Raw genomic sequence first — 144,179 nt, 5'->3', positions numbered from 1 at the left:
AGGTTATACCCCCGATAAAGGTGTAATAACCAGAATCCACAGAGAACTCAAACGTGTAACAAGAAAAGAACACATGACCCCATCTCAGGGTGGGCAAGGGACTTGAAGAGAAACTTCTCTAAAGAAGACCAATGCAAAATCTACAAACACATGAAAAAAAGCTCATCATCCTTAATCATCAGAGAAATGCAAATCAAAACTACTCTGAGATATCACCTAACCCCAGTAAGAGTAGCCCACATAACAAAATCCCAAAACCAGAAATGTTGGCGTGGATGTGGAGGAAAGGGCACACTTCTATACTGCTGGTGGGAATGCCCACTAATACTTTCCTTCTGGAAGGATGTTTGGAGAATACTTAGAGACCCAAAAATAGACCTGCCATTCTATCCTATAATTCCTTTACTAGGTTTATACCCAGAAGACCAAAAGTCACAATATAACAAAGACATCTGTACCAGAATGTTTATTGCAGCCCAATTCATAATTGCTAAGTCATGGAAGAAGCCCAAGTGCCCATTGACCCACGAATGGACTAGCAAATTGTGGTACATGTATACCATGGAATACTATGCAGCCTTAAAGAAAGATGGAGACTTTACCTCTTTCATGTTTACATGGATGGAGCTGGAACATATTCTTCTTAGCAAAGTATCTCAGGAATGGAAGAAAAAGTATCCAATGTACTCAGCCCTACTATGAAGCTAAATTATAGCTTTCACATGAAGACTATAACCCAACTATAGCACAAGACTATGGGGAAAGGGCCAAGTGAGGGGAAGGGAGGGGGGAGGTTTTGGTGGAGGGAGGGTAATGGGTGGAGCCACATCTTAGATGCATCTATGGTGCATCTTAGAATGGGTACAGGCGATTGCACTAATGTACACAGCTATGATTTAACAATAAAAAAAAGATTAAAAATATAAAGAAGAATCAAATGATAAGTTTATAATTAAAAATACAATAACCCAAATTAAAAGCTCAGTGGATGGGCTGAACAGCAGAATAAGGAGGACAGGAAAGAACCAATTAACTGTAAGACAGAATGATAGGAATTACCCTATCTGAACAACATAAAAAAGAAGACTGTAAAAACACAAACAAAGCCTCAGGGACCAGTGGAACTACAGCACAGGATCTAACATTTATATGATTAGGGTCTGAACAAAAAGGAAGGAAGAGAATTGGGCAGAAAAATTGTCAAAGAAATAATTGTTGAAAACTTCCAAATTTGGCAAGACATACAAACCCACAAATTCGAAATGCTAAGCAAATCTGAAACAGGATAAATACAAGTAAACTAATGCCAAGACACAACATAAAAACTGAAAACGTGGGAAAAAATCTTAAAAGTGGTCAGAAGACAATAATATCTCACCTACAAGGGAAAAACAATGAGAATGATGGTGGATTTCTCATTAGAAATTATAGAGGCTAGAAGGAAGTGGCACAATATTTTTAAGTGCTGAGAGTAAAGAATTACCAGTAAAAATATCCTCAGGAATAAAGAGAAAATGAAGATATTTTCAAATGAAGAAAAACTAAGAAAATTTGTCATCAGCAGACATGTCCTAAATAATGGCTAAAGAAATTTCTCTAAACAATAAAAGTTGGAATCTTGGGAGATCTGAAAGGAAAAAAGAATATGGTACCTAACAGTATGAGTAAATACAGTAGGCTTTCTTTCTCTTCTTTGGTTTTCTAAATTGGATTTGCTGTTCGAAAATAAAATCACAGCACCATGTGATGTGGTTCTAAGTTTATGTAGAAGAAATATTTAAGAGAATTAAATTAGGCCAGGTGCAGTGGCTCACACCTAATAATCTTAGCACTTTGGGTGGCTCAGGCAAGTGGATTGCTTGCGCTCAGGAGTTGGAGACAAGCCTGAGCAAGAGTGAAAAACTACTAAAAATAGACAAACTAGCCCAGCATTGTGGCTGGTACCCTGTAGTCCTAGTTACTCAGGAGGCTGAGGCAAAAGGATCACTTGATTCCAGGAGTTTGAGGTTTCTTTGAACTACAATGATGCCATGGCACTCTATCCAGGGCAGAAGAGAAAGAGAGAGAGAGAGAGAATTATCTTAAAAATAAGGGAGAGTAAAAGAACATAAAGGAAAGTATGGTATCTATACTTCACTCAAACTCTTAAAATGATAATACCAGTAGATTGTATTATGCAGATATTTCTAGAGAAATCACTTTTAAAAGCTATACAAAGAGATACACTAAGACATTATAAATAAATCAAAAATCTCAATTTTTTGAAATTCAAAAAACAACAAAATAATTCACAAGAAGTAAGGAAAAAGAAGACAAAGTGATCAAACAGAAAACAAAAATGGCAGGCTAAAGCCCTAACATATAAATAACTACACTAAATATAAATGGCCTGAATACCTCAACTGAAAGATGGAGATTAATAAACATGACCAAACTATATGCTGTCTATAAGAAACTCACTTCAAATACAAGGACTTAGGCAGGTTGAAAGTAAAAGGATGGAAAGTAAAAGGTTTAAAGATATATTTATATACCTTAAACATATACAAGACTTTAAGTACAACATAGTGATTAAAGAAATCAAAGAAGATCTAAATAAATGGAGAGGCATACTATGTTCATGAATTGAAAGACTCAATGTTATCAAGATGTCAATTCTCTCTAAAATGAAATGCAGGTTTAATGAAATTTCTATCAAATCCCAGAAATATTTTTTGTAACTATGACAATATTATTCTAAAATTTATGTGGAAAGATAAAGGAACTTAACTAGCTAAAACAATTTTGAAAAAGAATTTATCCAATTTGAAGACTTGTCACATAAGTATAGTAATTAAGATTTTGTGGTGTTGGCAGAGGGATAGACACTTGAATAGAATAAAGAGCCTAGAAATTGTCTACACAAATATTCCCAACTGATTCTTGACAAGGTGCAAACGCATTCAATGGAGGAAAGAGAGCATTTAAAACAGTGCTGGAGCATTGGACATTTTTGACCCATCTTGCACCTTATTTAAAATTTAACTTAAGATGGGTAATGGAATTAAATATAAAATGTAAAGTTATAAAGTTAAAGAAAACAGGAGAACAAATCAAAATCTAGGCCCCAGGAAAGTGTTCTTAGAATTGATACGAAATCCATAAGTCATAAAAGGAAAAACTAAAAAATTAAATTTTATCAAAATGATAAACATTTGCTCTAAAATGCCTCTGCAAAGATCATATACTAAATTCCTATATGTATTTTGACCTATTTTAACATTGACTTGATTTTCTATTCATATGCCAGTACTCTTAATGATAATGCAACTTTAAACTGACACTATGAATATAGACAATGAATAAATATACTTTTAATACCTCGCACACTTATTTTATGAATAAGTGTATACCAGTGTATTTTTCACATTTAAAGTGGCTTAGGAAATGTGTACATTTAAGAAACAGCATAAGTTTAAAATTTTTACATTTTCCAACAAATCTCCAAAAATATGTAGAAGTTTTCCAGTCTCTGTTGGCCTTTGAGATGCCCTCTTGGAAAATGGCATGATGAGAGAGAGAGCAAAAAAAAGTGGGCTGATGTGTGAGCAATAACCCCCTAGATAAGCCCTGGATGGCCTCCAAAATGCCAGGCCCCAAGCCACACTTTTGATAGAAGAAACCGTCTCTGCTATTTGGAACTTTGGGTTCTTCATTGGTCTATTATCATCACTGAGAACTGAACCTGGCACATAGAAGGTACACAATGAATTTGTGTTGAGGAATATAATCCCCCAGGAAAGAAATAAATTAGAAGTAAGAGATGGGCAGAATCCACCTCTGTGCTTCCACTGGGGAAGGAGCTATTAGTAGAACTGCCTTCTTTTCTATGGAAAGAAGAGAAATAATACTGCTCCCTCTCTTAATTCCCAGGTGGTCTTTCCTACTTGATCTGAGGATAAAAGACAAAGGCCTCATAACTGGGCCTAGACAGAGTATTAAGAGGAACTTCCTAGGGTGAATGTGGAGAAGGTTAAAACTAGGATTGGAATTGGTCTAGTGATATGGCTTCCTGATGCTCTTGGTAGGGATAAAGCTTGGCGGCCATAGTTTGCAGTTTTGGAAACAGGTGGGCTCTGGACTCAGAGAGACCTAGGTTTGAAGACTCTGCCACTTAATAGTGGTGTTGCCTTTACCTTTGTCACTTAACCTCTGAGTCTTTTTTCCTCTGGGGGAAAAATTGTATTAATTCAATCTTCCTTCTGAGACTATGTCGAGAATAAAATGAAATCCTGTGTGTAAAATATTTATATACTTAGGAGTCATTGAATAAATGCTTTTTAAATTATTACTAAGAAATCTTTATTGCTTAAATACTGATTAGAAAGAGCGTGGGTTTAGAGCTGGACTGACCAAGGTTTATCTCATATGCCATTTACTGACTGTATTGACATCAGTTCAGGATGATTTGAATGGCCTCAAACTGAACTAAAAAATAAGGATATTGATTGTCTGACTACTCAGGAAATCTAAAGAAAGGGCAGGTTTCAGGAGGTTGGTTCAATGGTTGAATAAAGTCATGAGAGACTCTGCCTCTTCCTTTTCTCTGCTCAACACTGCCTGTATCCTAAGGGTGGCTTCCCTCATGCTCACTAGCCAGCTGCTAGCAAAAACCAAGGTCATGTGCTCAGTTCAGGAGAACCTCACCCCACACAAGCCACATGCCTACCCATGGACCAATGGCATTGCCCTTGAATGCCATGTGTTTCTTGTTGGAGGTGATCCAAGGATATGACCACCTTCCCCTGTGGGAACAGAGGGTTACATAGAAAATATTGTGATTCTTTTAGGAAACAGGAAGGTGGAAATGAATGCTGAGTGTATGCCTGAAAGTCTAACCAACGGCAACTCTAAGCGACTTTTATAAAATCTTACTGAGATTCAGTTTCCTCGCTTTTAAAACAAAGAGTGAATTGATCCTATAATCTCTCATGGGGTTTTTATAATAATTGGATGAGATCATATGTATAAAGCATATTTTCCTGGACCTAGGATGCAGAACATATTGAATAAATGAATAGATATTTTTATTCTTTAGGGTAATGAACTGTGGCTTCCAGAGCAGTTAGAGTTCTTAATTTCCACATGGGGAAACTGAGACCCAGAGACATTGAGTAACTGTCCATGGTCTGCACAGCTGCACACCTGACACCAGACTCCTGGACCCATGGCTCTTGGTGCTGTGATCCATGCCCTCTGCTCCCCCTCCCATCAAGGGCCCCAGGGAAGAGCATGAAGCACACAGTGCAAGGGAGAAAGCTGCTGCAGGAGGCAGGGAAGCCACAAAACTACCACACCACAGAGGGTTTGTGAGGAAGATGAACTGTGGTCTCTCTTGGCAGCATATGGGTCCTGGGAGTCCCAGGCCACCCAGACCTGCTTACTCGGATGGGCTTCCCATCCCTTCCAGCATCTGCCCAAGAAAGAAAACCTCCACATAAGCATCTCACTATGGCCTTCCTGTTCTGTTCAGGAAGTGGCCTTCAGGGAGAAAACTCATATAAACTACCTTCAAAAAGTGCGAGCAGGCGACTGGGGGAAGGCCAACCTGCGCCCCCGGAGAACATGCTGATGCTGGGCTTTCTCCTGCAGTATGAGCATCGTCAGCCAGACACTCCTGTGAGAGGGAGCTGAATTCGCCTAATTAAAGATTCCCTTCTAAGGGCCTACTTCTTGTTGCAGGCCGAGCCTACAATTTCAGAACTTGACCTCTTCCTTACTGCCTACAACCTTTCCTATTATCCTCCATAATCTCTGATTTGCCATCTATAAATAGTGAGGCATGCTGATGTGGAGGAAAGAACATGGGAACTCATGTTTCAGACTTGTAGTCAGGTCTCAGTTTTGCTACTTCCCAGCTGTGTGACTGGAGGCAAGTGACTCAACCTCCTTGAGCCTTAGTTTCCTTGTCTCCACAATAAAGAAAATAATTCTACCTACTTCAAATGTATATAAGTTGTTTCACCCAATGCCTAGTATTTAGTAAGTGCTTATTAAATGGCAGATTATAAAAAAGAAAGTGTCATATTTGATCTTGTATTTCACATATATGCTAAGGATAGGAAAATCCACTATCAGTTCAACAGGTGTTTATTGAATGGGCTTCTTATGGGCTAAGCATTGTACTGGTCACTGGGCACATTATGAGTAAACAGGTGTTCACCCTGGCCTCATGAAGTCATGTGGGGGAGAAAAGCTTTATTCATGCATAAAGATGCTTATTTTAATTAAACAAATACATAGCACTTGCTTTGCACTTGGCACCTTTTTAAGCACGTTACAAATGTTAACTCATCTGATTCTCATAAAAATTACATGCGATGGATGCTATTAATTCCCCATTTTACAAATAAGGAAATGAGGCACAGACAGATTAAATAATCTGCCCTAAGTCATCTGTATCAGTTAGCTATAGCCACATAATAAACCATCCCCAGAAGTCAATGGCTTAAAACAACCATTTGTGGTTCTCATGAGTGGTTGGCTGGGTGTTAGCTTTGATTCAGGCTGGGCTCAGCTGGGTGGTTCTGCTGTTCTCATCCATGTGCCTATGGCCAGTGGGGGCTAACTCTATTCCATGTGCCTGTCCTTCTTTTCTGTGACCAGCAGGCCAGTCCAAGCATCTCCTGGATATGGCATACGGGCAAGAGAGCAAGCACTAGTTTCTGAAGTAGTACCCTGCCACTTTCCACATAATTCCACTGGTTAAAACAAATCAGGTGGCCAAACCCAGGAACAGATAGGAAGCATTCCCTACAAAAGGCATGGTCAAGGTTGTCAGGGATGGGTGAGGAACTGGGACAATAATGCAGCCCAGCACATCACCCAACTGGTAAGTTGTGGGTTAGGTGTGCACCAGCAGTCTTGCTCCAGAGTGCTGCTCCTTTGCATTCAGTTAGGCTGCCTCCCCTGTGTGCATTATAAATGGGATAAATGCTGAGAAAGACTAGTATGGCATGCCATGACCATGGATGTACCGTGGTACTGGAGTCTGGGTAGTCAGGAAAAGGTCTTTCTGAGGAAGTCATGTTTGAGAGCAGAAGGATGCATCAGGAGGAGAGCAGAAGGATGAATGCAGATGGATGCCCGCTTCCTAGCACAGCCAGCCTGGGTCTCACCATCAGAGGCCCTCCTGTCCCTGCCCTGTGCCCAAGCAGATGTGGCCTCTCCCTTGCTTAATGTATCAGAAGGCACACTTGTGCCACAGGTCCAACCCAGGGGGCTTTACTTCTTAACAGGGGAGGGAGGGTCTATGAATGCCCTTTGTTCCCCACCCCCTCCCCCGTGGCTCCCTCCCTCTCAATGTGTCCTTTCACCCAGCCAGCCTGGCCTCCAGCTGTGTAGGACCTCTGACCTTTCATGGGTCAATATCCTCCTCCTGGACTCCCCTTCTTCCTCCAAGGTTCAGCTCAAAGGCCCTTTAGCTGACAGCCTGCCCTGATCCTCCAGACAGAATTCACCCCTTACTACCACATGCCACCCCACCAGCCACATGCATTCTGACTACAGAAGGTACTTCGCACAGCTTTGTGGTGGTTGGCTTCATGGAATAACTTCAACAATGGTCATGGATCATGCACTGACGGGACGTCCACACTGTATTCAGCCTCTTAAAAGTTACGTGTATGTGCACACATGTACACATGCACAAATGCCTGAGAGGGTGATGTGAAGAGGGAGGCAGAGATTTGAGCAACACAAGCTCAAGCCAAGGATTTCCAATAGCCACCAGAAATTGGGAGAAGCAAAGAACAGATTCTCCCCTAGAGCCTCTGGAGGGAGTATGGCCCTGCCAGCACTTTGGCTTTGGACTCAGGGGTTCTGAAATGTGAAAAGATAAATCTGTTGTTTTAAGCCACCCAGCTTATGGTGATTGGTTGCAACAGCCAGAGAAAACTAATATCCCCTTTTTGGTCCATTAAAGGAAAACAATTCCACCAAAGCTTCAGCTTTCTCGGAAGAGTCAGGGGAAAGTGTCCAGCCCTGGCTTGGCCCCATCAGGCAGAATGGCTGATTAGATGGGCCCATATTACCAGTGGACACTTCAGAAGAGAAAGTGAAACAGGCTCTGCCCTCTCTCCCCAGCCCGGGAGCCCCTCCCCATGCTCAGTGGAGATGTGGCTGGTTCCTTCCCTCCCACTTGAGGGAGTCCCATGGCCAGGCCTGAGAGACAAGCTTCTGTTTATCCACTCCCACTGACTTGACCTGGGAGACCCAGCTCTGTGATCAGGAACAGCCTGGGCCTATGGCTATCTGGTCTTTGTGATCCAGCCCCACCTTCATGGAAGCAAATGGCCAGGCCAGACCACCTTGTCACTAGTGAAGGAAAGTGTCAGCAAAAGCAAAGCCATGTTTCAGCAGAGATCCCGGGCAGCCATCCATCAGCCCAGAAAGCCACATGAGCCATCTGACATTATTACTGAGTACCTGGCTGTGAGGCCAGCTGTGGACGCACATGTGCAAAGGACTCTGCTCCCTGCCCCAGCAGCTCATGGATCAATAAGGCGTCATCTCAGCATTGTTCAGTCATTCGTCAAACATACCTGGCAAGTCTCCTCTGTGCGGAGGACCGTGCCAGCTGAAGCCCTCGGCAGTGGTTACAGTGGCTCTGGTATCATACCAGCTGGAAACACAGCTCAGTTATGCCATGACAAGCCTGAGGTTCATTTGGTGAGATGAGGGCCATAAGAGCCCATGGCACTGGAGGTCCAGGAGATGTTGGCTCCTTGAATCCCTTCGTTTAGCCCCTTCTGCTCCAGGGTTCCTGCTGTTGGATCCTGCGCACAGGGCACCATTACCTCTGTAAAGCACAGGGCTTCTTGACAAACTGAATGTGGCTCAGTCCCCAGGTCAAAATGCAGAACTTCCCCCTCCCTGCTTAAGAGAGCAGGGCCCACTGATGAGCCTTCCTCACTTCCCTACCTGCTTGCTGGTACCAGATCAAGAGGCCAGAGACCTGACTTTCAGCCCCTGGGAACAAGAGAGCAAGTGTTCTTATTCCAGGCAGACTGTGTGGCCTTGGATAGGTTACTTGACCTCTGGTGAGCCTCAGATTTCTCATCTCCAAAAAGACCATTATGTGGGCCTCACTGTGTGGTTGCGATGCTAAAAACCAGAGATAGTACACGATGGCCCTTGCTCCATGTGCCCTGAAAACAGGTGCTCTGAAGTTCCACCCTGTCTGTCTCCTGAGGACTCTGTCCCAGGCTGGTAAGGACAGGTGCCCCTCAAGTTTTCCCCTACAGCCCCACCCAAGCCCCTCCTTGCCACTGTGACCCAGTTCTGACTTACTCTTTTTGTTTCAGGCTTTCCCTCCCGCTCCTCCACAGCTCCTGGCTGGGCCCCTTCATCATATAACTGCTGCAATGAGAGCCTTAATGGCCCCACTGCTCCCTGGGGAAGGAACAGTCACAGAATAAGAAAATGTCTATTAAGGCTGGGCTGGCGCCATCACTCACAGGCAGCAGCTGCATTTGGCACAAGGGCTCAGGCTTTGCTCACAGCCTTAATGGGAGACTAGGGTAGAAATAAAGCAAGCAAGGACTTTAGGTGGACAGACTGTGGTGGGGGTGGTGTGGGCTCAAATAGCTCTACTACTTGCTATGTGTGGTCCTGGGCACCTTGCTTTTGTCTCTGCACCTCAGTGCTCCCATCTCAGAAATGGGGGCATCATTTTCTCTCTGCTCAGGGATGTGAGGCTTTGACCACATGCTTGAAAAATCCTTGATTTTGTTTCATCAAAGACACTCAGCATTCAGCAAGCTCCTTTACCCTGAGCATGACTGAGAGGCTGCCCAGGCTCCTGGAGTTGTGGGAAGTGTGGGAAGCCAGGAGGCCTGAGCTCTGGGTCCCACTCCTGGGCCCACGCCAAAAGGAACCACAGCTAATCTCTGCCCTTTCCTGCAGGGCAGAGGCCTTTCCTGGGGACAGAATGCTTCCCAGCATAGCTAGCCTCGGTCTTACCACAGCCCCCGCCCTGTGCCCAAGCAGACTTGGCCTCTCCCCTGCTGAGGGCACGGCAAGTCCCTCCTCCTCCAGTGCCCTAAAGGCAGCTGTTGGTTTCTTCTCACCTCCCTCAGCCTCCTCCCTGTAGGCCAGTCAGTGAATGGCTCCCATGTCCCAGGTCACTCAAAGGTCTCTAAATCCCAGTCTTGAGAGAAATTGTTTCTCCCCTTAACGCAGCACTTTCTTAGACTGAAACCCTCCTGGGTAAGACTGTGGGAAGCGGGCCCCGGCCAGGGACCAGGGATGCCAGCTGTCCTGACTGACAGCTCTGGCTGCCACTCTGATCTCCTCTTGCCACTTCTGACCAGTTTTGAATGACTTATCTGGGAGCTGCACCTTCAATTTCTAGTCCAGAGATGGACCAGAAACACTGCAAGCACAGTTAGCTTAAGGCTGTTGGATTAAGTGCTTTTTCTCAGGTTCCATGGCAACATTGGGGAATTATTAAAAAGAAATATGTAAATGCCAGTATCTGATTCTGCTGTTTCTTAGAGGGAGGAACATTTCTTTCTTTTAGCCCCAATTGTACCAGATTGTAGCATCCTGCCCTTTGCCCTTTATCCCTCACCCCTGCCACACCCCTAATTCTCTAATCTTCCCACTAGGGGAATCATCAGTTCATGGCAGCAGTTGGGTTCCCTGGGAAGCTGTCTCAGAAAAGTTTAGTGGGCAGGGTGTGTATTAGGGGGTGTCCCTGGGCTCAGCTCCACTGGGAAGAAGGACAGGAAGCAGGAATGGGTACAGGGAGGTGAGCTGTGGGCCCAGAGTGCTCATGGCCCCTGGGCCAGGTGGTCCTGCAGATGAGGCATCCGTGACAGGTCCTTCCTTAAAGAGGGTGCTGTGTGGTACATCTCCCAGCTCAACACTGCTCACACCTTAATCATGTGCACAGGTTCCCCCTATCCACAGTGAAGACAGTCTTCAATATTTTATAGTTATTTATTTTGAGATAGAGTCTCACTATGTTGCCCTCGGTAGAGTGCTGTCACGTCACAGCTCACAGCAACCTCAAACTATTTGGCTTAAGAGATTCTCTTGGCATTTCAGACACAAAAAAGCAGAAGACAGAATAGGAAATCTAACATAGACTCCTGACTTAGAGAAGCAAATGTTAACCCCAAGAACAAGGCAGTCCCTTTTCCAAGCTAAAGTTCCTGAATATAGCAGACAGCTCAACCAGTTCTCCCACACCCAGCTTCCCCCTCTGACTTAACCATTCTGCACACTTGCTCTGCAAAGAGCAATTGTATGACCCCAACCCTACAGCTGATGGGACCAAGCATGAACACATGACTCACGACAGGCTTGTTTGTAGGCTGGGCTGGGACAATTACACTAGCATTAAGAGGAACAGAGTCACAAAGATCATGTCAGAGGTGGCGCCTGTGGCTCAGTGAGTAGGGTACCAGCCCCATATACCAAGGTGGCAGGTTTGAACCCTGGCCCAGCCAAACTGCAACAAAAATAGCCAGACATTGTGGCATTGTGGCAGGCACCTGTAGTCCCAGCTACTCAGGAGGCTGAGGCAAGAAAATCGCCTAAGCACAAGAGCTGGAGGTTGCTGTGAGCTGTGACGCTACAGCACTCTACCAAGGGCAACAAAGTGAAACTCTGTCTCTAAAAACAAACTAACTAAAAAACAAAGATCAGCTCAGGAGGGCTGCAGTTGGAGCTTGTGTCTTGCTAAGCTGGACACATGGGGAGCTGGAATCATGAGAGGTAGAAGAGCGTGGCGGGCAGAGAGGAGAGGACATACAGGCTACAAGGCGGTGAGGCCCCAGAGAGAAAGGGCTGGATAAGCCAGAGCCCCTGCTGTGCTGCCCTCAGCTCTGGACAATAAATAAGGAGGGTGCTAAGTGTGTTCTACGACCCTTCTATTGACTGGGTTGGGTGACTGGGTTTCATTGTAATCAAGAGAGCTCTGCCAAGCCCAGCGATGACACAGACTCTGTCCTTGACCAAACTCCTCAGAACCCACTTCTTGACTAGTCCGTGACCTTGGGCTTCTCTGTCTATCCTTGTCAAGTCCAGTTTCAGCAAGCATCCTACTTAGTTTACAAAGAATCTTCCACCCTTTGATAACTAATCAGATCCCTCATTCTGCACCCTTGATATCTGACCAGCCTTCAGCAAGAATCCTATTAAGCGGATTTGGAAAGAATTTCCCTACCCTCTTAGTAATTGTCCATCCACTGACCTCCTCATTCTGCTTGCCTGCTAGAAATCCACCCTTGTCCTTGCCATATTGAGAGTAAAGCCAGCTGTCTTCCCCGTTGCAATACCCCTCTTGCAATAGTGTTAGGTAATATCTCCTTCACAGTTTAAAAGTAGCAGAATAAGTTTTTCTTTCACATCAGTAGAGGAGGGACGTTTGCTGAATCAGATGTAGACCATACCTTCACACCACTCTCAGCCTAGCAGGGAAGCAAACACCATGCAAGGTAGATGAGCGTGAGCATGGTCAAGAGATAAGCAGTGATGAGGAAAGGAGAGCACTAACTTCCATCAGAGATGGCCCCAAGAGGGAGGATTCAGATCAGGAGGGTTTGGAGGGTGGGGAAGAAACAGGGAACTGCATAAGCAAAAGCTCCACCCCTCTGAATGTTGTCACTTAACACCACTCAGAAAACTCCTCTGATTTTCAAACACTGGCCCAGATCTCACTTTTTCCAGACTATCTTCCCCTATCCCTCCTTTGGTGTGGTTACCCACATGGTTCCTGTCTCTTGGCTCCCCAAATCTTGCATTATTTTCATTATAACAGCCCTTTACCAAATCAGTTTAAATGATCCCTACATGTGTCTGTTCCCACAATGCTCACCAGCATTAGCTTCAAGCGATTGTAATCTAGAGAGGTCTTTTACCCCTAAGGTAAAATGACATATTTATTATAGTATTTATATCCTTCTTGACCACTCAATGTGTAAAACTGTGCCATTGTTTTGTATAGTCCTTTTTGACATATCCTCCTTATTTTAGAATAGTTACAGATTTACAGAGAAATTGTAAAGATAGCACAGAGGGCTGCTATATACCCCTGGCCCAGTTTCCCTTATTATTAGCATCTTTTATAAGTGTGATGCATTTGTCACAATTAATGGACCAATGTTGACTCAAGTTCATACTTTATTTTCTTAGTTTTTACCTAATATCCTTTTCCTGTTCCAGGATCCTATCCAGGGCACCACATTACATTCACTTATCATGTCTCCTTAGTCTCCTTTTGGCTATGACAGTTCTTCGGACTGTTCTTATTTTTTTATGACCTCAACAGTTTGAGGGATAGCAGTAAAGTATTTTGGAGGATGTTCCTCAATTGGAATTTGTCTGATATTTTTCTTAAGATTAAGGAGATTATGAGTCTTGGGGGAAAAGAACACAGAGGTAAAGTGCCATCCTATTACGTCTTATCAAGGGTACATGCTATCAACATGACTTATCACTGTTGGTGTTCACCTTGATCACCTGGCCGAGGTGGTGTTTACCAGGTTTCTCCACTGCAAAGTGACTCTTTATTTGACCTTTCCACATTGTTGACCACAGTCAGCCCAGACTTAGGAGTGGGAAGTTATGTTCTACCTCCTTGAAGAAAGAGCATCTAAAGAAATTTATTTGGAATTTTTCTTCACAGAAAATTTATCCATTCTTTCCCATTTATTTACTTATTCAATCACGTCTTTATTTCAACATGGACCCATGGATATTTATTTTATACTTTGAGTTATGATGTAATTCTACATTATTTATTTTGTTGCTTGAAATAGCTTTGAGCATTGGGAGTTTTTGCAGTTGGAGCCTATCAATTTTGGATTTGCCCCCCCAACATTGTGTTTTGTTTGTTTGCTGGAGTACTTGCCCAGCTGTCTTACTTTTTGGCAGTATGAGATGCTCCAGGTTCATCTTATATATTTCCTTCCCTTCAAAGAGCCTGCTTACTTTTATTGGAGATGGTATTAGAAACCAAGATCTGGGTGCCAGGTATGCTCATTGTAACTGGAATATCTGTTGCTTCGAGAACCTTCCAGCTGACAGAGAAAGAAAAAAATGTATATGGATACTAACCAGTGCTCATACTTATACATAAAACTATTTCTATAGGCAATGATACATTAGGCTACAGATGCATTCGTACCGATGTCTTCAACTCTCGTCTACGTGACATCCTCACTCTCTCATTTTGTTTGTCTGTAACTTCCCTCTCCAACATTGAGAAACCTGCCTCTCATTTACTTAATTGTTTAATTCTGGAATATCTGCATAGTGTTTTCAGAATTGTTAGCCCATGCACCCTGGGGAAAAACTTTATCAACTAGAGTACTGTGCTACAGACTTGGTTTCTTACTCACTTGTCTTACAAATACCAGTTGAGCACGTGCTCTTTTCCAGAGATGTTCTAGAAAATGAATAATCCATGGCAACCAAGACATCAAAGTCCTTGTCCAGTGGAACTCCCATTATAATTGAATACCTTATTTTCCAAATGCATCCCTTGCCAGGAACATGATGGTGGATGATATAGAGCTAGTGAAGAATTTTTATGGTGGGAGTCACGTGAGAGTGGCGAGAAAAGCTAGAAGTGAAGGACAGCTGGGAGGCTGCTGCACCACACACCGGATAGACACATAACCAGAGTAGAACTGATGGGCAGCATAACTGATGGCATGTGGGGGTGTTAGGGAAGGGAGAAAGTCAAGGTGATGCTGCCATTGGTGTAGGACTGAGATTAGGATGAGGCAAGGTTGTGCAATGCAGAGTCAGGTCACCTCCTTTAACTTAAATTAAACTGATATTTTGGTCATCAAGGTTCTTTGCATTATTTCGGCGTTTCTCAAAGATTGTACTAAAATTATGTTTATCTTAATTACTGAGTCTTCTGGTATCTCTTTCTATTTTGCTCCTGAGGTTAATGGCTCACTCACCTCATCCTAGTCTAAACCCTGAGTTGGTAAGAAAATAATAAAAATGGCCAAAGATTAAATAGCATTTTGGTATTTTTAAGACACTTCCTCCACATATATTCTCATTTAATCTTTAAAACTGCATTATGAAGTAGGCATTTTAGCTCTGTTTTAGAAAACTGAGGCTTTGAGAAATTACATGAATGTATTGGAGTCATGTGCTTTATTTGTGTAAGAACCATTACTTGAGCACATGTTCTCTAATTTCAAGTTCAAAGTTTTTTGCATAGGAAGAGACAGAGTTTAGGGAGGAAAGATAGTAAGTTTTGTCAGGGAGTCTTTCCATTCAGGTAGATGCTGGAAAAAATGGGCAAAGAATTTTAATGAAAGTTGAAAATAAAAATAGTAATCTGGGGAGAGAGGTCAAACCAGAGAGAGCTTTGGACTCATTCTCCTGGAGACAACATGGCAAGGGATGACAGGTCTCTAAGAAGCAGAGATGGAGAAGAGAGGATGTCCCTGACTGACCCTTGGGGGGCACAGACTTCTAGGGCAGAAGGAAGTGGTCAGAGGGAAGCAAGGACCCACGGGGGAGTAGAGACTTCAGTAAATCAGGAAAGGACAGAATGTCAGGGAGGTAAAATGGACAACCAGGTCACCTGCTCTGAAGCAGCAAAGAGGAAGAGGATGTAGAAGAGGCTTTGCATTATACTCTTTCCATTAAGTAAGGCCAAGTCTCCAGTACTTATGTATCATAGGATGAGGCATAGCCTACTGTGCTTTAATATGCTGTTTAGTTAAGTACCTTTCCCCTCCCTTTCCAGTTTGGTTTGACAATCAGATGCCATCTAAGACTCTTGGTTTTACAAGATGCCGTGTGCTATTGTAATGCAGCCTTTGCAGGGCCCTTCCCCACTTCCTTCACCCTAGAGTAATCACAGCTTCACAGACATATCTCAGGGCTTGATGTAAGACTGTGCACTACCCCCAAATTAAGATACATTGCACTCCTCCCCGAGTTCCTCCTCTACTGTGTCTGCTGTGCTGAAAACAAAAGAACCATTTCAAAATGCAATAAACACTACATGCAAATGAGTGCCCCAAATGACCGTGGGTAATCATTCCAGGGAACTGGAGCTGCTTAGAATACCAACGCCAATGCTGTGCAGGCAGGTTTGCATTAGGAAAGCCATCCCAGGTGGCCCTGTACTCTTCTGGGTATAGGAATATGTGTAGATCAAAGAAAACCACTGACGCAGAGCCCTGGGCATTTCCCTGAGATTCTTTAAGAAAATACCCCTAAAGGTTTTCCAAGAAGCTGGCTTGTTGGAAAAGCTTGGCTCAGGGTTGTAATCTTAGTACTTTTGAAGGCCGAGGCAGGTGGATTGCTTAAATTCAGGAGTTTGAGACCAGCCTGAGCAAGAGCAAGACCCCCGTCTTTATTAAAAATAGAAAAACTAACCAGGCATTGTAGCGGGCACCTGTATTCCCAGCTACTTGGGAGGCTGAGGCAGGAGGATGGCTTGAGCCCAAGAGTTTGAGGTTGCTTTGAGCTATCATGTCACAGCACTCAACCCAGGGCAGCAGAGGGAGACTCTGTCTCAAAGAAAGAAAAAAGGATCCTCCAAGAAAACATCCCTGGTCTCACTTTTATTTTAAGAGCTGAGGTGGAGTTCCCATGTACCAAGAGGCTCCAGTGAGGTCTCATCCCCTCACTGGTTGTGGTTGCCGTTTGCTGGCTGATCCCCTCCTACTTTGCATGCACAATGCCAAGTATCTTCACAGCCTCTGTCTCACTGAGTCCTTTGTGAGAAAATAAAACCTTTTCCACTTTACAAATGAGTGAACTGGGTTTCTTAGCTGCTAAGGAGAACAGGAATTTAATTTCAAATAGCTTTAGCCAGAATTCTTTTTTTTTTTCCTAATTGTTGGGGATTCGTTGAGGGTACAATAAGTCAGGTTACACTGATTGCATTTGTTAGGTAAAGTCCCTCTTGCAATCATGTCTTGCCCCCAAAAGGTGTGGCGCACACCAAGGCCCCACCAGCCTCTCCTTCCCTCTCTCTGCTCTTCCTTTCCCCACCCCTCCCTCCTTTCTCTCTCTGCTCTCCCCTTCCCTTAATTGTCATTAATTGTCCTCATATCAAAATTGAGTACATAGGATTCATGCTTCTCCATTCTTGTGATGCTTTACTAAGAACAATGTCTTCCACTTCCATCCAGGTTAATATGAAGGATGTAAAGCCTCCATTTTTTAAATGGCTGAATAGTATTCCATGGTGTACATATACCACAGCTTATTAATCCATTCCTGGGTTGGGGGGCATTTAGGCTGTTTCCACATTTTGGTGATTGTAAATTGAGCTGCAATAAACAGTCTAGTACAAGTGTCCTTGGATAAAAGGATTTTTTTCCTTCTGGGTAGATGCCCAGTAATGGGATTGCAGAATCGAATGGGAGGTCTAGCTTGAGTGCTTTGAGGTTTCTTCATACTTCCTTCCAAAAAGGTTGTACTAGTTAGCAGTGTAAAAGTATTCCCTTCTCTCCATATCCATGCCAGCATCTGCAGTTTTGAGATTTTGTGATGTGGGCCATTCTCACTGGGGTTAGATGGTATCTCAGGGTGGTTTTGATTTGCATTTCTCTAATAGATAGGGGTGATGAACATTTTTTCATATGTTTGTTAGCCATTCGTCTGTCTTCTTTAGAGAAGGTTCTATTCATGTCTCTTGCCCATTGATATATGGGATTGTTGGCTTTTTTCATGTGGGTTAATTTGAGTTCTCTATAGATACTAGTTATCAAGTTTTTGTCTGATTCAAAATATGCAAATATCCTTTCCCATTGTGTAGGTTGTCTCTTTGCTTTGGTTATTGTCTCCTTAGCTGTACAGAAGCTTTTCAGTTTAATGAAGTCCCATTTGTTTATTTTTGTTGTTGTTGCAATTGCCATGGCGGTCTTCTTCATGAAGTCTTTCCCCAGGCCAATATCTTCCAGTGTTTTTCCTATGCTTTCTTGGAGGATTTTTATTGTTTCATGCCTTAAATTTAAGTCCTTTATCCATCTTGAATCAATTTTTGTGAGTGGAGAAAGGTGTGGGTCCAGTTTAAGTCTTTTACATGTGGATATCCAGTTCTCCCAACACCATTTATTGAATAGGGAGTCTTTCCCCCAAGGGGTGTTCTTGTTTGGTTTATCAAAGATTAGGTGGTTGTAAGATGTTAGTTTCATTTCCTGGTTTTCTATTTGATTCCAAGTGTCTATGTCTCTGTTTTTGTGCCAGTACCATGCTGTCTTGACCACTATGGCTTTGTAGTACAGACTAAAATCTGGTATGCTGATGCCCCCAGCTTTATTTTTATTACTAAGAACTGCCTTAGCTACATGGGGTTTTTTCTGGTTCCATACAAAATGCAGAATCATTTTTTCCAAATCTTTAAAGTACGATGTTGGTATTTTAATAGAAAGGCATTGAATAGGCAGATTGCTTTGGGAAGTATAGAAATTTTAACAATGTTGATTCTTCCCATCCATGAGCATGGTATGTTCTTCCATTTGTTAATATCCTCTGCTATTTCCTTTATGAGGATTTCATAATTTTCTTTATAGAGGTAGGTATATTCCTAGGTATTTCATTTTCTTTGAAACTATGGTGAAGGGAGTTGTGTCCTTAATTAGCTTCTCATCTTGACTGTTATTGGTGTATACAAAGGCTACTGACTTGTGGACATTGATTTTATATCCTGAAACATTACTGTATTTTTTGATGACTTCTAGGAGTCTTGTGGTTGAGTCTTTGGGGTTCTCTAAGTATAAGATCACGTCGTCAGCAAAGAGGGAGAGTTTGACCTCCTCTGCTCCCATTTGGATTCCCTTTATTTCCTTGTCTTGCATAATTGTATTGGCTAGAACTTCCAGCAATATGTTGAATAATAAAGGTGACAGAGGACAACCTTGTCTGGTTCCAGTTCTAAGAGGAAAAGCTTTCAGTTTTACTCCATTCAGTAAAATATTAGCTATGGGTTTGTCATAGGTAGCTTCAATCAGTTTTAGAAATGTGCCACCTATGCCTATACTCTTCAGTGTTCTAATTAGAAAAGGATGCTGGATTTTATCAAATGCTTTTTCTGCATCTATTGAGCAGATCATATGATCTTTATTTTTGCCTCTGTTAATACAGTGGATAACGTTTATGGACTTGCGTATGTTAAACCAGCCTTGCATCCCTGGGATGAAACCTACTTGATCATGATGTATGACTTTTTTGATGATAAGCTGTAATCTATTGGCTAGGATTTTGTTGAGAATTTTTGCATCTATATTCATGAGTGAGATTGGTCTGAAATTCTCCTTTTTGGTCGGGCCTTTTCCTGGTTTTGGTATCAGGGTGATGTTTGCTTCATAGAACATGTTAGGGAAGATTCCTTCCTCCTCATATTTTTGGAATAATTTCTGCAGTACAGGAATAAGCTCTTCCTTGAAGGTTTGATAGAATTCTGGTGTGAAGCCATCCAGACCAGGGCATTTTTTGGTTGGAAGCTTTTTTATTGTTTCTTTAATCTCAGTGCTTGAAATTGGTCTGTTCAGGAGCTCTATTTCTTCCTGGCTCAGTCTAGGGAGAGGGTGTGATTCCAAATATTGGTCCATTTCCTTCACATTGTCAAATTTCTGGTAGTATTCAAAGATGATCTCTTGTATCTCTGTGGGATCAGTTGTTATTTCCCTTTTATCATTTCTGATTGAGGTTACTAGAGATTTTACTTTTCTATTTCTAGTAAATCTGGTCAATGGTTTATCTATTTTATTTATTTTTTCAAAAAACCAAGTCCTTGTTTCATTAATTTTCTGAGTGATTCTTTTGTTTTCAATTTCATTGAACTCTGATTTGATTTTGGATATTTCTTTTCTTCTAGTGGATTTAGGCCTACATTGTTCTTCTTTTTCCAATTCCATCAGATGGCTTGTGAGTTTGTTGATGTGCTCCCTTTCTGTTTTTCGAATGTAGGCATCCAAAGCGATAAATTTTCCTCTCAAAACTGCTTTTGCAGTATCCCACAGGTTTTGGTAGCTTGTGTCTTCATTGTTGTTATGCTTAAGGAAGTTAATGATTTCCTGGTTTATTTCTTCCTGCACTCATCTGTTATTCAACAGAAGGTTGTTTAATTTCCATGTCTTTGTGTGGGGTCGAACATTTTTGTTAGAGTTGAGTTCCACCTTTAGTGCCTTATGGTCTGAGAAGATACAAGGTAAAATTTCAATTCTTTTGATTCTGTTGATATTTTTGTTTTGTGTCCCAGGATATGATCAATTTTGGAGAATGTTCCATGGTGTGATGAGAAGAATGTCTATTCTTTATCTTTGAGATGGAGTGTTCTATATGCGTCTATCAAGCACAGTTGTTCTAGGGTCTCATTTAAATCTCTTATATCTTTGTTTAATTTCTGTTTAGAGGATCTGTCCAGCTCTGTAAGAGGAATAGCCAGAATTCTTTATCCTTATGTGGCCTGTCTCTGAATAGAACTTTGTTTTGTGTTACTCTTTCTAATGTCCTAGGTTTAGAGGGGACACTGGAGTTGAAGACAGAAAGGACCCGAATGTGAGTTTGGAGAATTGGGTTATGGCACCAGTGCGGACTTGCTTAGTGGCTCTGTGAGAGCCATCTCATCCCCAGGGGCCTCATTGTCTTCCTCTGTGAACATAAGGCGATGGGCTGATCCCATTGTGACCTCCCCTACTGACAACCCTGCAATGGTAGCAGGGTAGAGTTTCAGTTCCTTCATGAACTTCACATCTCCCACCCCTACCTGACATGCATTTGCTACTGCCACAGCCATGACAATGCTTGGAAGTTCCTGGGACAGCACCGTGCCTTTGCACGCACTGTTGCCTCTGTCGAGGGGGCCCTCCAATCTTTCTGATCCACATGCTCCTCTTCATTCTCTGAAACTCCAGCTCAAGTGTCCACTCCTCCTTGCAGCCTTTTTAATTTAAGAAAGCATACCCTTTTTATTTCCACTCTACCTGGCAAGGTTTTCTGTTCACCAAGCCCCTCCACCTAGATAGAGGAGGATGTGGAATGATCTACTGAACCCAGGATAATGGTATAAGAGATATTCCCTCGCCCAGGGGTGACCAGTGGGCAGGAGGGGTCAATTTGGCTTCTGTTAATGACACCCAAGTAAAGCCGTGGTTGGAATCAGAGTCCCAGCCTTTTGTATCTTTGGCCAAGATTTTTCCTGCTTATTGATGGAAATAGGTTGTATGGCTTTTCTTTCTTGCTTTTTTTGTATTTAAAAAATTAATTGACGGGCGGTGCCTGTGGCTCAAGGAGTAGGGCGCCGGTCCCATATGCCAGAGGTGGCGGGTTCAAACCTAGCCCCAGCCAAAGTAAAAAAAATTTAAAAAAAATTAATTGACAAATAATAATCGAATGTATTTATGAGGTACAACATGACATTTTAATATATGTCTGACAATTAAGTTTATGAACTCATCCTATAAAAATGCAACATATCTCACTGGTGAATATTACTATAATAATCTTCAAAGTACTCCCCTTGGGAAGCTATGCACCAGTGCCAGCAACTAGTCCATCCTTCACAGCAAATTTGGAACTCTTTTTCTGGAATCACCATCAGAGCTGTCATCATGCAGTGTTTGACAATGAAGTTCTTGAACTTGTCCTAGAAAAAGTGCTACACACCTCATTGCTGAATATCACTACAGTGGTCAGATGGCCAAGGGGAATACTTTAAAGGTGACTGTAGTGATATTCAGCAATGAGATATGTAGCAGCTTTTCTAGGATGAGTTTGCAAACTTACTGTCTGACCTAATATGTTCATAAGTAGAATAATTAAGTCAATCTAATAACATGCGCATCACTTCATACTTATCATTTTTGTGGTAAGAACACTTGGATTTTACTTTCTTAGCAATTTTGAAATACATAATATGTTATTATTAACTATAGTGACTATGCTACGCACTGTATCTCAAAAATGTATTTCTCCCATCTAACTGAAACTTTAGACTCTATGATTAATATTTCCTATGCCCCCCTGCTCCCCTGTCCCCCAGCCTTTGATAACCATCACCAGAGCAGTACATCACTGGATTGTCTTAATGATTGTTTAAAAGACTTTGCAGCTATTATTTCTACATACCTGGTGTACAGGATCTAAAGTTTACATGAATAACAATGGCAAGCAATTCTTATGTCTGATTTGATGCACCTGTAGAATGCACAAAGTTGACGTTTATTGAGTGTCTATTATAAGTAAGATACTTTTTATATATTGACTACCTTTTCCCCTTCTTGTACCTCTTTTGGGCTGGCTCAGCCTTTCTTGGTTGCAAAAAGGGGTAGGAGAGTTCATTGAGCTAGCAAACCACTACATTCACTCAAAACCATGGCAGCCACACAGGCTCACTTGGGCCACCAAGACCATGAACTCTGTCTGCTGGGCCAGGCCCCACTCTGTTAACAGTAAACAGGGTGGGGGGTGGTGCAGGAACCTGGATCCTTTTTTTCAGTCCACAGCCATCCTGTGGTTGAATTAACAGGGAGTCCTGAGATGCTCTCCAACATGCGGCCTCTCTCTTTCTCTTTCTCTCTCTCTTCTGTGACATATCCAGACCCTTCCTAATATAAAAGCCCTTCCCCAGACAATTCCTCTTTTCATCTTCTATCAAATGCCCAAAGTCTACCTAATTCCTTTACCAAGGAGAAACTCCTTCTCTGTCCCTGTCACTTTTACTTCATTTACATGGGAAGGAACCCTATGCAGAGCAACTAGAGTGGACACCCACACTCCTTTGTCTTAACCTTAACATCTTATTACATCTTTGATTGACATCCACTTGAAGTCCTGGCTCATGAAGTTGCAAGAATGCAAGCACTCTGCAGCCTCCTCCTCTTTCTAATCTGCACTCTCCTCCTCTCTCTCATCTTGCCTGTGCTTTCTTATATCTTCCTGACCATGATACCACCTAATCCCAAAATTAATACTTTCTCTTCCTACTGCTATAACACACACACACTGTTTCCAAGAATGTACACCCCATAATTTCACAACCTTTTCACTGGAAACATTTCACTGATTTCTAACTTAACCTACTGCATTTCTCTCTTCCAATGCACTAGTTTTTTTTCCTGCCAGTACCACCAAAATGTGGGCATTGTTTCATTGCATGGTTATAACTATGAGTCACTTTGAAAGATACAGAGGGCAAAAATGAGACTCAGAGGTGTTAATTCAGATACCAGGATCACACTTTGAGAAATAGCAGAGCCAGGATTTAATTATACAGATACCTGAATCTGGAAGGCAGCTGTTTGCGCCTGAAGACTCTGTCCCTGCCTCTTACCACATCTATCACCGGTGGTCCAATTCCAGGGTCATGGATGGTATAGGCACTCAGGCTCACAGATTGGGATTTCTGGGCTTGAGAATTTCAGAAATGAAGTTTGGGTCTTATTCTTTATATTGTTGTTATCTGGATCAGATGTTTTGAGTCTTCTGAAAAAGTCTGGGGAAGTTTGACTAAGGGAGCTTATCCTAAACATTCAGAGAAGTCCTTGAAATGTGAAATAGAATCCTCTAATTGAATAAAAAAATTCACTCACCAGAAAAGATTCTGAATTATGAATAAAGGGTCAGATAATGGATCTTATAAGAAGTTGTAAGTATGACAGGATTTTCTCTTATTAATTCATTTCTTTTAAACAGAACGAAAATGCCCATTTCTTTCCTCATTATCATTCGTATAGCAACTCCAGCTAAATGGAACCAGGCAGATGAGTGGTAAATGGAATGCACCAACCTGTCTCTGGGCTCATGAGACATAGTCAGGTACATAGCTTTAAGAAATTAATTAGGCAACCAAGCAGAGGACGGTGATGCGAGAGAGAAGAAAGTTGTCCCGCTCTGGAGGACTGGTGTTGACATTTTCTCCCACTCCTTCCCTTTGCACAAAACTTAGTAAAATGCAGCATAGGGGAACACATGTTTGCATTCAAGCTGGGTGTGTCCAAGACATCACTGTAGGGGCCTATGACTGGCTTTGTGAAGTATTATCTCTAGGACATTCAGCAAGTCACCCCCTCTCCAAGTGTCCCCATCTGTGTCAGTATCCTAGGGCTGCAGTAATAGATTATTAGTGGTTTGAACAACAGAAACTTCTCTCACTGTTCTGGAGGCTAAAAGTCCAAGATCCAGGTGTTGGTGGGTGGGGGGGGTCCTTTGGAGGGCTGTGAGGGAGACTCTGCCCCACACGTCTGTCCTGACTTTGGGTGGTTGCTGACCACCCCTGGTGCTCCTTAGTTTATAGGTATCTCTCTCCAATTCTTGCTTCTGTTTTCACTTTGCTTCTTCCCTGTGCCTGGGTCTCTGGGTCCACACTTCTTTCTTATAATAACACCAGTCTTTGAATTAGGGTCTACCCTAATCCAATGTGACTTTGTATTAAATTGATTACATCCACAAAGACTCCACTTGCAAATAGGTCACATTCACGGATTCTGGGAATTAGGACCTCAACTTATCTTTTCGAGGGGGATGGCATCAGCCCATACCACCATTCTCAAGGGAGAGAGCTAGAAGAAGTTTTACCACAACAGATGAGTTCTATTCTGCCAACTAGCCCAGCCATTTAATCCTCATATTGCAGCTCCAAGTATAACAAAACCTGCTTAGGCACTGTAGAATCAGAAGAGAGGTTTTCAAAAATCTAGAAGTGGGACTCATTAGGTGTATCATATCACAGTGAGGTATGAATGGCGGAAAGGGCAGCCTTGAAATAATTAGAGTTATGACTTGGAGTTTGTTTAGCAAGAAATGTCACATTTGTACTTACGGTTAGGAGTTATATCCTAGATGGCTAGTTTGAAATATAAAAAAAAGTTTCATCATTCTGGCTCGAGTTCTGGTTGCTGACCTGATTGTTTAAAAGCATTTTTAAATGGCATAAGATAAAGGTCAAATACCTCGTAACTCTTGATCTTCTGCCAAATGAGGCTGGAAAGATTCATAATTCCACAGGCTGACAGAGAAGGCCCTGAACACTCAACTCACCACCTCCCTTACCCAAACTTCCTGAGTCATGGCCCCTCATTTATCACATTCTCTGTCACCAGCAAGACCCCATTGAGGGAGCCTTGCTGAGCATCCCCTCCTCTCTCTACTATGTCCTTGATGTTTTTCCTTTAGGTAGAACTCTATTCTGTCCCATTCTTTCCTCCTCTGGCCACCCTCCACTTGCTACCTCATTCACCTTTCAAAGTGGGGCCAAGCTCAAATGCAGTTGTTTCAGGATAAAATTGTTCCAGCCATTGCTGACAGCAGAATCCTTACATCACTAGACAGAGGAGGTCATTCAACCACCAATCCTATGTCACTAATCCCAAGTTACACAGCAGAAATGGTGCTGGTTCTAGCAGTGACCACAGAACCTCCTTCCCCATTTTTGCCTAATAGAGCTTGAAGTCTAGTTAGACAGAATGAACTCTAACAATACTTGAAAAAGTTTTTTCACCTCTGAATACAATAAAGAGGCCATAAGGAAATTATTGATTTGAGCTGCACCCATGGTACGAAATTTATTTAATATAGAGTTTACTAAAGAATTAACTTTAGCCCAATTTCATTTGATGGTTATTACATTGCATTTCCTCAATTATAAGATTGTGTCTTTGCAAATGTCAATGGTCTTGAAATCAGGCTGCAGCTTAAAATTGATTTTAGAAAGAACCTGTCCTCTGTGCAAATGTTGCCTCTGCCTGTCAGGTGTTGTCATCTAATTTGAGTTATTTGACTTGGCAGCACCACCTAGAGTTGGATTTTATCTTAAATTGAATCCCTAATTGTCACTTGCAATGTCTTCAAAAAGATTACATTCTGTGGCTTTGTTGAAACAAAAGTTATTATAGGCAGAAGGGCCTGAGCACAAAGCTGCAGGAGGTAAATTTACTAAGAGTGAAGCAAATATTTGTGGCCAGAGAGGTCCTTCCTCATTGTCTTGAAAAGCAGCAGCCATCTGGTCAGTAAGAATGCTGATCCACAACCAATATGGCAAAGTCTTTGTCTTGTCTTGACACATGTAAAAGAATGGCACAGATCAGGTAATACAGTGAGCTTGTGGCAAAAGAAAAGAGCTTTCCCTTTAGAATGGGTTCGAGAACACTAAAGTGGGGAGGGTTCATGTTAAAGAAGAACAATGACTTAAGGATCATAAGTCAAAATCTAGATTTCCAAGAGAAGCTTTCCGTCTTCCAGCAAGCAATAGGAACTCAATTAAGAAAAAAAAAATGTTGAGTTTGATCAGATAGAAAACTCAGACATAGTGACAATGTCCTTCAATACACCTTGAATTACATTGTCCTTCTCAACACACTGAAGAGTGAAGGTCATGAACATAAGTTATGGGAAACAGCATTTTTCTCCATAGTGCTCTGCATCAATGCCAATGGCCCAAGGTGAGTGGGTGAGTGAAACTTCATAATCTGGCTTATGTAAGATCTGGACTTATACCTGAATTATGACATAGAGAAGGTGTTATAAATAGGTATTATTGTCATCTGCGTTTTCTTTAGTGTACATTTGACGTAATGCTACATTTAAAAAAACACTTACTCGGCCAGGCACAGTGGCTCACGCCTGTGCTCCCAGAACTCAAGGCGGGCAGATCACCTTACTCATGAGTTTGAGACCAGCCTGAGCAAAAGTGAGACCCTGTCTTTAAAAATAGCCGGGTGTTGTGGCAGGCACCTGTAGTCTCAGCTACTCTGGAGGCTGAGGCAAGAGAATCACTTGAGCCCAAGAGTCTGAGGTTGCTGTGAGCTATGATGTCATAGCACTCAACTGGGGGTGACAAGGTGAGACTCTATCTCAAAAAAATAATAAAATAAAATAAATAAATAAAACAGTTACTGAATCCCTGGATATTTTATAATTGTTGAAACTACAGCAATCCCACTTTTGAGTGTATAGATCCAAAAGAATGGAAATCAGATCTTGAAGAGATATCTGTGCTCCCATATTCATTGTAGCATATTCACAATAGCCAAGGTAGAGAAACAACCTAAATGTTTATTGATGGATGAGCAGATAAGAAAATGTGGTTATGTCCATACAATAGAATCAGCCCTTAAAAGCCTTACAAAGGAAGGAAATTCTGCCAAAATGGATGAACCTGGGGGACATTATGCTAAGTCAAAAAAGGATACATAATCTATGATTCCACTTACATGAAGTATGTAAAGTGGTTAAACTTATAGAAGCAGAGAGTAAAATGGTGATTTCCAGGGCATGAGGGGAGAGGCAAATGGGAAGCTGTTGATCAATGGCCATAAAGTAGTAACTATGCAAGATGAATAAGTTCTAGAGGTAGGCTACAGTGCCAGCTGCCCAGTTCATGGCTCAGTCCATAGTGGTCATTATTATATTGATATTGCCATCTTAACCATCATGATGGGCAGAAACAATACTATCTTGTGCAGTTAAAAAGTTCAAGAAGTTAGGTCTCATGGTAAGAGGGTAGATCTCATGTTAACAAATAAAAGGACATGAGAAAACTTTTGGAAAAGATGGGTATATTCATTACCTTGATCATGATGATGGATTCATGGGTGTATTTATATGTCCAAACTCATCAAATTGTGTACGTTAAATAAGCACAATATTTTTGTATAAAAGTTATACTTCAGTAAAGCTGTTAAAAATAAACAATAAATTAAGGGGTAATGCTTATTGGATTATACCCATAAATAGTTAGGAGCAGGTACAGTTCTTGTCCTAACCAGACACTCTTCTTTTTACTTTAGTCTTCACTGTATAGTCATTCTGTCAATGTTGTGTGTTGCTACGTGGTACTAATCATTATGCAATGAAATTGATATTTTTGTTACCTGTGTCTATTACTTAGGGATTTTCATTTGAGTAATGCAGCAGAAAACCCAAGTAACACTGATATAAACAATATAGGTTTATTGTTCCTTTTTATAAAGGTAAGTTTGGAAGTAGAGGGTGGCTAGTACTGGTTCAGGGCCAGTGACATTGTGGTATTCTTAACCTTTTTTACATGGCTGCAATCTAGGTGCAGCAGCTCCAGCAATCACATCTGTGTTTCAGGCAGGAGCATGGAAGAAGAGAAAAGGCACATGGGAGAAGAATTTTCTCTCTTTGAAGAGCTTTCCTGGAACCCTCCCTTCAAAGTTCTCCTTACATCATATTGGCAAGAACTGTATGAAAGAGAAACTAAGAAATTCAGGGATATTTTTAAGCTGGGTTCCTTGCTATCTTCCAAAAAAAAATTTTTTTTTAAGTAAAGAAGTCAAACTCAGTGGCTATCAGTGAGCAGCCAGCAGCATTATAGAGACTTCCTGTGACACTACAGAGAGTGTCTCCCTCTGTCTATAATTGCTCAGAGGTCACTGTTTAGAAACAGAGACTTTCCTGTCTATAGCTAATAGCTCCAGCTGACCCCATTCTAGTTTAATACTATGCAGATTTACTCAGTGATACAAGCACATGTTGGTTTGTCTTCCCCACCATTAGACTTTCCTGCACTGCACACTGTTGTGGTTGAGAGAAAGTTCACATATCCGTGTATTTGGCAGGAAGTGTAAAATTTTGAAAGTGTTCTAGCTTAAAAATAAATCCTTCCCACTGCATAGAAATCAATGATTGAAAAATCTCTCCTGAAATGCAGTATCAAAGATCTCCCTTGGCTGTGACACTTGGAGAATTTATCCTTCAACCCTCCGTTTTAGCTACGTGTGTTTCCAAACCCACATCTCCATCCAAATTAGATATTAGACTATTTGATCATTAAAGTTCCTACTGGAGTCACCATTGTATGATCTCCAGTTGGAATTCATTGTTTCCTCTTATGGGCTCCTTTGTCTACTTATCTCTCAGCATTTCTTTCTTTCTGCCTTGAGTGATCATTTTTTGCTGTACTGTGGACCATTTGAGAGCAAGGATCTTGGTTCTCTTGCCCAGCATCCTTCTAGAGCAGCAGTTCTCAACCTGTGGATCGCAACCCACAGGAACTGTATTAAAGGGCCGTGGCATTAGGAAGGTTGAGAACCACTGTTCTAGAGGCATCGTTAGTAATACTGGCTCAATACAATGGACTCCTCTGGTGGAGTTAGGTCCTTGCCAGAGATGTTAAGGACTATTGATGGCCTGTCCCCTCTCCATTTTCCAGTGTCTGTCATTTCTGCCCATCATGATGGTTAGGATGGCATCACCAATAGAATAACGACTACTGTGGACTGAACTATAAACCGGGCAGTCTGCACACATTTCATCTAATCCTCCCACAAGCTAGAGAAGCAGTGACAATTAGAGAGAAAGCAGATTCTCAGAGTAGTTTAGTCCTTGGCCATGGTCACACAGGGAGCAACTGGGGAAGCTATCGTTTGAACCCAAACTTGACTCTAAAGCTGTGTTATCAAATTTAGGTTGGTTCATCTTGCATTTTAATAAGCTGTCTGTTGACAGGTAGAGTGTTTTGGTCATTGCAGAGGACATGTACACATTTAATATGAACCTAACATTGGGAATAATGGTAACTTCAAAACAGAGAGTTCATACTTGTTGAAACACATCCATTAACTACAATCTCATACCATTTTCCTAGGAAGAAACTTTTTGGATATTATAAAATCTCCCACACAGATTTTCATATGTCTCCAAAGATTAACAAATAAATACTGTCTTATTTGAAGTGCTAATACCTTGTGTTTTCTGACCTGTGATACTATCCAGTTAAGGAATGCTGGTCATTCCAGTTCTGAGACCTATTTATGGGCACCAATGTGGTGCCATGTGAAAAGTCCACAACTTGTAGTTAGGAAAGCTGGGTTGTAGATCTGACAATGGCACAAATTTGTTGTGTGTAACTTTGGGCAAGTTGCTTTCCTTTTGGTGGCTCATAAAGTCTGAATATTTGTCCTCTACCCCCCAAATTTATATGTTGACATTCTAACCCCCAAGGTGAAGTGTTAGGAGATGGAGCCTTTGGGAAGTGCTTAGGTCATAGGGGGGCATCCTCATTAATGGGATTAGTGCCCTTATATAAGAGGCCCTAGTGCTGTCTTACCCCTTCCATTGTCGAGGACACAGTGAAAAGGAGCTGCCCATGAACCAGAAGAGTGAAGCCTCATCAGGCACTGAATCTGCTGGATCCTGGATCTTGGACTTGCCAGTCTTCAGATCATGAGAGATGCATTTCTGTTATTTATACACCATCCAGTCTATGATATTTTGTTTTAGCAGCCTGAACAGACTAAGACAAAGTCCTCAGTGTCTTCATCTGTAAAATAGGTGTGGAAGACCTGATGATTTATAAAGTCCCTCCCATGTCTATGCCAATCTACATTTTATGGCGTTTGTTTTAATGCCAGTTGCTGATCTTCTACTTTCATTGCATAAAAGATGCACATTCTTACATTGAGCTAGTGGGAGGAAAATTTCTCTTCTTTTTATGTACTTCCTTATTTCTGGTTTAGTGCAGATTCTCAAATAGCTTTTTCTAGATCAAAGGCATTGAACGGCACCCAGCTCTGGGGTGCAGCCCCAGCCTCTGCAGTGCAGTAGGGGACGCTGTCAAGGCCCCAGGTCTATGTAGAGGCTTCAGAGGAGAGGGGGTGATCTCACCCATGCCTATCCACGTAGCCTCAGCATCAAAAAACACCTTGCCTCCAATATCTCTCTTCCCTTGGAAGATATAAAGATCACATGAGGGAATTGTGGGTCTGTCTGTTGTGTTAAGTGACATTTCTGTGGATATAGACACTCTGAGACTCTTATTCTCATGTTTTGTGCCTACACCACGTTGTTGGAGTTACAGAAAAACAATTATGGTCCTGAGTGGCTGTCTTTGTTTTCTCGGTGAGCCACATAGAGACAACAAGCAGAAAAACAATTTCTCCTTTGAGCCTGGATCACCTGAAACCCATGGGTGTACACTGCCCAGGGGTAGTTCTGGGTACCTGTGTGTATATGGCTGACCAATTATCATATGACAGAGCAGAGCCTGGGTGGACCAGGCCAGGAGGTTAGAGAGGAGGCTAAGTCACACGTGCCTTTGAACAAGCCTATCCCCATCTGTATGCCTCAGTTTCCTAGTCTGTATAGCAAAGTGTTTTTAAACAATCCTGGTCATGCTTGTTTCAGCTCTGACACTCCAATGTGATCTCCCCAGCTCTCAGTGACTGTAGGAGGGATTTCAACCTTCCTAGCTCTGGGCTTCATTTTTCATCTTGACCAAACACAAATTCCAATTATAACAACTGCCTCTGAATTCATTTTTTATCTTTTTTCCCCTTATGCTCATAGCAGAACCTCTCTATTCTGTATTTTGTTTGTTTATTTTCAGAGACAGGGTCTTGCTGTGTGGTCCAGGCTGGAGTGCAGTGGTGCGATCACAGCCCCTGCAGCCATGAACTAGTGGGCTCACGCAATCCGCCCACTCAACCTCTGAGTAGCTGGGATTATGGGAGTCAAACCACCACACGCACCTATTCTTTATTTTGATGCTTTGGGGCCAGTAACAGAAAACCTGACTCAAACCATTTTTCATATTAAAAGTAATTTGTGCATCTGAAAGCCCAGCAGCTCAGGGGCTAGAACCAGGACCCTATTACTCTCAGTAGCTCCAGGTTCCATCTGTTTGGTGTTCACATTCTTTTCAGGATGATTCTTCCTTCAAGATTTCAAGAAGGCGCTGCCTCTTGAGGTGACTTATTTCCTTGTTCATCCCCAGAGTGGGGTGTACAATGTCAGTTGCATGCTCAGCCCTGAACCTGGGAAAGAATTGTGCTAATTAGCTTAGGTCTAAACCCTGTGCCTACCCCTACAGCCAGAGAGGAGCCTGCCTCACTGAAGTGCCAAGGAGGGGCTAAACTAAACAAAACCTTGGGTGCAGGTGCCAACAGAAGATAAAGGAAATTAGGTGGCCCCATACATTAAACGTACATTAACTATAACAGTCTAGTTGAATTGTTACCTTGGGTGGTATTAGTTTCTAATAGTTTCTATTGAATTGAATTATCCTAATTTGGGGGGCTTAACACAACATAGATTTATTCTTTTGCAGTTTTGCAAAATCACCTATCCAGGAATTGGCAGGGTCATACTCCCTGTGGGGATTTCCGGAGAGAATTTCACATCTCCCGCCTTTTCCAGTTTCCAGGGCAACATTCCTTGACTTGTGCCTTCTTCCTCCACCTTCCAAGTCAGCAGCACAGCACCTCTCTACTTTACTGGCTTCTGGGGTCACGTCATCTTCTTCCCCCATTCTCTCCCATCTGACCTTCCTCTCTCCCTTCCACAAAGACCCTGGTGGTTACAGTGAGCCCACCCAGATAATACAGGAGAGTTTCTCCATCTCAAGATCCTTCTCAGGATTAGAACCTGGACACCTTCAGGGGCCATTGTTCCACCTCCCAGAGGTGGCTTTCCTGCTGCCCTGGATGAAATTAAGTGCACCTTCTCAGTGCTTCCCAGGCCTTTACAGCACATGTGTTACAGCACTTACATTTTCATCCTGGGATCCTGTATGTATTATATTTACAGATCTGCCTGCTAGGCTTTGAGTGCCTTAGTGCTACAAACACTCTATTTATTTCCCAAAAGCATAGCACCAGGGCTGGCTCAGAGCAAGTTCTCAATGAGTGAATGAATAAATCTTTTCACCAGAGCAAATGTAATGCAAATGGAAGGCCCCAGCCGTGAGGAAACCCGGAACTGAGGATGTCTCAGAGACAGCAAGGGGTTAATGCAAAGACCCAAAATCCCGGTCTCAAATCTCCAGGCCCCTTCTGCTGCCCTCCACACTGAGAGAGTTGGCCAAACACATCTTATTTCCTGAAGCCTATTTTTACAATCCCTCAGTACTAGGGAGCAACAGTGTGGCTATAAATAGAAGCCATGGATTTTATGATCAGAGAAAATGAGTCCATCATATTGAAGAAAAAAAAAAAAAACCTACACAAGCACTATTTATAGCCTGAGGATTTCCACAGCCAAGCACACTCACTGAGAATCCCTGGCTGATTTTTATTCCTGCTGTACAGGGCTCATGGAAATGTAACAGGCGAGGGGAAAGTATGTCATTCTAAATTGCGTTTATTTTTGAAAACCCACTTTCTAAAGGAGGGAATCATGCAAAATGTATGAAACTGACAGGACTCTTTTAGAAGAAAAGAATCACGTGGCTGATGGGGGAGCAGAGCAGGACTCTGAAGGCTCTGAGAGTAGGTGAGGATGACTCGTGAATTAGAAAACCAAAGCCCCGGTGAGCCCCTCTGAAATATGGCAACAGCTAACCTATACTGAGCACTCCCTGTATGTCCAGTACTGTGCCAGGGACCCACATGCATCATCTCTTTTTATCATTTTTAGCAGATACAATGTGTTAGTCCTGTCACCACTGATCACACATTACACATATGGGTAAACCAAGGCACAACAAGGTTGAGTAACTTGCCCAAGACCAGTCTTAAGCACTGAGCTGGACTGCCGGCATCATGGTGTCTGAGAGCGGGGAGAAGATGGGATGGCCACCTGTTTGCTCATGGCTTCTGTTTGGTGCCCAAGCCTTCCATCGTCAAGCAACACCTCTTCCTACTCTTTCTGACTTTTCTTTCTTCTTCTCTCCCATTCAGCAAATACATCCTAATGAGCGAGGTCATCACCTTAAAAGCTCAGGGAAGATGTGGACCATATTCACCATCCATCCTGGGAGGATAGCTATTGACCATAGACAGCCAGAGCCATCCTGGCAGAGTTACCATGTAGTCTTATTCTGCCCCCACCAGGTAGGTTTTTCTTCTCCTAGCTAGATGTGCAACCCCCCACCATTTCTGTGTCTCACCCAGCCCACCTCCTCCTCAGATGGCTTCCCTGATTATCCTTCAGCTGGCTCCTGTCTTCCTAGAGAGCCACAGCTATCCAAATGTACCAAGTTGTAGGACCCTAAATGTTCTTGGGAAAACTGCAAGTATCAGTTGTCAGCATAGACAATCACAGAGCTGAGGCCAGAGGAATGCCAGCTCTAGCACCAGGTGTGGCTTTAGCCTAGTTCAGGGAGCATACCTCCCTGGCCAGTGGTGGGGCTAGGTCAGAGCCCAGCTTCCCCAAGACTGGGCATACAATGTCTTGTGGAAGAATTCTGAGAAGGATCATAACCAGGCCCTGGTGGGCCTCCTTTTCTCTGCTCTCTCCTTCCCCATTAAAATTCATTTTTCAGGCTTCACTCAGAAAGAACTTCTAAAAGCTCAGGTTGGATGATATCTCCCCCTTCCCCCCAGGAACCTTCATCCTGGTCCTCCAGGTAAATCACAAACTTTCTGTGGCTGTTCTTAAGGCCTTTCGTTGGATATAAGGCCCACTTCTCCAGGCTCTCGGCTCTCCTCCTGCTGCCCCTACACAGGGGGGCCTTTGCTCCAGCCAGGGATAGTCACTCACCGTTCCCTGAACCCTCCTGCTCTTTTGTGGTCCTGGAGTCTTTGGTTAAGCTTGTGGGAGCTCCTTGGGAACTGAGGTTATGTCTTTTCATCCTCTTATTCCTTGGTCTATAGGGGATGCTTGACACTGCTTAATGGAATAAATGGATGGACGAATTGAAAAGCAAATGTACCTATGGAAACTACTCTCTACCTCTGGAATCCACCTGTTTCCTAAGAATCCTTTAGTTCTTCCTTGCCATCAACCTCACATCTTTTATAAAATCTTTTTTGGACATCATCCCCGAGACCAGTGATTTTCAGCCAGTATGCCACGGCACACTGACATGCTGTAAAAGGATCTTAGGTACACCTTGAAAAATTTTAAGGATCATAATTAAATTATTTTCAAAAGAAGTTTCAAGTACAGTATGTTTTTCTTTTTACTCTTTTTTTTTTAAATCAACATAATTTAAGTGTGCTGCAGAAGTTTTATCTATAGGTTCAAGTGTGCTGTGAGATAAAAAAAGATTGAAAAACACTGTCCTAGACTAAGTCTGGTACAATTCCGTCAAGCCTAGGAGTCTAGGTATGTTAGCACCGTAGATGTTGTCTCTGTGTCTGCCTTCCCACTAGATTGTCCTACCCTGAGTCAGAGACCACATTCTATACATGGGCTATTCCTAGCACCTAGCATGAGTCCCCATCTTTAATGACTGAATGAACTGAAAAGCTATCTGACCAAACATATAAAGGAAAGTCCCCTGTGACGCATGCCCATGGCCATGTCGAGAGTTAGGAGAAGAGCTGAGGCCAGTTCCTGGTGTCAGGCTCCAGGTCTCTGTTCTTTCCAACACTTCTGGTGTAGATAAGTAGCTGGGAGAGTTCATTGGTTTTAGAATGCTTTTTTAAGTCCATAGAGTGCCACAAATGCACCAAGCGAGTAGAAGTTATTGCAAAGTGATCAAACCAGAATGCGTTTGCCCATGATGCCAAACCCAGTCACCATGAGCAGCTTCCTCTCTGAAAGATTGGTATGTAGGGTATTGTTAGTTTAGCCTTGTAACCTGAATGAACACCCTGGGATGAAGGGTGTTGACAGCAAGGATAATGGGAACAGGTTTCAGAGCTGATAGCAGTTTGGAGTCTCAAAAATAACTCAAGACAGGAGTTTGGATCATATTTCCAATTCTGTTACTAATTTACTGGTCTCTCTGGGTCTTGGCCCACATTTTGACAAAATGAGGGAAGTAGAATATATTTTCTCTAAGGCCCTTCCTGGTTCTTAAGTTTTGTGTGTTTACATCTCTGAAGCTTATTTGGAAAGATATGAGTGACTCATAGGTTAATGCTGAAGATAGAACTTTTCCAGTAACTCGATACATAGTAGGTTTATTTTCCAAGTGTTCAATAAGCAATAGCAAATGTAACAAAAATATTAAGAAAGAATTTGGCAAGTTTATTGGAAACAAGCTTACTATACTCAATGTAGAATTAATTCACTTATAAGTAACATTCTCACCATGACCCACTGCATAACCTACAAATCCCCTGGAAGACCTTTGCTTCTGCTGATCACCCTTCCATGTCTTGTTTGCAGTGGGAGGATGGGTCACTGCCTTACTCTATCTTTGGGGCCAAGACTCAAATCTAGGCAATAGTAGATGTAAAATAAATATAGATTGAAGAAATAAAAGTGGAACTCACATTCCTAATCATCAGTTTCATTAATAATAAAATTCAATTACAGTCCTTCCCAATTACCTGAACATAAAATATATCTTTCAGTCATAGCACTGGTATTGTATGGTTCCACATCTTTAAAATGCAAGCGTTAATGTGATAAAAATTCCCTATCGAATGGAGGATTTTAAATTTCTAAGTGCTTTCAAATTCATTATTAATGGGCAATGAAATGATTACTGGAACTTCTGTGGAGTTTTTTGTTCACACAAGACTTTCACATCCACCATGTCATGGGCTGTGAGGCAGCAGTGGCCTATTTTGCAATTGAGAAAACCAAGGCGTGAGAGAATGGAAGTGATTTTCTCAGCATCTCACAGGTGGTCAAGGGCTGAGCTGGGGCTGGAATCTGGGTGACCTCCCCTCCACACTGCAGGTTGAGGGTCCACCCTTATGCCCTTCTCTGTTGTTCCCCCCCGTTTACTTTATTGTTACCAACAAAAGAAAATTGAAGATCTGAAAATTCATGGATTTATTTCAGTCTTCTCCCCTTTTATTCCTTCTTTCACTCTCAAAGGGGAGACATTTTCCTGAAAGATTGAAATGATTTTAAGTAAGGGAGAAGGTAAGGAAACAAGATAGAAGGAAGGAAAAGAGAGTGAGAAAGAGGGAGGAAAAGCGTGCAGACGACAAGATTACAAAGTACTTTTATGTAGATTTACATAATTCTCATAAGAAGCCTCTGAGTAGGAAGGGGGGGGAGGTTTGATAGAGGGAGGGTAAACGGTGGGACCACACCTATGGAGCATATTGCAAGGGTACAAGTCAAATTTAAGAAGTATAGAATAGGGCGGCGCCTGTGGCTCAGTCGGTAAGGCGCCGGCCCCATATACCGAGGGTGGTGGGTTCAAACCCAGCCCCGGCCAAACTGCAACCAAAAAAATAGCCGGGCGTTGTGGCGGGCGCTTGTAGTCCCAGCTACTCGGGAGGCTGAGGCAAGAGAATCGCTTAAGTTGGAGGTTGCTGTGAGCTGTGTGAGGCCACGGCACTCTACCAAGGGCCATAAAGTGAGACTCTGTCTCTACAAAAAAAAAAAAAAAAGAAGTATAGAATATAAATGTCTTAACACAATAATCAAGTAAATGAGGCAAAAGCTATATTAATTAGTTTGATGTAAGCACTCCAAATTGTATAAAAAAATCAATACATTGTACCCCACATATGCATAAATGTATTCATGATCTGTGTGTATATGACTTAACAAAAATAAATAAATTAATTTAAATAACAAAGAAGAAGCCTCTGAGGTAAGCCTGTGGTCCCCATTTTACAGATGAAAGAAATGAGACTTAGGGAAATCTCTTGCCAAGGTCACACACTGTTAATTAAAGGTAGCGCCAAGAAATATCAAGGACTTTTTGAGTTTCCAGTCTACAGAGCTGACAAAAGGATGGGAAAGAGAAAGAAAAACCAACACACGCCACAGGTGGATGGCTTCTGCCTGCCCCTGCACTAAAACAAAGTGAGGTTGAACCTACCTCATCGGATAATGGCAAGATGGGACAGTAATTTCACATTATTGAGTTACAATGGAAAAAAGATTCCACTGGCCCTCAGCTTCTGAAAGCTGTGGCTCCATTTAGAAGCATTTGAAAGAGATTGGCTGTCCTGAAATTCCAACATTACAATTTTAATTAACCACTACATGGCATAATAAAACGACTGACCATTTTGTCTATTCCTTTATGTTTCATTGTCACTACTACCATTTTAAAGATTTGCTCTGTGAGTTACACTAATTTCTAATTAGCATCCTTTGGGGGTTTTATGACTTCTGATATTTCACAGAGAAATATCAAAAGAGAAGAAGAAGACAGCCACAAGATATAATTGGTGGAGAAAGCACAGCATAAATAACTGCTCAGTTTGACCTGGCTTTTGAAAGGCATTCATTTTAAAGCAAGGAACATTTGTTGAGAATCAGGAAGGGGCTGACAGAAAGATAAATGGTGCAGTTCTTGACTTCAAGGGGTTCGACATCTGCTGGGAAGGATGGACCCAGCTCCACTGAGCGAGTTCTCTAACAGTCTTCTTCCAGCATCTTGGATTGAAGTCCAAATGTTTAACGTCTGTGCGGCCATGTTGCATATATGTGTGTGTGTGTATAATATAATGTCTATTAATAATAAATTCTACAACAATAATACTATCATTGCTGACAAGGGCAAATCGCATTTGTATCATGCTTTAATATTTACAAACCACTGTCCTACTCAATATGCCTAAAAACCACAGAATCAGAGATGTTCAAGTCAGGTTACGTTTTCCAGCTGAAAGTATTAATGTTCAATTTCCTGCAACTGGCAAATGTGAGAGATTATTACATTTTTTCAAATATTGTAAAGAGAACCCCTTGTGGGCCATTTCCCACTATGCCAAAATGCATGCTCACATCCTTCAAGTATTAAAAAGAGCAAGCAAAACATTGCAATTATTTTGACTCTGTGAACCAAACCAGTGGGGAATGCACATGACACTGCAGAAGCAAAGAACATTGTTCAGCAAAAAAAAAAAAAAAAAAGAGAGAGAGAGAGAGAGAGACATGCATTCTGCATAAGGCTGGAAAATAATTTTTTTTCTGGAGCATATTTTTAGATCATTGAACTGCAAGAATGCTGATTTCTTTCTGAAATAAATTAATTATAAAGAATCACTGAACTTCTGTTAAAAAATAGCAACTAATCTAAATTATATGTTTGACAAGCATTAAGGAAAGTTATGTAGTACTCACAAACACAAGAGGGATGCACTATATAATTCTAAAATATATTGAGACTGTAAATCATATCAAAACTAATCATTTCTCCCTGCTCAGTTTTTACTTGGTACATCAGATATTTTTATTTCAATCCTTATTTCTTGGACTCAAGACACCATTGGCCAGTCAAGGCTAAAATGCACATGGGGCCAGCATATGTGTCCATCGTCCTGGGTCAGCCGTCCTCTCACGTTAGAGTCTTGTCGTGTTCCTTCCTCACTGGGAGGACCAGACTCAGAGTCGGGGTTTAGATCTATGTCACAGCTTTAACACAAGTTGTGTGACCAGGGACAAATTACTCCCCTGTTTTCTCTCACCTTTGATTTCTTCATAATGTAAAATGAGCATACCGAAAAGAAATCTCTAAGCTCTGATGTCTTATGATTTGATGACTTAAAATTGCCAAAATATTTAAACAAATGGCAGAGTTCTCAATTTGATTAAACAAAATATTATTAAGGGGCATTTTTCATATTCCATGTACTGTGCTAAGCACTAAAATACAACGATATATTAATTAGAACCTTTTTGTTTGAAATAAAAATGTGTTACAAAATGCACTGGCTTATGTGAAAATGGTAATAATGCTGGGGCAACTTATTGAGGATTCCAGCGGGGAGTTGGGTACAATTAGAATGAGAACATGGAACACTTTCAGGTCTTTTTTCTTTATTTTTTCTGCTTTATTTCTTTATTCCAAAATGACTTCTTCTGGCCAGAATGTATATGGTAGACAGAGTTCAAGATGACCTCTAAGTATATCAACCTCTTAGCACTCACAGCCTGGTGTAGTCTCCTACCCTTGAGCGTGGACAGGATGTGTGATTTGCTTCTGACCAACAGCGAATGGTGAAGGAACATCACTTTTGTGATTGCATTATATAAGATTATAACATGTTTCTTTCCAACTAACATATTTTCCTTTGCTAGTTTGAATAAAGTAGGCAGACATGTTGGAGGGACGCGTGGGGCAGCCTCTAGGCAACAGCCAGGATGGAACTGAAGGCAGCCTTTGGCTACCAACCACCACATCAAACTAAGACACTCAGGACCATGGGCCCAGGGATCTGAATTCTTCCAATAACCATGTGAACTTGGGAAGGGATCCTTCCCCATTGGAGTCCTAAGATGATATGCGGGCATTGGGCTACAGGTGATTATAGCTTTCAGATGAGTCCCTGAGGCAGAGAACCTAACAAGGCTGCATTCAGAGACAAGGCTGCACTCAGATTCCTGATCCACAGAAACTGTGAGGTAACATATGTGTGTTTTCAGCCACTAAGTTTGTGGTAATTTGTTCTGCAATAGATAAACAATGTGAACGGCATGCACACTATCTTCCCCCTGATCCACATCTCAAGTTTTAGGACCTGGATAGATCTAAAAACCACTTCTCCTTTCATGTTGAGAACTCCTAATGAAAAGCTTGTGCTACACAGCAACTCTATTAACTCCTGAGGCAAGGGAGGAGGGACTCAACTGAAGATAGCAGCCCCTATCCTACCCAACTAGATTAGATAGAACATTGCCCAGAATATGAGAAAGTTCAATTATGGGCAAACAGTAGCTGCCAATTGCAAACGGCAACAATGTAAACATGTTCTTTGGCCCTAATCTACAGGTATTTGTGGATGAGTTAATTTCCTATTAAAATAGATTGTTTATGTGCCGAAGTAAGGAAAGGACAGGTCTCAAAAGAGGGACCTTTACCCAGAATTGAATGTCATGAAAATAATTTCAAGAAAAATGACACCTCAAATAAAAACTGAAAATTGAGTAGGAGTAATCCAGATAAATAAGGGACAGTTAAGAAGTTTCAGAGCCAAGGGACATCATGTGAAAAAGCTCAGGAGCTAGAGAAAAAGAGGGATATATTTGGTGGACTCCAAATATCTTTAATTCAATCAGATCACAGCATGGAGAGTACACTGCAGAAGTGCCAAGAGGGAGGCTTAAGAAATTTGTCAGGGCTGAGACATAAAAGACCTGATTAATATTAGGTCTTTTAAGACAAGTCGCAGACTCCACTCAGTTTTCCCACACGGTTAAGATATCATGTAGTCAGAAACTAAGCAGTCATTACTGATACCCAACACACCAGAACAACATGGTTCCCAATGCCCACCACTCAACACCAGTCATCCCATACTAGATACTAGAAGCCATCTCAGAGGAATAAGATTTCTCTGCTGTTATGCCTGATAATCTCCTAGGTTAAGAAAGAGCCAGTGACCTTGTGTAATACCCTGGCATCCAGATCTCACAGGAGAGATCTGATTGGAAGAACCCTGGTCACATGCCTAACATCCTAGCTGCAAGAGAGGCTGGGAAATGTTGACATTGACACTGTATTTTATTCCACCACAGGAATGAGGGAATCACATGTGGGAACTGTCAAAGTGTAGAGAGATAGTTCAGAGACTATTAGACATGAATGACTGCTGTCCAGAGCCATCCTGTGATTTTACCTTTGTGTTGAAGAGAGTCATTGAAGGAGTTTGGGTAAGGGAATGACACAGTTACTTTTATAGTTTAGGAAATTCACCTGGCCTAGAGTGCGAAGGAGGGATTGGAGGCAAGGAATCCAGGGAGGAGTCTGCTGAGGAATTCAGGTAAGGAAGGCTGAGTGCCTGCAATAGACTAGGAGCCACAGAATGAGTAAAGGATACCTCTGGGTGGAGCTTAGAAGGCATGTAAAAAAGTGCTTTCTGTTTAAGTAGCTACAAGTATTCAGTAAATACTGCCCTTCCTGACCTCCCATTTTAGCAACTGTTTGAGATCCTTGATGCACATAGGATCAAATTCATATTTTTAAATGTATTTTCCCAAAGAAGTATCACAGAATTGGGCCATGGGTGGAACATCTTATTCATAGCATTGCTTCTCTGCCAAGTGGCTTCCAAATATGTAATGAGAATGAAATCTATCTATAAATTAAATATAATATAAAGTCAATGAGGGGAGATGTTTGGGTGAGCATAGGGGCTTAGGGTTCAGAACTCTGCCTTTCCTTTCTCCCTAATATACCAGCCTTGAGGAAGCCCTGGGGGCTGTGTGGCATCAGGTTTGAGAACATGTGACCCTGGACAGTGTGTCTTGGGGGTCCACCAAATGGCATACAGAGAAAATGGTTAGCAACAGAACTGGTTCACAGTTGCTGTGTCTCCTGTGAGAAAAATCAGGGGACTCACTGGGGAGAGAGAGAAAAAGGAAGGCTGGAATTGCCAGAGGAGGTTTCTTGGAATAAGGTCACATGCCTGGAACTGGGCCTTCAAGGATAAGAAAGATCTGCCAAAGAGAAAGAAGCAATAGGAGAAATCTATGGAGACTGGGTGCTAGTGAGGGCCCTCATATAATCCCTCTTCTTGAGTGCACTATGACTTGTGACTTTCTTTTAACCTGTAGAACACAGCAAAGGTAGAGGGATGTCACTTCTGGATTATGTTACATGAAATTGTGGTTTCTGACTTTCTGGCAGGCTCTTCCTATTGTTTTATTACCTACTCAGATGAAATAAGCTGGAATGCCAGAGAGGCCCATGTGACAAGGAATGGGAGTGACCTCTGGCCAACGGTCAGCTAGAAAGTGAGGTCTGCAGTCCAGCTTCCCTCAAAGAACTGAATTGTGTCAATAATGCTGTGAGCAAAAGCCTGGAACAGATATATCCTCTGTTAAGCCTCAGATGAACTCCCCGCAGTGATCAATATGTTGATTCTGGCTTGAGAGACACCTGGAGCACAGGACTCCACTAAGTTGTGCCCATTATTTCTGACCCCCCCAAAACTGAGATAATATCAATAAATGTGTGTTAAGTCACTGAGTATCGTGGTGATTTGTTACACAGCAAAAACTAACTGATGCAGTGGCTCTGGGAGTATTCTTAACATTTCTGACCTTCGGTTTTCTTCTCACCACCACCATCAACCACACATAAAGGAGAAATTACCCCCAGTAGATTTTCACAAGCTATGCATGTACTGATTCTTAATGTAAGAATCAATATGGCCTCATGAATCTTTCCCAGAAATTTAGCTCCAGAATAAGGACAAAAACAAGCAAAATATCTCTAGATTCTTTAACATCTCAGTTCCTGAGACTGGCCTTGACTACAGAGGCCTCTCTTTGATACTTCTCCAAAGAAATCCCTGGGTCTAGTTCTGCAGCTGAATTTGTAAAACATGTTAATTAGTTCATCTTATGCCAGGGACAACATAGGGCTAGCTTTTTAAAGGCGGAATTCCCACATTAATATAAACAAAAGTTTGCATTTTTTATCACTCCTCCACATCATACTCAACCTCTGACACAGATTACTGCCTTCAGATATTAATCACTCTCCAATTGTAAGAAGTTAAAATTAACAGGGTAAACACATACTCAGAATTGCTTTGCCAGAAAAGCTTGGCTGATCCAACAGATTTTTTCTTTCCAGCTGCAACATTTTTTTTTTTATTGAAACAAATGACAAATTGTATTACATGAGTTAATTTTTATGTCCAAGCACAAGGATAATGAAATATATTTTCCATGCAAAATATTATATACATTAACATACAGTGATAACAATGCAGTGTAGGTTTTCTGGGAAACAGACTCTGTGATAGAAATACACAAGCAGGAAATGTATTTATTGGGCAGTGCTGTCTAGATGAGGACCAGTGAGAGTGAAAGAATGAAGCAGGATAGACAGAGCAAGAAGCTGAACTCTATCAAAGTCCCGACAAATATCTCAGTTGATCCCTTGAGGAACCTCTGAAGTTGGGAAAGCCCCTCAAAGATGTCTGAATTGAGGCAATGGCCAGTCTTTGGATATCTGCCGCCCCATAAACATGAACCTTGAATGAGATGACTCTCTTTAGCCAGGGGCAATTTCCAGAGAAGAACTCAGCAGAGAGCAGCCAACTACCAATAGTCCCAGTAGCTGAGGGAAGGGTTGCTTCAGCCTCAAAAGGGTTGGAGGATTTGTGAGAATCTAAGAAGCAGATCATAACATCGACTACAGATGATCAAAAAGAACAATACGTAATTCATAATTTACAGCAAAGTTCTGCCTCAATCCCAGACACAATTAAATTTAAAATTATGAAAAAGTAAAACTCTAGCAAGAAAACAAAGAAACCACCTGAAATGCCAGCTACTGGAATTATGGCAACTTTGATAGTAAGAGAGAAGAACCCCCCCCCCCAAAAAAAAGGCTTCTAAATAGTGAGGAGAATTATTTCTGGGAATACTCATTTTTTTCCCCAAAGTCTCAAAAAATAGACAACTAATATTTATAAATAAAAATAGAAGATAATTTCAAAAAAACAGATCATGCCAAATCTTATAGACAATAGAAAAAGACGAAATACTTCAAATTCATTCTACTTCATCTGGATATACCTGACATTAAAATTGGAAAAAATATATTATTATAAAGGGAAATTACAAACATATTTCATTTAGAAATGAGGATGCAATATCTTAAACAACATGTTAACAAGTGGAATTAAAAATTATTGTTCAAATAATGTACTTGGGTCAAAATTTAATCCAACTTCTATGAGAATTAATCACTATTTTCTTCTCTTTTTACTTTTTGATCCAACAGATTTTAACTCTGTAGTACCGATTTTGCTGTATTCCTGCTTTCTTTTTTGTTGCTGTTCTCTCTTCCCCAGAGGAGTATTACCTCAAAGTCATCACGAGAGACCAGCCACTGCCTGCTGCTTTCTGTGCTATTCACTTGCATCTTTCCTCTCTTACAATGTCTCCAGCTATTTGATTAAGCACATACACACTCGCACCAAAGATGCCATCCATTTCTAAAATGGCAACAATCTGATTGGAAAATGGAGAAAGCATGAATGCATTTTCATTTTCACTCCTTTCACTTTCATCTCCCCTTCCCATTCTACTCAAGCCAGCAGCAGGACTTTGCTCTTTAATGTAAAAGCTGCTATGAAATGCAGTTAGTGACCAGGCTTTCAAAGGACTTAGGAAAATTGAAGTGGATTGGAAGCCAACAGAGAGGTACCTCTGGACTTGTATTTTTAATGACCTCTAAAAACGTCATGTATTCCAATGATGTTTTAACAAGGTTGCTCATCCTTAAATCTTAATGGTTTAGAAAAAACAGATAAGATGGAAGAACATTTTTTCTTTGTCCCTAAGTGAGTGAAGTGACTGTTTTGAGTGAGTGAAACTCACTAAATAACTCTAAAAATAACTATAGTTTAACACGATAGCCATTTGGAAGGCAAAGAGATAACCATCAACCATTGCTGGTTTTGTTACTCTAAAAATGGAGTAATTATTTCTAGAAAGTTCTGCATTTTTGTTCATTGATGAGATAGAAATAATGCATTTTATTAGTAATAGCCTTTGGCTAGTTGTATACAAATTTTATTTTACTGTTCCCGGTAAAGGAGTGGCATCTAACAATTTTAAACACTCATATTTAGAGTTTTAAAAATTAAAAATATCTTGGGCTTTTGGGATCACTGCTTCTTCATCTGTAAAATGGGAAGCATTATAAATATATATATGTTTGTAGTGGTTTTGCCAATTTTAGGCTGTAATAATATATGTGAAAATGCCTGGCACAGAATAGAAGCTCAATTAATGCTGACCATGATAATGATGACAGTAACTATGATTTAAAAAGTACATCAGAGATTTGTGTATTTTGATTATTCCTATTGAAAGCATCAGCTTTCTTTACTCCAGGGGTCCTCAAACTGTGGCCCGTGGGCCACATGAGGTGGTATGAATTGTATTTGTTCCCGTTTTGTTTTTTACTTCAAAATAAAGTATGAGCAGTGTGCATAGGAATTTGTTCATAGTTTTTTTTTTTTTTTAAACTATAGTCTGGCCCTCCAACGGTCTGAGGGACAGTGAATTGGCCCCATGTTTAAAAAGTTTGAGGACGCCTGCTTTACTCAATGAAATGTCCTTAGAAATATTCTTAGACGGATTATTAATATAGTCATCCCAGCAACTCAACATTCCTCTGTTTTGTGAGACATTCCTAAGCAATCCAAAGTGCTTTTCTCAGGCTGGGTGCAGTTGGTCACCACAGTAATCCTGGCATTCTGGGAGGTCAAGATGGGGGATCACCTCAACTCAGGAGTTCAAGACCACCTTCAGCAAGAGGGAGACCTTGCTGAAAATAAAAATAACTATCTGGGCATTGTGGTAGGCTCCTGTAGTCCCAGATACAGGGGAGGCTGAGCTAGGGGATCACTTGAGCCCAAGTTTGAGGTTGCTGTGAGCTATGATGCCACAGAACTCTAGCCAGGGTAACAGTGTGAGACTCTGTCTCAAAAAAAAATTATTCGTTTATAAGAGTCTAGAGCAAGGACCTGGAGCTGGACTTGGCTTTCTATAAACTTTCATATAGGCCAAGATGGCCTCCATCTGATTTGCTGCAATAAATATAACTCTGACCAAGGATCTTGATTAGAAAGACCAAGTGAGGAACTCTATTTTCCTTGCATCTAAGAGTTTCTGTCCTTCAACATAACTGAGGTGACAGTATGATGTTTGGCTTCAACATTAGCAGATGATATGGTTAACTGTGTGCATGTAGCTGGGAGGGCACTTTGAAAAATGATCTCTGATCACAGACCAACTCTGAGGCATGTTTTCTCTTAATTACTATGGCTTCCCTGTCATTGGAGAGTATTCGTCACTTTTACAACATTTAACATTATGGATAGTTGAGACTAAGTGGAAGAATGAATGACTCTGACAATGTTTACTTTTAGTAATTTTATGGAAATGTCTATTTTATGGGACAATCTCCCTAGCAGAACCAAATTACTACATTAATATTAATCCTCAGAATAAGGTAATGTGTACGCTAGTATACACAGAGCAATTAATTTAACAATGCTTCCCAATTTTACCTTGAGAGCCCAAACTAAGCACATCTACACCAAGTAATTATGAACGAAAAATCAAGAAATCATTTTATTTGTAATTAGCTGGGTACATGCTATTATTACCTCACCCTATGCACTGTAAGTTGCCATAAAAAGACACCCACCCACACATAATGGAAGATAGTGAACAGGAAATGAGTTTAAGGGTTGTGTGTCCTGTGGCTTTAGTGCAGTGGCCAAAGGGAAGGGGAAGGCTGCAGATGGGACCTCAGCATTGAGATGAGAAAATTCGTGTCACAGGCAAAAATGGGCACAGAAAACAAAGGACTAGCAAGGTCAGGGTATCCCTGGGAAAGCATGGGACGCTTGAAGCATTTTTCATGACATCTCTTTTGTGTCCCTCGAGGTGGACATTGCTGGCATTCTTTGTGGTCTTTTAAAATTCTAAAATAAGCACAGCCAAACACTAAGATTTCTCTCAGCTGGAGAGCAAGTATATGCTTGGTCCAGATAGATTTTGGGCATGATTAAATGCCTGAGAATAGATTCATTAGGGTCTCAATGATATCCAAATGTTTTTCAGGAGAGAAGCTCTTAGGGGTGTCTGTCTTTCAGCTGGGAATCCTGCCAGTGGTTACCTGCACCCAAACACCTTGATTATCTGTCCCTGGAAACAAAAACAGAAGCAAGAAAAAATGCAAAGTGTAAAAATGTAAAATGAGTTTGTCTGTCTTACTTTGATGGGAAAAGGAATAGAAACTCAGAGCAACAAGGGCTTTCAAAAAACTCAGTACCTGGAATTCACTGTGGTGTGGACTAGACCAGCAAAGCAATCCTTTGCACACAGACACCAGAAATAGGATTTGATCAATGTGGCCTTGGCTGATGCTGTTTTTAAGGGAACATTATCTGTTTCTGATTGGGAAATCTTTGCTTTTTCATGCAGGCTGTGGATTACTGCATAAGAAAATTTTCTTTTGTTTCCATCACATCATGATGTTTGCAGGACAGTCTGAGATGGGAAAATTGAACCCATTTGTATCCAATCTTATTGAGAAAAAGATAATGAAACGGCCACAGCCTTTTTAAATTTTCTTCAAAGAAATCATTTGGAATTTTGCATGTGTGCGTGATTCCACTTGGAAAGAAGTCAAATTTCTGTTAATAGCATTCATTGCCCAATATTGTTGCTTTGCTGGACAGATGTATGGCTATATGTATATCTCTCTCCCTGCCTTAAGCATCTACCAGATACTCATCACAGTTTGGTTAAGCTACCTGAGGCCTAGATGATCAGTTCCTTAAGGGCAAGTGCTTTGTCTAGCTCAAGGGCTGGCAGGAAGTTTGTGAATGATGTCCCCAGATACCCTAACAGAAGCCCAACAAAACTAAATTTGCTGATACTATACATAATCCCTTTCCAATACACAGTAATGTGAGAGGCACATCAGTATAACGGTGGCCCAGGAGTTATCCACACAGCTATTTGATATCGATGAACTTGCACATGAGCACCTCTTTCTCAGTGGGAGAGGCTTGGGTGTGAAAAGATTTCCAACAGATGTTCACCTTTGAGATTACCTGAATTTATACCTCATCTGTCTTTGTCATATTAAACAGAGAGAGAAAGCCTTGGTGTCTTTCACAGGCATCAGGTGCTAGTGATGAAAAACCATAGACCTGAGACTCTCCTGAGACTGGGCTATGGGGGGATTATTTTTCTATACCTGTGACTTTTGTGACCGGCAGGCAGCAAAGGAATTTGAATAATTGTCAATAACTGCTAAACTCTTACAATCTCAAAGGGACCTTTTCAACCTCACTACTTAAGTCTTCAGCTTTTGCTTGAATTCCACAGGCCATGGGGAAGTCATTACCTGAAAGGCAGCCCATTTGGTATTTGGATTGTTCTAAGTTAGAGATTAGCAAATGATTCCTGTAAAGGGTTTGATACTAAATGCTTTAGGTTTAGTGGGCCATATAGTCTCTGTAGCAACCACCAACTCTGCTCTTGTAGCATGAATATACCGTAGACAATACATAAATGAATGGGTGGACTGTTTACAAAAGTAGCTGCTGAGCTGGATTGGCCCATGAGCTACAGTTTGTAAACCACTGCTTATAAGTGTTCTTTCTTGTCCTGAAAAAAGCAACTGTGTCCCTGGTGGCCTAACTCAACCTTTTAGGGTCACACTTAAGAGCAAGCCAAGCCCTTTTGCTATTTGAAGTTGATGGCAACCTCTTCCCAGTTGTCTCTGGCCCCTATTTCTCTCAGCTATTCTCAGTTGTCCTAATTCCATGTTTTGCATCACTTTCCTAGTATGGTTAGTAGCATTATCTCATTTTTTTATAACCTCTTTGATACGGGTGTTTCAAAGGAAAATTTCCAACCCGAATGCCTCTTTTCCAACACAAATGTTTGAGTCCTCTTCACTCCATTTTACCTGTCCTTTATATCATCCCACACTCAGACCCGGTCACTGACCCAGGCAGTCCAATGAACATGAATGCATGTGGGTCCAACTTCTACTCTGCCCAGAGTCTGCAGCCTGTCTGAAGAAGCCAAATCATCTCCCGTACCCTGTTGATCAGGAGGCTCTACTGGGTAGATGTTGCCCCTCCCTGGCTGGCATTTTCTTACTCTGAAGCTGGAGATGCCAATACAGCCTTCTGAGCTCAAGGAGGTAGATGTGCTTTGTGAACCACAATGAGTCATATGAAATTATTAAGAATTGGCTCGGTGCCTGTAGCGCAGTGGTTACAGTGCCAGCCACATACACTGAGGTTGGTGGGTTCGAACCCGGCCTGGGCCAGCTAAAACGACGACCACTACAACAAAAAAATAGCTGGGCGTTGTGGTGGGTGCCTGTAGTTCCAGCTACTTGGGAGGCTGAGGCAAGAGAATCGCTTAAGCCCAGGAGTTGGAGGTAGCTGTGAGCTGGGTGAGTAGTGAGACTGTCTCAAAAATAGAAAGAAAGAAAAAGAAATTATTGAGAATTATCAGGACCACACCACCCAGAAAGAAGCTCTAGGTTCTAGTCATAGAAATCCGCCAGGTCTCTGCTTTGAGATTGCGGGCTCATTCCACCCAAACTCCCATGTATGTGATGAGAACCAGTGAAATGTGGAAAGTAAGAGGCTTTAAAAACTGTAAAGCACTATTAAAAAAAAGAAGTTGTTAACAAGTAGACATGCTGATTTTTTAAAAAGAGCAGTGCTTCCAACCTTTCCTGAGCCATTTCTAAGGAATTCCTTTCCCCTTCTTGGATCCCACTATCCTGTACTACCACATCTTACACTTACCTGGATTAACTGTACATAGCTTTTCTCTCTAAAAGGAAGAACTAGGTTTCATTTTTCCCATTGGGCTCTAGTTTTCAGTATTTGAAGTTCCTTATAATCCCCCTCTGGATCTTCACAAGTGCTGCTCCTGAACTTGGTACATTGTCCCCTTCCACCCCCATCCCATTTCCCTTTCACTGGACTGACTCCCACACACCTCTCATGACTCATCTCGGAAATCTCCCACACCAGGAAGCCCTTCTCAGTCTCCTTGATCTAAGGATGGGCCTCTGGTTTGTGCAAACCACCCAACTTACAGACCACATGGAACTGATCCCAGGTCCTGCCTCACCATCCTGCCAACTGGCTTCCCTCTTCTAACTAGACTGTGAATGACTTAAAGGCATGTTTATTCCTGAGTGCCTGGAACCAATAGAGGCTGGCATATAGTAAGCACTCAATAAATATGTATTGAATGAATGAATACACAAATGAACAACTTATGGCAACAATAGGCTAATGTCTGCAAAAAGCTGAGAAAGGGTATACTATTTATGCAAACAACATACTCATTACAAGTCACCAAACTCTCTTTCGCATGCAGTAACTGGTGAAGTGCACCACATCTCTCATAATGTCTCTGCAAAATGCTGAGGCTGGCAAGGATCACAACCCTATTGCCTTTATGAGTGATAGGAGGTACCTTAGTCAAAGCAGTCAAGCACTAAACCTTTGAATGTGTGGCTGCCTGGAGGCTGGATCATCTTCTGTAGGTCTCTGTTCCACTGTCTCTTCCCTAACTAACCACCTCCCCGCAGGCTAAGCAGGTGAGCGGGCCTCCTTTCTGGGAGAGAAACAGCTCTAACAGGGGCCAAGAACTCGTTCCTCTGCTTGCCTCCCTAAAGATCTCAAAGGGAGGGCGGTGCCTGTGGCTCAAAGGGGTAGGACACCGGCCCCATATGCCGGAGATGGCAGGTTCAAACTCAGCCCGGGCCAAAAAGAAAAAAAAAAAAAAATATATATATATATATCAAAGGGAAAGCAGTCTCCCCACAGTTCTAAATTTTTTCTTCCCCGTGTCCTTCAGTGTCCCTGGGATTGTTCCATCTCTTCATCCTCTTATTTTCCTGCCTTGGGTCCTTCTCAGATCACATGAGCTGCTTGTTCACAGCTCTGTGAACCTCCCCTGAACATTCCTTCTGCTAGCTTCTTCTTGCTTCTGCTTTCTCCACCTATTCAATACCTACTTATGTTGGAGACCCAACTCAGATGCCACCTCCTCTGGGCGTAGCCAGCAGCAGTCCCTGCAGACAGGTGTAGCCATGTTCTTCTGTGCCTCTAAGAGTACCACTTGGTAACCCCTACAAGGTCGGATGCTGCAGTCCAAAACATGAGGAGCTAATGATGACAATGATAGCTATCTTTTATTGAGAATTTACTCTGTTCAGGAGCCATGCTGAAGGTTCTATACACACACATCAGTGATCCTAAACACCAAGCAGGCACTAGCTATAATATTATTGTTCTTATTTTCTTTCAGTCTGGTAGCCAGTATAGAGTAATTGTTGGGAACTTGGGCTTTGGGGTCAGGAAGATTGAGTTACAACTCCCCAAGTCTATTATTTGCCAGCGGTACAACTTTAGGGAACTTAGCCTTTTTAAATTTTCCCTCTTAAGAAAAGATAATGCACCTTTTCTATAGGCATTAAATGAGCTCTTCTATACAAAGCTCTTAATACCTAGAATATCTGGCTTGGGATAGCCCTCTATGAAAAACCCTGTTAGGACCCAGAAGACAGAGCCCTTATCTAAGTCATCTTTGCATCTCTAACTGTACCGAACTTCAGTAGATACTCTTTACAAGTCTGGGGAGATGGTCCTCCACTGCATCGCAGACGAGTAATCTCTAGGCTTCCTTAATCCTGGTTTGCTGTGCACTCCCCATGTCTATTATTTGAGAAAAAAGAAGAGTCACAAGTGTAGGGGAGTCATCCCTGCCACCTTCTTCCCCAACCCCACACACACACTGTAAAGGATGGACATACCACTTTTGCTATGTACCAGGCAACATTTTTGTTAACAACATTTTTGTTAACATTTTGTTAACAAATCTCTGCAAACTGTGAAGGAGATGCTTGGACATCAAATCACACTTCCCTAAAGGCTACTTTGTTTCCTGGAATAGTGGGTCCTAGATACTGTTTGTGTATGGAATACAAGCTCTGAGGTTTTGTTTTTATAAGTACTTGGATCCCTGAGCAAATTAGATGTTGAATTGTACCTACATATTGGGAAATTTGGGCTGAAGAAAGAGCTGGCTGCCAGTCCGATACCAGGGAATAGACCTGGAGTTTCTGCAGACCAGCTGCCTGGCTGCCACCACCCATAACAAATAGTCGTTGCTCAGAGGTGTCATTCATAGGCTGGAGTGACACTGGAAAATGTTGGGATGCAGCTGTCACACACAGGCTGGGATGCAAATTTTTCCCAGAAAAGTGCTACCTTTGGACCTTATTTCTATTTGGTTGGGTTTAAAAAGGCTTTCAACAGGTATTACTGACATCTCTAAATACAAAAATACATAGAAATGTCTTGTTACTGGGCCAACAAAAACCACTCCGGGCCTGCCATTTCCCAAAACTTTTTAGGAAGGGGCTCTGCCCCTCTGAGATCTGGGGCTAGGGGTGAGTGCTCTCAGCAGGCTGCCTTTTCTCTTTCTCTTCAGGGCCTATAGTCTGCCTCTTTCTCCCCATATCCATTCCAGAGAGGCAGAGAGGACAGCAGACTGGGGAAGGGCTGGGGTTGGTCCTGTAAGTGAAGCAGCAGGTAATTCCCATTCTGTGGCAGGGATGGCAGGGAGGCAGCATTTCCCGTAGCAGGTGGATCTCCTGAGAAGTAGAGAAGGAAGCTTCCTTCATTCAGCTGTTGAAGGAGGACTGCAGTGGGCCCTGGGAGCCTGCTAGCCAGGAGGCCTGGGTTCTTTGCTCAGCTCTGTTTCTGAGGCACCCAGTGCAGGTGGGCAAGTTAGCTCCCTCATCAGCAGAGGCAGTGGTCCCTGCCTGCTCGGATGATGTCTATGGCTCTTGTCCCACTTTCCTGGCACTGGGCTGTATTTTGGTGAGGTCCAAAAGGACCAGGAGGCAGGCTGCACACCTTATAGAAAATGCCCGTTCATGTTCATGGAGTGCACTAGCTACTGGAACTAAGCTATGACCTTTGGGGACAAAGACTCCATTTTACTGAAAACGTCCTATGTATATAGTAAGCAAGTGGAGAGGCCTGGATTTGAACCCAATCCGTGTGAAGGCCCCAAGTCCAGAAAGAGGAAGAAGCCCTGAGGGCAACTGGACTCAGGCGAAGTGGGGTGGAAAGGCGCCAACCGGCAGGCTGGGAGATAGTGGTTTGACCAGGACACATCTACGTCCAACGACCAGGACACATCTACGTCCAACGACCAGGCCATCCTTGTTGTCTGGAAGACCAGAGGAGCTCACAGCAGGGAGCTGAGCAACCTGCTCTTCCATGAGGAGGGTACAGCACAGGAGCAAAATGTCCAGGGAGGAGGGAGAGAGACCAAAGGAAGGAGGAGGCCCCTCTTTCACCAGCATCCCCAGGTCCCCATGTACCACACGTGGGGTGGGAGCGTGTCACACACACACACCCGTCCCTGGCCACTTTCGTCGCGCTCCCGCTGGGGCCGCGCGCCTGTGGTCGCCTGGACTCCACCGGCCACGTCGCCGCCACCTGCTGCTGCATCCCCAGCGCAAGGGAAGAGCATCTCCGTGCCTCCCGCTAGCCACTCCCGCCCCGCGCAGACCACCCATCCTCCACCGCCGGGCTGAGGCCACGTCTTCTTCGGGCTCCCTCCCCAAAGTAGAGGGGGAAGCGGAGGGAGGAAGGAGCTCCGCCCGCGGCCGCCAGCCCTCCCCGCGCCGGAGCTCCCCATCCCTCCCCTCTCCTCCCCACCCCTCGGCTGCGGCAGCCCGGCTAGTCGCGCGCGTCAGCGTGGGCTCCCCGGAGCGAGTCGCTAGGTAACGGGGCGGGCTCCGCAGACCTGGGGCCGGGGAAGCCCGCGCAAGTCGTCAGCCGCTGTGCCGCAGGGCGGGGGCTGGAGGAACGGGGACCCTCCCCGCTCCGGGCCTGCGGACGCCAGCCGGCGCGACCCCCCCTCCAAAGATGCCTTAACCAGCGCCTGTCGCGGTCGCCGAGGTGCCCCTCCCCTGCATGGACCCTCCGCCCCTTCCTCCAACCAAGCCGGTGCGCACCGCTCTGCGCGCGGCCGGGTGGGCGCCACGCCGCTGCGGACGCGGTCGCCGCTAGTAAGCTGAGCTCTGGGGCCGGGGCTGGGGCGAGAGCCGGGAGGGAGTGAGGGGCGCTCTGCGAGCGGCGCGGCTTCGGCCACCGCGACCGCGGGACTAGCCATGTGCTAAAGTTTCTGTGGCTCGGCGTCCTGCCGGGCGCGCAGCGCGGGGCTCAGAGGCGCGGTGGGTGGGGCGGCTCAGTCCTGCCGGCGCCCGCCCGCCAGCCCCCGGTCCCGCGGGGCGCAGCTCTACGCGGTCTCACGCTCTGTCTCTCTTTTCTCTCCCTACGCTCCGCTTCCCGAGGTCCTTCCGCCGAGCCCCAGCGCGGGGCATGAGGAGCCCCCAGCTGCCGCCGAGAGAAGACCTAGCTGCGCGCACACCTCGCCAGCGGCGGACGGGGACATGAGCACCGTGCGTGGGGTTCGGCGCCAGGCGGCCAGTCTCAGCCGGCAGCGGCCAGCGGGTCAACGCTGCCCGGGAGAATGAGGCAGGAGCCGGTGGCAGCCTCCTTTTTCTCTTCCAGCTCCTCACCTTCCTCCGGCTCCGGTGCCCCCGGCCCGGGCCGGGCTGTGGCTCTGCTGCGTGCCCCGCGCGCCTCTCAACCGCCTCCGGATGCGCTTCTCGGTAAGCTAGGCAGGCCCTCCGCCTTGGGAACAAAGCCCCTTCGCGGGGCTCGGTGGCGGCCTGTGAGCCCCCTACCCGCCCCCACCCAGAGCCTGAAGACCTGTGAGGCTTCTGATTTAATCCATCAATTTCCCCGACCCCAATTCCCACCTAAAGGCTGAACTTCAAGATTTGGTGCTTTCCTCGGCCTTCAAGGAGGGAGATGCAGGCTTGACGTGCAGGCAGGAGACCTGTTTGGTTTAGATCATGATAGTAGATGCAGGGGGTTCAGGCTTGGCATTTGAGGGATGCAAGTCAACTCATATTTAGTGCGCGTCTGGGCTGTGCTGGGCAGTGCAAAACCACTCTGGGAAGTAGGTTCCCCTTTCTCCATGGCACAGATCAGGAAACTGAGCCCCGAAGCGATTGAATGATTTAATTGAAGTCACAAGGCTAAGGAGTGGGTAGACCAGAATTGGAAACCAGGATACTCTGCTGCTTAGCCAAGCTGATCGCTTTGTAACATACACAACTGTGCCATTTCTTCTGCTAACTGCTTGCCTCTCGAGTCATTGCATGTGTGTGAAGTATTTGTTCCAATGAGTATCTTCTCTGAGGAAATAAATTGCTGGTAGCATGCATTTTTATCCATCCTTCTAATCCCTAATGTGTACTGTAAGTGTGAAGCTAGTTCTCTTAGTTAAGGTGAGAGGATATGTTTTCCTGGGTGATTTCTTTCCCAAGATTCTGTTTTCCTAGGCCTCTTGAAGAATGGAATGGACTGTATCCAGTTCCTCCTGTGTGCCAAGGCCTCAGAAGTGCACCCTAAACTTTCTGTGGGGTGAGGGTTGACCAAGGCTACCTGCCTCTGGCTGTGTAAGTCTTGGAGATGGTTACTTAGTAGAAGCTGGGGCTGATCTCAGATGGTCACCAAGCAGGGGCTGACCCGATCTTGGTTCATATTTGTCAACCCACCTTGTTGGCAGAACTTCATAGCTCGAAAGAGGTTTAAATGCAGTCATGAGGCCGCCTGTTTTCCCCCAGTTATCTGGTTTGCAGCTTTTGATTGTTTGCTTAAGTGCATTTAATTCAGTCTTGAAGAAGGAAGCCAAATGGAATCACTGGGTCCTGGGCTGAGCGTCTTGTGTCAATGGTGGAGTCACAAGGTATTGAGCTTACTTGTCTACATGACATGTACAATGTTGTTTTGATGTAGGAAAGTCCCTTAGCAGAAAGAGGCCTCTCTATCCCTGTTAGTAGAAGGAGCAGGTTTGGGCTGGATGATCTCTCCGGTCCCCTCTAATCTAATGATTCTATGAGTGGAACATTCTGTGAGTCTGGGGCATCTTAGTCTAGATGCTTGGACTAAGAGTTCTGCACTAAATGGGCAGTTGTTTTCTAAGAAGAGGGTTTCGTACCCAGGGAGCCGTGAGATGTTCGTTCAGTTCAGGAGGTAAAGCTGGAGCTGTGTTTTAGTGCTTTATTTGTTGGGCCAAAGCATGGTGGCTACAAAATGTCCTAAGGTGCCAGATTGGGGTTATGGGATAGGTTCGCCATTTCAGATGGAGGGATGTCATTATCCCCTAAGAAGTGATGGTATACAGTGCATTGACTGGACACCGGCCGGCTGGAAGGCAGCAAGCTGGTGAACATTACCTGTCCCTCCCCAAAAGAATCAATCATATTTGTATAGGTAAAACCCCAGCCTAAGCAATTACTGCAAGGAAACAACATAATTATTTTAGGCTTTCAACCCCACTGTTTGATTAGTCAGTGATAGGTGGAGCCTGTGCAAATAGGGACTCCAGGGAACTGTGATAAGAAGGGAGGGCCCCCAGGATATTCAGATTCTGACTTAGTTTTCTTGGCTGCTGATTACAGCTCAATTCATCAATTTGACCTATGGGCTGTTAATGGGGTTGTCATTGGTCTTTTTAAGATGTGGATTAATGAACCTCTTAAAGTGTTACTGAATCCCAAATGAAATAGGCATGTCCTATCTTTTTCCCAGAAGCTAAGCTCTCAGCAGGTTTTGTGACCAAAGAGCAAAGCTTTCATTTTTGACAGGCTTCTATGGTCTGTGAAGGGAAAAATAACGCATCTTGTGTGAGAATATTAATTTCCCAGCATTGTGTATTTTAGCTCTTTATGATTAACTGGTAAGGTTTTGAATACAAATGAATGTGTGGAGAAATAATCTTCATTAAGTTACAGTTGAAAATGATAATATAATTATGAAATAACAATTTCTATGTCATATAACATACCACTAATAGCCACAAGCTGGATTACACAATAAAACATTACTCCCATTACTGATATTTAGTTTTTAATTCATCAGTTTTCTCACTGTTTTTTTTTTTCTCTCTTATTCCCCCGTGTGAAAATGAGCAATTAAGAATAACTTCTTCCTTTTCAATTTTTTCTTTGTCTTAAACCCATGTCTTTCCTGGGAGATCTCTGAAACTGAACTCCATGCCGTACATACCAAGGCCTCATATTAAAATATGTTTTAAGTTTCTCAGGTTTTGGGGGGAGATCAGGAGGGGTATGTATCATAAACCAATAACAACAATGAGGCATTTCCCTTGTTTGCTTACCATTTCTAACTCAGGACTTTAGACCATGAACTCCTAAGATCATAGCTGTCAGGTTTGGCATTGGAGGGCTGCAGCATTTGTGCGTCACTGAGGATGCACTTGTGGATATGTTGGGGATAGAACAGCTTCCAGAGGCTGAAATTTATCCCTGACTCTCTTGTTAATTGGCTTTGTGGCCGTGACAATCCCATTCTCTGGGTCTGTGTTGACATATGCACAGTGGGTGTGTATACCTGTATCTGTGTGTGTGCAAGTTAGTATCAGATGATGCCCTCCAACTCTAAGCTTGAAGAAGCCTCACAATTTGGATGCAGCTGGTTATTAATAGCTCTGGAATGCTCCGTACTTTAAGGTTACATAACATTTTCAATTAGACATCCATATAAACAATAAGGAACTGGTCTTTACAGAAGATGCTGTTTATAAGATGCTAAGTGGAGATACCATACCCTGACCGAGTAAGGATGGAACTTTCATCTTTAAGGTGATTATGCCAGCTTCCCTCCCAAGGTTCCCTTCGGCACACATCCAGGAGCACTAAAATGAGCTGTAATCCCTTTCTAAGATCCATGTGTCAGGTGATGCATGGGCCATTATGTAATTTGGGTCGATGGGGTAGGAAGAATATGACATTTTATCTGTATGGCTTTGAGGTACAGGGGACTTGGAATTTTGCCTCAATTTCAGGCTGTTCCTGGAAGGTAAGAAGGGAAGTATGTAATTATTGTTTTCAGTTGTTTTGAAAATAGAGCGTACTTTAATTAGAGCTTTGAACTCAGCTGAAGCTGAGAAATGCTAAGAAAGAAGTTTGTTAATTAAGCAGTGGTATTTTTGCCAGGTTCCGTGTGTGGAGTCTTCTTCGTGACATCTAAGGTACTATGCCGCCTAAGGTCAGGCTTCCTGGTGAAGCTGCAACCATTTTCAGATAGAGGGCAGGAGAATGGAACCACCAGTCCTTAAACATTTTGTCCTCCCAACTCTGCAGAGCGGATATTATTAACCCCATGTTCTAGGTAAAGAACCTGGTCTCAGAGTGCTGAAGTGTCTTACCCAGTCTCTAATAGTGATTAAGTGGCAGAACTAAAGCAAGATGTTAAACGCGCTCTGCTAGGGTTTAAATCAACCCGTGCTGGATCTTATTTTCAGTGTTGCTGCGATGTGTCTGTCTGGCAACCAAACTGTGTCCCTTTCTTCCGAATTTCTAGGTAACACCACGGTGCTAAAAAAGCACGCAGAAGATTTGATATAAGTAACATGCAGAGGCGATTTGGCTACCAAGAGACTTCTGAATGCACTGGGATTTTTGTTAGTACATTGGGTTTCTTTTAACTACATGAAGTTATATGTATTCATTCCCAGAGAGATTCAGAAATAAGCTAAGTGTAACCCTAAAAGGGAAAGCTGATATAATTTCTTTAGGTCCCAGGTCACCCTGGGGCTCTGTGGGAAGTGATCACAAACTGACATGTGGGTTGTTTCCAAAGGTGTTGCTGGTGTGTTCCTCTCGAAAAAGGAAGACAGAATAAAAATTATATGACAGAAGCTTTCAAAAGGACTGTTTCCCCTCCTCCGGGGTGCCAAGCAAGCTAATTCCTGCCCCAAACAGCAAACTAGAGAAGGAATTGAGAGAAACTCATAAAAGACCTTAAAGCAGTATTTTTCAACTTTTTTTTTTTTATCTCATAGCACACTTGAACCTATAGTTAAACTTCCATGGCACACTTAAATTATATTGTTGAAAAAAAAAAAGAGGAAAAGAATATACTGTGCTTTGAACTTCTTTTGAAAATAATTTAATTAATGATCTTTAAAAATTTTCCTGACACATATCAAGAAGGCACAGTTGAAAATCACTGCCTTACAGGTTCACCTACAGTTCTTAAGAATTTCTAGACCTCAGGAAGAAATGTAGGTCTTAAAGAAGTTTTAAAGCAACCAAATAGAGATGCTTCTATATCAAGATACTGAGGTGGCCTTCAGTTGTTCTTTGTTATAGGTCTCTGCAGAGCTGGCTACCAACCATACACAGGACAGGAGATTGCAGAGTCCCATCTATTACAGGCAGTTCTCAAGGAATAAGGAAAATCGTTAAAATACACTTTCCCCCATCACTCTGCTTTTCATTGTAATAATGATACTCAGTCTGGTTTTCTTCACCAACAGTTGAAAATATTCCCAGCTCTGATGCTGGCCTTGCCCATGTTGTGTGAGTGATGTCTTAACAAACAGCACCCACTCACATTCCTTGGATTTCTGAGCTGCTTATATGCCAAAATCTTCAAGTTTCATGATAGGTGATTAATGAGAAAAAGCAGATAGAAAGAGTTAGAAAACTGGACTGTGATTCACCTGTGAACTGTGAAGTATCAACAACATCTTTGCAGTCAACACAGTTTTTCGATTTGGTAAACGAAGAATAAACACGCGTGTCCCCGTTGAGGCCCACAAAGTCTGCATTTTCTGCAAACTTTGAGAGGACAGGTGTCTGATGGCTTTAGCTTTGAATCACATGGCTAATCTGTGTGGTTATTAAAAAGTGGGAAATGCAAAAGTAGCTATGCTGAGGCGTCAAAGGGAATGAGCTAAGAAGGCAGTGAAGTCCAGGGCCCCTGATTTGTGATTACTATGAATAGTTATTTGGCATATGATTACTAGAAAGGATTTAACATTCATTTCCAGCATCAAAAATCACAGAATAAATTCACAAAAGAATGTTAGGTGTTTTCATGTTATCTTTGTGTGGTTAAAGACCTATATGCCTTATGAGAAGCACAGGTGACAGTTGTGTGGTTAAAGACCTATCTGTATGCCTTCAGAAGACCTTCCTGCTAGACTCAGAGAGGCTTGTCTTTGTGTTTGCTTGCCCAAATGCCCCAGTGGACTAGCATTATTGAATCCTGAGTCACGATGTCAGATTGTGTTGTGTTCGCATTTGGTTCTGTTTCTTAATAATCCGTGATGAGCTGCTACACGGCCTCATTAGCATCAGGAGGCAGAAGAGCCAGTTTTTCGTCAGCTTTTATGTGCTAATATGGTCTGAGTATCCCCATCCACACAGGATTTTGACTCCTTTTAATTAAAAAACAGATAATTAACAATCATCTGTTAATGATCAGTATTGACAAGTCTTATATTTTTAAATAAAGTGAATGTGCCCAGAGAGCATAGTGTGGAAGCCAAGCATGATTTAGGAAAGTGTACGGTTCCCTCTCACTCACTGGGAGGGTTTTGCGGAGTACTTCTAGAACAGCAAGCCCAGCTTTGCCATATTAAAATCTAACGGCAGAAATGAAAGCCTGCATTCTGTGTTCTTCGTCTGAAACCAGGAGTGGAAAAACACACCTGGTTTCTAAAAGGGAATGTTGAGACTGTTTCTCTATCAGTTTTAACTACAAGATCAGCATTGCCTTCTCAGTCCAAAAATTCCCTGTAGATGCAGCTTCTACAAGGCTGCTTGTCCTCAAGCCTTGAGGACGTCCCCGTGGTGTCTCAGCTCTGTCCATCTGTGCAGGCCTAGTGCATGGGGCGTGCCTCTCTCTGGTCACATCTGATTACTGAGATCAGCCTCCATCATGCTTTCGTCAGGCATATTTCAATTGTTGACAGTTTAACGGAAATGTATGGAGCACCAGCCTGGGTCTAGGCCTTGCCAGGCATTGAGGCTGCGGTGGCAGAAATGCGAGAGGTAGATTTGGCCAGGGGCATTTGATTCCAAAGGCCTAGACCTGCCAGCTGAGTGTGACACCACCAGCTGAGTGTGTCATACACTGCTGCTATTCCAGTCGGTATGGAGGTGAGGTTACCTTCTGTCCCTTTGAAGGGGCTCTGTTCAAAATCTGGAGGGCTTAGCGTTGCAGTGGGATGTGTAGGCAGGCTGGCAGTCAGGGTACCTTCTCTCATTTCCTCTGGCTGCCTGACACCAGGCTCCACCCCTCTCTGACCCTCTGCTGAGAGGACTGAGCCACTGCAGGATTCTTCCCAAGTGTGATCCAGGGACCACTTTCATGAGAGGATCAGGTGAGCTTATTGAAATGCACATTCATAGGCCTTGTTGCAGACCTGTTGAGTAAGAACCTCTGGGGAAGAGGGGTCCAGAATCTGTATTTCTTATGTACTACTAGGTCATTCTCATCTCAGGTATAATGCAGGTGAGAACCACCAGTTGGCTGATCACTCACGGTCCTTTTTGCTCCATAGTCTTCAGAATGTGGCTGCCCCGCCCCATGCCAGCCACTCTCCCTCCACTCCACCCACCACTAAGCTTTCCAAGCCATGGGGCTCTCTTAAATGCTCTTCCTGCTCTTCCCCACCTACCCACTGCACCCAGAGTGGGCACTGAGAGTGAGTGTTGGCTCATAGATCCTCGGCCCTCCCTGTGTCCCTGAGAGCAACAGCCAGGGGCCTTAAGGTGGCCCAGATCCCTGCACAAAGTCTGGTCCTTCATCTCACCTACTTTCCTACTGGTGCTCCTTGCTTCCCTCTTCAGGCCACACTGGCCTTCATGCCAGCCCTAGAACCCACCCAGTTTCCAGGAGTGCACTCCCAGGGAGCCACAGGACCCGGGAATTGGCAAATCAGGGTGCTGGGAGGATGGGGAACACCCCTGTGGAGCTGCGGCTTTCTGTACCACCACTGCTTTGAAAATCCATACAGATATCCTTAAGCCCACTTGGACAAATATGCTTCTGGGCCCCCCATCACCACAGTAAATGTTGGTTTAGAAGCAGCTCTTTAATTCTGGGCATCATGTTGTATAAGCTGGCAGGCAGTCGGGGTACCTTCTGGATTGTCACAGTGGCTCCGAAATCTCTTTCAGAGGAAGTTCCTGGAAATAGATTGGACCTCTCTGGGGCTGGACTATTTACTTAGCCACCTTTGATCCCTGCAACCCTGCTGTCCCTCCTCCTCTTCCTTACACAGATATCCTCAGGCACCTGCTACTTCCATGCACCATTCTGAGGCCGTGATACGCATCTGCATGGTTGGATCTCTGCCTGTCACTCTTGCTTTCACACAGATGAAACTGTATGAAAACTGACCTTTTTCCCCTTTTATTAAGGAAGAAGCACTCTGGCCTGTTTATCAGCCATGGCCCTCTTGGGGCCTAGGGTAAGGAAACTGCATTCAGAAATACCAATCTCTTAACAAGTGAAAGAGAGATTTGCTTCCAAAGTGAGCAGAGTGCAGAGAGTGAAAGAGAGAGAGACCATTTGGTGTGATTTGCTTCTAGCAGTGAGCAGAGATCTGTGGAGTTGTGGCGTCTCTGACATGGGACACCTGGTCAGGACATGGCTCAAATACTTGGTTCCCTGGAAGCCAGCCTACCCAGCAAATTGTCAGCGTGAAGAAGGCCGTGACAACTGCAGACCCATGTAGGTCCTGCTCATTGCAGTGCCTCTTCCTTGAATCTCATGGAGGGAAACATTTTCACTTTTAGCATTGATCTTCTTTGGGATCCTTGCTGTTTATACATTGGCCAAGCCTTTACCAAGAGGCCACAAGGCATGGTGGTTTGGGGGTAAACAAGATGTTCCCATCTTCCAAGGTCTCACAGACCATCGGGGAATCTCTTATGTAACTACCTGTGGCTAATTAGAGTGATTGACGTGTCCTGAGATGGCAGAAATGGGAGAGGTAGATTTGGCCAGGGGCATTTGGCGCCTTGAGAGATGAGTAGGAATTTGTCAAGCAGAGATGAGGCTTTCCAGGTAAGAGGGAAAGTGTAAGCAGAAGCACAGAGGCTTGACCATCAGAGCTAGGTGACAAGTGACACTGTAGGGCTGAGGCTGCATTGGCTCTTGAATGCCAGGGGCTGCTGTGGGTCTTGAATGCCAGGGTAAGGAGTGTTCCCCGTCTTATAGGTGATGGGAGCCATGGGGGGGGGATTTGAGTGAGGATGTGGGTTTTTTAAAAGATAGCTGGTGGCTATGTTTATGACCCTCCTATGCCCTCTGTATCATGAGATAGCAAAGATGTATACAGTGTTCAAGAAGATGCATTGGTTTCTCTGACCACAGTGTCTCCACTTGTCTCTATGTATTGACTGATCTCCAGGCCCTGCTGCCCGGACCCCAGCTCTGCCAACCCTGCAAGGGCTCGGAGGGAAATTGAGGTAGCTGCTGGCTCCAGCACTTGCTGCCCAGCCATGATGGACTCCAGCCAACAGGAAATGGAGCGGGCAGTGTCCCAGCCAGATTCACCGAGCCATGGGTCTCCCTGTGCCTCTGCTTACGCATTCAGGCTGCTTCTGGCCTAAAAACAATGCTCCCAGACCTAGATGCATAGCGGAGGGAATCCAGGGTGTGTATTTGCCGGCCAGCTTCTCTGAGCTTTCCCCAGCACTGCAACTTAATGAGTGAGAAAGGTGGTCAGTGTTGGGAACCAAGCATGTGCCACTCTGTGACCATTTGCTTTGAAACCAATGTGCTCAACAAGGCCAGTGACTTCTGCAGAGGTGGCTAGACAGATGGAACATGAAGAAGAATGTCTGAGGGTTGCAGGTGGTTATACTGCCCTTGTCCTCCACCTTCACCTTCACATTGCTAAGGGGAAGAGAGAGAGGGAAAGAAGCATGTTCCGCAAGCCAGTGGGCAAACTTTTAGCTGTTTTCTGGGGAGTTTGGAACTGGCAAAGAGCCTTCTTCGTGACCGGCTGGCTGCCAAATCATGCCAAGGGCAAAGTGTCCAGGCAGTTTGCCTCCTGGGGAAGAGCTGCTGCCCTCTGGAGGGTTGTGTGGCCCGGGATGTGGGCCTAGGAGAGGGATGCAGCTTCATCCTCCATTGGTCCCATTTACACATCAACAAACCAAGGCCAAGAGAAGTGAAGTGGAATTGTGGCCGAGCAGGACTTCAGATCATTCCGGAATCAGTCATGATCTTTGAGGTTGGCTCATGTGCAGGGCCCGATGCTGGCACAAGTCTGCTGAAAAGTGGACAGTTTGTGCTCACACTGCCCTGCTGCCCACCAGGCATGGAGAACGAGGCCTTCTCCTTGTTCCTTTGCCTTTTCTGATGGAGCCAGGGGCCTGGGTGTGACCCTAATCTCCAGCCCTTTGCCTGCTCCTTGATTTCTGAAGCTTGTGTGGAGGTTTAATACAAGCAGAGAAAGGAATTTGGTAGCAAATTAGCAGAGCAGATTAGAATAGTTGTCAGGATCTGAGCACGGACTCTGAGGTCAGTGTTAACTCTGGGGAATCCTGGGAAAGATAGCTTTTCATCCTGGCTCTCGGAGCTGCTTTGCACACCCTAAGTTGAGCCTAAACCACCTTGCAGTATCACCATCACTGGCTCTGCTGTCTTCTCTCAACTGCCCATTCCCTGGATCCCCAGTACAGGCTGTTCCCGGCCAGCTAGTGACTGGACGAGAAGTGCACTGTGGAATGGGACTTGCTCAACAGCGAGCCCATCTGAGCTTTTGGAGCATCCTGGCTCTCTCGACTGTTCTGTACCTTGTCAAGTCAGTTCTCCTAAATGTGCGAGAAGCTGACTTCAGTTCTGCCAGATGATTTCAAAACGGTAAAACCTTCAGGGCTTATAGGGCAGATCTACAAGTACAGTTCCCACTCAAAAAATGCATCCATCACAGCCCTGTGGAACATAAAGGAATTGTTTGCAAACATTCCCAGGTTTTTACCCCCGTAGTTAGTAAATACATGCATTAGATAAATAATCTTGGGAGACCCATAAATTATTGCAGTTTTAGACAGAAGTAATCTACCTGCTGGCAAATTTCATAGGTTTCACCACCTTATTGACTCTTAATTTAAATGAAAGAGGCGAGCAAAGCTATAAAAACCATCCTCATGGGGTGGGGACTCAACCACTGATGAATGATAAAACAATTTAGAAAATGTATGGGTGCTATGCAGTTGTTCAGGGTAGTTATTATTAAGACATGCTGGGCAGCTCATCTTAGTTCCTTCTGTTTTTCTGGGCAGGGACCTAGTAAGTCCCAGATTGTCCTGCACTTGACTGACTGATTCTCTGTTCCTACAATCCCATCATAGGAATGGCAGTTCTTCAATAAGATTTTGATGGCTGTCACAGCTGCTTCCAGGGGGCATATACCTTGTATTTGAAGCTTTTCTCCAAAAAAAAAAGTGGTTAGATAGACCTGTTTTTAAATCTGAGCTTATCCTCTAACTCAGTCTAAGTTTTTTGGCCAATTTGCTGTAGCCTTTACGAGCACTGTTTTCTTTTCTGAAAAAAGAGGCATAATAATAGAAATTAAAGACAATCCTAGCTTTTATATACTGAGTCCTTAATGTGTGTGAGGACCCTGTACCAAATAAATACTTTTCATGGACTTTTTCATTGAATCTGTACATCAGCTTGGTAAAGGAGTTACTTTTATTATTCCCATTTTACAGATGAAGAAACTAAGGCTTGGGGAGTATTTACTACTGCATATAAAATCAACCCTAAATAATTACTTTGAACATTAGTAACCATTTATTTGCTCAGCTAGATGGTCCTTGCTGAGAACCTCGTGTGAGGTCATAGACTGTGGCTAGGGCTGGAATCCTCTGGAAGTTTTCCTCCTGTGTCTGGGCTGAGAAGCGGCATACAGCCTGGGGACGAAGGTGAGGAGGCGGGCATAGCTTGGACTCCCTATGTGGTCTCCTTGCATGGTGGCTGGCAGGGTAGCTGCACTTCCTGCCTGTGCTTCAGAACTCCAGTGCACCCCAATGGGAGGGTGGGGATCTGTCTGTATTATCTTTTGTGATCAAGCCTCAGAAGTTATGCAGTGTCACTCCTAGAATATCAGCTTCAGAAGTCATGCAGTGTCACTTCTGGAATATCATTAGAAGCAGGTTGCTAAGGCCAGTCTATATTCAGAGAGGTCAGAGGGGTATTTAGACTCTATCTTTTGATGGGAGGAGCACTGAAGAATTGGCATCATATTTTTTGTTGTTTTTTAATTTTTTATTTTATAATTATTATGGATATGAAATAGCTGTATATATTTATAGGATCCATGTAATTTTTTGATAGAGGCAGCATGTTTAAGCCATCATGGAGAGCTTAGCTGACTGGCACAGGATAGACCACTGGAAGGCAGCAGAGTAGGGTGTAGCCCCAGCGGTCAGATCTTGAGCTGGGACCATCATCCTCTGAAGTTTAAAACACTGTGCACTGTATGCTCCATAAAGCTGGAGCTCTGTAAACATCTGCACTGTTCCCCGTTGCCCTGTTAGATGTCCTCCCCAAAGAAGGAAGCAAAGCTGTATGAGGGGCCAGGTGCTGCTCCTGCAGCTCAAAGGGGCCTTAGAGACCACCTGTCCTCCCCTCCTTGCCATCCCCTGGCCTCCCTTCCCTGCCCCCAGAGTCAGGTTCTCACTGTCTTCAGGTCCTCTGTGCCTTCATGGGCCCCTTCCTCTGTGAAAAAAAAAAAATCAATTAAAAACTCGTCTATGACTGAGTTGATATAAAAAATGCCTATAGTAATGTACTATATTAAAACCTTTTCTTCTACCCAAAAGTTCATTTTTTTTTCTTTCTGATTTGAAAATAAATTGAATCATCTTTGTGGGCCCTGGGTCCTGTTCCTGCTGCATCTAACGGAGAGTCCAGCCTTCCCCTTCCCTCCCCTCCCCTCCCTTCCTCTCTCTCCCTGGCCTCCAATACTGGTTCTTCTGTCCTGGTCTCCTCTGCTAGTCTGAGAATGAGCCCCATGACCAGGAGCAGACTGTTCCCAGTGACTCTGGGCCTCTTCTCTCCCAGTCCTTCACTGAGGATAGACTTCCCTGGTGAGAAGGGACATAAGCAGAGACTCATCTTCTCTGTAAGCCCACGGAGCCTCCACCCCTGTTGGGCTTTGGGCTGGTCTCTGAAATCAGAGGCCGGGAAAGGGCCCCCTTCCGCGTCTCCCTGACAGCGAGAGCAGAGAACTGTAGAGCAGTGATTTTTAGAGCACACCATGACACACTGGTGTGCCGCGAGAGGATCTTAGGTGTGTCACGAAAAATTTTAAAGATCGTTAATTAAAGTATTTTCCAGAATAGAGGTTCAAAGCACGGTAAGTATATTTGTTTTTTTACTAATTTTTTTTTTTTTTTTTGGTCAATATAAGTGTGCTGCAGAAGTTTAGGCTCAAGTGTGCTAGGAGATCAAAAAGGTTGAAAAACAATGCTGCAGAGTGCAGAGGGTGGTGGCAGTGGAGGGACATGGCTGCTCCCAGAGCTACTGCCTGAGGCCATTGTATCTGGGGTCATAAGCCTTAGACACCCCAGCCAGCTCTCCATCACTTCTCTGTGGAGAAAACAGCTTTTTGTTAAGCAGCCACTCTGTGTGAGGCATTTCACAAACTCTACCTGGTCTCTGTTCTTATGTAACTTGAGGGGCACAAAGGCAGAACCATTAGCATCTAGCTATGAGCAATGGGAGATTTGTGATAAGGAATCGGCATTTGCATTTAACCGAAGCAAGAAGTGCAGTCTGCTTCATGAAGGAGAAATGGTGCCCAGAAAATCATCAGAGATGAGGATGTCTTCCTCTCTCTCTGTCTGGGGCCCTACGTCTTAACCATCTGGTACTTTCTTTTTCTCTCTCTTTGGCTTTTTCTTCTTGCTCCTCTGAACACATGGCCAAATAATAATCACCCTAGGTTGGCAGCCTCAGTCCCATGTCTGAGTGGCCTCACAACTCACTCCTCTCCCAGGGGACCTAAATCCTCAGGAGGGAAGCAGAGTGACCTGGCTTACTAAGGAGCCCTAAGCAGCTGTGGCTGAGTGGAGGGGTTTGGTGGTAGAGAGAGCTGCCCTGCAGGAACTGTCACTGGTGTCAGGTCCTCAGGGAGTGTGTGTTGGGGTTAGGGAGAAAGAATGGCACTTTCACTCTTATCTTTGCTCCAAAACTGATTCATGGTTTAAAGTTGTGATTGCCAGCTTTTTGATGTACATAGGTGAAGAAATGTGTTTAATTGTGGAAATGACATAAAATTGCCCAATTTTAATTGTTCTCTATCACTATTGTACAATAAATAATTTTTTTTAAAACCAGGAAGACTTTAATATTAGAATTTTTAAGTGTTTTTAATTAATTAATTTAATTAGTCAAGGATAATTAAGCAATAAAAGTGCATTGTCCTTGTGGTTTTCTCATTTTGTCACAGACTGGTTCACTTTGGTCATGGAGCTGAACCAGTCTGTGGACTCAAACTGGGGACCCATCGCACTAGGAGTCCATAGAGGTCATTTAACAATAATAGCAGAACCTGGACAGCAGCAAGAGTAGTTGACCTGTGTCCAAAGCAAACCAAGGTTGGTGTGCAGAGCAGTGATGAGAGAAGCCCAGTCTGTGATTTAGAAAGATAGCCCTTTGGCAATGTGGAAGATGAACTAACATTTGCACATTAGGAATCTGGTCTAGCAAACACTTTTGAACAGAGCAAATGTTTGGCATATGCACACACATTCCAAGTGACTGATTTATGAAAGTGCTTCCCCTTTGAGAGGTAGACCCAGGGTCCCACTTCCTTGGGGTTTCCCTGGAGCAGGGAGCAGCAAGTGGAGGCCCTGTCCTTTATCCACTTCAGTGTCCTGAGATAGAGTGGGGGTGACTGTAAGAGTGACCTCAACTTTGAGCATTCATTCTTTTTTTGGAGAAAACCTCTGGCTTTTGGAATAACTCTGCTCTCCTCTCTCAACAAGAGCCCCGTAATTTCACATAATGAGTTTTCTTTGTAACGCTTCTTCATGGGCACAGTGGAATTTAGTAATTTAGGTGAGCAGGGTCTACTGCCCAAAATGACAGACTGCCCCCGAGCTTGCCCAGGGCCACATAGCAAGTAAGGGATGGAACAGGAAAGTGGATCAGAGTTTCTGCTGCCAGATTAACTGCAGACAATGTCACGCCAAGTTCATCAGGGTGTTTCTGATCTTGGTTCTCTGCAGCTTGTCACACGACCTGGCTGAATGTTTAGTCTCGTAGTGTCGCTGTAACAGTACCACCAACTGGATGGGGTCAAACAACAGAAACAAACAACAGAAGTGCTCTACAGTTCTGGAGATGAGAAATCTGAAAACCGGGTGTCAGCAGGACACTGCTCTCTCCAGAGGCTCTGGGGGAGGCTCGTTCCTTGCCTCTTCTCAGTCGCTGGTGGTTCTGACAGCCTGACAGCCACTGGGGTTGGCTTGTAGCCACATTACTCCAGTCTCTGTTTCTGTCTGCACATGGCCTTCTCCCAGTGTGTCTGCATGTCTGCGTCCAAATCTCCCTCTTCCTCGTCTTATAAAGATGTTAGTCGTTGGGTTTAGCCCCCAGCATCCCTCATTCAGTATGACCTTATTTTAACTTGATTATATCTGCAAAAGTGCTATTTCCTAATAAGGTCACAGTTACTAGCGGTTAGGACTGATATATCGGGGCAGGGGGGCCCACAATTTCACCTATTACTCTGAGAGATTGCCAGGGGACCCCCACCCCAGTGGACCACGAGTGGTCAGTGCTGTCCCATCATGGGTTCTTACTAGTCCCCTGCTCAGGCCCATGAGACATGCTTCCAGTGGGGCACTGTGTCCTCTCGTCCCTCTGCCAGGATGGATGTGAGTTGCCACCAGCTTTGAGCTCATGGGGACAGGTTGTGCCACTTTGGCATCTGTTTGCTATGCTGTGAATGCCTGAACTCAGTGAGTGGGTAGCACCATTGTGTGTTCTGGAGAGCAGGGCTGCCTCCGGTTGATGTGTCACTTCCCTTGGGGCTCCTGGCAGCACCTGGCATGTTACTTGGTCAGAGTATCATTTTGACCTCAAGGTAGCCCAGGGAGCTGTGTGGGGAAGTGGCACGGAACTTGGACAGTTGAGCTGGTCTCATTCTTTTTCCCCACCAGATGACAAGTATCTCTAGGGCAGGGACATCTGGCCATCACCGTTTTCCCTTCAGCAGCTTCAGTCACTCTTGGCCACAGCCTGAGGACTCTGTGAGGCTCCCCCGAGAGAGTCTCTGCACACCCTGAGCACCCTGCAGGGCTGCTCTGGGATTCAGTGAGATGGTATCTGTTAAAACCATGCCTGGAGCTCTTGTTTCAATCTGGAAGATGCTTAGGAGGAAGTCGCAGGACTCAATTGAAGAGCAGGGTCAAGGCTGGTGCCTCCTTGCTATGTCAGCGTGCAGGGTGGGTGGCCATGTGGCCTCCAGGGGAACCATTTCTAGGAAAAGGTGGTGGATTTGGAGGAAAACATGGCCGGTGAAAACTCCTTGCAGTTGCAAGTGAATGCCTGAAGAGGAATTATGTTCTAAATCTATCCAGTCTGCAGTGGCTGTGGCCCATGGGGTAGGTGAGACCAGAGAGTTGTGTGAGGGGTCTGTGAAGAGACCCAAGGGGGCAGGAGGGAACACGAGGACTTGGGCAAGAGGAATTGGTCCTGTTGGGAGCACAGGAGGCAGCGTGGGAAAGTCAGGTTTGGAGGTTGGAAATTCAGGATTTTAGGAGAAAGGAGCCTGGAGCAACCTAAGAATATTGGCTGCACTTTTCAGCAAAGTTTGCTGCAAATTGGAATCCAAAGTGGCAAAGGGCCAGCTAGGAGGCGGCCATCCTCGGTCCTTCTAGCCTTCAGGACTTGGTTCTGTCCTCCCTTGCCGTGGGGGGTCCTGATTCTCAGTGCTCCGGGAGAGTAGGACCTGCTTCTGGAAGGCTTTCCCCCTACAGCCAGCAGAGTGCCACGTGCATAGCAGCTGAACTCATTTGACAAGAAAAGACAGACCGTCACCTAACACAGCCTGCTTAAGCGCTGAGGTTCTCATCCCCCGCCGTGTGTGAGGACAGCCTCCCTGAGAGCATTGCCACACGCTAGCCCCAGGCCCCTCACTTTGTAGTATTATCATGTTGGTCTGAGGGAGCCTGAGCACCTCCCTGGCATTGCATCCACTGCCAGGTCTGGCTAGTGGCTTTACTATGTGGGCACGAGTCCGGCCTTTCTGGGCCTGTTTTGTCATTTGCAAATGGCCCAAGGCCCACCCTTGCAGAGACACGTACATGGTGGGTCCAGGAGTGCCTGGTACACGGATATACCTGGGCTAACGTTGATTCAGAGTCACAAGACGGTTTTCCCCATTTTAATGGATAGCTTCCTCTTGTGGAGGTGACCGTGCTCATGGAAGCCGCCAGATTTCTGGGAGAGGGAGTTCCCCCCTTCCAAGAAGAGAAGCAGTGAGTGCTGACTACATCATCTGAGCCGGGTTTGTGGCTGGCCGCAAGGACCGGTTTTTAAGGTTGTACTGCTGAGGTCCACTTGGAGGTTGAGAGTGTTTGATGGGGAAGTATGTGTATCCTTGGCCTAGGTCTCCTTTTGGTGGAAAGTGCCATTTTGTCCGAAGTTCCCCTCCTCGGAGACAAGGCAGTGCAGCTGGTACTAACGAGCTCTCGTTGAACACATGCTACGTGCCACATCTGCGTGAGGGCTCGGGGACCCTAAATGAATTAGACAAATGAAACCAAGACATGCCCTTTTAGAGCCCAGCAAGCTTTGGATCCCCCTTCCCCTAACACCTTATCAGGGTAGTCCCACTCGGAGGAGGCAGAGAGGGAGAGATTCACATGTGAGGATCAGGGCTTGAGACTTTGGCAAGGAGCTGGGTTTGGGGGCCACAGGCAAAAGTCCTGCTCATCAAAACACTTTTTTTTTTCTTGGTGTAAACTGTTCCCAGTCGACTGAAAAAGGCGATTTGGAACCAGGCCCATGACCTTCTGCAGGTGCTGAGCTGTGGATCTATAGATTATTAGGATATTACATAAAATGAAAAGCCCCTCAGGCTGGGCCTGAAAGAGCGAGTTCCCAGGAGTCAGCTGCCTCCTCTGCACATTGCAGAGCTTCCGGAGACAATAGAGCAGAGTCCGGCCACCCCACAGCAAGCCTCAGAAGGGGTGAGGGTGTTGCACAGTGCAGTGGAGACATAGTTGCTGGGAAGGAGAGCATGCAAATGCTGAGACCTGGTGTTCTCAGCTTCAGGGGGTTTCTCTGGGAATCCACAACCTGTACATACTGGTGCAGGGCAGTGTTTGGTGGAGTGTTCGTGCCAGCTACACACTCCTGGTGTACACACACACACACACACACACCCCGCCTTGCTGGCCGTGCTTAGGGCTGAGGACACAGATATGGCTGAGGCAGGGGTCAGGCTAGACAGCCTGCAGCTCTAGGGAATGATGGCAGATGCTATCAGAGGGGTAAAGCCTAGGAAGTACAAACCAGCCTTGAAAGCAGAGGAGGGTCATGGAAGGTGGCCTGAGGAGGGTCACGTTGAAGAAAGAGAAGGGCAGTCCAGGCAGGAAGGCCAGTTCTGTGTCTACCCTTTGGGAGAGCACTCCAGGCCAGGTGTGCTGGGGCTTAGTACAGGCCCAGGGGGTAAGGGGTGAAGGGAGTGATACAAATAGGTTTTGCATGCAGGTTTGACTGGGTAGGGGATGTTTGGGACCCTGTTCTAGCTCAATAGCCAAAGAACTGAGTTTTAGCAAAGCATAACTGTGTGTGTGTACTTGGAGCATATGTGTGTGTGAAAGTAAGAAGGAGTGTGTGTGTGTGTGTATAGAGGGCTAGGGAGCATAGAGTTGTGAGCTGGGGCATCCTAAAACCCAGGCAGCGGGTGGTCAGGCCGACCTCTGCCTTACAAGGTGGTTCCCCACATGTAACCATACTGGGTTCCAGGCAACAGCCCCCTCCATGGTTTACTCAGCTTCATATTCTACAAAGTGGGGATTTACCAATGATTTAAAGGCCATACAAGGGCCTTAGGGAGCTTTCTGGCATAGTTCTAGGGTATCTCCCTACCACCCTGTGCCCCAGAATTCTGGAACTTCTTTCAGGCCTAGGTTTTTGTTCCTTTGAGCTATCGCATAGCTGTTTGCCTCTGCTGAACGCCTTCCTGCTTCTGCATCCACTTTGGAGTTTAGCTGACGTCATCTGCTTCCCAACCACAGAGGCTCCCCTGCAGGCTGCTGCTTTGGGGTCTCTTGAGCGTCTCAAGCACATGGTGCCTGCCCATCCTAGCATCCACCACCAAGCATCCTTTTCCTTGGTAGGTTCCTTGCAAGCATTTAATGTGCCTGTGCACCTATTGGCTCTCCAGCACCTGGCGTGGTACCTGGCTCCAGGTTGACACTCAGTAAAATATTTGTTAAATAAATGGTTGAATTCTTGAGAAAGCTCAAGTTCAGTGACCTTGAGAAATGTTCCTGAGCCCAGTGAGTGGCAGAGTTGGCATTCTCGCCTGAATGATTCTGTTTGCAGAGAGGAAGAAATGGGGCTCAGAGCCTGATCTCCTAGAAGGAGAGCGCCGGAGTGAGCCAAGCAAGGTGTCAGGGCCTCAGAGTTCACCCTTAATGGAGAAATTGAGGCAGAAGTCCAGAAATAAGATTGGGTTTGTCCAGCTAAATATGGGAAGTGCACGAAGGGTGAGGCATCACCCTGTTCCCACTGGAGACTTCCTCTGTGGCTACGGGATCTGTTGCAGCCTCACCTCCTAGGACGAGGCACCTCCTACCCTGTAGGCTCAGAGGAAGGTTGAGACGTTCATGAAGGGCTGGGCCAGGCTGCACCCCACCCTCCCGAAATAGGCCATTCTGAACCTCGCTTGTCTTTTCACAGAAACAGAAGTAGACAATCTTTGCAGCCTTTGTCTTACTCTGCAGATAAAAATGGAACCAGAAGAGTAGCAGTTTGAATCCCACTTGTAAGCAGTTTGTAAAAAGTGCCCAGGTTCCCTTAACGGTGGAAATACTTATTTTCTGTTTGCAAAAATATAATAACTTTGTTATGTTGTTATCATGTGGCAGCAGAGCTTTCTAGAGGTTGCAAACAGTTTGGGAATACAAAGGGCAGAACCTCTTTCAGGCCTCCCTCTGGGAAGCCCTCCTCACCACAGCCCTGTGTTCTCACCGCTCCCCAGCTCCCAGCGCAAGCTTCCTTGCTCACTTAGCAGGCTTTAAAATATTACTTTACGGTTTATGCCCCGATTTGTGTTCACATTTGCGTTGGTTTCTTCAAATATCTCTGCTTGGGATATCTTTTTATTTAACATTAAAAGAATTTTTTTAACTAACCCATGCACATTGTAACAAATCATAAAATTCTCTTAAGTATCTATTTAGTGTTTACTGTGTGCCAGTGTTTACTTTACTTTGTCCTGGGGATGTTCCCCTGTAAACTCATTTAATCATTGACCTGTCCCCACTCTGCATGAGCTGAGGTTCACATCCAGACCATAGATCGCTCATTTTAAGGCTCCAGTCATGCACTTCATAATGTAGGAAAGGAAGATGTGGTCCCCACACTGTCCTCTCCTCTACCATCCTGTCCGGTCGATAGGTATTAAAGTGCTTCTATCAGTTACTTTTTCTTCTGCAAATACAGTATTTTGCTGTGTGTAATACACACGTTTTGCCTAGGTTTTTGAGGGAAGAATAAGGATGTGCACTCTGCGTGGGTAGTACTGATTCTGTATCTATATAAATACCTTCAATTCCTTTATTTATGCTTATATGTTAGACGTGTAACTCTAGAAAGCAATAAGGTATCTGTGTGCAAACTAATACCCTGGAATACGGTAATTGGTTTTGTTGAACTTACCAGGAACTTGCAACGAAAGCATTTTCAGCCAAGAAAGACTGACATTTCTCTTCATATACTTTAGGTGGGAGCTAGCAATCTGGCTGATATTTTTACAGAAATTATTAGAAAATCTTTTGAAAAATGTCAAAATGGTTTTCATACACTGCAAACTTTAAGCTTTGAATTTGAATTAAAAGTGAAAATGAAAGATTCTTTTTTTTTTTTCATGGAAGTTTGAGCCAGAAATGTGGGCATGCATTATACAAAGGAATGCCTTATACACAGCGAGATACGGTGTATGTCTTCCTCCACGTCTCTGCCTCCTCGTTTTGTGAGATGAGGTCGTTAATGCCCTCCTGTTTCTTTTCCCTTCCATATCACCCACCTACTGCAGCAGGGTTGATGTTCCCTCAAGATCCTTGACATTTGCCTCCTCTCCTGTGGTCTCTGCCACACGGTCATCTGTAGCGTGACCCTAAAAGTTGAAAATACTAGGCAAAGAGTAGGTGACACTTAATACAATTCTTGCTGTTTTAGAGGTGTCTAATTCCAGGTTAAATCATGTGCTGGCATGAGCTTTTCCCTGCCAGAGATGAACATCACTCAAAGCAGACAGCCCAGGACAGAGCGTGGTGCATTCTCTTCCTTGATACTCCGTCAGTCTAAGCATGGCGTGCTTCAGCTTGCTTCATTTTTGGGTCATGACCTTATCATGCAGGATTTTTTTCCTGAAATCTCTTACTGCCTTTCAGTTTTTCTTCTTGTGCGACTTGCCTTTTCACACTCTCCCTTTTTTCATAACACCAGTTCTGTTGAGCCCTCCCATTGTTTCTGGCCTAGAGAACTAACACCCTGGTGGGATGCTCTCTCCTCTCCAAGGCTGCTGCCCACAGGTCATCCCCTTCATTGCTTTTCTGGGTTAGAGCTTCTTATTGCTCAACTTACTTCCTAAGATACAAGGAAAGTAAAAGGCCTGAAAAAATGTCTGTATTGTATGCTCACAGTGAGGGTAGATTTCCAAGTTCAAAATCATTTTCCTTCAGATTTAAAGACTTGAGAGCTTTTCTTATTGCTGCGGAGAAGAAGTCTGGGTCTTGCTTATTTGTAGATTATCTATTTTCTATTTTTCTTTTCTGTAAGGTTTTAGAAATTCTTCTTCATCCTTGGGGTTCGTGTGTTACATGAGGATGATCTTCAGGGTGGGTCTCCATTGTTCTGGACTCTCAGTGGACCTCTTTAATCTGAAAACACAAGTCCTTTAGCTCTGGGAGATTTTAATGCACTTGACTGTTTTAAAACCTCCAGTTGTTTCTCATTCTCCATTTCTGAGTCTCTTACTTATCGGCTCTAAAACCTTCCAGAAGGGGACTGTATGCATCTACATTTTTCTCGTATTTTCTCATTTCATTGTCTTTTTATTCTTTAGTCTACATTTTGTTGACTTCATTTCTCAGTCCATCTTTTTTTCTTTAAAAAAAAACTTCTCAGCACTAATATTTTTAATTTCTGAGATCCTTTTCTTGTCCCTGATCTCTCCTTTTCTGAGAATATCTTTTTATTTTATAGCTACTAATATATCAAGTACTGGAATAATAAGTAAAGCATTTTGTTTGCTTATTTGCTTCAGTCCATGAATTATTTCTGTCTCCTCTATGATCAATTTTTGTCTGTTTTGTCTTTTTCTGCCTTCGTGTTCAGGATTGAAAAAAATTTAGCAGCTTTTATTTCTTCTTTAACACATAAGTAAACAGGCTCAAAAAGACCGAGCAAGTTCACCCAGGTAGAGATGTGTTGGCTGGTAACCAAACTCTAGCCTTCTGACTTCTATCTTGCTTTTCTTCTCTCAAAGACTTGATTTCAGGTAGACTTTAATCCAAAGACCATGACTTTTCCTGCTATATGAAGACTGGTATTTCCTGCAAATAGGGGTTATGGGAGAAGCTAGTATTCCCATCTGTGCTGATGCAGGAGGTATGCTAGTGGCCCCAGGAATTTCATGGCTGTCAGGAAGCTACATAGCCTTACCTGGGATGGTTGCTTTCTTCTTACTGGCCCAAAGTCCTTTGCCAACAGTGAGGCCTCAGAATCTACTCCCAGTTATCCCACGGCCCCCCACTAAATGCCCAGGCTTCTCCCAGTTTGTACACGAGACCCTCCTCTGGGATGGGGACCCTGGTGCACCTGCTGGCTGCCCGTGGAGCAGCACCTACTGGCAGTATTCCTGGGTCTCTGGAGCTTGCTTTTGGAAGGACTTGAGAGGGTTTATGATTTCAGGCAGGATGCCTGTCTTAGCTCATTTGGGCAGCAGTAACAAAATACCACAAAGTGGGTGGCTTATAAACAAGAGAATTTTATTTCTTACAATTCAAGAGGCTGAAGTCCAAGATCAAGGTGCTAGCAGATTCGGTGTCTAGTGAGGCCCCACTGCCTGGAGTACAGACATCATCTCTCTCATCCTCACATAATGGGAAGAGGTTGGGGAGCTTTCTGGGGTTGCCTTTATGAGGGCACAAATCCCATTCATGTGGCTCCATCGTTATGACTTAATCACCTTCCCAAGGCCCTGCCTGGTAATTTCATCACCCTGCAGGTTAGGATTTCAACATCGGAATTTTGGAGAACACAAGTTATTTTAGACCACAGCAGTGCAGAATTAGGAAAATGTGGAATGAACATTAAACCATAACTCATTTTACCCTCATTTTCTGCTCCTGGAACGTTCTCCTTTAGAATGTTCTGACTTACAGAGAGGAAATAAGAAAAGGAAGTCCCTCTCAGTCCTCAAGCTCCTCAGATCACACGGGATCTTTTATTTATTGTTTTCTTTTTCCATTTATTCAGCAGATATATATGAAATCTTTTTGTAAGCATAAAACTGTGCTTAAATACAAGAGGTGAAGAGGATACAAAAGCAATTAAGATACCGTCTGCCCTCAAGGGTCCTGCAGCTCAGAGGAGAGAGGAACTGTGAACAAATACACTGTGAGTCAGAATGAAAGGCATGCTACCAGGAGGTCTGGTCAGCAGGCTGTGTAATTACCGAGGAAGGAGCAACTAGTTATGCTCAGGGGATTTAGGCCGACTGGAGCAGAGGCGGCACCGGGGATAGGATGGACAGAGTGAGTTGACATTAGATGGCACCAGCCAGGAGGGTGAAGCCTGCTGAGGGGTCAGCAAGAACTGGAGTCAGAGATGTGTGATGTAAAGCCCTTCCCAGGGCTGCAGAGGACTTGGCCGTGCTGAGGTTTGGATTTCTTGTCTGATGAGGGCACAGAACCTACCTCATGCCCAAGTCTGTGTCGGGAGTAAAGGAACCAGCCAGGTCAGGTGGTGGGCCCAAAGCCAGGCTCATTGTAAGTCTCAATCCAGTTTAGCTGGCATTGCTTGTGATAAAGTGGCCAACCAATCCAGGCAGCCTCAGGGTGAGTGCTAGTTTGGAGGGCAAGTCATGCTAGCTTTCAAAGAACCATTGGCATTAACAAATATTCATAGCAAAAGCATGCCCTTAGAAGAGGTGAAACCACCTACTCCCAATTTCCATTTTATGAATAGGCAAACAGGCTCATGAGGGAAAGAATAGCTTGTTTATGTGTGGTGAGACCAGACCGAGGGCATGTGCTTTTTGCTTTTATTTATTTATTTATTTATTGTGCCTTCTGCACCTATTTTTAAGAGCATATTTTCCTCCCTTTTGTATTTCCAGTAATTATTCATTGATTCTTTTATTTTCTAATAGGATGTTTAAAATGGAGAAGAGATGATCTAAAAAAGAGCTTCAGGTGTGTGTTTAGCAGAGAAGTACACGAATGCCGTTGTCCGGCTCGATGGAAGGACTTTCTAGCCATCGGAGCTGGCAGGAGTGATTCCTTATGGACTGCTGTGGGAGGTGGCGCTTCATGCTCAGAGCCCTCGAAATGCTCAGACAGAAATCTGGGCGACCATGTGGTGAAATTATTAGAAAAGGGATTGAGGGTTCAATGAGGGGTCAGACCAGAAAAGCGTTGATGTTGATGTTCGTTTCTTCCCCCAGAGAGGCAAGAGTGGGGGGGGGGATTCTGCTCACAGTGGACCCTCCTCTGTAAGCATTTTGTGAGTGCCTCCTGGGTGCCAAGCCTAGAGAGAGAGATGCTACTGATAAAGATGTCAAAGGAAAGAGTCAGGAAATGTAAATTATGCAAATGTCGAGCCCAGCAGTTCATCCTGTGGATTTGGGCTCATGACAGACAGCCTGAGGGCTGACAGCCCTGGCTCCTAGCAGTGCCATTACAGACAAGTTCCTGAACCTCAGGGACCATAACTTCCTCTTCTGGAAAATGGACACATTCAAAAACTACTTACTGATCCTCTGCATTATGCTTGGCATTGACCTTGGCACTGGGGCTGCAGTGAAGGTCAAGATTGCTATGAAGTGGCTTCTCTTCAAAGTGAGGAAGAAAAATGAAAGAATGTAACATACTTTCAAGTAGTGATCAATACTTTGAAGGAAAGGAAGTAAGGCACATGAAAGTAGGGCATGGGAGTGGGGGCCACTATAGACAGGGTGCCTGGAAGACTTGCTGGGGTGATGATGCATGAGCAGGGTGTGGATGCTATGCTGGAGCAATCCAGCAAAAGTGGACATAGTGTGTTTCTGTAGAGGAAGCGGCAAGTGCAAAGGCCCTGGGGTGGTATTTTCAAGGAAGATCAAGGGTGCCAATATAGAGAGTGCCAAAAAATGCATACACATTTTAAGAAAGGTAAAAACTGTATTAAAATTATAATATTTAATATGTACTTATAACATTTGCTATTTTATATATTGGATCTTGTATCTTTTGTAATAGCAGAAGTAAAATGTAACTTGAATATTGCCATTTTAAGAGTTTCTCCTTTCTTAAAATGTGCATACATTTTTTGACTCTCTATAGTTACAAGACCAACTGTGAGGGGAGAGAGTAGGAAGGATTTATGTGGTTTGGCAGGGGCTCCGTCATGTGTCCTTTTTAGCAAATTCCTTTTTTAAAAAAAGTCCTTTTCTCCCCATTAGTCTGGACAAATATTAGATCAAAATTGTAAGCTTGACTTTTCTTTTTTTTTTTTTTTTGTAGAGACAGAGTCTCACTGTACCGCCCTCGGGTAGAGTGCCGTGGCGTCACACGGCTCACAGCAACCTCTAACTCTTGGGCTTACGCGATTCTCTTGCCTCAGCCTCCTGAGCAGCTGGGACTATAGGCGCCCGCCACAACGCCCGGCTATTTTTTGTTGCAGTTTGGCCGGGGCTGGGTTTGAACCCGCCACCCTCGGCATATGGGGCCGGCGCCCTACTCACTGAGCCACAGGTGCCGCCGTAAGCTTGACTTTTCTTTGCTTGTCAGTAGCAGTTTCGTCAAAAAGTTATCATTCAGGGGGATGTTATTTCTGGCCTGGACACAAACATAGTTGGAGGGATCCATACGCAAAGAGGAGATTTTTGTATCTCAGGAGATGGTAAAAACCCACCCAGCTGTCTGGTTGTGTTGAAAAAAATCACATTAAAATGCAAATGGTCCTGAGTAAGTGAAATGTTGATGGCTGCAGCCCGCCAAAGAAAAATATTCATGAAATATAGGCTGTCGGTCCACAGCTAGCACAGCCAAGTCATTTGCGCAGCAAGACCAGAGTGCTGGGAAATCTCAATTATGGGAGCTGTTCTGTGTGCCCTCAGCAAACCCCGCTCTCCCTGGGGCCACTGAGAAATGGGGATGCTCAGTGCTGGGCAATCAGGAGAAGGGTTGGGGAGCCCGATTCTTAAAAGGACTGTCTGGGCACTTCCTTTTCACATGTGACTTGTACCTCTTAGCAAGGACCTTGGGGACAAAGAATAAAGACTGTCACCCCCATAATCCCAAGAGGAGGAGGGTCTGTGCTCTTCTGCACTCACTCTATTCAACTTCTCTTTCTGATCCATCAGGGACTCCAGTTTGGATTTCCTTAAAAATCATTTGCCTTTGTTTTGTGGCTCTTTAAGAAAAGAGAGAGAGAAAGAATACAATTTTCTCAGTCACTTGAGTCATAAAATGTGGCAGTGGAGAGAGGGAGAAGTGTACACCTGGCACAGGGCCTGTGTTTCCACTTAATCTACAACAGCTGTTAGGTAGGTATTTTGTAGACAGGGAAACTTAGCTCAGAAGCAGTATAGAGGGGAACTTAGCTCAGAAGCAGTACAGAGGGGCCCATCAGAGCTTGGGCTCGGTGCCAGGCTGTGTGGGTCTGAATCCCAGCTCTGTCTCACCCCCTGCCAGCTGTGGGGTCGTTCATCCCTGCACCGACCCCACTTGGCTCATTCGTAGAGTGTGATGGTAGCACCACCTCCTCTTGCATTGTTGCAAGAATTAAAACCATCAGTGGATATAAAGTGCTTACAACATTGTTTGGGGCTGGGAGCCCATAGCTCAGTGGTTAGGGCACGGGCCACATGCTCCAAGGCTGGTGGATTCGAACCTGGCCCCAGCCTGCTAAACAAACAAAAAAAAGAACGTTGTCTGGTCTCTGTGATGTACTCAGTGACACCTGGGGCTCTGCTGACTGCTGTACGTGTGTCCAGGGTCCCTCAGCAAACAGGAGGATGCTGGTGTAGCCAAGTGGGATTGTCCCTGTGTGGGAAAACCTAAAATGAGGCTCACAGAGACCCTGTAAGATCACAGGACGAAATTTGTCACAAATCACAAATGAGCATTGTTCTGCTCACACAGCTCTTATTTGATTTCCTCCGAAATCATTCCCCTCACTTTAAGACATGAAAAAAATTAATGTTCATACTCTTTGCAACTACCCCAGGAAAACTGTCTGCTTGTTTATCAAGTTTCACTGGAAGTTTTTGCTTTTTTTTTTTTTTTTTGTGAGACAGAGTCTCACTATGTTGCCCTCAGTAGAGTGCTGTGGCATCCCAGCTCAAAGCAACCTCAAACTCCTGGGCTTAAGCGATTCTCTTGCCTCAGCCTCACAAGTAGCTGGACCACAGGCACCCACCACTATGCCTGGCTGCTTTTGTTGTTGTTGCAGTTGTCGTTGTTTTAACTGGCCAGGGCCGGGTTCGAACCCACCAGCCTCTGTGCATGTAGCTGGCGCCCTACCCACTGAGCTATGGGCGCTGCCCAATTTTTTTGCTATTGAGAAAGAAAAACCTTCTTTTCCTTAAAAATCACAAACAAAAGTCTCTTTTAGCTGTTGCTTTATATAACAAGCCTCCCTAAGACCTAGCACCTTGAAACAGAAGGTGGTTGTTGTTTCTCAGGATTCTATGTGTTGTTGACTGGACTCGGGGCAGTTCTCACTTGGGGTGTCCCGTACGTTGAGTCAGATGTTGGCTGGGGCTGGCGCCAGTGGAGGCTCCTTTGCCCACAGTGCTGGTTCCTGGGCTGGGACTGTTGGGCTTCTCTCTGCATGCTCCCCTAGACCAGGGTCCCCCCGGCTTGCTCACTCACAGTGAGCAGTCTCAAGGCAGTTGGCCCTCTGACCGGGAAACCAGCTTCCCCAGAGTGCGGTGTTCCAAGGCACAGGAAGTGGAGATTGCTGGCCTCTGAGGTAGGTCCAGGAGCCTGCACAGCTAACCCAACTGCGAGCTCTCACCCATAGGAGGGGGCGTGGACCCTGCCTCATGATGGCAGGAAGGTGTGGCCATCTGCAATCCCCCACAGCTGGGGAAGAAGGATTCTGCAGGCCTCGAGGGTCAGTGCACACCCCTATAACGTGAGTTATGCCAGGTCCCTCAGGATATATCTGGACCCTTGCTTCATACTGTGGAGAGAGGCCTATGGTGGGTGATTGGCTTAAGCCAGGACTGACCTCTTTGGGGAGCTGTGCAAAAGTCAATCTGGCAGATGACTGGAACTAGGCAAACGGTCCACCATGTGGGGCCCGGGGGCAGAGTCAAGGGTCAGGGTGTGGGAGGGGACCAGTAGGCAGGAGTCAGGAAGGTAGGCAGGCTGACCCCTTCCCACCCACCACTCCCCACCTTCTATCTCCCACCCCTATGCCCCACCCCACCTCATCCCCCAGCTCAGGAGCAGAGCTGCACCTTCTAGGGCAGAGTCCAGAGCAAAACACTCCTTAGGGGATTAGAGACAAGCACAAAAGTCAACAGCTAGGCCCAAGGTTGCCAAGCAGGCTCCTGGACAGAGCTCATCAGAGGCTGGTGCTAAGAAGGGGTCACAGGCATGTACCAGCAAAGCCCTGGTGTCAGCTGTGAAGGACAGAATCTGAGGTCAGGAGGACCCAGGGTCCTCAAAGCTCCTCAAGACATGGCAGGGCAGCATCCATGCTGCAAGTCCAGGCCTCTGAGACCAGCCTGGGTAGGGTCTGCAGGAGGTGTGAAGGGCTGCCCAGGCTGAGACCCCCACAGGGCCTGAGTCTACAGCTTCCTCCCCTCAGGACTCCAACCCTGGCCAAGGACACCGGCAGAATGTTGCATAAGTTTCCTTCAGTTCTGGGGTTTCCAGTAACCAAGGACTGATGCAGCACCTGTAACCAAAGACCAGCCCCTCCCACCAGGCCCCTGGGAGCTCCTAGCATTTGCCCACCCCCAGATCCAGAGGAATTTATATTTAAGCAAATCCTTGAGTAGGGCCTAGCAAAGGCCCTGGTGGTTTGATATAAGTATTTGTGAAATGTTGGATGATAGCTTTAAGCATTACCTCTTTTTTGTTGTTGTTGAGCTAATTTAGACTTACAAAAAAGTTCAAGGTGGCACCTGTGGCTTAAAGGAGTAGGGTGCTGGCCCCATATGCCAGAGGTGGCGGGTTCAAACCCAGCCCCGGCCAAAAACTGCAAAAAAAGTTCAGAAATAGTACAGAGTCCCTTTCACCCAGCTTCCCCTGAAGTCAACATCTTACATAACCCTGGGACACTTGGCAAACCCCGGAAGCCAACACTGTACAACACCATTAACTGAACTGCAGCCCTGATCCACAGAGCACCCATCTTCCACTCTCGTCCTTCACTTCCAGGCCCTGTCCAGGGTCCTAGGTTGCTTGGTCATCGTGTGTCCTTAGTCCTTGCTACTCTGGGACAGTTCCTCAATCTTTCTTTTTCTTTCATGATCCTGACACGTTGAAAGAGCACTTGTCTGTTGTTTTGTGAAATATCCCTCGGTTTTGTCTGATATTTTGGTTTGAGGATGAAGGTGATGTGACCTTCTCACTGCCACTGGTCAGGGTTCATGGTATCACTGTCATACCACTGGTGATGTTGACCTTGATGGCTTGGCTAACGGGCTGTCTGCTTGTTTATCAAATTTCGCTGGAATTTTTTAGGCTTCACTGTAAAGTTACTATCTTTCCTTTATTATCGGTGAATATCTTGGGGGAGATTCTTTGAGACCATGTCAATCCGTGTCTCCTCAGACTTGATGTCATTAATTTGGGCATCCGTCAGTGCATCTTGTCCACAGTGATCATGACTGTGGTGACTGCCTACTGGTGACTTTTTTATTTCTCTCTTACCTCCTACATTCATTCATTGGAATTCTACTGTAAGAAAGAGCTAGCCCTTCTCCCCCATTGACTCATGTGATTATTTATATCAAAAAGAACCTACGGATATCTATTTTGTTCTATGATTTTTAATCTAACAGTGTATTTATTTATTTTCTTGCTTATATTATTCTAGCTTTGGGCATTAAGGGCTCCTTCGGGTTTGCTTTTGTGTTTTCCACCAGCCCCTCTCCACCATCCTCCGTTGAGCACTTCTTTAACTTCCTAGCGTCACCGGGTGTTCAAGGCTCATCTTGTATTTTCCCTTCCCAAACTCTGGCATCACCCACTTCTCCAAGGATCCCTGGTTCCTTTCCTTGGAGAACGGTGTATAGAAACCAAGTTCTGGGTACCAAGTACGCTTATTGCTGCCAGGCTATCATTGCTTTCTGTTTCTTAGGGGACAAAGCTGGGAGTTAAATTGATAAGCAGCAACACACACGTGCATACTTGTGTGTGTTTCTGTGCTTGCCTGCCTGCCTGAAAGTCTGTTAAAAAGCATGAGTTTATATTGGTATCTCTAATTCTAGTGCAAGGAAACAGGGCTCATTGTAGTCTTTACTCTTTCCTATAACTTTTTTCTCCAAAGGTGAAAAATCCAGCTTTTGTTTACTAAAATATATTTATTTAATTCTAGTATACTCACTAAAGTAGTTTCAGATTCACTGCCCCATGCCCCTGTAACACATTTACTGAGTAGATGACAGATTTTATGTTCTGTCTTTTTGTCTTCAGCCTTATGCTCTCCCGTCAAAATACTGTTTCCAAAGTTACTTAGGGGATAGGTTAGTTCTTTTCTTTCCCATCCCCTTCAGTGCGGTTTTGTTATTTCTTTAATAGTTTCATCCGCTTGTTAATGTTTATGTTCCATTTCGGATTTCCCTCACTTCTTGGTTAGTTTTATCTGTTCTCTGTGTGTTGCCCAGGAGCATGAAGGGCGGGTGAAACATTATAACACTCTCAACATCAGACCTACAGCAAAATAGATCACTCAGAGGCGGTCATTTCCTCCCCGTCCTTGCTATCCCACTTCCATCCTCCCTTTCTCTCTGCCCTTTTCTCACTCACCCTCCTCTCCGTAACAGTGTCTTCAATGTCTGGTTTATCCTTCTTATGTATTTTTGTAGCCCCTTTACTCCATGAAATGCGGTATGCTGCTGTATGTTACATGTAGGTAGCACACTCTCTCACGCTCTGCTTTCCCAAGTTAACAGTATGTGCTTGCATCTCTCCAATCCATTCATTAAGCTCCCTCCTCCCTTTCTACACCCGCTTAGTACCCACATGTGGATGTACCATGGTTTATTCAGCCCCTCTTCTATATCTGGCCAGTAAGTGGCTTCCCGAATTTTTGCATTCACATATCATGCTGCCGCAAATGAACTCACACTTTAGTTTGTGTAGTGCTGGAGGTTATTTTCAGGGTCAAGTCCAAGAATTGGGGTTGCATGACTGGAAGGCAAATGCATATATAGCAGTGGTTCTCAACCTTCCTAATGCCGTAACCCTTTAATACAGTTCCTCATGTTGGGGTGACCCCCAGCCATAAAATTATTTTCATTGCTACTATAATTGGGAAGGTTGAGAACCACTGATATATAATTTCGTTAGGTGTCACCAACTTTGTTTTCAGGTAGCTTTGCCTTCATGGATTGGAAAGGTCAGCTTTCTTGTTGAAGGTCAGCTATAGACAGGCACAACGGGTGCCATAGGTGCACTGCTACTTTGATGGAGGCTCTTTTCCAGGTCCACCAAGCAAGGACCTACCAGCCAAAGCATTTCCTCTCATCTGTCCCCTCAGAATTGTGACAGAGTAGATGCTTGTCTCTCCGTGACAGCTCCCTGAGGGTTTTCCTCTATGCTGCCTCATGTCACCCTTTAATAATGGCATGAAAAAGCTAGAGTTACTCCGCTGTTGGTTCCCTTTTATAGATGAGGAAACTGAGGCTCACAGAAGCTAGGAGACTTGCCCGAGGTCACAAAGTTAGGATCACACTAAAGCCCCAAGGTCAGTTTCCCATACTATAGGGTTTCATTCCCCTCTCCATTACACTATTAGAGCCAGAAGAGACTTTGGCTGTCTCTCAGTTTCAGGTCCCTCCTGAGTCCATTGCAGGTGAAGACCAGAGAAGGAGTCCATGTGCTTTATGTTATACTGTTCATTAGGGGCCATGTCTTAGAGCTCAAACCTCCAGCTCCTTCCCTGGCTTCCTGCTTGTGGGGGAGTTGGGGGTGGAGTCTGCTGGCAAGTAAGGCCTACCACCCAGTGACAGTAGCAGGAGGCAGGGGTGACATTGCTAGTGAGGCTGCAGGACAACACCATGGGCCTGCGTCTTGTTTCCACTGCTTCGTTTCAACATCCTTGCCTTAGAGCTACCCAGTGACTTGCGTTCCTCGGGGAAGTCTAGGCTAATATAATTAATTTTTCCTACAACTAAAAAGTATGTTCTCATTGAGCAAGAAAAATACTGATTAACTTACCCTTAAGTGTTAGTCTAGGGAGCTGTTTTTTTTTTTTTTTTTTTTTCCTCTATCAGTGTTTAAGTTTTTCTTACTCAGCACAGTAAGGAACACTCTTTTCCATCACACTTCAAGGTGAGAGGTAAAATATGCAAGGTTTTCCTTGCTGCCGTCTCTGTAGCGACGTCCAGCTAGGCTGTCTCTGTCACCCGTGTCTGCCGCCTCTCATGGCTTTCCGTTCCCTAACCTGGGAGCTGGCCTCTCAGGCTTGCTTAAGTTCCATACGTTCATCCATTCATTAAGTCATTCATTTGCCCACTCACTACACTGAGCACTGTGCCTCCCCAGACCACACTTAGGACCCAGACGACGTGGGGCTGAATCAGACCCACCCAATGCCATCCCTTTTGATAGAGTTCATAGTTCAGTGGGGGGAGGCACTATAATAAGGAGAAAATTACAGAATAGGGCATTCTCAGCTGCAGTCTAAAGGGGTCTCTGGTGATGCTGCCAGCTGAGCTGAGCCTCCAAGCAAAGCAGAACAGGTGAGCAGGTGCGCTGCGTTTAGAGCACCCAGCAACAGGTGATAGGACTGGGATGAGGTGGGCTTTAGAGGGCAGGCAGAAGGTGGGCAGTGTCCGGGAGGAGTGCTGGCTGCTTGGTGCAAAGCCTGACTCAGTTTTTGATCACTTCTTTGTTTTAGTCACCACTGTATCTCTCCTGGTAGTACTTGCAGTGTTTGGCATGCTCTCGATGTTTAAAACTTTGTCTCTTAATGTGAATAATGCTCATTTTTGTTTGTGCTGCTGTATTCTGTACTCTAGAATGGGGCCTGGCATGTTGTCAATGCTAAATAAATACTTGTTGAGTGGATGGATGGTCATACAGGCCTAGGACCATATCCTGCTCCGAGTAGCAGCTGTGATTTTTATCCTCCTGTGTAGCTGGGCAGGAGTTACTGGCCCCATTACTAGACCTATCAAGTGCAAAGCTAAGTCCAGCAGCATTCTAATTCATACTAGTAATTGTGAACCTTTGTTGGGTACACTAAATGCTTTGCCAATGGCCTTCTGTCTTTACTAGCTCTTTGGAATTCCTGGGTGTGCACCTGATCACTGGGGTTGACTTGGCTGGCATCTCACTCAGGTAGTTCTCTGAGGACTTCCAGGCCATTCGGTGGTTGCCTGAGCTGGACACTGGCACACACAGAGGAGTTTTTCCTCTGAAAAACCCTTGTCCAGCCCCTGCCGAGGACCTCAATCGGGTGCAGGGTGTCTCTCCCTCAGATAGGAGCTCCCAACACCTTTCCTGAAAACATGGAAGGCAGCAAGTAAGATTTTACTATGGAATGTTGCCAGAGCTGGCAGCCTGTCCAGACATTTTATCCTGGAGAGCAAGTTACCCACTTTTACTTACTGTGGTTTGATTTTAGGAGATAAGCATGTTTCAAAAATTTATTATGAACTACCTCATGCATACAAAAGCATATACATAGTATATGTGGGTGGTTGAGAAAATAAATGGTAAGTGAACATCCGTGTGCCTGTTACTTCTCATGAATAAATCATACCCTTGCTTTGCATGGCTCACAGGGGCCTCTGTTCCAGCTCCCAGCTTCCCCATCCAGCCTCAGCTCTTGCCATAACCATCTCACAGTAATGCTGCCTTGCCCAAACTCACTGTAGCATTCTGAACATTCACTTTCTCTGCCAGTTTCTGCCTTGATGCCCCTTGGCTCCCATCGTAGGAGCCTTTGACAGTTGAGCTCAGACCACCCTTTCTGGGGACAGTGTCCCGCTTGCCCTCCATAGCAGGTCAGGATGCCCCCGTGCTGTGTTCCCACTGGGCTGGGCTCACATCACCATACTGATCTGGTGTTTTCCCCTCTCTGGGTCACAAGCTCCTTGAGAGCCAGAGGCCTCATCTTCCGTTCACACAAGCCCATTGCTTAGCACAGGGCTTGGCTCTTTGCAGGTGCTCAGAGGATATTTGTGAAAAGCCTAAGCCTGCTCTCCAAGGAGCTGCTATGTTTTAGGTTACCCCTGAGGTCTCTTCTTGGGGGAGAAGTCGATGCTTCCTCACTGCTCTGGAATTATGCATTGGCTTTGTTTCCAGCTATTCTAAATTTCCAGGCAAGAACTTATCCTTGCACATAGAATCAGAATGAACCTCCTCACCCCAAAATATGGAAATGTTCTCAAGATGGAGAAGCACTTGGAATTACAATGGAGGGAGAGCCACTCCAGAGAAGGCAGTCAGTAAATAATGAGAAGAATTTGGATGATTCAGTTCCTTCTTTCTTTTTCTTGAATGCTTGGTACCTTTTAGCATGTCAGGGAGCAAAGATTTAGTTCTGAGACCAGCATTATTTTGAAAAACAAGCTTGTACTAGAATGAAATGACACTGAAGCCAACTCCCAATCATCTTGAACATCTCTATTGTGTTCTAGAAAGGCTGTCAGAACCTTTATCATTTCTCATTTTTCATACTTGGGGCGACCCCTTTCTGATTCAAATTCCCAGCCACTCAAGCAGAGAGATGCTGACACAAAGATCTCTCCTTGCAGTCTGGTATTGTTCTTGTCACTTGGGTGGTGAGGTTCTTCCAGGATTGTAGGAAAATAGAAGCAGGCATAGTCTTCATAGTTTTATTTATTTATATGTGGATTGCTTTGAATGGGATAAAAGTAAATTAACATAATCCAACTGTGTTACAGAAAATTTCCCCCCAGGGCATTTTTTTTCCCTAGACAAGTGAGGTTTTAAAAATAGTACTTGCGATCCTAAGTAGACCCAAATTTTAATATCCTGTTCTCCTCATCCCAGTGTGGACATTTTTCCTTTTTGCCACATGGTCATTGTCACCATCCTTCTTAAACTCCTGGATAATATGTCAGTGAGTTGTAATTCCATGATTTTTTCTTTCCCCCATTTACTGTTGATCATTGAGTGTCATGGCAAGGATTGAGCTCTGGTTCCTTCCTTCCCCTCCTTCCCTCTTTCTCTTTCTCTTTCTTTGTTGCTTTCTTTCTTTTTCTTTTGTTTTCTTTTTTTGTTTTTTTAAATACAGAATCTTTCTCAGTCATTCTGGGTAGAGTGTAGTGGCATCATAGCTCACAGCAACCTCAAAATCTTGGGCTCAAGTCATCCTCTTATCTCAGCCTCCTTAGTAGCCAGGACTACAGGTGACCATCACAATGCCCAACTAGATTTTCTATTTTTATAGAGATTGGGTTTCACTCTTGCTCAGGATGGTCTTGAACTCCTGAGCTCAAACAGTCCCCTGCCTTGGCCTCCCAGAGTGGTAGGATTATAGGCGTGAGCCACCTCACCAGGCCCTGAACTCTGATTCTTAAAAGCAGCTTTGAGAAATTGGTGTGAAGTAATAAAGCAGGGACTCCTATAAGCAAATAGAAGGGGCAGGGAGCACCAGGCCCCAACGTGGGTTCCTAGGACTGAGTGTCACTCAGCTATGGCCTCTGAAGCAGGGTCACTAAACTAGAGACCTGTAAGTCTCTAGTCCTAGCTGGACTCCATGGCATCCTTGGAGAATAAAAATGCAGGATGGGGTGGCAGAGGGGTGGGGAAGAAGGCAAATAGCAACAGACTGAATTGGTATTAACCAGGAAACCTAGTCAAATATTGAAAGGAGAGTCATTTAGACAACAGTTTGGAGGGTGTGCACATCTAATTGTTGGATTATATGAAGCTAAGAAGAGAGTGACTCTGTAGAGAGACAGAAGTATCTAAGAGCCAGAGTGGTCTCAACAGGCTGGAACAGTGGGGAGAGGTCAGCACCCGGGAAATAATGCACATGCGCAGTCCTATTGGATCAAAATGCTCACCTTCCACAAACAGGAAGGGAGGAGCAGGCTTTGCACATCATGAATCCACAGCCTGGTGTAGTGGCTCCAAAGCCGATGTGGTTCTTGGCAACCTTAATGGTGTTCTGCATCCAGAAGTCAGAGGAAATGATCCTGCCCCATTGCACTGAGAAAACCTCTGGAGTAATGTTTTTCTTAACATGTGCTGTGATTTTAGCATATGCCTGCCCAGGAAACAGGGAGCCATCTGGACAAGTAGGGAATAGGGGGTGCTTACCTAGAGAAAAAGGGGGCTCATAGGACAATGAGAACAAGCTTCAACTATCATCATCATCATCACTGAATCAAAGTAAGCTGCCATTCATTGAGCTAGGCAATTAGCAACCATTATCTTTAATCCTGCAGACTAAGTAGTAATCCCACTTCATAGAGGGGCAAACTGAGGCTCAGAGAGACAAAGCTGCTTGCCCAAGTCACACCGCTGGTAATCCATGGCAACAAGATTAAATCCCAGCTGCATCTGAAGCCAGAGTTGTCATTTCTTCATACCAATTTTTCAAAAACTTGAGATGCTTCTTTGCAGGGAATGACAAGGAGTTCTTTGTTTAATTCATGGTTATAAAAGTAGTTCCACTGGGTGTTAGCTTAGCGAAGATAATCTGTTTCAAAGCAAAGAGGAATTTTCTGACTGAATTGTGGGTAGGTGGGATATGCTATCTTGAGAGGTGGTGAATTTCAGTATGATGGGAGGTAGGTGTTCAAGAGGAGGCTGGACTAGCAATTGGTGGAGTCCTTCTAGGGGTGGGGGTAGTGGTTCAAAGAATCAAACAAAATAAACTTAGACCCCCTTTGTATGAGTAAAAGTTCTTTGGTTGCGTGTGGCAGATATCGATGAGAAGCGGGTTCCAACTGCTGTAAGCAACAACACTGTTTCTGCAGAGATGTATGGGGGGTAGTTCATGGGATAGGAAAAAAATGATGAGCTGAGCTTTAAAAAGGGCAAAAGTCAGCCTGGCTCCAGGCATCCAGACAGCAGCAGCTAATGGAATCTCCTCTCTGCATCATGGCTAGGATGAATCAGTGTTTTACTATTACCCCCTCTTCTATTACCCGGCTTAAGGTTGAGCTCCAGAGAGAGCATTTCATGGGCTTAGCCTGGATTCAGCCCCATCCCCTTGGCAACTTGACTCACAGCCTCCATCAGGAAGGGCGATTTTCAAAAGGAAAATTGAGACACTAATACCAAGAGAAGGGGATGGACCTGGGTAGCCCCGGTGAGCAGAGATCTCAGTACCTTCTTGTCCCGACCAGCCAGGACTCCAAGGACCACACTGAACCCAGGCTCCCCTGCAGCCTCCATGCCCAGGCCACATGCAGCACTGTGTCACCACATACTCATGTGGTTTGTTTCAAGACATACATCCTAATTAGACAAATGATTAAAAACTCTGAAGTGTGTTTATCAGAAACAACTCAGCAAAGGACCAGCTTACCTGGAACTGTGCTCAAAAGCAAGTTGCCCATCACCTTGGCACTGTAGGGGTCCTTCTCTTTTCTGCTTTTCCAGAAGAGAAGCTCCTTTCCTGGCTACAGTGCAGGGCTGCTTTTGGCATTGAACACAGCACTTAATATCTGCCCTTTTAGGCCCTGCTGGGTTTTTTTAATGTTATTTTTATGAATTACTTATTTGTTTTTTATTATCAATATTGTTTTAGTATTAATTACACAATTATTCAATTGTTATAATTTTTAAATTATTAGTTGACTTATTAATTATTGAATAGATAAGAGAATCATATTTAGAAAATATAAGATATAAAGAATAAGCACTCGGGTACCCACTAGTAGCTTTAAAAACATCACTACAAGCATCCACCCCATCTTGTCTGCTTAGGGGTGAGTGGCTTTTGGGTATATTATTCTTTGGCTTTTCTTTATCGTATCATATTTAAATCTCCAAACAACATATTGTTAGGTTTTTCATGTTTCTGAGATTTCTAAATAAGTGGAAGCGTGTTTGCTGTGGTCTTCTGCAGCATGCCTTTCCACCCAGCATGATATCAGCAGTTCATCGTGCCGTGGCATGTTCCAGCATTTCATTTGTTCTCACCATTGTGCAGATGACAGTAGGTAGATTCAGGCCACTGTTGCTGACTGTTTGTGTTGTATCTGGCATTTTGCTAATACTGACATTGCTGTCTGTAAACGTTCATGTCCGTGTACCCTGATGCACGCATGCTGCAGGTATACAGGTACCTCAGGTGTGTGTGTACCTCAAGGTGGGATGGCTGGGTCACAGGATGTATGTTCAGCTTTACACGATAATGTCATCTTGTTTTCCAAAGTGCCAGTGCCAGTTGAGACTGTTGCTTTACAGCCTTCGTGAAGGTTTGGGGGTTTTATCAGATTTTTTAGTTCCTGCCTGTCTGATGGCTATTTGGTGGTAGCTCACTGTGTTTTAATTTGTATTTCTCTGATGATGGAAGTTTAGCTTCTTGGTGGCTATTTATTTTTTTGAGACATGCCTGGACATGACTTTGCTCAGTTTTCTACTGGATGTTTATCATGTTTTACTTGTTTTATACTGGCATGATTGTTATGATACATATAGTGTATACCCCAGTTTGTGGCTTACCTTTTCACTTTTTAAAGATATTTTTGATAAACAGATATTAGCTTTAATGTCACTGAATTTATTAGTAGTTTTCCTTACAGTTTGAGCCTTTATGTCTTGCTAAGATATCCTTGACCACCCCAAGGTCATAAAAATACTCACTTAGAGTGCCTTGTGAAGCTTTTCCCTTTCTGCAGTTGTCTATAATCCATCTGGAATTAATGAGATAGGGTTTGATTTTATTTATTTTTCCATATGGATGCTCAATTATTCTAGCTGTGTATCAAAGATCCATTTCCCCCCACTTATCAGTGTCCATGTAGGCATAACTCTTGCTTTTATTTCTTTGGCCTATTTGTCTAAGGCTTATATAATAATTCTTGGTGTCTTATGGGGGCAAACCCCCCTAACTTGTTCTTGTTTAACATCTCAGTTATTATTCCTTTGTACTTTAATATACATTTTTAGAATCTGTTTATCACATATCACTAAAAACCCTCCAGAAATTTTGAGGGCGGAGCAAGATGGCAGCCGAGTAACAGCTTCCTTGCATCTGGGCACCGTGAGTCTGGGGACATAGGACTCCAGGCATCTCTGGCTGGTGGGATCTGCCTATCATCACCCCTGAGAGGATACAGGGAGTCAGCGAGAGACTTCTGGACCCCAAGAGGAGGACTAAAACAGTGGAAAACCGGCAAGTGGTCGCGCGTGTTCAATCCGTCTAAACTCGCCCGCAACTTCCACAGGAACGAGAACTTAAAGAGCAAGAGGAAATGAAAGGAAAATTAGGGCAAGGAAACAGATAAAAGAAATCACTCATGAGGAAGAATCAGCAGAAAACTCCAGGCAACATGAAGAACCAGTCCAGAACAACCCCGCCAAGGGACCATGAGGTAGCTACTGCAGAGGATTCCACCTATACAGAAATGTTAGGAATGACAGAAAGGGAATTTAGAATACACATGTTGAAAACAATGAAAGAAATGATGGAAACAATGAAGGAAACTGCTAATAAAGTGGAAATTAACCAAAAGGAAATCCAAAAACAGAATCCAATAAGAGATGAACGATATGAAGAATATAAAAAGGATATAGCAGAGCTGAAGGAAATGAAACAATCAGGGAACTTGAAGATGCAATGGAAAGTATCAGCAACAGGTTAGACCATGCAGAAGAAAGAATTTCAGAGGTAGAATACAAAGTTTTTGAGATAACTCAGATAGTAAAAGAGGCAGAAAAGAAGAGAGAGAGCGCAGAACGTTCACTGTCAGAATTATGGGACTTTATGAAGCGTTCCAACATACGAGTTATAGGAATTCCAGAAGGGGAAGAAGAATGCCCCAGAGGAATGGAAGCCATACTAGAGAATATTATAAAAGAAAATTTCCCAAATATCACCAAAGATTCTGACACACTGCTTTCAGAGGGCTATCGAACCCCAGGTCGCCTCAACTCTAACTGAGCTTCTCCAAGACACATTGTGATGAACCTGTCCAAAGTCAAGACAAAAGAAAAGATTCTGCAAGCTGCCAGGAGTAAGCGGCAGTTGACCTACAGGGGCAAATCCATCAGAGTGACCGCAGACTTCTCTAATGAAACTTTCCAAGCAAGAAGACAATGGTCATCTACCTTTAATCTACTTAAACAGAACAATTTCCAGCCCAGAATTCTGTACCCTCCTAAGCTAAGCTTCAAAATTGATGGAGAAATCAAATCATTTACGGATATACAAACATTGAGGAAATTCGCCACAACAAGACCAGCCCTAAGGAAATACTTCAACCTGTTCTGCACACTGACCACCACAATGGATCAGCAGCAAAGTAAGAACTCAGATATTAAATGACAGAACCTAACCTCCACACTGTTGCAAAAGATAAAACTAAGCAATGGACTCTCACAAAATAAAGACGAATAGAATACTACCACACTTATCAATTATCTCAATAAATGTTAATGGCTTGAATTCCCCACTGAAGAGACATAGATTGGTTGACTGGATTAAAAAACACAAGCCATCCATTTGCTGTCTGCAAGAAACACACCTGGCTTCAAAAGACAACTTAAAGCTCCCAGTCAAGGGTTGGAAGACAATTTTTCAGGCAAATGGAATTCAGAAGAAAAGAGGAGTTGCAATCTTATTTTCAGATACATGTGGATTTAAAGCAACTAAAGTCAAAAAAGACAAAGATGGTCACTTTATATTGGTAAAGGGAAAAATACAACAAGAATACATTTCAATTCTAAATATCCATGCACCCAATTTAAATGCTCCCAGATTCTTGAAACAGACCTTACTCAGTCTGAGCAATATGATATCTGATAATACCATAATAACAGGGGACATTAACACTCCTCTTACAGAGCTGGACAGATCCTCTAAACAGAAATTAAGCAAGGATATAAGAGATTTAAATGAGACCCTAGAACAACTGTGCTTGATAGACGCATATAGAACACTCCATCCCAAAGATAAAGAATATACATTCGTCTCATCACCCCATGGAACATTCTCCAAAATTGATCATATCCTGGGACACAAAACAGATATCAACAGAATCAAAAGAATTGAAATTTTACCTTGTATCTTCTCAGACCATAAGGCACTAAAGGTGGAACTCAACTCTAACAAAAATGCTCGACCCCACCCAAAGGCATGGAAATTAAACAATCTTCTGTTGAATAACAGATGGGTGAAGGAAGAAATAAAACAGGAAATCATTAACTTCCTTGAGCATAACAACAATGAAGACACAAGCTACCAAAACCTGTGGGATACTGCAAAAGCAGTTTTGAGAGGAAAATTCATCGCTTTAGATGCCTACATTCGAAAAACAGAAAGAGAGCACATCAACAATCTCACAAGAGATCTTATGGAATTGGAAAAAGAAGAACAATCTAAGCCTAAACTCAGTAGAAGAAAAGAAATATCCAAAATCAAATGAGAGATCAATGAAATTGAAAACAAAAGAATCATTCAGAAAATTAATGAAACAAGGAGTTAGTTTTTTGAAAAAATAAATAAAATAGATAAACCATTGGCCAGACTAATGAGGAATAGAAAAGTAAAATCTCTAGTAACCTCAATCAGAAATGATAAAGGGGAAATAACAACTGATCCCACAGAGATACAAGAGATCATCTCTGAATACTACCAGAAACTCTATGCCCAGAAATTTGACAATGTGAAAGAAATGGATCAATATTTGGAATCACACCCTCTCCCTAGACTCAGCCAGGAAGAAATAGAGCTCCTGAACAGACCAATTTCAAGCACTGAGATCAAAGAAACAATAAAAAATCTTCCAACCAAAAAATGCCCTGGTCCAGATGGCTTCACTCCAGAATTCTATCAAACCTTCAAGGAAGAGCTTATTCCTGTACTGCAGAAATTATTCCAAAAAATTGAGGAAGAAGGAATCTTCCCCAACACATTCTATGAAGCAAACATCACCCTGATACCAAAACCAGGAAAAGACCCAAACAAAAAGGAGAATTTCAGACCAGTCTCACTCATGAACATAGACGCAAAAATTCTCAACAAAATCCTAGCCAATAGATTACAGCTTATCATCAAAAAAGTCATTCACCATGATCAAGCAGGCTTCATCCCAGGGATGCAAGGCTGGTTTAACATATGCAAGTCTATAAACGTTATCCACCATATTAACAGAGGCAAAAATAAAGATCACATGATCCTCTCAATAGATGCAGAAAAAGCATTTGATAAAATCCAGCATCCTTTTCTAATTAGAACACTGAAGAGTATAGGCATAGGTGGCACATTTCTAAAACTGATTGAAGCTATCTATGACAAACCCACAGCCAATATTTTACTGAATGGAGTAAAACTGAAAGCTTTTCCTCTTAGAACTGGAACCAGACAAGGTTGTCCTCTGTCACCTTTACTATTCAACGTAGTGCTGGAAGTTCTAGCCAATACAATTAGGCAAGACAAGGAAATAAAGGGAATCCAAATGGGAGCAGAGGAGGTCAAACTCTCCCTCTTTGCTGACGACATGATCTTATACTTAGAGAACCCCAAAGACTCAACCACAAGACTCCTAGAAGTCATCAAAAAATACAGTAATGTTTCAGGATATAAAATCAATGTCCACAAGTCAGTAGCCTTTGTGTACACCAATAACAGTCAAGATGAGAAGCTAATTAAGGACACAACTCCCTTCACCATAGTTTCAAAGAAAATGAAATACCTAGGAGTATACCTAACAAAGGAGGTGAAGGACCTCTATAAAGAAAACTATGAAATCCTCAGAAAGGAAATAGCAGAGGATATTAACAAATGGAAGAACATACCATGCTCATGGATGGGAAGAATCAACATTGTTAAAATGTATATACTTCCCAAAGCAATCTACCTATTCAATGCCATTCCTATCAAAATACCAACATCGTACTTTCAAGATTTGGAAAAAATGATTCTGCATTTTGTATGGAACCGGAAAAAACCCCGTATAGCTAAGGCAGTTCTTAGTAACAAAAACAAAGCTGGGGGCATCAGCATACCAGATTTTAGTCTATACTACAAAGCCATAGTGCTCAAGACAGCATGGTACTGGCACAAAAACAGAGACATAGACACTTGGAATCGAATTGAAAACCAAGAAATGAAACTAACATTTTACAACCACGTAATGTTTGATAAACCAAACAAGAACATACCTTGGGGGAAAGACTCCCTATTCAATAAATGGTGTTGGGAGAACTGGATGTCTACATGTAAAAGACTGAAACTGGACCCACACCTTTCCCCACTCACAAAAATTGATTCAAGATGGATAACGGACTTAAATTTAAGGCATGAAACAATAAAAATCCTCAAAGAAAGCATAGGAAAAACACTGGAAGATATTAGCCTGGGGAAAGACTTCATCAAGAAGACTGCCATGGCAATTGCAACAACAACAAAAATAAACAAATGGGACTTCTTTAAACTGAAAAGCTTCTGTACAGCTAAGGAGACAATAACCAAAGCAAAGAGACAACCTACACAATGGGAAAGGATATTTGCATATTTTCAATCAGACAAAAGCTTGATAACTAGGATCTATAGAGAACTCAAATTAATCCACATGAAAAAAGCCAACAATCCCTTATATCAATGGGCAAGAGACATGAATAGAACTTTCTCTAAAGACGACAGACGAATGGCTAACAAACACGTGAAAAAATGTTCATCATCTCTATATATTAGAGAAATGCAAATCAAAACAACCCTGAGATATCATCTAACCCCAGTGAGAATGGCCCACATCACAAAATCTCAAAACTGCAGATGCTGGTGTGGATGTGGAGAGAAGGGAACACTTTTACACTGCTGGTGGGACTGCAAACTAGTACATCCTTTCTGGAAGGAAGTGTGGAGAAACCTCAAAGCACTCAAGCTAGACCTCCCATTTGATCCTGCAATCCCATTACTGGGCATCTACCCAGAAGGAAAGAAATCCTTTTATCATAAGGACACTTGTACTAGACTGTTTATTGCAGCTTAATTTACAATCGCCAAAATGTGGAAACAGCCTACATGCCCACCAACCCAAGAATGGACTAACAAGCTGTGGTATATGTATACCATGGAATACTATTCAGCCATTAAAAAAAATGGAGACTTGGGCGGCGCCTGTGGCTCAGTGAGTAGGGCGCCGGCCCCATATGCCGAGGGTGGCGGGTTCGGACCCAGCCCCGGCCAAACTGCAACAAAAAAAATAGCTGGGCGTTGTGGCAGGCGCCTGTAGTTCCAGGTACTCGGGAGGCTGAGGCAAGAGAATCGTGTAAGCCCAAGAGCTGGAGGTTGCTGTGAGCCGTGTGACGCCACGGCACTCTACCGGAGGGCAGTACAATGAGACTCTGTCTCTACAAAAAAAAAAAAAAAATGGAGACTTTATATCCTTTGTATTAACCTGGATGGACGTGGAAGACATTATTCTTAGTAAAGCATCACAAGAATGGAGAAGCATGAACCCTATGTACTCAATTTTGATATGAGGACAATTAATGACAATTAAGGTTATGGGGGGGAAACAGAAAGAGGGACGGGGGGGTGGGGCCTTGGTGTGTGTCACACTTTATGGGGGCAAGACATGATTGCAAGAGGGACTTTACCTAACAATTGCAATCAGTGTAACCTGGCTTATTGTACCCTCAATGAATCCCCAACAATAAAAAAAAAAAAAAAAAACCTCCAGAAATTTTGACTGAAACTGCAACAACCCTATAGATTACTTTAGGAAGAGCTGATGTTTTTAGGATATTGAATTTTGCATTCTATAAAAATGGTATATCTTCCTTTTTATGTAGGTCTGCTTTTATGTCTTTCAGTAATGTCTTATAATGTCCTTATGAAATGTTTAGACCTTTTTGTTAAATTTATGTCTAAACACTTTATACTTCAGATACGATTGCAAATGTTCTTTTTAAAATTAATGTCTTCATTGAGTTATAATTCACAAACCACAAAATTCCGTATTGAAGATGTACCATCAGACAACTTTAGTCTATTCACAGAGTTGTGCAACCATCACCAAAATCTTAAGTGTAGAGGATTGTTCATTACCCCCAAAAGAAATGCCTTTCCCACTAACAGTCAATCCCCACTCTCTCCTCCAGCCCACTCCTGGCAGGAAGGAATGAGTGAATGAGTAAGTGAATAAATGAATTTATGCCTCGCAGCAAGATTTATGTCAGACATTGCCTGGCCCAGCCTCTGCTTGTTGCTTATTGTTTTTGTTCTTCTCTCCCATCTCTGTCACTCTTCTGGCTTCTGGCTAATCTCCCAGCCTCTCGCCAACGTCACTGTTTATCCTCCCCACCCTGGCTAGATATCTTTATCCAGGGAAAACAATATTCTGACTATTCCCTTCTGTGAAGCCCTCAGTCACTCCCCTGGGAATCCAACCACACTCTCAACAAGGTTTCCATGGGCAAGTTCAGACTGGTGACTCAGGCAGCTTAGAAACAAACTTGTAGGATGCAACTCTTCTGTGAGCTGGAGAAGGCCTCTTCTGGAGCTTTGGTTGCTGCTGAGTCCTCGGAAAGTAAACACAGCTGACCTGATTATTCCCCTCCACTTCCTCCTGAATCGGAGTTATCTCGGGTTAACTCAGAGAAGAGGCTAAATTAAGCCTTGAAACCAAGCAGCCGCCATGACAGGCACTTTGTTTTGCTTGAGTGACTGTGATGATGGGTCTTTGGTTATAAGGGCAGCACTAATTGTATCTCTTTAGCCCCACGTTGGCTATCATTCCCTGCCCTGCAGAGACAGATATGCTAGATCTCCCCACAGCACCCACTCATTCATGCAGCACACTTCCTAAGAGCTTGCTCTGTGCCAGGCACTATGCTTGGAAGTAGGGACTTAAAACTCCCTGTCTCAGGGCTCGCAGTCTAAGAGGACAGACAATAAATAAGAGACCCCCATTAAGGAGGTGACTGGTGCTCAGCGAGAAGTCTGTCCCAAGCAGAAAAAAGAGGGGATTTCTAGGTATTTATACCTTCTCATGTCTTTGTGTGCAAAGTCTGGGCCGTGGAGTCACCAAGATAATGTGGGGATCAATTTAGCCCTTATTAGCAAGTAAATAGACACAACCACTTTGAAAAACTGTCTGGCAGTATCTGCTAGCATAGAACATGTGTATACTCTGTCCCTGCAGCTCTCCTGAGTATAGGTAGCCAATAGGAAGTTGCACACATAAACATTTTGCATCAAAAGAAAAAACTGTGAGTAAATGTTGAGCTCTAGTTAAAATACGCATGCTGTAGTATTTAAAGGGCAGTGTGATAATATCTGCCATTTACTTTGAAATGCACCAAAAGAAGAAGATGGGTGGATAGGGGATGGATAGTTATGTGCTACAGCAAATATAGCCACCTGTTAATGGTGGAGTTTAAATGGTCAGAATGTGGGTGCTAACTGGAAGATTCTTTAAACTTTGATGTACTTTGAAAAATTTTGCATAAAATGTTGGAGGAAGATGTACATGTATGTTTGCCAGAAGATACATAGAAGCATTATTAGTAATAGCCCCAAACTTCAAACAACCCAAATGCCAATCAGCCATAGAACAGATACATAAACTGCAGGTAAATTGACAAAGTGGGATACTGTTCACAATTGAGAATGAATGAAACACAGCTACACCCAACGACATGGGTGAATCTCACCAACATAATTCTGGGGCTAAGAAATCAGACTTGAAAAAGGACATCCAGTACGATGCATTTACGTAAAATTCAAAACCAGGCCGGAGTAACCTGGGCTTTTAGGAGCTGTGATATTCAGGAGGAAGGATGGTGGCAGGTTGGGGCACCACTGGAGGCTCCTGGTCCTGGAAGTTTCTGTTTCTTGAACTTAGTACTAAACAGATGTGAAAGTGGGTCAAGCTGTGTACTTAAAATTTGTGTGCTTTTCTGTATGTTCACCATATGTTACTGAGAGTATATTAGGATGAAAAACAAACAAACAAAAAAAAAAAAACAAGAAAACCAAACAAATCCAGCTAGCAGCTTTCCCTAGCAGAGCTATGGGAATAGGCGCTCACTGTAATATGTCTATCTAGTAAACCAAAATGAAGAAATTGAAACTTCCCTTTAGTAGATTCATTCATTCATGGTGCATTCATTCCTCTAGTCCTTACTGATGGGCTTGTCTCTCCTTCACATAGATATCTGTTCACTTATACTGTGCCCTGTTTCCTGGGTTGATCTGCAGAGCATGACCCAGCCTTTCTAGGGGTTCACATGCACAGAGGGAGGAGTGTGCATACATTTCATCTTTCAGCCATGCTCCCACCTTCCTGGATTCCTGTGTGTGGTCCTTCCTGGATATGTGCCCTGAGACAGCATCTGAACCCTGTGTTAGACAACCCTGTGTTAGACAACCCAGAGTTGTCCAGAGAAACAGAACCAATAGGAAATATGTATATATATACACACATATCTATCCCATGCATGTATACATAAATGTGTTCTCTCTGTATACGTATATACATAGATGCGTGTATGTATACATACTACTAATACAGAAAGATTTGTTATAAGGAATTAACTCATGTGATTTTGGAGGCCAGCAGGTCGTACAATCTGCAGGATGAGTGAGCCAGCTGGACGTCCAGGAGAACCAGTGGTGTATGGTGTATCTCTAGCCCAAAGGCTTGCAGCTTTGAGACCTTGGAAGAGCTGCCTGAAATCCTTCGATACAAGTCCAAAGGCAGGAAAAAAATAATATCCCCTTTGGAGGGCAGACAGGCAAGGGGAATCATCCTGGCTTGTCAGCCTTTTTCTTCTCTTCAGGCTCCCAGCTGATGGGGTGATGCTTGCCCACACCTGGGCTGCTTTACTCTGTCTACCAGTTCAAACCTTAATCCTATCCAGAGACACAGGTACACCCAGACGCACCCAAATAACATGACCAGATGTTAGCACCCCATGGCCCAGTGAGTTGACAGATAAAATTATCCATCAATGCCCCGAAATATGAAAAGCCTCTGGCTCTAACAGATCAGCTCTCTAAGGGAGGAATGATAGCCAGGGTGCCTGGCCTGGTCCGTGTTACACCCGTCCAGTAGACAGGCTGCCACCACCATGCCCACATTAGTCCTATTTTACATATGGTTTGGATTAGTAATCAGTGGAAAGAGGGCTTCAGCTGCCCACTGTGCCTCATGGGTGACTGAGTTTTCTATCTTAAAAAAATTCTAAAAATTTTGGTTGTCGCAAAATATGTACATAATAACAGCTGAAATATATGTGTATTAAAAGAACAATTTAAAGCTTAAAGGATGAGAAATGACAGTATCAAAGGCTGTTGGTGCCCCTCCTCAATGGCATCCCACTCTGCTTTTGCGTGGGGGAGCCACTCCATGTTTTGTGTTAACTGCTGCCTTTCTTTTTATAAGAATCAAAGTACCCATCTCTAAAGCAATATAGTATTTGGTTTTTGCCTCTTTTAAGCCTTAACAAATCAATTTTTACTGTATCTACTCTTCTGCCACATACTCTTCGTCTCTCCGTTAAGTGGCTGTGCTTTGTCCCTGTTGTCACGTGTAGCCGTGGCTCATTCATTTCACTGTTGCAGTGGTATGTTCACCTGCTCTCCTAAGCCCATAGGAGCCTTCCTGCCCAGATCTCCAGGTGCACCAACCCAAAGCTTTCTTCAGGGTGTACATGTGGGAGAGCAGGTACTCAGGTTAGAATGTATGTCTCTTCACTTTTCTAGGTACTGCCAAGAAACTTTCCAGACTAATCGTACCGATATGCATTTCTGTTAGGGGTTATGAAAGTTTGTCGTGGTGCTACTTACCTGCTCTGTGCAGAGACCTCTTATCAACTTCTGTGGTTTCAGTGAATCACCTTCCCTGGGTTCTGTCCCTCCCGCCCCGCCCACACCACAGCCAGCTCTTCAGCATGGTGGGTCTCACTCTTCATGAAAACCCTGGGTGGGGCGGCACCTGTGGCTCAGTGGGTAGGGCGCCAGCCCCATATACCAAGGATGGTGGGTTCAAGCCTGGCCCCGGCCAAACTGCAACAAAAAAATAGCCAGGCATTGTGGTGGGCACCTATAGTCCCAGTTACTCAGGAGGCCGAGGCAAGAGAATTGCCTAAGCGCAGGAGTTGGCGGTTGCTGTGAGCTGTGTGATGCCACGGCACTCTACCCAGGGTGATGAAGTGAGACTCCGTCTCTACAAAAAAAAAAAAAAAAGAAAGAAAAGAAAACCCTGGGTGGTGGGCAGCGTCTGTGGCTCAAATGAGTAGAGCAGCTCCATGTACTGGAGGTGGTGGGTTTAAACCCAGCCCCAGCCAAAAACTACAAAAAAAGAAAAAGAAAGAAAGAAAACTCTGAATGGAACCCACTACATGAAAGAGTATAAAATTCCTGGCACCCTGGGGGAGGCTGCATGCTTTAGGCTGACTGGTATGCAGCTGTCTCAGTGTCTGCTTTAGGGGAAAACACACTCAACGAAGTGGGTGGTGCCCAGGCAGGACCTCGGGGCTCATCTCTCTATACCAGTGTCAGGACACACACATCCCTGAAATTGATGAGCCGTGTTCTGCCTTTTCCCCATGGCCAAGAGTGAGAGGTCCCAAGATGGGAGCCATGTGATTTGTCACCCCCACCGCAATCTAGTCCCCAAGTGTGAAACCACCATCCCCAGCAGATCTGCCCCACTATGGAGAAGATGTTTATAAACAATAATCTTTTGTGTTTATATTGATAAGCAATAATCTTTGCTATTACAGGTTAGCTTGGCGAGGAAGATAAAGACATTTGCAACCAAGATGGTAATCACAAGTGGAAATGATGATGACAGAGAACAAGAAAAAGAAAGTAAAGAGGAGAGCGTCTTGGCGATGCTGGGGATTATCGGGACCATTCTGAACCTGATTGTTATCATATTCGTATACATATACACCACTCTGTGAATGGCCCAGCAAGTCCTCAGAGGCCTCAGGATGGCCAAAGATGGGACTCTTGAGTGTCTGCAGATCAGTGACCGGACCCTGCGAGAACAAGCAAGCTGGACCTACACACACCTCCTGATCAAATGCCCCTTCAAACTTTAAAAAGGTCACAAAAATAAACCAATCCTGCTGCAAAGAGCAGACACTAAAGCACAATGAATCCAACAAAACTCATTCACACCCCAAGGAACTCAACATCTCTGGTAGTGGGTGCAGAAGAATGCTTGGAAGCCTGGCCTTTGATGCCACCGGTGAGTGGATGGGTGCAGAAATCCATTATCCCAGAATGTTGAAGGATATCAGATCTTTGAAAAGATGAACAGGGTGGACATGGCCCAGCTGTGTGTCTCTCGGAACAAGTGATTCATCTTAACTCAATGAGCTGTTTAGTGGGAAGCCCTGGGGGCAGTGCTTTGACAGGTATACCATTCGTCAGCAGTGTCTAACTATTTGATACTAGGGAGATAACTTATTTTTCTTTTTTCATTGGCTTGACATGTGTATCTGTTCATATCAAGGTTTATAAATATATATTTTTAATAAATGTGCTCTATTTTTTAGCATGAACCAAATATTTGGAGAGGCGCTCCCAAATCCATAGAGCTTTCCTTGGTTTTATCTGCTTCGCCCCTTCAACTGCTCTTTTGTGGAGCCAAGTCCTCTTGTCTTAGCTGGAATCTTTGACCTTTGTATTCTCATGTTCATAATCTCTCTCTCTCTCTCTTTCTGGTCTGGAGGACATTTTTCCATAATAGCAGATACCAACCATGGTTTTGGTTGGTGCATGTTTTAAGATTGTCCTTTGAGTGGTTTTTTTTTTTTTTTGGTTATATCAGAGATAGGAAACGATTGTGGGCATGCAGACCTTAGGTGCACCATACCTTTACTGAGAATTATGCATGAGCAAGGGCTGAGTGATAGATCAGCTTTAAGAAGAAGAAGAAGAAGAAAAAAAAGACGACCGAGGAAGAAGAGCGCAGCTCTGTTTGCATATTGACTGTTGGATGGAATATTCAGCTTCTTACTGACAGCGTTATTGTTTCGTTCTTATGACCACTCGTTTATCAGATTTTGATGTTAATGGTTATGTATTGTGAGCGATGAGAAGAGTAAGGGAGAAAGCTCAGTAGTAGGTGCATAATCCCTTCCTTAACAAGATGCCAGGGATCCTCTTCAAAAGTAGTTGGGGTATAAATGGCACATAAATTCTCCACTATGTGAGTTCTTGGTGGTTAGGGCTGCGAGGACATCCCTGTGTTAGGTGACTTCACAAGGACACTAGGGGGAACTTAATGAAGCTCTAAAAAGGACTGCTGTGCTTCTTAAAGCTCCTGGTTTATACCCACATGATGCTACTTTCTCTCTGGTGGGGATGGTCGAATAAATACAATTTAGCCCTGTTCTCCTGACCCCCTGAAATGTGCCCTTGCCTGGCTACAGTGGCATGGCCTTGTAGAGAGGGTCAGTATTGCTTCTGCTAGCTCCAACCTTGCCCATGGGCCAAAGCAGCAGCAGTCTTCCAGTTTGGATTTAAATGATGCTGAGGAATTCTCAGCCTCCAGATCTCTTCCCACCCCGTGCAGTGGTGTCTGATATTTCACCATTAGAGAGTCACTTCTTGGCCTCTGATAAAGAACCAGGACCTTTTATAAAGCCAATTCCCCTGAGCACCTGGCTCTGACATTGATTTATCAGATGTCTTCTCTTCCTTGCCAGCAGGAAGGAAGCTAAGGTGTACACCTTAGGACATACTGTGTGCCAGGCACCATGCCAGGCACCATGCCAGACATTTTATATACCTTAAATCATTGAATTCTCATAGTAACCGTGTGAGAGAGGGAGTCTTTCCCCCACACTGTAGAAGAAGAAAGGAGAGCTCAAAGAGATCAGGAAACTTTCCTGAGATCCCATGGCTAATGGAGTCAAGATTCAAACCGTGATCTGAAGGCCTGGAGGCCGCTGGGCAAGAGGAGGTTGCAACATGACAGGGAAGATACTGAGGGGTCAGGACACAAAGACAGCTGTTTTGCTGAGGGCCAGCTCTGCACACCTCCTTCCTCCTCCCTGGTAAAAACAACCCCTGGGAACTGCCTGTACACTAACAGAAAGTCATACAAGTAAGGGCAAGGGCTGGGGGGTCAGGCAGATACAAATAGCATGTCAAGGGACAGGAATCATCTAATAGACTGTGTGATTCTATAAAGACTGTATGAAATTTCTGAACAGTGAACAGAGTAAACAATAAAGGTGCAATGGAAAAAAAACTATTGATGTCTTTTTTTTCAACATTGTGGGATTTAAAGCACTTCAGTGTCATTCCTCTGCCTATACATTTTTTAAAATTTTATTTTTAAAAGAACCAAAAAACCAAATGTGATGCTATTAAGGGAAACTTATTTTGCTTGGACTGTAGAAGCCCCAGTGATTTTTTAAGAAAGTATACTGATTTCGGGCAGCGCCTGTGGCTTAAGGAATAGGGCGCCTGCCCCATATATGGGAGGTGGCAGGTTCAAACCCAACCCCAGCCAAAAACTGCAAAAAAAAAAAAAAAAAAAAGAAAGTATACTAATTTCCAATTTATTCAGGGGAAAACCTTTGCACAACAACCAGGATGGTTCTTCTAGGTCAGGGGTCCTCAAACTATGGCCCGTGGGCCACATGCGGCAGTGTGAATGGTGTTTGTTCCCGTTTTGTTTTTTCACTTCAAAATAAGATATGTGCAGTGTGCATAGGAATTTGTTCATAGTTTTGTTTTTTTTTTTAAACTGTAGTCCAGCCCTCCAACGGTCTGAGGGACAGTGAACTGGCCCCCTGTTCTAAAAGTTTGAGGACCCCTGTCTAGGTTGTCCTTATCCAGAGCATTGAAATAAAACTGCCCATTCAGTGGCTATGGAGTGAGGCAGCGGCACTCTTCCCCACAGCCCCCGTGTGCCCTGCCTACTTCCTTTCCAATTTAGCCCAGACCATGAACATGCCCTGGGCAAACACAGAGGTCCCCCAGATTTAAAGCCATTGAGAAAGGATGTAACCAGGAAAGGAAGGACGTGCCCCGAGTCCTCAACCTAGCCTTGACCCACAGAGGCAATACCCAAAGTGACAGCAGGGCTGTGTCATCTAGGCAGCATGTTCCACTCATCCTGTGACACACAGCACAGTTCCCCGATGGGTGTGTGCTTATCCTCATTTTAAAGATGAGAGAAAAGGCTTAAAAAAGGGAATTTGACTTTTCCAAGGTCACTGCTAGAAAACAGCCGAATCAGACCTTCTGTCCCATGCCCACAGGCTGTCAGCATCTTGTGTGGCCCAGGCAGTGGGTTTGAGCTCCCTTGAAGCCATCTGGCTAGCTCGGTCTCACAACATATAGATTCCCAACAACTGTCCTGGAACTGAATTGATGCATTTCACCTCTTCCCCTGGGAGAGCAACTCCAAAAGCCCAGGTCCCAGAGGTAGAGGGCTAGGCATGCTGCTGGCGGTGTGCCCTGGTGGTTTGGAGCCACAAGCTGCTGGCCTTATGGCCAGAAACTACCTGGTCCTGAGTCTTATCTTCCTCTTACCATCTGGGCAGCCACAGGCAGCCCACACCAACTCTTTGAGCCTCAACATTCTTCACTTGAAAGGGGGAGATGATAACAGAAGAGCTCCGGGAGGGTTATGGGAGGCAGAATAGCCGAAGCCACTGTGGCCCCTAGGTAGTAAGGGTCAGGTGATGGTAAAGTCCCCAGGTAGGCTGTCGGGAAACCCTGGGCATACTACAGGCCCTATATTCATGATCTCATTTATTTGCCCCCAAATCTTATCCAGTGGGTATTTTCACCTCACTTAACTGCAAAAAGTGAGATCCAGAATGATGAGTAGATTTAGCCAAAGCCCCAATATTGAGAAGTCATGCAGAGGGGGGCAGGCCAGGCTCCAGGCACCACTGCCATCACCTTTACAATGAAGGACAGGTATTTAAATTCCCAGAGAAAGAGTCCAAAGGAGTCTGAGGTTCAGTGGAAGGGAGAGGAAATTCCAAGGATTCCCCATTCAATGTGAGGGACACCGAGACCCCACTGGCTCTCCAGGATGAGGCAGGCAGGTCAGAGAGACCCTTTTGCTAAGACTTTTTCTTTTCTTTTGGTAGAGACAGAGTCTCACTTTATGGCCCTTGGTAGAGTGCCGTGGCATCACACAGCTCACAGCAACCTCCAGCTCCTGGGCTTAAGCGATTCTCTTGCCTCAGCCTCCCGAGCAGCTGGGACTACAGGTGCCTGCCACAGCACCCGGCTATGTTTTTGTTGCAGTTTGGCCGGGACTGGGTTTGAACCCACCACCCTCGGCATATGGGGCTGGCGCCCTACTCACTGAGCCACAGGCGCCGCCCAGGACTTTTTCATTTGGTCTAACCAGTGAGGCAGCTGAGACCCATTTGTGCTGAATAGGCCTCAAGGGTAGCCTGGGAAAAAAAGGTTTACAGACTTTTTTTTTTTTACAGGCTTCTGGTTATTTGGGGCTGGACCATTGCCTGTGTTTCTGTGATTTCTAAGTGGTGCAAATGGCTTTCAGGAATCCTGAGCTCTACCCCCACTTTATGCCCAAGATTAAGTCCTAAAAAGCAGCTCTGGGGGGCTCTGCTGTCTTTGTTCCTCAGAGAAGAGATGCCTGCAGCTCTCACGGCATCCTGGCCTGCAGGAAAGGCCTGAAGGGACCTCGTATGCCTACAATAAAAAGGGACACAGCATCTGGGTCCAACTCTTTGATTCTTTCTTGTCTTTTCATAAATCACACATGCATAGTCGCAGTCAAAAAGAAGTATTAATATAATTTTCAAAATGCTACACAAACTAATTAAGATAAATTGGGAGTTAATTAGATAATTCCCAAATCTTACCACTCAGAAGCACTCACTGCTAATATTTAGTGCATAACTTACAGAGCAGGTAGCCTGCGTATCTGTTTGCTGAGACCATTTTGCTTGAAACCTTAAAACCCCACTGCCTTTAGGCAGGTCACACTCATCATTACTATCCCTGTGTTCCCTGAAGCCTTACAGTGGACAACTCCTCATTTGTTACTTGTTTGGTCCAAAAGCATTCTCGATGGCATCCTTAAAGGGCCATCCAGACTTTCTCCATAGTTAGTAAACTGGATATTAGAATTTACTGAAATTGCCTCATGTTATGACCATTGTCCCCAGATAGTTTTCATTGGCAACAATGAATATTCTTCCATATCATTTGGCAAGCCACTGGGATGGTTTGGCAATCTGTAGTTTAGATGACCAGGATGAATGTTCTCTTTCTCTTCCTGTTGGGCCCTAAGTGTGTCAGTGATTTGCTGTGAACCTCTCAGCCTTTCTCTTTACAAGCATCCCAAACATTGTCCTTACCTCCACCACGAGACTTTAGAACAGTGGTTCTCAACCTTCCTAATGCCATGATCCTTTAATATAGTTCCTCGTGTTGTGGTGACCCCCAACCATAAAATTATTTTCATTGCTACTTCATAACTGTAATTTTGCTACTGTTATGAATCATAATGTAAATATCTGATATGCAGGAGACCCCCGAAGGGGCTGCGACCCACAGGTTTAGAATCGCTGCTTTAGAGTGTTCTCAGGTGCTGTCCTTTACAGCTGTGGGCCCCAACCCCTGGGCCATGGACCAATACCAGTATGTGGCCTTTAGGAACCTGGCTGCACAGCAGGAGGTGAGTGGCAGGTGAGCAAGTGAAGCTTGATCTGTGTTTGCGGCCACTCCCCATCACTCACATCACTGCATTAGCTCTGCCCCGTACACATCAGTAGCAGCATTAGATTCTTAAAGGCAAGCAAACCCTACTGTAAACCACGCATGCGAGAGATCGAGGTTGTATGTTCTTTATGAGAATATAATGCCCCTGCCCACCCTCCAGGTTCATGGACAAATTGTTTTCCATGAAACTGGTTCCTGGTGCCAAAAGAATTAGGGGCTGCTGCTTTACAGCAAGCTTGAAGGATAATATCCTAATTGGTCATTGTTTCCCAGACTAAATTGATGGTGGGAATCACCTGGATGCTTATTAACAACACACATCCTAAGCCTGTGCTCAAGATCTCTGGTTCCAAGCTCTAGAGAGGGTAGGTGGGAGTTCTTTTTAATGAGTTTCCCAAATAATAAGTAAGATTCAGATGGAGTCTGGGATTAGTACCTGGGCTGGGAGTCTGATTATGCTGGTCTTGGCCAAACCTTTTAATCTCTTCTCACCTGTGTTTTCTCATGCATGTCTAAATTACAGAATGGTAAAAATCACAGGAAATCTCCCTCTATCTTCCTCCCCCCTCTTCTTTGAGCACCAGGCCTCAGCTCACCACCTTTCCTTGGCCCCCACGCTTAGCTTAGGGTTCCCTTCCTATCAGCTGCCTGCAGAGCATCAGAGAGCCCTCCGCCTTCCTGCTCTGCAACTCTCCACACAGACCGCCCCTTGGCCATTTAGACTCTTTCCTAACAGGTCCTTGGTGAGCCCAGACTGGCTATGCCACACGCTGCGAAGACAAAGTTCCAGAGGCCAAATACCTGACTTGCCTTCTGAAAGAGCTCTCTTAGAAGACCTCCACCCCCCTAAAGGTAGGACCCCTATAACAGGGCACCTCCAGAAAGATCCCCTTGTGGGCTGGAAGAGCCTCTTACCCCATCGTATAATGATTCCTCCCTCTCATGGGCAGCAGATGTATGAACAGACTGTTCATATTTTCTGTTTTTCATAAACAATTTAAGCAAAACTGTAGATCTTTTTACCAGAAGATGGGCTACATACTGCCTTTAGAAAAGAGATCTTATAATATCTGTAAATTTTCTCCTGAAAGAGAGAGGTGTTCTGAGGCGCACTTGTTTACTTTCTCCACTGAGGAAACTTTTCCAGAATCTGGTAAGAGCTATGATTGGATGTTTCCGTAGGAAAATAATAGAAAGCACACCTTCCTCCCTGAAACTGCAGCCCACTCGGTACACAGACACCCTGCTTCAAAGTCTGGACATCCCACCCTTGTTATCTGCCCCCCCTAATCAGAGAAGGCAAAACAGCTCAACATCCTGTTCAAACAATGGAACATCCCACCTCCCACCTCCCACCCAAGGGCAGGAAGCAATGGAATAATAGCTAAAGAGTGCTAACCATTGCAGTTAATCAAAAAGGAAAACACTTTTAACTATCTTGTTGGAACTAAAGGAATCAAAGTTAGAACAAGCACAAAGAACTGAGTCACCCTTAATGTTGGCAAGATCCAAAGACTGCTGCACTTCTGCTCTCTCTTAACCCTGAGCTGCCATCTTTCTCTTAATCAGGAAAGGGCTATTTCTATCATGCAAAGCAAAGGCACAGACTACCTGATCCATCTGAGGGGCCCAGCCACAATCAAAGCTGCAGAGATGCTCACAGGCCATCTCATCTCTGGGACCTCCAGCCAGACTTCAGGTGATCCCTCACACCTGTGTATTCCAGAACAAACAGCTATAGGTTCTGTTGGCGTCCATGCGTGGTTAGCCTACCTAACCTTTTGGTCCGTTCCTAGAGATTCACTCATGATTTTTAGAATAGAAGCCAGGCCACCTGCCACAGTGTGGTGTCCTTCCTGTGGTTGTCGTGGCTCACTTTCTTTTTGCTATCTGAGACCCTATCCTCCTAGCCTCTGGGGTCATTAGCTGCTGGGATTAGCCATGTTCTTCCTTTGATAATTTTGTTTTCAGTTCTAAAGACTCTACATAGATCTTTGGGTTCTGAGACAGCCTCAGTATTAAAGATTTGTGTAAATTCAGCTGCAAGGGACTATTCTGGCTTAATGTTGGCTTGGCACCCATGCTACTCAATAGCTTTTGCCTATCACATTTTCCTCCAGAAAAGTTAGTGGATAATTCCATTGCCTATGAGTATTTGAACAAAAACTATGTGCAGAAAGCTCATCCTCACTCTGCACCAAGAACTACTCTCCTTTTTTCTGAAGACCAGGAAGTTATCCAGAAAGGAACATGGGATTCAGAATCAGAAAACCTGTGTTCAAGTCCCAGTGCTGCCACTTACTGGCGATTAATCTTAGATTGGGCCCTCAGGGATTCTGAGCTTCATTTTCTTGTCATGAGTTTAATAATTCTTTTTCTCAGTGTTGTGTGGATTACATTTTTACATAGTATTTGGGTAACTGAGAAATGTACGTTTCCATTAGCAGTTAATCACAACAACTCACAAAGTATGTAGATATAAACATATAGACTAAAAGTGTGTGTGTGTCATGTATAAAAGTATATAAAAATAAATTAAATAAAAATAGATCTGCCACTCAATCCTAAAAACAAAACAATTTCCTATTGATTTTGTTTCTCTGGAGAACCCTGACTATACATTTCCTCACTTCCCATGCCCTAAGAATAAGCAAAGTTTAATTTCCCAACCCTTGACTTTGGTTTTGGGTATATAACTTGCGTTGGCTAAAAATGTGTTGGTGGACATAATGCAAGTAGGGGCTCAGAATATGCTCATGCAGTTGAATTTTCCCACTTGAGTTTCTGAAATCATCATGAGAGAATATATTCTGGTTAGTTGGTACTGCAGCAGCTTAAGTAAGTCTGAAAATGATTCCCCAGGCAGCCTACTCATCTGCAGCCTGCAGTAGAACCACATTTCCCAACCTGAAGACATGTGAATGAGAAATAAGTAATTGCTGTAGACCACTGAGACCCTTTGGGTGTTTTCTGCAACAGCTGATTTGCATAGGCAGAGAGAGGTGCATATATCATGATAGGGAGAGGCTTCTTGAGTTTGTTTTGTCCTGAATGCAACAGTGCCTGATTCCTCCTCTTAGGTTTCCATGGAGATTTTTTCTTAAGTTTGTGCAATAAACTCTCAGTTTCATTCAAGAAAACAATCTGGTAGTAGGTGGATTTGGTTTTGTGGATCTACAGTTTCTACAATTTGGGGGCCCGCTTTATGAAAAATAATATGAAATTATAAATGCAGTAAAGGGAAATTTTTATCATAAAAAATTAATAAATTACATATTTTAGGAGGTGGAGCAAGATGGTGCCCAAGTAATAGCTTCCCTGCAAATGGGCACGGTGAGTCTGGGGAGATAAGACTCCAGGCATCTCTGGCTGGTGGGATCCGCCTATAATCATCCCTTTGAGGATACAGGGAGTCAGCAAGGGACTTCTGGACCCCAAGAGGAGGACAAAAACAGTGGAGAACTGGCAAGTGGTTACATGTGTTTGATTGACCTAATCCCACCGGCAGCCATAAGTACAAGCAGCAGTGAGACTGCAAACCGGAAAGGCCTTACCTGTGAACTGTTTCTGTGTTTTTGGACTTGGCACTCAGTTGAACTGCCTTGGGGAGAGCTTGAGCAGGAGTGCGGAGAACTTTGGGCATTGTATAGGGCCCCAGACTGAGCTGCTGAGCCAGACAGAGCTAATAGTGTTTGGCTGTGGGCTGCAGGGAGCCATTGTGAGAGAACTGCCCCGGCAAGCCCCACCCTCAGGGTTGCAGAGCAAGGATTGGGTGGGAGCTAGCAACCTAGTGACTGAGCAGCCTAAAGGTGGGGACTAAGCTGCCTTAAAGCCTTAACCCTCAGGGGCAGAGTAAGACCAGTTTTGGCACACTGGAGCCTCAGGCTGTTGCCCCGGGTTGAGTGCCCTGGCATCACAGTTCATAGCAACCTCAAATTCCTGGGCTTGGCACCGCCCGGACCTCCATAAGAGCTGTGCCACAAACTGCGCCTGCCAGGCCTCCACGTGCCCTGACCAGGAACTGCAGGAGCCACGCAACCCTCCGTCCTCCCTCCTGTACCCTCCCTACCTCCACACTGGCCCAGTCGTCTGGCCAGAGACTCTGGTAGCCGTGTGCCCTCCGGAGCTCTCCCTGCCTCTGCGCAGAGCCCTTCTCCTGGCCAGAGACTGCTGGAGCCTTGGGGTCTCTGTGCCAAAGTCACTAGGCACCAGGCACTCCCAGAACTGTGCGCAACACCTCCCGCCCTGTTGCTGGATCTGGGTGTGTCACACTCCGGAGCTGCTTCCACAACCAGAACTCCCTGGCTGGGGAAGCCCCAGAGGAACTACACAGGGTAACTCCAGCAACAAAGATCCAGCAACAATAGAGTGATCCCACTGGGGTCTAATCTTGGAGAGACACCTCCCCAACTCTGAGGACAGCCAGAGGCAAGGGTGAAAAATAATCATGAGGTGAAATCAACAGAAAAACTCTGGCAATATGAATAATCAGAGTAGATCAACTCCCCCAAGGATCAATGGGGCAGACACAGCACAAGATCCCATGCACAACTAGCTGAGATGTCAGAAATCGAGTTCAGAATCTGGATAGCAAATAAGATCAAATTAGAATTCCAAGCAGTAACCCAAAAGATATCTCAAGAATTCAATGAATTGAGACAAGATGGCTGACTGAAGCCAGCTTTCCACAGAGGCTCCCATCCAGTAGGAGAGTTAAAGGACAAAAATTCAGCAAGTAACCTGGTGGATTTGAGCTGCACTAAGAGAGAAGTTTGAAGAACGCACGTCAACCCCGCTGAGGCAAGCTGTGACCTTAAGGATACAAACAAAAGTTACAAAATCCATCACCAAGTGGACGGGAGTCCCCTCCCCCATGAGAACGGCTCAGGAGTGCCCCACAAACAGTCGGGCAGAGTTCAAAGGTCCTCCCACTACACTCCACGGGAGAGACCCTCTAAAAACTGGACCTACCTCACCTACTGGGGTGCCATGGCATCCTCCTGCCAGGCATAAAACTATATAAACTGTATATAGTCTCCACCCGGAATTCTGAGCTCCCAGCACTCCCCTCCACTCACACTGAGGTCTGGAGGCCAGTACCCAGGAGTTCAGAGTCTTGGGTGATTTCTCGAGGGGTGTGGATGGGGCCTCGACTGCAGCTGGTCGGCACCAGCTCCAGGGCATGGGAGTGAGGACAGGACAGTCAGCGGAGAGGGGACCGAACCAGAGAGGCAGTTCCCTGAGGCACAGTGCGACAGCCATCTTTTGGTGACAATTATGCCAGGCATAAAACTGTGTAAAACTGTGTGTGTTCTCTGACTGCAACCCCAGGTTCCCAGTGCTCCCCGTGCTCCCCTCTGCTCTCGCTCCAAGGTCTGGAGGCCTGTTCCCCAGGAGTCCAGACTCTTGGGCGATTGCTCGAGGGGTGTAGACAGTGCCGGGCTGCAGCTGGTCAGTGCAGACTCTGGGGCACGGGAGCAGAGAGAGGACGGTTGGCCGGAAGGGAGCTGCACAGGAGCAGCGGTTGCCTGAGGCATAAAACAGCAGCCCTCTTTTTCTAGCAATACGGCTCACTACCGAATATTCTGAAGCCACACCCCCTGTCTCCCTGGGCAACCAGAGACTCTGAATATAGGATTTGCCTGAGGCAACTCCAACTTGTAAACCGGGGAAACTCCCAGGGCGGGGCTGACCCAGAGGTCCGGTTTACTGAACCTAAGATGCACCTGGCCCTCAGGGGATCGTCAGCTTATAGACAATACAAGAGCAAAGACAAACTGATTTGGAACTCAGTTCAACTTCTCTACTGCAGGGGAACCGCAAAGTTGTTCTGTTCTGTTCTGTCAGTAACATTAATCAGGGGCAAGACTGGACCTGAGTGAAAACTCCCCAATCTTCATCAAGTGGCCGAGGTTATCAGGCCTCACCTCCTCCTGCTACAGAGAGGCAGAGTGCAGTGGCCTGGCAGACTTCCTTGTGATTCAGGCAGGTACAAACTCCTGGAGTACCAGTTCACTACACGCAACTGGGTCAGCCAACTGCAGGGCTATCAGTGACTGGGTGTGACAGTCGTGCAAGGTGGGGAAGGAGGCATCAACCTTCCCAGACTGATCTATTGGCTGGGTGGCTCCTCCTGACTCCAAGCAGCACTGGAGCAAGTCACACCAGAGTAGTCACCAGACCCCTGTGATCCAGTTCCCAGAGACCTCTTAAACTCTTTCACCCGAGACAGGTGCAGACTGAGACAATTGATTTGGACCTTTTGGACTGAACCAATTGCCTGAGGAGAAATCAGGTGGTGCCCTGGGTGCACGGTGGTAGGAAGGTTTGATTTTTCTTTTCTAATTCTTTGCCAGTGGGGGGTGGGGTGACTTAATTGCTGATATTTCTCCACAGCTGAGACTTCAATCCAGAGTATCTTTTTCACTAGGTTGGAACAGAAGCCAGCTGAAAACAAGACAGAACCACTTAGCCCCACCACACCAGACAGGGCCCCAGTTTCTCAGGCCACAACACTGTACAGGCCCTCAACAAAGCCCCAGGGGAAAAAATCAAAGGGAGTAAAACAACCATGGGGTGGAATCAGCAGAAATACTCTCGTAACATGAATAACCAGAATAGATCAACCCCCCAAGGAAAGATATGGCAGATGTAATTGAAGATCCCATTCATAAACAACTGGCTGAGTTGTCAGAAATCAAATTCAGAATTTGGATTGCAGACAAGAATAATAAAGTGGAATTAGGAATTCGAGGAGAAATTCAAAAGTTGTCTCAGGAATTTAACGAATTTAAAGATAAAACCACCAAAGACTTAGACACACTGAAGCAAGAATTTGCAGCCCTCAAAGATATGAAAAATACAGTAGAATCCCTCAGCAACAGAATGGAACAAGCAGAAGAAAGGATTTCTCACATTGAAGATAAAGCCTTTGAACGCTCCCAAACTCTCAAAGAGGAAGAGAAATGGAGAGCAAAAACAGATCATTCTCTCCGAGAGCTCTGGGATAATTCAAAGAAGGCTAATATCCGAATCATTGGAGTTCCAGAACTAGATGAAGTGGCCTCACTGGGCACAGAGGCCCTTCTGCATGAAATTATGAAAGAGAATTTTCCAGACATGCCAAGAGATTCTGAAATTCAGATAGTGGACAGCTTCAGAATTCCAGCACAACTCAACCCCAATAAGACATCCCCCAGGCATATCGTAATTAACTTCACTAAAGTTAATATGAAGGAGAAAATCCTCAAAGCTGCCAGGAGAAAGAAAAGCATTACCTTCAAAGGGAAGAATATTAGAATGACTGCAGATCTCTCTGCTGAAACTTTTCAAGCAAGAAGAGGGCGGTCACTGACTTTTAATCTCCTAAAGCAAAATAACTTTCAACCCCGGATCTTGTATCCAGCTAAACTGAGTTTCATTTATGATGGAGAAATTAAATACTTTAATGGCATTCATATGTTGAAGAAATTTGCCATAACCAAACCAGCTCTTCAGGATATTCTCAAACCTATCCTCCATAATGACCAACCCAATCTTATACCACAAAAGTAAACTCACTCAGAAACTTCCGATCAAACTCCAATTTCCACACTGGCGAAAGGATTAAAAATGCCCACTGGACTTTTAAAAAACTAGATACCCAAAACTTCACCAGACTTATCAATATTCTCCATTAATATGAACGGTTAAAACTGTCCTCTAAAGAGGCATAGGTTAGCTGACTGGATACAAAAACTCAGGCCAGATATTTGTTGCATACAAGAGTCACATTTTAACTTAAAAGACAAATACAGACTCAGGGTGAAAGGATGGTCATCCATATTTCAGGCAAATGGTAATCAGAAAAAAGCAGGTGTTGCAATTTTATTTGCAGATACAATAGCCTTTAAATCAACAAAAGTAAGGAAGGACAAGAATGGTCACTTCATATTTGTTAAGGGTAATACTCAATATGATGAGATCTCAATTATTAATATCTATGCACCCAACCAGAATGCACCTCAATTTATAAGAGAAAATCTAACAGACATGATCAAATTGATTTCCTCCAGCTCCATAATAGTCAGAGATTTCAACACTCCTTTGGCAGTGTTGGATCGATCCTCCAACAAGAAGCTGAGCAAAGAAATCCTAGATTTAAACCTAACGATCCAACATTTGGATTTAGCAGACATCTACAGAACATTTCATCCCAATAAAACTGAATACACATACTTATCATCAGCCCATGGAACTTACTCCAAAATCAATCAAATCTTAGGTCACAAGTCTAACCTCAGTAAATTTAAAGGAATAGAAATTATTCCATGCATCTTCTCGGACCACCATGGAATAACACTTGAGCTGAGTAACAACAGGAATCTGCATACCCATACAAAAACATGGAAGTTAAATAACCTTATGCTGAATGATAGCTGGGTCACAGATGAGATTAAGAAAGAAATCGCCAATTTTTTGGAACAAAACAAAAATGAAGACATGAACTATCAGAACCTCTGGGACACCACAAAGGCAGTCCTAAGAGGGAAATTTATAGCACTGCAACCCTTCCTCAAGAGAATGGAAAGAGAGGAAGTTAACAAGTTAATGGGACATCTCAAGCAACTGGAAAAGGAAGAACATCCCAACCCCAAACCCAGTACAAGAAAAGAAATAACCAAAATTAGAGCAGAATTAAATGAAACCGAAAACAAAAGAATAATACAACAGATCAATAAATCAAAAAGCTGGTTTTTCAAAAAGGTCAATAAAATAGATAAACCTTTGGCCAACCTAATCAGGAAAAAAAGAGTAAAATCTCTAATCTCATCAATCAGAAACAACAAAGAGGAAATAACAACAGACTCCTCAGAAATCAAAAAAATCCTTAATGAATATTACAAGAAACTTTATTCTCAGAAATATGAAAATCTAAAGGAAATTGACTGATACTTGGAAGCACGTCACCTTCCAAGACTTAGACAGAATCAAGTGGAAATGTTGAACAGGCCCATATCAAGTTCGGAAATAGCCAACCATACAAAACCTCCCTAAAAAGAAAAGCCCAGGAACAGATGCTTTCATGTCAGAATTCTACCAAACCTTTAAAGAGGAATTAGTACCTATATTACTCAACATGTTCCAAAAGGTACAAAAAGAAGGAAGACTACCCAACACGTTCTATGAAGGAAACATCACCCTGATCCCCAAACCAGGAAAAGACCAAACAAGAAAAGAAAATTATAGACCGATATCACTAATGAATATAGATGCAAAAATATTCAACAAGATCCTAACAAACAGAATCCAGCAACACATGAAACAAATTATACATCCTGACCAAGTCGGTTTTATCCCAGGGTCTCAAGGCTGGTTCAATATACGTAAATCTATAAATGTAATTCAGCACATAAGCAAATTAAAAAACTAAGACCATATGATTCTCTCAATTGATGCAAAAAAGTTTTTGATAATATCCAGCATCCCTTCATGATCAGAACACTTAAGAAAATTGGTACAGAAGGGACAATTCTTAAACTGATAGAGACCATCTACAGCTAACCCACAGCCAATATCATATTGAATGGAGTTAAATTGGAATCATTTCCACTCAGATCAGGAACCAGACAAGGCTGCCCATTGTCTCCATTGCTTTTTAACATTGTAATGGAAGTTTTAGCCACCGCAATTAGGGAAGAAAAGGCGATCAAGGGTATCCATATAGGGTCAGAAGAGATCAAACTTTTGCTCTTTGCAGATGATATGATAGTATATCTGGAAAACACTAGGGACTCTACTACAAAACTCTTAGAAGTGATCAAGGAATACAGCAGCATCTCAGGTTACAAAATCAACATTCATAAATTGGTAGCCTTTATATATACCAACAATAGTCAAGTTGAAAAAACAGTTAAGGACTCTATCCCATTCACAGTACTGCCAAAGAAGATGAAATATTTGGGATTTTATCTAACAAAGGACATGAAAGATCTCTATAAAGAGAACTATGAAACTCTAAGAAAAGAAATAGCTGAAAATATTAACAAATGGAAAAACATACCATGGTCATGGCTGGGAAGAATCAACATTGTCAAAATGTCCATACTACCCAAAGCAATATATAATTTCAATGCAATCCCTATTAAAGCTCCACAGTCATACTTTAAAGATCTTGAAAAAACAATACTTCATTTTATATGGAATCAGAAAAAACCTCGAATAGCCTAGACATTACTCAGAAATAAAAACAAAGCAGGAGGAATTACGCTACCAGACCTCAGACTATACTACAAATCAATAGTGATCAAAACAGCATGGTATTGGCACAAAAACAGAGAAGTAGATGTTTGGAACAGAATAGAGAACCAAGAGATGAATCCAGCTACTTACCATTATTTAATCTTTGACAAGCCAATTAAAAACATTCAGTGGGGAAAAGATTCCCTATTTAACAAATGGTGCTGGGTGAACTGGCTGGCAACCTGCAGAAGACTGAAACTGGACCCACACCTTTCACCATTAACTAAGATAGACTCTCACTGGATTAAAGATTTAAACTTAAAACATGAAACTATAAAAATACTAGAGGAGAGTGCACAGAAAACCCTTGAAGAAATCGGTCTGGGCGAGTATTTTATGAGGAGGACCCCCTGGGCAATTGAAGCAGCTTCAAGAATACACTACTGGGACTTGATCAAACTAAAAAGTTTCTGCACAGCCAAGAACACAGTAAGTAAAGCAAGCAAACAGCCCTCAGAATGGGAGAAGATATTTGCAGGTTATGTCTATGACAAAGGTTTAATAACCAGAATCCACAGAGAACTCAAATGCATTAGCAAGAATAGAACAAGGGATCCCATCGAAGGCTGGGCAAGGGATTTGAAGAGATATTTCTCTGAAGAAGACAGGCGTGTTGCCTTCAGACATATGAAAAAATGCTCATCATCTTTAATCATCAGAGAAATGCAAATCAAAACTAATTTCAGATATCATCTAACTCCAGTGAGACTAGCCTGTATCACAAAATCCCAAGACCAGAGATGTTGGCGCAGATGTGGAGAAAAGGGAACACTTTTGCACTGCTGGTGGGAATGCAAATTAATACATTCCTTTGGAAAGAGATATGGAGAACACTTAGAAATCTAAAAATAGATCTGCCATTCAATCCTGTAATCCCTCTACTGGGCATCTACCCAGAAGACCAAAAATCACATCATAACAAAGATATTTGTATCAGAATGTTTTTGCAGCCCAATTCATAATTGCTAAGTCATGGAAAAAGCCTAAGTGCCCATCGATCCACGGATTAATGGATTAATAAATTGTGGTATATGTACACCATGGAATATTATTCAGCCTTAAAGAAAGATGGAGACTTTACCTCTTTCATGTTTACATGGATGGAGCTGGAACATATTCTTCTTAGTAAAGTATCTCAAGAATGGAAGAAAAAGTACCCAATGTACTCAGCCCTACTATGAAACTAATTTAGGGTTTTCACGTGAAAGCTATAACCCAGTTACAACCTAAGAACAGGGGCATGGTGGAAAGGGAGGAGACAGAGGGGGGATGTGGGTAGACGGAAAGGGATTGGTGGGATTACACCAGCAGTGCATCTTACAAGGCTATATGTGAAACTTGGTAAATGTGGAATGTAAGTGTCTTGGCACAGTAACTGAGAGAATGCCAGGAAGGCTATGTTAACCAGTGTGATGAAAGTGTGTCAAACGGTCTGTGAAGGTAGTGAAGGATGCCCCATGATCATATCAATGTACACAGCTATGATTTAATAAAAAAAAAATAAAAAAGAAACCAATGAATTCAAAGACCAAATGACCAAATATTTTGACACATTGAGACAAGAAGTTGAAGCCCTCAAACATCTGAGAAACACAGTAGAATCCCTCAGTAACAGAATGGAGCAAGCAGAAGATAAGATTTCTGACATTGAAGACAAAGCTTTCAAACATTCCCAAACTCTCAAAGAGGAAGAAAAATGGAGGACAAAAACAGATCACTCTCTCAGAGAGCTCTGAGATAATTCAAAGAAAACCAATATTCATCTTATAGGGATCCCTGAGAGCGATGAAGTGGCTTCACAAGGCACAGAGTCTCTTCTCCATGAGATTATGAAGAAGAACTTTCCAGACATGCCAAGAGATTCTGAAATTCAGATAGCAGACACTTTCAGAACTCCAGCACAACTCAACCCAAATAAGACATCCCCCAGACACATTATAATCAATTTCACTAAAGTTAATATGAAGGAGAAAATTCTGAAAGCAGCCAGACGAAAGAAAACCATCACCTACAAGGGCAAGAATATTATAATAACTGCAGATCTCTCTGCTGAAACCTTTCAAGCTAGAAGAGGATGGTCATCGACTTTTAATCTCCTAAAACAAAATAACTTTCAACCCAGGATCCTGCACCCAACTAAACTGAGTTTCATTTATGATGGAGAAATTAAATACTTCAATGACATTCACATATTGAAGAAATTTGTCATAACTAAACCTCTCCAGGATATTCTCAGACCTATCCTCCATAAAGACCAGGGTAATCCTTTACCACAAAAGTAAACCCACCCAGAACATTTTGATCAAATTCCAACTTCCACAGTCGCAAAAGGATTACAAATGTCCACCAGACTCTCGAAAGGCTTATCAATATTCTTAATTAATGTGAATGGTTTAAATTGTCCTCTAAAGAGGCACAGGTTGGCTGACTGGATACAAAACTCAAGCAGATATCTGCTGCATACAAAAATTGCATCTTACATTAAAAGACAAATATAGATTCAAGGTGAAGGGATGGTCATCTATTACTCCAGGCAAATGGAAGGCAGAAAAAAGCAGACGTTGCAATCCTATTCACAGATGCAATAGGCTTTAAACCAACAGAAATAAGGAAGGACACTTCATATTTGTTAAAGGTAATACTCAACATGATGAGATTTCAATTCTTAATATTATGCACCCAACCATAATGCACCTCAATTTATAAGAGAAACTCTAACAGACATGAGCAACTTGATTTCCTCCAGTTCTGTAGTAGTTGGAGATTTTAACACCCCTTTAGTAGTGCTGGACAGATGCTCCAAAAAGAAGCTCAGCAAAGAAATTTTACATTTAAACTTAACCATTCAACATCAGGACTTAAAGACATCTACAGATCATTTCATCCCAACAAAACTCAATACACATTCTTCTCATCAGTCCACTCCACAATCCAAAATCGACCACATCCTAGGCCACAAATCTAACCACAGGAAATTTAAAAAAATAGAAATTTTTCCTTGCATCTTCTCAGACCATCATGGAATAAAAGTTGAACTCAATAATAACAGGAACCTGCATACCCATACAAGAACATGGAAGCTAAACAACCTTATACTGAAGGATAGATGGGTTATAGACGAGATTAAGAAGGAAATCACCAAATTTTGGGAACAAAACAACAATCAAGACACAAATTACCAGAACTGCAAAGGCAGTACTAAGAGGGAAATTTATAGCACTGCAAGCCTTCCTCAAGAAAACAGAAAGAGAGCAAGTTAATAACTTAATGGGACATCTCAAGCAACTGGAAAAGGAAGAACACTCCAACCCCAAACCCAGCAGAAGAAAAGAAATAACCAAAACCAGAGCAGAATAAATGAAATTGAAAACAAAACAATTATACAACAGATCAATAAATCCAAAACTTGGGGTTTTTTTTAAAGATCAATAAAATAAATAAACCTTTGGCCAACATAACCAGGAAAAAAAGAGTAAAATCTCTAATTTCATCAATCAGAAATGGTAACGATGAAATAACAACAGATCTCTCGGAAATTCAAAAAATCCTTAACAAATACTACAAGAAACTCTACTCTCAGAAATATGAAAATCTGAAAGAAATCGACCAATACCTGGAAGTATGCCACCTATCAAGACTTAGCCAGAATGGAGTGGAAGTGTTGAACAGGCCTATATCAAGTTCTGAAATAGCATCAACTATACAAAATCTCCCTAAAAATAAAAGCCCAGGACCAGACAGCTTTATGTCAGAATTCTACCAAACCTTTAAAGAAGAACTAGTACCTATATTGCTAAACATCTTCAAAAATATAGAAAAAGAAGGAATATTACCCAACACATTCTATGAAGCAAACATCACCTTGATCCCCAACCAGGGAAAGACCCAACAAGAAAAGAAAATTATAGACCAATATCACTAATGAATATTGATGCTAAAATGCTCAATAAGATCCTAACAAACAGAATCCAACAACACATCAAAAAAATTATACACCACGACCAAGTGGGATTTATCCCAGGGTCTCAAGGCTGGTTCAATATTGGTAAATCTATAAATGTAATTCAGCACATAAACAAAGTAAAACATAAGGACCATATGATTCTTTCAATTGATGCAGAAAAAGCTTTTGATAATATCCAGCATCCCTTCATGATCAGAACACTTAAGAAAATTGATACAGAAGGGACATTTCTTAAACTAATAGAGGCCATCTACAGCAAACCCACAGCCAATATCGTATTGAATGGAGTTAAATTGAAATCATTTCCACTTAGATCAGGAACCAGGCAAGGTTTTCCATTGTCTACATTGCTCTTTACCATTGTAATGGAAGTTTTAGCCATCGCAATTATGAAAGAAAAGGTGATCAAGTGTATCCACCTAGGGTCAGAAGATATCAAATTTTCACTCTTCACAGATGATATGATCGTATATCTAGAAAACACTGGAGATTCTACTACAAAACTTTTAGAAGTGATCAAGGTATACAGCAATGTCTCAGGCTACAAAATCAACACCCATAAATCTGTAGCCTTTATGTATACCAACAATAACCACGCTGAAAAAACAGTCAAGGACTCTATTCCTTTCACAGTCAAGGACTCTATTCCTTTCATCTTCTTCCAAAGAAGATGAAATATTTGGGAGTACACCTAACAAAGGACATGAAAGATCTCTACAAAGAGAACTATGAAATTTTAAGAAAAGAAATAGCTGAAGATGTTAACAAATGGAAAAACATTCCATGCTCATGGCTGGGAAGAATCAACATTGTTAAAATGTCTATACTACCCAAAGCAATATATAATTTTAATGCAATTCCTATTAAAGCTCCATTGTCATATTTTAAAGATCTTGAAAAAATAATACTTCATTTTATATGGAATCATAAAAAACCTTGAATAGCAAAAACATTACTCAGCAATAAAAACAAAGCAGGAGGAATCAAACTACCAGACCTGAGACTGTACTATAAATCGATAGTGATCAAAACAGCATGGCATTGGCACAAAAACAGAAAAGTAGATGCCTGGAACAGAATAGAGAACCAAGAGATGAATCCAGCTACTTACCGTTATTTGATCTTTGACAAGCCAATTAAAAACATTCAGTGGGGAAGATTCCCTATTTAACAAATGGTGCTGGGTGAACTAGCTAGCAACCTGTAGAATATTGAAACTGGACCCACACCTTTCACCATTAACTAAGATAGACTCTCACTGGATAAAAGATTTAAACTTAAGACATGAAACTATAAAAATACTTGAAGAAAGTGCAGGGAAAACTCTTGAAGGAATCGGCCTGGGTGAATATTTTATGAGGAGAACTCCCCAGGCAATTGAAACAGTATCAAAAATACACTAGTGGGACCTGATCAAACTAAAAAGGTTCTGCACAGCCAAGAACATAGTAAGTAAAGCAAGCAGATAGCCCTCAGAATGGGAGAAAATCTTTGCAGGTTATACCTCCAACAAAGATCTAATAACCAGAATCCACAGAGAACTCAAACGTATTAGCAAGAAAAGAACACATGACCCCATCTCAGGGTGGGCAAGGGACTTGAAGAGAAAATTCTCTAAAGAAGACAGACGCATGATCTATAAACACATGTAAAAAAGCTCATTATCCTTAATCATCAGAGAAATGCAAATCAAAACTACTTTGAGATATCACCAAACCCCAGTAGGAGTAGCCCACATAACAAAATCCCAAAACCAGAGATGTTGGCGTGGATGTGGAGAAAAGGGCACACTTCTACACTGCTGGTGGGAATGCACGCTAATATGTTCCTTCTGGAAGGATGTTTGGAGATACTTAGAGATCTAAAAATAGACCTGCCATTCGATCCTATAATTCCTTTACTAGGTATATACCCAGAAGCCCAAAAATCACAATATAACAAAGACATCTGTACCAGAATGTTTATTGCAGCCCAATTCATAATTGCTAAGTCGTGGAAGAAGCCCAAGTGCCCATTGACCCACGAATTGACTAGCAAATAGTGGTACATGTATACCATGGAATATTCTGCAGCCTTAAAGAAAGATGGAGACTTTACCTCTTTCATGTTTACATGGATGGAGCTGGAACATATTCTTCTTAGCAAAGTGTCTTAGGAATGGAAGAAAAAGTATCCAATGTACTCACCCTTACTATGAAGCTAAATTATAGCTTTCACATGAAGGCTATAACCCAACTATAGCATAAGACTAGAAGGAAAGGGCCAAGGAAGGGGAAGGGAGGGGGGAGGTTAGGGTGGAGGGAGGGTGATGGGTGGGGCCACATCTACGGTGCATCTTAGAATGGGTACAGGCGAAACTTACTAAAGGCAGAATATAAATGTCTACATACAATAACTAAGAAAATGCCATGAAGGCTATGTTGAACAGTTTGATGAGAATATTTCAGATTGTATATGAAACCAGCACATTGTACCCCTTGATTGCACTAATGTACACAGCTATGATTTAACAATAAGAAAAATAAAGAAACCTCACAGTTGAAAAAAAAATTACATATTTTCAAAATCTGAAGGAACTTTTACTTCAGGCCTTGATGGAGTAATTCATAACAGACTAGCCTTCTTCCCATATATAACTAACAACAAAATATGTAAGGCAACTTTTTCAACATTGTTAATAGGCAACACAGAATTTTGATCCCTCAGGTCAGGGAAACACAAGAGATGAGGCCTAAGATCTCCCAGGTTTTCTGCCTGGAGGCAGGATCTGTATGACAGTATGGCAAGGTAGAGCCCAAGTGGATGTAGCTGTTTTAATAAACTGATGAGGCAGGAACCAGAGCCGGGAACTGGTGAGGTACCTGGAATCTGCAGTGCACAGTGTGGTGGAGGAAGGAGGAATTTCTTAAGGAAAAATCTCTAGAAATCTGCACAGGGGTTCCCTTAAATCTGCTGCTAATTTTATTTAGCAGCAACAAAAATGCTTGTAGATACTCTATTGTCACCTGACACAAAGGACTGTGCAATAGAGGGGACATCAAATTGGAGACAGACAGCAACATTAACCACCAGTGGTTAAAATATTTTACTTTTACAAAACATATGACCTAGAAAATACATTACCAGAGCTCTGCGTGAAGCCTTGTAAAGACCTGTTCAGTGAGGGGTCCCGTCAGTCCTCATGGCAAAGACTCATGCTGCTGTATCTTCTAGTGGACATCCACAATCTTGCTTATAAAAACAGAACTCCCTTCGTCTGCATGGTGCTCTTTCTTATTTGATGTGATTTTAGTGGGAGCTACCGCCTTCTTCCAGATTCTCCTCTTTGCGACCCTCCTTTTTTTACTTTTGATTAGCTTATGGGTGGTCAATCAGAGTAACCTGTGATGTGGTCAGAGTTGAATGTCTCAGGATTAGTCACCTGACTCCAGGTGGGACAATTAGAACTAAAGATTTGGAGGAGTATCAGTCCTTTGAAGAGCAAAGCTGTGAGATGCCAGCAAATATCATTTATCATCACCAGACTTTACTGAATACTCCGTAGTATTTGCCATATGTTATGAGGTAGGTACTGATATAATTCACATTTTACAGATGAGAATACCAGGGCTTGGGAAGATTAACAGACCTGGTAACAGTCCAGAGCTATTAAATAGAAAGGTTGCAATTTTTTAACCCAGGCAGATTGACTTGAGGACACCAATGCTACCCACTATTCTACACAATTTCATTTGATTCCTGGCTGTGAGAGGAAGCCAGTCTGAGAGAGTAAAGCCTACATTCACTCAGATGTATCACTTCTTTTCCTGGACTGTGGCCCTGGGAACTTACAAAAAGAGTAATTTGCATTATTTCTTTTACAGTCAAAAGAGCTCAACCCAAGATGATCACACAGAATCTCTTCTCACACTCTCTCGGGGTCTGTGTGCAATAGGATAGGGGAAAGAGAGGTATAAGCCTGTTCTGAGATCCTGAGAGCCCAAACTCTACCTTCTTCCCCAACTCTCCTTTATTTAGCACATCTGATTACATAATGCTAATTCTCACTTTGCTTGGTGGTCTGTGGACCCACCTTTGTATCTAAGCCCCTCTATCCCACACTCATGGATCCATGAATGAACAAATTACTATAGAGGGGTCTACAGCTTTCATTTTAAATGCAGGAAAACAACTCAGGCAGAGATAGTGATGGACCCAAAGGCACAACCAGATGAGAACCACCCACCTCACTAATGACACAGGTGGAAGGCGGCAGGCTCCTTTGTGGCTCCTAATGTCCACTCTGCTTTGGGCTGCAGTCTGGCCATCTCTGTAGAGAACATGGTAGCCAACTGGTAGGAAGAAGACACAGCCCACTTTTCTGATGTCTCTTGGAAGTGTGGCATTCTTCCCTGCCAAGTAATAGAATGTATCTGTTTTCTTTGCTATCAGCTGGCTTTATCCTTGTCCAAGTGGAGAGTTTATATTGGCTTCATAAGTTTGGCACATAGGCTGTCAGGTATATAAAGAACCAGATTTGTTCCACATCACAGATTTGTGCAAACTTCTCCAAATATCCATCCGTGGGCTATAACTCCAAATTTTTGGCACAATCTACTGTATAACTTGTTGAGCCACAAAGAATGGAGCTGGGTATGGAATACATGGCAGGAAGGACTGAGATAATGCCAGCTGAAATGAGTTCAAGGGACAGGCAGAAGGGGCCAACACTTATCAGGACATTATAGGGCGGCACAGTGATTAAGATCAAAGTCTCCAGCTCACCTCTCTAGGTTCAAATCCTATCTTTACTCCTTACTAACCAGAAGACCTTAGCCAGTTAATCAAGCTCTCTGTGATTTAATTAATTTCCTTGTAAAATAGAAGTGTTAGCTATAGATCTTGATACATAGCCTTGTTGTGAGAAGTAAATGAGTTTTTATACATTTATACAACGACCAAGAACAGTGATTCTCTTTTACGATCTAGGACCCGCTGTGTCACTGTGTAATACACTGCCTCACTGAACCTTCAGCACTCCCCAAGAAGTGCTTTTTGAAGCCCTATTGATCAGAAACAAGAGACTTGGGGAAGAGGTGCCCTTGTCCTCCATCTCATGAACAGATCTCCCAAACCTCCATCACTCACTCAGATTCCTTCTAAACTATAGACCCCCATGTCACGTAGCTGCACAGAAATTCTATGATGAGCTGTCCAACAGCTTTGACTGAGGCTCTGAGATAAAATAGATGTTAGATATCAAAGTGGGTGTTGAGACAGGCTAGGAGCTGGGAGAGAGTGAGGACATTCATTCATTCAACTAATGGTGGCTAATGTATTCCTTCTTTTAACTAATAGCGACTGCATACCTTCTATGGCAGACCCTGTTCCTGGTGCTGGGCCTGGTGCTAGACAGCTTCTTGCTCTCCCTAAGGGCATATGAGGGTCAAGCATATGTTTTGGGACAGTATTCAAAAGGAATGTTTATTCGGCAAGATCCAGGTGTGGGATAAGTACTACCCCCTAGAGGTCAAGAAATGTCTCCCCCTGCACATCTATTAAAGGGCTTTAAGGAAGTGACTCAGAGTGTACCAGTGGTTTCTTGCAGATTGGAAGGAGGTAATGCAGAGGACTGGTATCCCATGAACGAGAGTTGAGCTGGCTGACAGTTGCCATGAGCCAAGGGAGATGGGCTGCACTCAGGGTTCATCAGCCTGCAGGAACCGTGTTTCCCATGAACTACATGATGACACTGTAGTGAAAGAGCCAGCATGAGCCCATGCCCAATCCTGTCCAAGAAGACCACCTAGAGAGGCAATGGGATCGCTACAAAGACAACCTTGTGGAGTTGACTGCCAACAACAGAGTATGGAACAGTGGAAAATGTAAGTGCTGTGGTCCAGAGGATAGGAGGTAAAGGGCCCTTCACACTGGGATAGGATGAGACTCTCAAGAATCCACAGAAGTGCCTTCTGGGAGGAAGAATCAGCTTTAGGCTCTGAGAGCAGAAAGCCAACTGACCACAGTGCTGAGAGGGAACAGAAGGAACTATTTCAAAGGTCTAGCTGGTTAAGGGAAAGAGAAACAGAGCAGAATGGTACAGCACCCCAGGACTGGTAACAGTGAGAGCTGTTACCCATCAGCCTGAAAGGGCAGAGAAGAAGCAGCCTCCAGGCCCTGCCAGAGCAGCTGGAAGAGAGGGCTGCTGCCTGGGCACCACAGCAGTATGGCAGGGAGGAGAACTCCTGTTGGAAACTCTCACTGTGGGGACCAGCTGGATGCACGAGGACCAAGCACCTGTTGATGGCCCTTGAAGGTCACCAAAAGAGATGTGTGGAGAGCGGATCTGGGAGCCAGTGGAAGATTCTGGCACACGTGGTGTCTGGGGCCTAAGTTCCCAGGCCTGTCAAGCTTCCACCTTTAATCCAGTCTGATTTTTGAAGTACCTGGAATGAAAATAAAAGCTCCGGAGGGCTGAGATTTGGAGTGTCTTATAGACATTGTAGGCCCAGCACCAGGAACAGGGTCTGCCATAGAAGGTATGCAGTCGCCATTAGTTAAAAGAAGGAATACATTAGCCACCATTAGTTGAATGAATGAATGTCCTCACTCTCTCCCAGCTCCTAGCCTTGCCAGCAGGCAGGTCTGGGGAGAAGAACTATTGTCTGAGAACTGAATCTGTACCCAGCACTGTGCTTATCTAAACCTTTCAACAGCCAAATTGGGCAGAAATTATTCCAATTTTCAGTTGAAGAAGTCGAACTCTGAAGGTTGCTAACTGGCTGAGGACACATGGGTGGTAATTTGTAGAGCCAGACTCTGTTAGCAGGAGCCTAGACCCCTCCATCCATTCACAGCACTGCTCCTCCAAGCCTCTCAATGACAGCTCCAGCATCCCCCCTTACCTGGCTGGTTGAGATGAGCTTTGTGTATGCCCCTCCTTCAACAGAGGCACATCTCCCCCTCCTCCTCCACATGCACCCCACCACTTAGTCCCTATTTCTAGGATGCATCATTACACATTAAGTATATCACACCGTCATTTGTAGAGCACACCCTAAATTTCAGAGATGTTATAATGTAGGGAAAAGAGTCACCTAGAATGGATAAAATTTGGGCAAGTAACACCCACTTAGCTCTCTGGCTCCAGCTTAGACATCAGATCCTCTGAGAAACCTTCCCTGCCCACCCCACAACTCTTTCTGGGGGGCCTCTATGTGCTACCACCATTCTTTGTGCTTATGTAGTATTTGGGCTCTGGAGTTGGAAAAAGCTGGGTTTACATGTGCTTCCACCTCTTACTAAACTTGACCAAGTTGTTTAAAGCCTCTGTGCCTCTGTTTCCTCATTTCTAATATGCAGATAAGTAATATTGCTGAAATAAAGCATGTCAGGTGCCTCAAATAGCATTCTGCCAGACGAGGTTACTGGTCTGTGTCTCCCAGGGTAGAGACCAGTGACCATGTTTATCTTTTCACAATTTTATCCCAGTGCTTAGAACAGTGCCTGTCATATAAAAGACACTTAATGGACAATCATACCGAAGCTACAGGTTACCGGTGAGCAGTTGTGTCAAGTGCCACGTGGTCCTCATGACAACTGAATGAGACAGATACTACAGTTGTCCTCATCTTACAGAGAGAGAAGCTGGTGCACAGAGAGGTTAAGGAATCCACCAGAGGTTACATCGCCAATTCTTGGTGGAACTGGGATTTGATGCTGGAGCCCATGTTCCCAGTAGCCACCGTGTTTTCCAGCTGCAGGCTGATCCCATTGCTTCCCACCTCTTCCCATCCTTGCTACATTGGCCTCACCCCAGGCTGTTCCCCTTGTCAGCCAGCTCTGATCATGTGTTTCTTCTGCTTCAAAACCACTGATGATTCTACAACCTTTGGCTTGGCATTCAAGGTCCTCTGTGACATGGTCTGGCCCAACTTCCTGATTCTCATTCCCCTCCCCAGAGGCCCTCAGCACTCTCTCCCTATCTCCTGGGAGACTGGGGGACTCACTCACCCTGGGTCCTGCTAGACTGTGGGAGTCCCATGGGTACACCCACCCATGACACTTCTCTTCCCCTCTGATGTCTTCAATGCCCAGTGTGCTGCCTTACACATAGTAGGTGTTTGGTAAATGTTTATTGGATTAAATTGGTTTGACACAGTGCCTGAGAGAAATCCACTGAACCACTAGGCATCATCCAATTTCTTTTCCTTCATAAAAGGAGAGCTTTTTCTAGAAGGAATGAAGACAAACATCTAGCTCCATTTATGTCCTGACCCATTTGAGATTTTCTGCTAGGGGCTCATACAAAGATGCCACATTAGAATTGCATTCAGCAATTTTCATCCATTAAATTTTCTTTCATTTAAGATGTACAGACTCTTTCTCAAAGTACCTGAGACATGGTAATCAAGTTTGCAGCACATTAAATCTTAGTGCTTGCAAAGCTTCAGTAAGAAATAACTTGAGGAACCCCTCTTCCTCTGGAAGAAAACTAGTTCTGTCTTCCTCATTATTAGATGTTACAGGGTTTTACCATATTAGTCATGAAAGATGAAACTGAGATGGGGTGTTATAGCAGAAATTATAATATAACCAGGGATTTGGGAAATACCTGGAATATGCCCCACTCCATAAGCTTCCTAAAGGAGATATAACACAAGCTACAATGCCAGATGGGAAGAAAAGTATCTATTTTTAGATTCCCAAGTCCTACCAATAATAATCACAGAAACAATCATGCACTTATTCTGTACCAGGCACTGTGCTAAGTGCTTTATGTCCATTATCTCATTTGAAACTACAAGCACCCTAGGTGGTGAATGCTTCCATTACACCCATTTCAGAGAATAAAAAGAGAATTAGGTTATGCAAACTGGACCAAGGTCATATAACTTGCTCTCTTACCCAAACTAGTATATTAGTGTGTTAGTCTGAGTTGCATTGCTATAAAAGAATACCTGAGGCTATGTAATTAATACAGAAAAGATTTGGCTCATGGCTTGGTAGGCTGTATAAACATGGCAACAGCATCTGCTTCAGGGAGCTTACAATCAAGGTGGAAGGCAAATGGGAGAAGAAGCAAGATAAGGAGGCAGAGATGGTACCAATCTCCTTTAAAAAAACCAGTTTTCACATAAACTAATGTAGGGAGAACCCACTGATTACCCCAGGGAGGAGGACACCAAGCCATTCATCCAAGTGACCCAAACACCTTCCCCAAGACCCCATCTTCAACACTGGGGATCAAATTTCAACATGAGATTTGAAGGTGACAAACATATCAATTAGTCAGAGTAACTAATACTCCCTGCAGTAACAAGTAAAATCTGAATTCTTATTGGTCAAACACAATAAATTTTATTTTTTACATCAATATTCACACTGGTTACTCCTGCTTGAAAGTTCTTCTACATTGTATTTCTAGACTCCAGGTGCCTTTCATCTTGTGGCTTTGCCCTCTTCTCCATCTCAGTTGTTCCCTCCATTCAGTGGAAGGAAGGGAAAGAAGGTCTGTGTAGGGGGAGGACTTAACGAGGCAGCCTTGGAGGAGGCAGCCATGCAGTGGTGTGCTAGTAAAAGGTTAGCAACCAGCTTTGCTAAGAAAAATCTGATCTGTAGCATTTGCCAATTCTCCTGCTGTAAATGCTCCACCATGTTTAATTTCAAACTAACAACAACTTCACAATCAGCTTACAAAAATCCTAAAAATTTAGCAATCAGATCTTGAAGCCAGCAGGAGCCATCCATGTGCCATTGGCTAAATGCAGCCATAAAGTCACACCTTGCTACAAATGAGGCTAATGAAGAGTCACTTGGGGGTATGACTAGGAGTAAAAAGAAATGGGCATGACATCTGGAAGAGTGGACTGGCCCTAATCTCTAAACTTGTTAGCTCCAGCAGCTTCAAGTCAAAAGCCAATACTGCAGACCTAGTGGAGGTGAGTGACTAACCAAAGAGAGGCCAGTACCCAAGAAAGAATTAATTCGTCCATGCTGGCCTGGGCATCCAGGACAGTGCCTCAGTTCATCTGCACAATGGGAAAAAGAGAGAGATGCCAGAGATGAAGTAAAGAAGTAGATATGAGCCAACTGACCACACTTTCATGGAAGGGTGAAAAAGACTATAAGTCACATTTGTGTGCTGATTTGTCTCCTCAGTGTCTCCAGCTAAACCAGTATTTTGGAAACTGAACAATCCAAGTGGTCAAGATGCCAGGAAGAGACAAAATGTGAGTGCTTTACTTACCTGGGGGCTTCCAGCCACTAGGACGCCCAAGCCATGGAGCGGTGTGCAGAAGGAAGAGCTAGCATAGACCCAAGGCTGCTGAGGGGCATAGACTTTCTGCAAATTCAATACCATCTTGGTTTGAGTTCCCCTGAGGAAAGAATCTGGAACAAGGACTTGGGTGCAGATGTTCCTTTGGGATGTGGTCCCAGAAAGCAGGAGTTGGGAGAAAGGTAGAATGAGATAGGGGAAAATAAAATACCAGTAGAGAAAGTGTTATAGAGCTGTTTACCAGTGTGGAAAATGTAGGCTCAATCTCATTGAAAAATTTCTAAACTGTGCCTCTAGAGGCTTCTACAGGCTTGAAGTCTGGGGTATGTGTCCACTGATTCCTGTCTCCCATTTTGGGGTGGGATTGCTGTGCGGCTATTAACTTCTTGCATTTCCAACATGTCTGGCTTGTGGACTGAATGAGTTCCCACAGCTTCAGAGACAGAGAAGTAGGGATCCAAGACAGACACTTGAGACAGGGCATGGTTAGCATGCATGAGTATGAGTAATGCCCTCTGAGCTGAGAGGATATGGCATGGGGAATCAAATGCAGCTGTTGAAATAAAATCCATGAAAGCTCTGTTATTTCAATAGGAAGGAGGCTATTATGGGCCTCAGGGTTATGAAATCTACAACCACTCGCCAATGATAGGAGGACCAGAATTTAAGTTTGGCTAAAAGGGGGAAGAAGGTAGGTGGATGTTCCCATCAGAGTTCATGGGAAGCCCTTTGCTTAAAACATCATCTTGTCTTTGCATATGTTGACTCTTATCTTCAGCAGCAATTTGTGGAGCTTTATTATGCACCAGGCCCTTCTGAGACACTGGAGGTACACAAGAATGAGAGCATGTCACTGGGTCCTCTGGGAAGTTGGTGCTGAGACCAAGTTAAGAATTTAAAATGTTTATTGGAGTAGTGATTGATGAAGGATAAAGAAGAATGAAGGAAGAGTGGGCAAGAAGAGCCTCACACCAAGACAGAGACCTGATAAAATATTTCGAGTGCCCCAGAGAAAGCTTCCCTTTGAAATAGTTCCATATTGGGCAGGAATGGCAAGACCTGAGCACCCTGCCTATACTCATCATTAGCTGGGAAGAGCATGCTCTTGATCCTCAAGGTATAGCAGCTGTGAGCTAACTGTACTTCCATCTGAATGGCACATTGAAGGGAGATGCAAGTGGTATCCCTCCATGGCTGACATAGCCACCACCATGATGTTCTGGGTCATGCTCTGTTTCTAAAGCTGGGTCTAAAGTCCTTGAGAGAATAAGGACCACACTTTTGTTTGTTTACTATCTCTCACACTATCTAATTCTGTGGTGTCTAGGTGGTCTTGAATTGGTTACTCACAACTCACTCAACATACATTTACTGGGCATATATCCATGATAGGTACTGTGCTGGGCACTGGGATTGGATAAAAGGATCACACACATGTTAACCCTGCATTCAAGGTGCTCTCAGCCTATACTCCCAGAGAATATATATTGAAATCATAATAATAAGAGGTACAGAGAGGGTAAGAATGATGATAATGATGATGGTGGTGGTGGTCATGATGATGATGGTGATGATGGTGGTAGTGATGATGGTGGTGGTTATAGTAGTGTGAAGGACTCATAGAGAATAACAGACCATTTTTAAGGGTCAGAGGAGGGAGATACTACCTTTCATTCCAAATACTATGAAATCAATTTTTAAAGGCCAGGTTGTTCTTGAACATGTGAAGATGGGACACAGGGTAGCCCTTGGTGAAAAGAACACAAGCAAATGCTTATAAGTGGAATGGCAGAATTACACAAATAACAGAGAAATTTAGTTCTCTAGCACACTGTGGAGTGAAGAAATTGTATAAAGTAAGCAAAGTTGGAGCCAGATGTCAGCAAGCATTGGATGCTATCAGCTCAGTTGGAAAGGAGGAGCCATTTATTAATTTTCAGCAGGATGATGTCTTGGTCTGAACTGTGTTCTAGGAGTATAACCCTGGCTAGACTATGTGGAACAGATTGAAGTGATAGCAGTCAACCTCAGGGAGGTAAACTAGTTCAGGACTCAGATAAGATGAGGAGCACTGGGATGTAGACAGTATCAGAGAAACAAGAATGGAAAACATTGAGGGAAGTGTGAGAAGGACAAAGAGGCCTGTTGACTGGTACTTTGAGAATCTGCTAGAAAGCCCTCTACACAGTCTGAACAATAATATCATGCAAAGCCCCATGTTTAATGTTACAAATTTTAACTTAAAGAGAGAGAAAGAGAAGGAACATTATTCATTGTTGAATATGTGTGCAGCAATTTGTTTATATCATCTTATCTAAAATTTGCAGCAGCCAAGAAGGTTAGGTATGATGAGCCTCATGTTAACATAAGGCAACTTAGGCACATAGAGAGTAAGTCATTTACAAAATTTCATAGCTAGTGAGTGGCAGAGCTGGGACCTGAACCAGGATTGTGACACCAAAGCCTTGGACTTGGGATTCATATTACTAAAGAATTCCATAAATTGCTCATTGTGGTGAAAGGTGAGGATAGATTGACCTCATACGGTTATACATGCATTCTAGGGAAACAACCCAGTATCTCAGTGGCTATGGATTGAATGTTTATGTCCCCCCAGCAAATAAAGTAATCCTCAATGCAGTGGCATTTAAAGGTGTGACCTTTGGGAGATAATTATGTTTAGATAAGGTCATAAGGATGGGACACTCATGAGGACTTAGTACCCTTTTAAAAGAGACCCCAGAGGTGAAATTTAGCCTCTTTCACCATGTGAGGACACATCAAGATGTTACTATCTATGACAAACAGGCCCTCACCAAACACCACATCTGCTAGCATGTGATCTTGGGCTTATAGGACTCCAGAACTGTGAGAAATAAATGTTAGCTGTTTAAGGCACCCAGTCCATGGTTTTTGTTTGTTTGTTTGTTTGCTTGCTTGCTTGCTTTTGGTTATAGAAGACTAAAGTAAGGCACGAGTGCATGTATATCTTGCATCACTTTTTGCCATTTTCAGGCACTCAGAATTCCAGCTGATGCTCCCTACTGTACCCACAGAACATTCACCTCTGTATCCCATGGAATTTCTTATAGACCCTCAGGGAACACTCCCCCAACACTGAAGGCAGCTTCCTCTGAGATTGTAGGATCTATCGACGCATTGATTCATTCATCCAACATGTATAGAGTACTACTATGTGCCAGGCACCATGTCAGGTTAGAGGATCTAGAGATAATTGTGACATGGTCTCTGGACATGGGGAGAAGCTAATTCATAGTCTATTTGGGTAGACAGAAATATAACTATCTTATGACAAAAGTGCTTCACTCTGCCTAGAATACTTGGAACTTCATAGGAGCCTTCCTAGAAGAGATGAAACTTAAAGAATGAGTAGTATTTGGTCATAGGATTATAGGTGGAAGATGTTCTAGGCACAGGAAACATCAACTGTAAAGGTACCGAGGAGGGAAAGAAAATGAAGTTGTCCCCAGCTCCAGTGCAGAGTGTTGCCATATGTGTCAGGACATATAGTCTCATCTCTTTCTGCCACTGTTGGTAATATTGGATGTTTTAGGCTTTTAAATTCCAGACAAATTCCAGGATTTGTCCCAGAGTTAATATTTTGTGATATAAGTTAGCTGTGTTCAATTGGTTAGATGACATCAATATTTATCAATGTGACATCACCTTCACAGCCAGCCTCAACTTCTAAAATATTGAAGATGGATGACATGGGCCCCTATATACCTTCTAAAATATTTAACTGCCGAAAGTGAACCAGGATTGCAAAGAATGGGTGGCAGCCCTCAGCTCAGATTGACTCTATTCTGAGTCAAAGCACTCTTAAAACCAGCTCTTTTGTTAGAAATCAAATATTGATATAAAGGGTGAATAATTCATTGATGAGTCTGAGTGCCCATGAAGCTCAGTAGAAATCTCTAAGTGGAGAATTTGGTGCAGCAGTGAGTCTATAGACCCCGCCACTCTTCTCACCAAGTTCAAAGTGAGAAGTGCTGGCTCAGAGGACAGGCTCTGGAAGTAGGCTGTGGGTTTTCACCCAGATCTCTCACTTAGTCATCCTGCTGGGTATCTTTTACTTGCACTTCTAGATCACTCTCCACCCTCCCACTCTGCTCTTTCTGAACTCTGGGCTGCAGCAACAGGCACCTGGAACTCTGACTTCTAATTGGGTTCAACCAATGGGGAGCCCCAGCAGAGACTTCAGGAATGAAGAAGAAGCAGGCTGAGGAATTCTTTCCCCCAGTTCCCTCCCCCTATAACTGGTGGGTCACTGTGGGTTCAACCAGAGACCATCTCTCAGGTAGACTCTCTACATGGTGCTCTCTCTGGGCTCTGGGAACCAGTCCTTCCTCTCACTTCTTCACTCTTACTGGTGGTTTCAGCTTCCTGAGTTACTTGCCCCAGGATACTGTAACATCACTTGTTGCTTGCCCTAAAGCCTGCCCATATATTTGTATTAAGTTTAAACTTACAAAATTTCCATTTTTGAAAGTCAAAAATGATCAAATATTGGCAATTTCATCTTTCAACTTACTATATATCTTATCAAACATTCTTCCATTTTTTCCTTTTATAATCTTCACTGATACAGGTGTGTTACCTTGGGCCAATTAACCACTATTTACCTCAGTTTTTTCATCTATAAGATGGAGTGATAATGATAGAACCTACTTCAGAAAGTTGTTCTAAGGATCAAATACACAAGAAGAGCATGTAAAGGAATGTCTGGCAAGTAATATGTGCTAGGCAGATATTGAGGGAGGGGATATTCATTCATTTGAGAAAGAAAAGTAAGGGGAATTAGTTCATGGCTTAAAGATCAATTGGGCAGGAAGAAGATTGGATCATCTGTAGTTCGCAATGAAGAAGAATGGAAATAATTTACATTCATGTAGTTTTCCAATGCTTAGAAACTGTATTCGCATGTTCTATTTTAGCCACTTAATTAAATATCTATTTGGCACTCACTGTATGGCAGCCAGTCCCCACCAAAATATAACAGAGTCCACGGGGACCCTGACTCCCCTCATCACCATCTCCTGGGTAGAGCACAGACAAGGAGGTTGAAAATACTTTGCAGTATTTTCTAATACTAAGAAATGCAATGATAAGAGAAGTCAAAGGTGATGCAGACAAGGAGGTTGAAAATACTTTGCAGTATTTTCTAATACTAAGAAATGCAATGATAAGAGAAGTCAAAGGTGATGCAGAGCCCAGGGAGGACAGATCTCAGATTTAGTGAGTTATAGAATGACTTCTCACAGAAGGAAATGTGAGAAGTCTCTCTCCAACTTGAAGGAGTAGGAATCATCCAGGTAATGGGGCCAGATGATAAAGGGAATAATATTCTTCCCCAAGAGAGGGAAGAGCATGTAAGAAAGACAAGAATTCAGAAAGTATGGAACAGTGGTTCTCAACCTTCTTAATGCCAAAATGTATTTTCATTGTTAAAAAGGAGTTGTGACCCACAGGTTGAGAACTACTGGTATAAAATATATGGGGGAGTAAAAATAGTTGCATGTGGCTGGAGTATCTTCTTGATTCTTAGATTAGCCTCTGATACGCAGTAGGTGCTCAACAATTGATGAAGGAACACAAGTTACAGCTACATTTCTAATAGGAACACACAGGAGGAGAATGTTCTCTATGTGAAGTACCTTGTCTCTCCATGTGTTTGTTGGACCTTGTTTCTTACCTCATGGAAGGACAGCTTCCTGTACCCTCTGAGTAGCTCCTTTCCTACAATCTCACCCACTCATCTGTCTTCATTAGAATTCAGAAACAAAGATGCAAGATTTTTGGAGCTCAGGAAGCAAGAGAAAAAAGACAGCACAAGTTTGAAGGTTAAGTCTTTAAGGAAGATCTTTTAAAAGAAAACTCACTTGCTCCTCCATTCAGTGATTCATTTGTTCATTCATTCACTCATTCAACAGATACTAGTTGAGTGCCTGCTCTGTATGCTGGTATCTGGTCAGTGCTACACCAATAAACTGTATAGAGGGCTACATCCATGATGATGATCCCGGGTGAGCAGCCAGAATTTCTGGGTATGGACAGCAGAAGGAGAACCAGTGTAGACTCCTGTCTTTGGCTTAGTCAGCTAAGGGCAGGTTGCTGTGAGAGTGGTTCCAAGTGGTTCGAGGGGAAGTGGTGAAACCCACAACTAGCTTCTCAGGGAAATTCGAAGCATCATGATCCAGTATAAGAAGCAAGGAATTTGAAATAAAAATATCCAATGTAATACTGACATCCCTACTTACTAGCTGTGCAACTGAGAATAAATAAGGTTCAGTTTTCTCATCTATAAAATTGGAATAATCATACCTCCCTTGCAGGAGAATTTTGAGAATTAAATAAGATCAGGTATGCAAAGTGTATGGCACATACAAGAAGTCACTGCATAAATGGTAGTGTTTACCATTTCACTTGCCTTCAACTAAAACCCCTTCTTTCCTGTTGGTGGCTGAAAGGAGCTCTCCATGGTGCTGATCTGTTTTGTGACAATTCAGGGCCACTGTCCTTTTAAGAAAAAAATCTGGTGGGGGCAAGACATGATTGCAAGAGGGACTTTGCCTAACAATTGCAATCAGTGTAACCTGGCTTATTGTACCCTCAATGAATCCCCAACATTAAAAAAGAAATAAAGAGGCTGAAGCACCTTCTAAAGCCTCATATGAAAACTGAAAAAAAAAAAAAAGAAGGAAAGCAACATCTACAACTAGATTAAATACACAGGTGTCCCCAAGAAGATATTTCATCAATGATTTTCCCCATTACTCAGAAAGAAAGGCTGATCAATTCATTGTGTCTGTAACAAGTTGTATGACTAAAGTTATATGACCCTCTATAACAACAAATTTTTTTTAAATAATCCTCTCTCTTAACTACTTGATCTTTTGAGTTGTTTCTTAGAAATGGTGGATTTTCTGCAAGACAAAGGAGCCGGGATTCTGAAGATCCCTGGGCAGACTTTCTTATGCCATGATTCACCATCCCCCACAACCTGCCCTCTTGCATGTAGTCTCTTCTTAGTTGCGCCACAACTTGCCCTAAGGCATACGCCCCCTCCTTTTAAAGCCTATAAGCTCCATTAGTTAGTCAGAGAGACCTATTTGAGACCGCTTGCAATCCTTGTTTCCAATGATTGGATCTTTGTACAATGAACAATTAGACCTGGGTGGAAACCCCCTTGTGGTTTTAACAATATGTCAAAACTACAGAAGGAAGGGGAGTGTGGCAATGTGGGGTAGTTGGTTGAAATCAGTGTTGGAGCAAGTCTTGCAAAAGGACTGTTTTACTTCTTAGGAAAGAAAGTCTAATGGTGATTAGTGAGGGAGTAGGTATAGCAAAGCATGCCTTGTGGGAGGTAGAGAGGTTGACTTCTCAGCAGGGTGTCCTGCCTCAATCCTGGGGCATCCAGGGGAAAGTGGGTAGCTGTGTGATCCCTGGTGACTCATCAAAACCACTGAAGATGAAAAGAGCCCAGAGGTACTGGGACAGAAGGGACTAACCCCCGTGCAGCAGAGAGACAACAGGTGGGAGGAATTAAACTCTTTGAACTTCTGATATGTAGTTAGATTAGGAAACCTGGCTTACATCCCCTGCAGGGAAAGAACTATTTTTTCCTTCCACCTTTCTAAACACCATTGGTAGAGGGCTGTCTGTCAGCAACCCCCTACCTTTTACCCATTCTCTCTCTCTATCCAATCCTCCTGGGGACTTGGGATTCTTTTAACTTCATCTTTTGGCATTTTTGCATATGCACCTTTATTAAAAGGCAATAAAAGCCTTCTGAAGAGACCAAAGAGGGCTGCATTTTCTTGGTCATACTGACAGAATCAGGTGTACCTGACCAAATAGATCCACTCAGCCCAGGCAGGGGCAGGTTTGTGACTCACCCAGAAAGGATCAGACTCATGTCCTCCCAGAAAATAGGAATGCCACCAATTGCTGCCCTCCCTGACCCTTTAAATCCCCATCTGCCATAACCCACATGTGGAATTCCTTTCTTGATTTCACCCCACCTGCATCCAGGTGGAAATAAAGACCACATTATTTTTACAGAACGGGGATTTAGGTTTCCTTTGTTTCGCACCTTGGAATAATCTTTCTTCCCTGGATCCAGAACCTTTCATATGGTACCTCATGACTCACATGGGGAGAAGCCCCTTTGCAAGGCTGAAAATATACCCCACCAAACCTAACCAAATGGACCCTTATTCCTGCGAAACAAAGAGAAACAGTACACTCTCTGACCTTGCCTAACATTCATCCATTTAATACTAAAACCTTTATCTTCACTTGTCTAAAAACTTTTTCTGCACTTCTTTCCTCTTCCTGTTCCAACTCTACCTCCTTCTTTCCCCACCCTCTCTCACCCCAGTCTTTCCCCCCTGGTATCCTACTGTGGGCCCAGGCCCCTCCAGCTGGTGAAGGTCATGTACACAGGCCAAGGCCTCTTTTGACCAAAGTCATATGTGGAGAGTCTGAGTAATCTCCCGACACCAGCCTCGCCAGCCCTACCATGGGGGCTGGATCATTTTCGGTCATTTAATGAACCAGGTTCACTCATCTAGAATCTTCCTAGAGGTCTAGATCATTTTTAGGCTGATAGCCACATGCAGAGGCCGAGTCCTCTGCAGTCTCTGTCATTTTGTTCCCCCTTTCCCCCTCCTTTGAATGTTCCCTTTATTTTCAGCTAACAGCCGCATGCAGAGGCCAAGTCCTCTCTGGCTGTAGTTTTGGTTATTTTTGTTCCTCCTTTTCCCCCTTGAAAATTCTCTTTATATCTTACCTTTAATCTCATTTATTTTATACCTCCAGTTTTCACTATAGGCACCACTCAGTCACGAATTCACCTATAAGCTATCTTCTAACTCACCTGCAACCTCTGCATCTCCACCCTGACCTCAAACCTGTCTCATTTTTTCTGTAATACTGCTTGACCTATGTATAAACTTAA

The 144,179-nt window shown here is 43.6% G+C and overlaps 1 protein-coding gene across 1 annotated transcript; it reads left to right on the top strand.

Annotated features, from left to right (window-relative positions):
- The first annotated feature begins 54,099 nt into the window (after positions 1 to 54,099).
- On the top strand, positions 54,100 to 107,211 carry LOC128594162 (protein TUNAR). The gene is made up of 2 exons (XM_053602711.1): positions 54,100 to 54,970; positions 104,738 to 107,211. Exons 1-2 carry the CDS (start codon positions 54,959 to 54,961, stop codon positions 104,918 to 104,920), a joined length of 195 nt encoding a protein of 64 aa, XP_053458686.1. The 5' UTR covers positions 54,100 to 54,958; the 3' UTR covers positions 104,921 to 107,211.
- Positions 107,212 to 144,179: the final 36,968 nt, after the last annotated feature.

The sequence above is a fragment of the Nycticebus coucang genome, chromosome 9 (assembly GCF_027406575.1).
Source record: "Nycticebus coucang isolate mNycCou1 chromosome 9, mNycCou1.pri, whole genome shotgun sequence".
Classification (NCBI taxonomy): domain Eukaryota; kingdom Metazoa; phylum Chordata; class Mammalia; order Primates; family Lorisidae; genus Nycticebus; species Nycticebus coucang.
This window is presented reverse-complemented; position numbering and strand designations above follow the sequence as displayed.